The sequence below is a fragment of the Canis lupus genome, chromosome X (genome assembly GCF_048164855.1).
Source record: "Canis lupus baileyi chromosome X, mCanLup2.hap1, whole genome shotgun sequence".
Taxonomy (NCBI): Eukaryota; Metazoa; Chordata; class Mammalia; order Carnivora; family Canidae; genus Canis; species Canis lupus.
Window position 1 is genome coordinate 113,969,541 of NC_132876.1, and position 144,179 is coordinate 114,113,719.

The following is a 144,179-nucleotide window of genomic DNA, read 5'->3' on the forward strand; positions in this document are numbered from 1 at the left end:
CATCTCTTTGTATCTTCTTCAGTTTCTTTCATAAGTGTTCTATAGCTTTCAGAGTACAGATCTTTTCCTCTTTGGTTAGGTTTATCCCTAGGTATCTTATGGGTTTTGTGCATTTGTAAATGGGATTGATTCCTTGATTTCTCTTTCTGTTGCTTCATTATTGTATAGAAATGCAACAGATTTCTGTATGTTGATTTTGTATCCTGAGACTTTACTGAATTCATTCATCAGTTGTAACAAAATTTTGGTGGAGTCTTTTGGGCTTTCTACATAGAGTATCGTGCCATCTGTGAAAAGTTTACGTTTGGCTTCTTCCTTGCCAATTTGGATGCCTTTTATTTATTTTTGTTGTCTGGTTGCTGAGGCTAGGACTTCTAGTACTATGTTAAATAACAATGGTGAGCGTGGACATCCCCGTCTTGTTCCAGGAATAAATCCCACTTGATCGTGGTAAATAATTCATTTAGTGTACTGTTGCATTTGATCTGCTAGTATCTTGTTAAGAATGTTTGCATCCAAAAAAAAAAAAAAAAAAGGGATCCCTGGGTGGCGCAGCGGTTTGGCGCCTGCCTTTGGCCCAGGGCGCGATCCTGGAGACCCAGGATCGAATCCCACATCAGGCTCCCGGTGCATGGAGCCTGCTTCTCCCTCTGCCTATGTCTCTGCCTCTCTCTCTCTCTCTCTCTCTCTCTCTCTCTCTCTCTCTCTCTCTGTGACTATCATAAATAAATAAAAAAAAAAAGAATGTTTGCATCCATGCTTATCAGGGATACTGGCCTGTAATTCTCCTTTGTAGTGGGGTCTTTGATTTTGGAATCAAGGTAATGTTGGCCTCATAGAATGTGTTTGGAAGTTTTCCTTCCATTTCTATTTTTTTGGAGCAGTTTGAGAAGAATAGGTATTAACTCTTTAAATGTTTGACAAAATTCCTCTAGGAAGACATCTGGCCCTGCATTTTTGTTTGTTGGGAGATTTTTGATTACTGATTCAATTTCTGTGCTGGTTATGGGTTTGTTCAAATTTACTATTTCTTCCTGCTTCACTAATGATAGTCTATATGTTTCTAGGAATTTACCCATTTCTTCCACATAGCTCAATTTGGTGGCATATAATTTTTCATAATATTCACAATTGTTTGTATTTCTGTGGTGTTGGTTGTGATCTCTCCTCTCTCATGATTTTATTTATTTGGGTCCTTTCTATTTTCTTTTTTGAGAAGTCTGACTAGAGGTTTACCATTTATTAATTCCTTCAAAGAACAGCTCCTGGTTTCATTGATGTTTTACTGGTTTTGTTGTTGTTGTTTTTAAATTTTTATTCATTTATTTATTTTAGAGAGCGTGAGCAAATGGGGGTGGGCCAAAGAGGGGAGAGATTCCTGAAGCAGACAACCTGTTGAGTGCAGAGCCTGATGCAGGGCTCAATCCCAGGACCCTGAGATCATTATGTGAGCCAAAATCAAGAGTCGATCGCTTAACTGACTGTGCCCCTTTGTTATTGTTTCTATATATATAATTTATTTCTCCTCTAATCTTTATTATTTCCCTTCTTTTGTTGGCTTTAGGTTTCATTTGTTATTCATTTTCTAGCTCCTTTAGGTGTAATGTTAGGTTGTATATTTGAGATTTTTCTTGCTTCTTTAGGTAGGCCTGCATTGCTATATATTTCCCTCTTAGGCCTGCTTTTGCTGCATCCTAGAGGTTTTGAATTATTGTATTTTCATTTGCTTCCATGTATTTTTTTTATTTCTTTAATTTCCTAGTTAATAGGATGCTCTTTAACCTCTATGTATTTGTAGTCTTACTAATTTTTACTTGTGGTTGACTTAAGCTTCATAGTCAGAAAATGTGCATGGCATGATCTCAGTCTTTTTGTACTCATTGAGTCCTGATTTGTGACCCAGTATATGCTCTACTTTGGAGAATGTTATGTGTGCCCTTGAAAAAAAATGTGTATTCTGCTACTCTAGGGTGAAATGCTCTGAGCATATTTGTTAAGTCCATCTGGTCCAGTGTGTCATTCAAAGCCATTGTTTCCTTGTTGATTTCCTGCTTAGAAGATCTGTCCATTGCTTTAAGTGGGGTGTTAAAGTTCCCTACTATTATTGTATTTTTATCAATGAGTTTGTTATTAATTGATGTATATATATTTGGGTGCTCCCAAGTTGGGGCATAAGTATTCACAATTGTTAGATCTTCTTGATGGATAGACCCCTTTATTATGATGTGGTGCCCTTCTTTATCTCTTGTTAGTCTTTGGTTTAAAGTATAGTTGATCTGGTATAAATATGGCTTCTCTAGCTTTCTTTTGACATCCATTAGCATGATGGATGGTTCTCCGTACCCTCACTTTTTTTAAAAAAAGATTTTATTTATTTATTATAGAACACATGAGCAGGGAGAGGGGCAGTGGGAGAAGGAGACTCCCTGCTGAGCAGGGAGCCTGATGTGAGACTCCATCCCAGGACCCTGGGATCATGATCTGAGCTAAAGGCAGATGCTTAACCAGTTGAGCCACCCAGGCATCCCCCATCCCCTCACTTTCAATCTGCAGGTGTCTTAAGGTCTAAAATGAGTCTCTTGAAGGCAGAATATAGATAGGTCTTTTTTTTTTTAATCCATTCTGATACCCTATGTCTTTTTTTTTTCTTTTGGAGGCCCCGCTGGGATTACCCTATGTCTTTTAATTGGAGCATTTAGTCCATTTACATTCAGAGTGATTATTGATAGATACAAATTCAGTGCCTTTGTATTACCTATTAAGGCATTGTTTCTGGAGATTTCCTTTTTCCTTTCCAGTCTTTGTTGCTTTTAGTCCTCTTTTCCCACTCAAAGAGTCCCCTTTAGTACTTCTTACAGGGCTGGTTTTATGGTCATGAACCCCTTCAGTTTTTGTTTGGGAAATTCTTTCTCTCACCCTCTATTGTGAATGACAGCCTCACTGGATAAAGTATTCTTGGCTGCATATTTTTCCCATTTAGTACATCGAATATATCATGCCACGTTTTCTGGCCTGCCAAATTTCTGTGGATAGATTTGCTGCTAACCTTATTTTTCTTTCCTTGCAAGTTAGAAATTTCTTTTCCCTTTCTGGTTTTAGGATTTTTTTCCTTATCTCCCTATTTTGCAAATTTTACTACAATATGTCTTGGTGTTAGCTGACCTTTGTTGAATTTAATGGGAGTTTTTTGTGCTTCCTGGATTTGGATGACTGGTGCCTTCCTCAAATTAGGGACGTTTTCAGCTATAATTTGCTCAAACAAACCTTCTGCCCCCTTTCCCTTTCTTCTTCTGGGACTCCTATGATATGAATGTTATGCTTTATGGAGTTGCCAAGTTCCCTAAGTCTACCTTCATAATCCAGTATTTTTCCCCTCTTCTTTTCAGCTTCATTATTTTCCATAATTTTATTTTCTATATTATTTACTTGTTTGTCTTCTTCTTCCATCCTTGTGGTTATTACATCCAAATTGGTTTTGCATCTTGGTTATAGCATATGTTGTTTCAGCATGACTAGTTTTTAGGTCTTTCACCTGTGCAGTAAAGGACTCCCTGGCATCTTCTATGCTTTTCTCTAGCCCAGCTAGTATCCTTGCGATTATTGTTTTAAATTCTGGATCAGGCATATTATTTATATTTGTTTTTATTAGATCCCTGGCCGTGATCTTTTCTTGCTCTTTCTTTTGGAATGAATTCCCCCATCTTGGCTTTTTGTGTAGGCCTCTGTCATCTTCTCTGTGTTAGGAAAGCCTGTTATGTTTCTTGCTCCTGAGAGTAATGGCTTTATTAAGAAGAGGTCAAACTGCCCAGGGCCTGGACCTTCAGGTAGCATTTCTGGTGTATGCAATGTGCACTCTACTGTTGTGTTTTGGCTACCCTTGCTCTCAGGGCAGTCCTCTGCAGAGAGTTTCTCCCTGCCTGCAGTGGAGAGTGTTTGGACCTTGTTCAGTGTGTGGCAAGTTTTAACTAGGTGTGCCTTGGTCTGCTTGTCTAAAGAGGCTAGATCCTGTTTCCACTAGAGCTGAAGCTTTTCAGCATTTTTTTGGTCAGTAGACTTGGTGTGTGTGTGGTGTGTAGACCAGGGTGGGTGGTGCTGGTCTTCTGGGGGAGTGGCCCACTGCTAGCTCTGGCTCTCAGGCATGCTTGCTCTAGTTTAAAAAAAAAAAGGCACCTGCAGATCACAGGGGATGGGACTTGGTGTAAGTGGCTCAAGGCTTCACCATGGATGTTGTGCTGCGCCCTGAAGTCTGTCCTTGTTGATGGGCAGGGTATAAAAAGGGCTTCAGCCCACTCTTCCTTCCCTGGAGAGAGGAGTTTGTGCCCAGCCCTCCCAGGAGAGCAAACCATTTCCCCTCATGTGTCCTGGGCATTCCTCAGATCCCTGCCTTCACCCTGTCCATATCTGGGCTGTCTGCCCACCCAGAGCATGGTGCTCCTGTGTTTTATCTCGGGCATGCCAGCTGAGTTTCAAAATTCTAAATTTTAGAGATCCAGTGCAGCACAGACCTGTGCTGATCCTCTGAGGAGGGTGTTGCCATATTGTGGCTGGTGTTGATTCATCTGAGAAGGGCAGTTGCATGAATGAGCAGGGGCTTGGAGTTTAGAGTAAAGCACAGCAAAAAGCCAGTGTCCAGGTTAGCTGCCCTCAGCAGGTGTCTCTGCCACTGTGCTAGGGAATGGGGCAGAACAGTGGTGCCTGCCAGCTCTTCTGTCTCCTGAGTGGCAATGCCACCTCTCTCAAATGGACTCCAAGAATGAGGACCCAGGGAATCCTCAGACCAAGCTGTCTGCTCCCAAGCCTCTGCCCTCCTTCTCTACAGGAGCACTGCTATGCCCAGAAAGCTCTGCACCTGCCTTGGTGAAAACTTCTAAAACCTCAGTCTTTGAGCTCCATTGCTTACAAAACCCCACAATCATCAGCCCCTCTCTTCCCAATCAGTGGTTTTGGAGGAGTGTTTTTCTTGTGTAATCCCCTGTGGGCGGCTCCCTGGCTCTCTTTCTCTCCCCCTCTCCACCCTCTGTGTGATCAGGGCTCCCTCTCCTCCATAGCACTCACGATTCTGTTCTCCCTCACATCATGTCTCTGCACCTCCTACCTTCCATGATGTGGTTTCTTTTCTCCCTCTAGTTGTAAAGTTTGTTCTCTCAGTCCTCAGATTGACTCCTTGGGTGTTCAGAATGACTTGAGCAATAGAGGTCAGGTCTTGGGGCCTAGCTGATGACAAATCCATCTTCTAGTTTTATTGGGCTCATTCTTGTGGGGCACAGCGTGAAGGTCTATCTTCTGTAGCTACTTCCTGCTGGACATGGACGTAGCCCTAGGGATCAATTGAGGTGCAGAATTTTACCTCAGCTAGTTTTAGCTATGTCTGTGAGTTACCAAGTTTAACCCCAAGGGGCTCATATCCTTGTGTTACTACCATTTGTAGTTTCATAGCCTCCATGTATTTGGATACATGATAGATACAGATTGTACCAGACAGTTAAATATACAAGGTCTAAACAGCAATAAGAACAGTGGAATTATTAGTGGGCCCAGGAAGGGGAGAGACCATGTCATACTAGGTAAAGCTGTTTTAGTAGCCTGCCAGACGTCATTGGGAGATCTTCTTTTTTGATTAAACATATATAGCCAGGCTGACTGGTCAAAGATTTTTTAAACATCTATTTCCATTTCACTTCAAGTATTAATCCAGGTGCAGCATGAAGTATTCATCACTGTACATACCCCTCCTCCTTCTTCTAATACGTAGTCAAGAGCTAATGGGTTGTGCAGCATTATGTCAGCTAAAGAATTTTGGAAAATTTTTAAGTTTTTGAGAACGTTTTCTGTATTTTTAGCCAAAGTTTCTCTGGCATCAGTTAGGTTCCTTAGAGCAACTTTATGACATATAAAACCTCCTCAAGGGGCAACTAGTCCAACAGCCAGTCCAACACCAGCCAGAATCAGTCCTAGGGCTCTTATTTCCCTATGTGAAGACTGAGTATGATTATCTATGGTAATTCCTCTGGGGCTCATTAGACCCAAAGTACATTGTCAAACAAATTGGACATCATCAATGCATACATGAGCCACAACAAAAAGGGGGGAAATAAAAGTTCCAGTTGGTGATGAGTCCCTTGGGAGTTTATGATGGGGTGATCCACAAAGACATACCCTGAGGATACACTGGCTATGCGGGCCTCTTTTGAGTTAAGCCAGTTAAGCAGTGCGGGCCTCCAGCTCGGAGTGCCTTTGCATGCAGGAGACAAGGGTCCATTACAGGTAACTACAAAATTTACTTGATCCCAGGCCATCATTCTAAATGCCTTGGGTGGTATATAAAGAAGCTCCCCATATCCCCTAGGCTTGGCAGTCCTGTTCATGCTCCATATTAATTTTTTTTGCATGTCCCAGAAGTACTGTGGTATTTCTTTACTGGATACCAATGGGTTTCTTTTGGAGAACAATTATCATTAACCTTAAAAGTAAGAGGAACTACAGGATTGGGTCTTGGCTGTCCTTACCTATCTCAGGAGTGCGTGGGTAGCACAGCTTTTGCTTTGAGGTGCAATTGAAGTGTCCTATTCTTTTCCTCTCTGTATCATTAATAACTAGAGTAAGATGGATATGCTGAATTTCTCTGTGGGAATGGCTTAATTATATAGTTGAGGAGGGGGAGTTTTCAAAGGATTGAGGGGAGCTCATGATGAAGTTAATGTTACAGTCATTTTGTGTCAGGTGGAATACAAGCCACCCAGTTTTGGTTTGTGGGTGCTGGTGACATATCCAACAGTTCTTTAGTTTGTTTTTCTTTGCTATGATCCTACTGATATTTACTAGGGAATTCAGCTTTCAGGGATGCTTTAGTGTGTCTATGCTTTCTCACATTTTTAGGATAATAATGACTAGGACTAACCTCAAGAAGGTATTCATTTTATTTATTTTTTAATTTAAGAATTTATTTGAGAGAGAGAGTGTGTTGAGTGAGCGGGGAGGAGGGGCAGAGAGAGAGAGAGAGAATCTCCAGCAGACTCCCTGCTGAGCACGGACCCTGACATGGGGCTCCATCCCAGGACCCCGAGACCATGACCTGAAAACAAGCATCAGATGCCCAACTGACTGAGGCACCCAGGTGCCTCAAGAAGGTGTTCATTTTAAAATCAGACCAATGTAGAAGTGATTAGAACATGATCTATTTTGCCATGTATTAACAATAAGCCATGGCAGTGATTACTCAACAGTCACAGAGAGAATGATTTAATCTATTTAAGGGGCCTGGAAGCCAACAATAAAGCTGAAGAAACCAGAAAAGCAGAACTATATCATACAGATAGAGATTATTATAGTTTAAATTTGACAACCTGTATTTAATGAGGCTCTAACCTTGTGAGTGTCTCTGGAACAGAAGTTTCAAGTCAGCCAGAGAGTGGCTCCCAGGGATATTTGTTGCCATCTGGTACTTATAGCCCTTCTTCCTGGGCCTCTGGTGTATATGCCTTTTTACTCTAGTATGGTATATCCATGGTACAATTCTCTCTAGTTTTAAGGAAGAGTGTGTGGCTAGTAGTACTAGGCCGGGCCCTGTCCATACAGGGTATAGTTTGTCCTGGAGTGACCCATTTTTCTACGTTTCAATGTACACCAAATCCCTAGGTCCTTATGAATGAAGCTTAATTTCAGGGGGCAAAAATTTTTGTATTTGTTGAGTGTACCCACCACCTTTTGGAGATTAATTATATGCTTAATATTAGAGAAATCTCTGGAGGTGAAAAGGAGTCAGAGACATTTGGAAAGGGCCTCACAGAAGTCATTTCAAATGGGCTGAGCTTGTAGTTTGCCCTTTGGGGCAACTCTCTCATTCTAGTGAGAGGTGTTGGTAGTAACTTTAATCAATTTTTCCTATGTTTCCTGGCACAACTCTGCCAGTATCTTTTTTAGGGTCCTGTTAGCACATTTTCTCTTCTCAGAAGATTGAGGCCTCCAGCAGGCTGTAATGTCAACTTGACTTTTCAGGCCTTGGCTACCTCAGAAGTAATTTTGGTATGAAGGTTGGCTGGCCTGTCACCATATTGGATTGGCCTTGGCAACCCAAATCGAGGAAGTATGTCTTTTTTTTTTCTTTTTTAGATCTTCATTACATTATTAGCTCTTTCTGTCCTACAGGAAAAGACCTCAATCCATCCAGTAAATGTGTCGACAAACACCAAAAGGTATTTAAACCCTCCAGAGGCCGCTGGCATTACAGTAAACTCTGCTTGCCAATCCTCCCTTGGCATTGTCCCTTGGATTTGAATTGCTCTAACTAGAAGGGGTAACGGAGGTCTGAGTTTATATAACATTTGTCTGGGAAAAGGCACATGCGTTTGTTATTTTTCCCGATTTCTTTCATCTCTGGGGTGCTTGTAATCATCATTAACCATAGGTATAAAAATTCTTTACTGTAATGGGTTGAGTCATGTGCATTCTTTTTTTTTAAGATTTTATTTATTTATTCATGAGAGACACACACACACAGAGAGAGAGAGAGGCAGAGACACAGGCAGAGGGAGAAGCAGGCTCCATGTAGGGAGCCCGATGTGGGACTCCACCCCGGGTCTCCAGGATCATGCCCTGGGCCAAAGGTGGTGCCAAACTGCTGAGCCACCCAGGGATTCCCCGAGTCATGTGCATTCTTAAGGAGGCCCTGGTAGTCTGCTTAGGTACCTAGATTCTCCCATGGCTGTCTAGCATCCATTCTCTATCAGAGACCAGTGATAGCCCTATTTTATATCCTCTTCTATCTCCTCCTGGGTGTAGGTTGGAATAAACTTACATAGTGGTAGAGAGTAAATTAGCGGTAATTACAAACTCTCTCCAGGCCTGGCAGTGCTTTTTGTGGCTGCATCCGCTAAATTATTTCCCTTTGTTACTTTTGAATATCCTTTCTAATGGCCTCTACAATGGGCCACTGCCACTTTCTTAGGCTTATGTACAGCTTCTAGCAGCCTGTGGATTCCCTTGCCATATTTAATTTATCTATTCTTGCTATAGCAGTCCTCTTTCCTTCCATGGGCATGAATTACGGAGAAAGCATAATTAGAATTAGAATCAGTGTAAATGGTTAGCACCTTGTCTTTACCCAGTTCTAAAGCTGTGATTAGTGCAATTATTTCTGCCTTTTTGGCTGAGATGCTTGGGGCCAGTCTTTTATCCTTTACAAGAGCATTTAGGGATACTACTGCATAGCTTGCCTTTTTTTTTTTTTTTTTAGTTCATTTCCCATAAAACTGCTGCCATCTATAAGCCAGATAATTTCTGCATTGGACAGAGGTTCACTCTGAAGATCTTTGAAGCTAGAGTAAATTTGATTAAGTACTTCATGATCGGGGAGCAGGATGGTAGCTCTATCAGCATGGCCTGATGTTGTGACATTCTGTTTGGGGACAGCCACGGATGTCCCTAGGTTTCCAGAAAACTAGAGACCTGATATGGGGTCCAGTCATAGGTTGGATCATAGTTTTTATAAAGAGCCATGTGGCTGCTATAGCTCTTAGGCAAGGGAGCCAAACCCTAGCCACCCTAAGTCTGGTTGTTTAGAAAAACGAGCGACTGTTCCTTTTTCAGGGCCACGGCATTTGGGTTAATACCACTGAAACTGTTCCTTGCCTTTCTTTTTTTAAGATTTTATTTATTTATTCATGAGAGACACAGAGAGAGAGAGAAAGAGGCAGAGACACAGGCAGAGGGAGAAGCAGGCTCCATGCAGGGAGCCTGATGTGGGACTAGATCCCAGGACTCCAGGATCACGCCCTTGGCCAAAGGCAGGCGCTAAACCACTGAGCCACCCAGGGATCCCCTATTCTTTACCTTTCTTGTACATATACATCGAACAGCTTGTCAAAATCAGGTAATGCAAGGCTGGAGCCTTCATAAGTAAAGCTTTAGGTCACCCAGCTTCAGTTTGCAGGGCTTCAGGAAAAAGAGAAGTTTTAGTTCCCAGTGATACCAAGTCAAGAGAATGAAAGAAAATTAGAACCTTAGTCTGGAGAGTCATGGTCAGATGCTTGAGGAAACCAGAAGAGTTCAGAATCTAGCCCAGTTTTCTACGCAAACTGCAAACACTGAGACAATGAGAACTAGAATTTAACGTCCACAAAATTATTGAAACATAATTTTTCTCTCAAATCACCCTCATTTCCATCAAAGCCAGATCAAGATTAATTTGTTTATAAAACAAGTCCAGTCTCAGCACATTTGGCCCAATTACTGGTATAAGCTCAGCAAGAATAGTGATGGACCATGTAAATTTTCTTAATCTGCTAGAACTTTTACAAGGGATTTCAGGCTAGAACATTTAATAGCCTCAAGGTTGGAAGCCAAACCAAATACCTGCCATCAGATTTGCCTGCAATGCCTATAGATTTGAGTAAATTCTTCTTCTTGGGGTCCCCAAGATGTCCTGAAGTTCCTACACTTGCCAGGAAGTGACATTCTTTACTCACTTGGTAAGGCCGCTGGGAACTCTGTAAGCAAGGTATCAGGCCAACATTTCCAAGGAGTTTTATTGGCTCCATAAAGTCAGCCTTAGTTCCTTAAAGTTGTCTGGTCATACCTGAGTCTATGCGTGTCTCTCTCAAATATGATCTTCCAGTCAAAACCTTGGTAAATTAATCAGTGTTTCCAATGATGCCCTGTTCCAAGGAAAACAGACTCTCATTGAACTTATGCAAATAACTATAATTGCCATCAAAGGAAGAATACTCAGAGTTTCAGAATTCTGGAGGGTTCAGATAGAGAGAAAAGCTAAAATGTTTCCATTTGTTCACAAAGGAATATTTGATCAATATTTCTGTAAATCATAGATATCATAAGAGAAAACTTCCTTAAATCTGGAAGAGCTTTTAGGGTATAGATCCTTTATCTCTTTGGTTAGGTTTATTCCTAGGTATCTTATGCTTTTGGGTGCAATTGTAAATGGGATTGACTCCTCAATTTCTCTTTCTTCAGTCTCACTGTTAGTGTATAGAAATGCCACTGACTTCTGGGCATTGATTTTGTATCCTGCCCCACTGCCGAATTGCTGTATGAGTTCTAGCGATCTTGGGGTGGAGTCTTTTGTGTTTTCTATGTACAGTCGTGTCATCTGTGAAGAGAGAGTTTGCAAACATTATATGGTTTCATTCGTATGAGGAATATAAAAAATAGTGAAAGGAATTAAAGGAGAAGGGAGAGAAAATGAGTGAGAAATATCAGTGAGGGAGACAGAACAAGAGAGACTCCTAACTCTGGGAAACAAACAAGGGGTAGTGGAAGGGGAGGTGGTTGGGGGGATGGGGTGACTGGGTGATGGGCACTGAGAGGGACACTGGATGGGATGAGCACTGGGTATTATGCTCTATGTTGGCAAATCAAACTTCAATAAAAAAGAATCATTTTAAGACAATTTAATATCTTATTTAATATCATACAGTAGAAAAAAGCATTTAGGGAAAGCAAGTTATCTCCTTGTAATTCTGGTTTCCATCAAACTCATAGAGTCTTATTTGGAAAGAATAAATTTATTTTTATTTTAATTTTTATTTATTTATGATAGTCACAGAGAGAGAGAGAGAGAGAGAGAGAGAGAGAGAGAGAGAGGCAGAGACATAGGCAGAGGGAGAAGCAGGCTCCATGCACCGGGAGCCCGACGTGGGATTCGACCCCAGGTCTTCAGGATTGCGAGGATTGCGTCCTGGGCCAAAGGCAGGCGCTAAACCACTGTGCCACCCAGGGATCCCGGAAAGAATAAATTTAATATAGAAAAAAAATCTGGAAGAGCAAGCATTAGAGAACCAGCCATGTTGCAAACAAGAGTCATAAAAACTATAATTGTCGTCCTCAATTCAGTTAATCCCATGTTGCTAATTCTTGTTCTGTTTGAATGCAGCTTTACCATTAGTTCTGGAAATTCTTACTCAGTTTTATGATCTTAAAGATATAAGATGTGTTTGTTACACATCTGTGTTTGTTACAAAGTTCTTTTCATGAATCTCCTGGAAGACAAAACACATTTTCCAAGAGCATCAGAACAATAATTATAAATGAGAAAGAAAAACTCAAAAATGGACATGGTTAAAGATCTGATAAAAGTTCATTATAGTGCAGTTGATAAGAAAATCCAGCTACATCTGTGACACACATTTCAATAATTAGAATGTCAAGTGATGACTTTATATCAGAACATATTAAATAAACCTTTAGGGATTTCATATAATTTCTGGAACAATTAAAGCATTTACCCATACAACACAACCTAAGGCATATCCTCATTTGTTTGACAATGTTTCCCATGTAATTTAACATAGCAAGTAAACAGGCCTCATCAAAAGACTTCATTTATTTTTTCCATTTTTCATTTTAATTCCAGTATAGTTAACATACAGTGTTATATTAGTCTCAGGTGTATGATACAGTGATTCAACAATTCTCTGCATTTCTCAGTGCTTATCATGATAAGTGTGCTCTTCATCCCCATCTCTATTTTTTTTCATTTGCTCATTTGTTTTGTTTCTTAAGTTCTACATAGGAGTAAAATCAGATAGTGTTTGTCTTTCTCTGACTTATTTCATGTACTGTTATACTCTTTAGCTCCATCCATATTGTTGCACATGGCAAGATTTCATTCTGTCTTAGAATGGTATATACACCACATCTTTACCCACTCATCTATTGATGGACACTTGGGCTGCTTCCATAGTTTGGCTATTGTAAATAACACTGCTAGAAACACAGGGATGCATATATCCCTTTGATTTGGTATTTTTGTATTTTTTTGGATGAATATCCAGTAATATGATTACTGAATTGTAGAGTAAATCTATTTTTAACTTTCTGAGGAAACTCCATACCATTTTCCACATGGCCACACCACTGCATTCCCACCAGCAGTGAAAGAGGCTTCCTTTTTCTCCACATCCTTGTTAACACTTATTTCTTGTGTTTTTGATTTTAGCCATTCTGACAGGTGTGAGGTGATACTCATTGTAGTTTTGATTTGCATTTCCCTGATGATCAGTGATGTTGAGCATCTTTTCATGTGTCTCTTGACCATCTGAATGTTGTCTCTGGACAAATGTCTGTTTATGTCTTCTGCCCACTTTTTAATCAGATTATTTGTTTTTTGGGGTGTCGAGCTGTATCAGCTCTTTTTTTTGTATAAGTTCTTTATATATTTTGCATACTAACCTTTTATCACATGTCATTTGCAAATATCTTCTCCCATTTAGTAGGTTGCTTGCCTTTTAGTTTTGTTGATTGTTTCCTTTGCTATACAGAATTTTTTATTTTGGTGTCGTCCCAATAGTTTATTTTAACTTATTTTCCTTCAAGAGATCTATCTAGAAAGATGTTGCTATGGCTGATGTCAGAAAAATTACTGCCTGTGCTCTGTTCTAGGGTTTTTATGGTTTCAGGTCTCACATTTAGGTCTTTAATCTATTTTGAGTTTATTTTTGTATATGGTGTGAGAAAGTAGTTCAGCTTCATTCTCTTGCATGAAGCTAGCTGTCCAGTATTCCTAACACCATTTGTTGAAGAGACTTTTTCCCATAAATTTGGTTTGCTAGTATTTTGTTGAGGATTTTTGCATGTATATTCATCAGAGATATTGACCTTTAGTTCTCTTTATTTGTGGTGTCTTTATTTGGTTTTGGTGTCAGGGTGATACTGGCCTCATAGAATGAATTTGGAAGTATTCCTTTCTTTTCTATTTTTTGGAGTAATTTGGAAAGAATAGGTGTTAACAATTCTTTAAATGTTTGGTAGAATTCACCTGTGAAGCTGTCTGTCCTGGAGTTTTTTTTTTTTTGGGGGGGGGGTTGATTACTGATTATCGATGTCATTGCTGATAATTGGTCTGTTCAAATTTTCTATTTCTTCCTGTTTCAGATTTGGTAGGTTATATGTTTCTGGGAATTCATCCATTTCTTCTAGATTGTCCAATTTGTTGGCATATAATTTTTCATAATACTCTTATAATTGTATTTCTGTGGCATAGGTTGTTATTTTTTCTCATTTGTGATTTTGCTTATTTGGATGTTCTCTCTTTCTCTGTCTCTGTCTCTCATGACTCTAGCTAGAGGTTTATCAGTTTTATTGATTTTTTTTTTCAAAGAACCAGGTCTTGGTTGCATTTATCTGTTCTATTGTTTTTTTTTTTTTTTTTTTTTTTTTTAGTTTCTAGATCATTTATTTTCACATTAATCTTTACTGTTTCTTCCTTCTGCTGGTTTTGGGTTTTGTTATTCTTTTTCTAGCTCTTCTGGTGTAAGGTTAGGTTGTGTGAGATTTTTCTTCTTGAGGTAGGCCTGTATTGCTATAAACTTCCCTCTTAGAACTAACAAAAGACTTCATTTAGAATTCAAATCTTGAGAAGTTTTTTTAAAAGCCTCAGAAGATTTTAAAGGGCATGCCTAAATAGGATTACAGTGTATTATAAACTTTATATTTAATCAAGATAGCAATAAGAGATATTACAGAAGGTATTATAGTTGTGAGCAAAACAGCTCCTTTGATATTAAGAAGTGTTTTGGTGCTCCTAAGTAATCAAAGACGAGATAAAGACAAAACATAGAAACTTTGGCTTTCTGGGCAGATAATGAATAGGAAAAATAAAACTTCCTTTATAATTCCTTATTAAGAGCATATCAATAATTCAAGAAAATTTTGTCTTTTTATTAATTTTTAAAAATATTTTATTTATTTGTTCATGAGAGACACAGAGAGAGGCAGAGGGAAAAGCAGGCTCCATGCAGGAAGCCCGATGTTGGGACTCGATCCCGGGGACTCCGGGGTCACGCCCTGAGCCAAAGGCAGACACTGAAATGCTGAGCCACAGGGGCATCCCAACTTTGTCTTTTTAATAGAGCAAAAAGCAGATTTTCAATTTTATACCACTGTGCTTTTAAAATCCATTCGTTTCGATCTTACTCTTGACCACACATAAAGTTCTTTTCTAAAGCTTTTCATTCACAAACCTACAACTCTTTACATTCAGATATTGTCCTAAGCCTCTTTGCCTAAGTAATCAGTTTAATTTTAGGACAAAGTTACGTACTTTCCCTCAACAAAAATGTATTCCCATTCCTTATATCTTATCAAAAACACATCTAACTTTTCTTACTTACAGAGTTGCTTCCCTTATTGCTAGCGGTCTCAATTACATTTATCAGAATTTTTACTTTGAGAATCCTTAGTCTCAGTGAAAATTAACTAGTAATCAATTGCGAATTACTTGTTGTACCAGAATTCTTTAGATCAACAAATGAATATATTTCACAATTTCTACAAACATGCTTTATTCATAAGACAATTTTCAATAAAGCATAAAACATGTTCACTAACAGACTCAAGTGTCCTGTTTCTCTGCAACAAGAAGCCAAAAGCAGACAAACCTACATTCAGTAACCAATGCTTTAGTATCCGATCTTATTTGGAAAAGACTTAAGTATCCAGTGAATTCAACCCAATTTATCATTTTATTTAGCAAAACTTCAAAGTTTCAGGTTACCAAGCTTTTGAAAGTTGTTTAAAAGTTTACCTACAAACCACTTTTATCTATTCAGTGTGCTCATTCTTCGCAATTACCCATGAAAACTTCATGGGGCCGACAAAATCAACCATCCTTTTCAGTCATTTTTGCTGACAAACTGCAGTAGATACAACGTGGATGTAACTAATGAATTCAAATAGAATACAAGTTTAATAGTATATTCGATATTGATAACTCCAAGAGACCTATTTTAATTAACCAAAGATTATCCCAGATCATGTGAAGCTGAAGAACATTTGGGTTAGCTTTTATCTTCCTCAGTTTTAAAATCACCAGTGTTTTACAAGTGCTTGTCTTTTAACCAATTAAATAGAGCTCTTGGGATCCCTGGGTGGCGCAGCGGTTTAGCGCCTGCCTTTGGCCCAGGGCGCGATCCTGGAGACCTGGGATCGAGTCCCACGTCAGGCTCCCTGCATGGAGCCTGCTTCTCCCTCTGCCTGTGTCTCTGCCTCTCTCTCTCTCTCTCTCTCTCTCTCTGTGACTATCATAAAAAAAAAAAATAGAGCTCTTGCCCGCTTTCAGTACATGCTCCCAGCTGCTGCCTCCTCTGTCCAGGTTTGTAAGGGAAGGAGGAGATACACAAGGGCCAAGCAGCTGGGCTGGAGATTTAAACAGGGAGCAACAACAAAGAGACCAAACAACCAAGTAGGACAGAGATTTCTTTTCAATCTCCCACGCCCTAGACTAGTCTGTCTTAGATCACTCCCATTTCGACCAGGTTGGAGCATCCAAGCCCCTGAATACCTGGATCCTTTGATCTTCTGTCACCTGGGGATGTCTAGATTTGACTCTAATGGAGTGTTCCGTGCCCCAGTGTGTTTACCAGAGGGGCCCTGTCAATTCTCCAGAGTATTCTGTTATGCCAGCTTGCCTAGACTTCATGAGACAACTCTAGTTTTACCTCTAAGAGCTGTGCCGTAGACCTGTTGTAACTTATGCAACAGAAATTCTTCTGAGTAAAAAGTAATCAGAGTGGCCATGGGATTTCAGGTGAGGACAGAATGCCAGGCTGGCAGTCACAAGTACCAAGAAGGGAGAGTTCCTTCCAAAGAATCTGCCTCTTAGCCCCATTAGCTTGAATGGGTTAGCCTGTGTGAGCTGCCATGGCCCATTGCTCCATCCGGTGAAAACCAGAGCCAGGGGATGGAACCTCAGGACGACTGTCTCATCTGCGTCACTGAATTTGCTACTGAACCAACATGAGTGGGTTCCATGGTGAGTCACAGATATACTAGAGTTGTGGCACAAAGTAAACTTTAATTTGCAAGAAATAAGGAGATCACTGGCAATAACGTCCAAAGCAACAACTCCCTGAGCAACAATGGATGAGTTCCTTTTATTTAGGGTTAAGATGTATGTATGTATGTGTGTGTATATATACATATATATATTTATATTTATACTTATATTTATATTTACATTTTATATATAAGTACATATATGTATTTATTTATTTATATTTTTTAAATTGGAGTTCAATTTGTCAACATATAGCATATTACCCAGTGCTCATCCCGTCCAGTGCTCCCCTCAGTGCGCATCACCCAGTCACCCCAACCCCCCGCCCACTTCCCCTTCCACTACCCCTTGTTCGTTTCCCAGAGTTAGGTATCTCTCATGTTCTGTCTCCCTCACTGATATTTTCACTCATTTTCTCTCCTTTCCTCTTTATTCCCTTTCACTATTTTTGTATTCCCCAAATGAATGAGACCATATAATGTTTGTCCTTTTCCGATTGACTTACTTCACTCAGCATAATACCCTCCAGTTCCATCCATGTCGAAACAAATGGTGGGTATTCGTCGTTTCTAATGGCTGAGGAATATTCCATTGTATACATAGATCACAGCTTCTTTATCCATCATATTTATTTATTTATTTATTTATTTATTTATTTATTTATTTATTTATTTTATGATAGTCACAGAGAGAGAGAGAGAGAGAGAGGCAGAGACATAGGCAGAGGGAGAAGCAGGCTCCATGCACCGGGACCCCGATGTGGGATTCGATCCCGGGTCTCCAGGATCGTGCCCTGGGCCAAAGGCAGGCGCCAAACCGCTGCGCCACCCAGGGATCCCTATCCATCATCTTTCGATGGACACCGAGTCTCCTTCCAGTTGGCTATTGTGGACATTGCTGCTATAAACATCGGGGTGCAGGTGTCCCAGCGTTTCACTGCATCTGTATCTTTGGGGTAAATCCCCAGCAGTGCAATTGCTGGGTCATAGGGCAGCTCTATTTTTAACTCTTTGAGGAACCTCCACACAGTTTTCCAGAGTGGCTGCACCAGTTCACATTCCCACCAACAGTGCAAGAGAGTTCCCCTTTCTCCACATCCTCTCCAACATGTGTTGTTTCTTGTCTTGTTAGTTTTCCCCATTCTCACTGGTGTGAGGTGGTATCTAAGATGAATATTAAAATAAGGGATCCTTGTCATCATATGTAGAAGTAGGCATAAGGTTGCAAGTGTGCCTTAAGGAAACATGCTTATACATACGTTGTATATTATGTAAATAAGGCTTGTGCTCCTCCTTGGGTGGAAATTTTAGTGTCATAATGGGGTGGAGGTAATTGTCGGTCATTTTAGAGGTTACTCCATGGTCCATCTGTGTAGTCATGGGTCAGGAGTTATGCTCAAACTGGTCTAGGTGGTCAGGGCTGGCTGGAGGTCTTGTCAGAGCAGTCACTATTGCTTGAGGAGTGATTTTGGTTTCCATTTGCCTGAGTTAAGAAATAAGTTGTAAAGAAGAGCTTAAGGAAAAATGCATGACAAAGGTCGATGAGTATAAGCCAGTGGGCAATAAAGGTCAAGTCTTGGGGTCTAGGTAGTGAAAGGAGTAGGATTAAGGAAGTTATACCAGGCAAAGAAAAAAGAAAGAAAGGAAAGAAAGAAAGGAAAAAAAGAAAGAAAGAAAGAAAGAAAGAAAGAAAGAAAGAAAGAAAGAAAGAGAAAGAAAGAAAGGAAGGAAGGAAGGAAGAAAAAAGAAAGAAAGGAAGGAAGGAAGGAAAGAAGGAAGGAAGGAAGGAAGGAAGGAAGGAAGGAAGGAAGGAAGGAAGGAAGGAAGGAAGAAAGGTGGGTTGGTTATTGCAAGTTTACTTTCCTTTCGGGGATGACAGAGGTGTCTATCAGGAAGTTTACCTAACTAGTGCTGAGCAGGCAATTCCTGATTGCCTGGTTTAAGATTCCATTTCTGGGAGAACCAAATTTGTAATGAAAGTTCTTGGTTTCATCATGTGTTGGCTTAGCATAAGCACCTCCATTTGGGTTCTGATGTCTTGTTTTTAACAGTTCAAAACCATTCTTAGTATTTATGGGAGGTGCCTGGATTTGCAGGCATATGTGAATTTCAAAGGTCCCGTATTTCCTATTTCCATATCTGAACAGATGAATTTCTGACATAATATTCTGAACATCCTACTGTCTACTCAAAGGGCTTTTTGAATCAAGAGCCCTTTCCAGTACAACCCAGCACTTCTGTCATTTGAGAAGAGGGCATCTAATCTTTGTGTTGGCAGCAAAGCCTGAGAGTGGCTGCTTTTGTTCAGTGACTCTTTGTGGAATTATTTGTAGAAGCAAACTTGCCCTTTTGTTCTCACTTTACAAGTGGCAGGCAAAGTTGTCATGCTACACAAAACAACTCTTCTTTCCCCATCTGCTTTCCAGTGGCATTTCTTTGGGTCTAATCGTAATCTATAAGCCCTGCCCTTTTCTCCCATCCTGGGAATCCTTGGTAGTTAGCCCTAGTTTCAAGAATCTTTTTTTTTTTAAATAGAAAATAGAGGAAAACAAGTTAGTAGAGTTATGATTTAGCTAACGGAGCTAAATAAGAAACTGTGATTTCACAGATCCAGCAAAGCAAAATCCATTTAATTAGCACCCAAATGAAACTTACTCACTTAATAGGAATGATTGATGGGAGAGTTTGGGTAGTAGTTTCTGTTTCCAAGGACCATCCTGTTGTGTTAGGAAGCTGTAAATGGCACCTGTTGACGTGTCTTTTATATGTGCCCTGGAGAGCTTCAGGATGTTGAATAATTGGTCCCCAGAATAAACTCTCTTGTGCTAATGGTTTTCAAACATTAAGTGAATCCATTAATTCTCAGTGGAACATTAAACATCTGAATTAGTTTTGCAAAGCTAAATATCAAAGTGATTTTTGACATGAGAATAAACATAGAGCCATTTATTACTAGTGATCACACCAGCAGTTCTAACAACTGAACTCTGCCAAATAGAGATTAGGGCACACCCAGCATTTTTGACTGTGCAAGATGAACCATGCACAGGGGTATGCTCCTGCCAGTATGTAAGTGGGTTAATCATTAATGTCCTCAAGACCCATGTTAGGGATGTGTTATGGTTAGTGTTTTAAGCTGTTTGCCCTAAGGCATATTTGCTTCTTTTTTTTTTAATTTTTATTTATTTATGATAGTCACAGAGAGAGAGAGAGAGGCAGAGACATAGGCAGAGGGAGAAGCAGGCTCCATGCACCGGGAGCCCGATGTGGGATTCGATCCTGGGTCTCCAGGATCGCGCCCTGGGCCAAAGGCAGGCGCCAAACCGCTGCGCCACCCAGGGATCCCATATTTGCTTCTTCATTTATTTCACAGATATTTATTGAGTGCCTCCCCTGCTTCAGATGCTATACTTCCAGGATGAGTTTTTGTTAGAATAAGATCCGTTATTTTCCACATAAGCCTCTTAAAAATGTGTCTCCCCTATCATCTCAATTCTACAAACCCTGCACTCTGAACAGTACACTTCATCAGCTAGCTCCCAGCTCAATACATCTATGCAAGTGGGAAGAAAAGACCGACCAGATCTGCAATCCAGTTTTTCCCACCCTGGGGACACATCAGGGAGAAATGACCTGAGCAAATCTTATAGATTTGCTAGTTGGAATTCTTGGTGCTATTTGCTAATAGGGAGTTCTTACCTATGGAATGTTTTTACCAGGATGTACTAGGTTCACGTAGGATTACTTAAGGTAACTAGCCCTGGAATTTATGGATTTCTGGGACATGACCAGTTGGAAAATGTCAGTATCATCCTTTTAATTATCAAAGTATAAAATGAAGAAGTTTCATTACAAAACTATCTCCTTTTGTGTAAGTGATGCTTCATATATTAAACCTGGGTAGTGTTGCCCCACCTGAAAGCTGTGATTCCCTGAGGATGGAGACCACATCTTATTCCTCTTTGTGACACTGTGCCCAGGATAGCATATAGCATCTAGAGAACACTCAGTATTTAATTCCTTTTAAAGAATATGCATACATAACACAAATGGCTACAAACCATTTAGTTAGCAAAATTCACAAAAAGATCATACAGCTCCTAATCACAACTGTTGGAGCCAAGGGGATGATGAATAGTCAAAAAAAGAAAGTGGGGGTGGGTGAGGGGAAGCCCTTAGGAAAAAGGACTTTGGGATAAAAGGTAGGAGTCCTTCAGATCAGTGCTTTTCAAACTTTAATGTGCATATGAACCACCTGGGGACCTGGGATCTTGTCTACATGCAACTTGTGATGCAGCAAATCTGGGATAGGACTTGAAATGGTCTTTTCTAACATTTCTAAAGCCTTGTTAGCCAACATAGGGACTGGGCATTGCAGCATCAGCATGACCTAGGTCATTTGAAATGCAGACTCTTCAGCCCTGTCCCAGCCTTTCCTAACCAGATTTTGGCTCCTTTTTCATTGAATCCCTGATTCCTTTGAACACACTTTGAAAAGGTCCAAGGACTCCTTATTGATTTCTCTTTAAGGTTACCAGGCTCTACTTCAAAAGTGGTCTTTTTTTGGTGCCTCTGTCTCCATCATAATCAATTGGCTTTTCTAAGCTCATTGCTAAGGGGCAACTGAGCAGATTTCTGTCCTTGTACCTATCTGAAACCATAAAACTTTGAACCTTTAGTCCATTTGATTCAAGCCATGTTTGTTTAGGGGCTGCCTGGCAAATAGTGTACTACTATTATACACGCTGTTTACTGGAGGACAGGAAAATACAATACAAAATTTATAACCTGTGGGCAATAAAAAGAATTTCACCATAATCAAGTTAAAATATTAGATTCAGTAGGTATAGCAAGTTGTGCGGGGGGGGGGGAGGTAAATAAAATGCATTTATATATAGATAACTCACAGAGTCCTCTTTCTCTCCCCTAAGAATCTAACAAAACTGTGTCTTGATTTTTAAGCCATGAAATGGAAGGGTTAATAGGTACAAGAGGCCAAAGACCAGTACCAGCTCCACTGAAACTGAAAGATGTAAGTGAAGAAGAAAACACTACTGGCATGAAGTGAGATGCTCAGCAGAATTTCTGTCTTCAGAGAAATACCAAGATGGAAAAGAAGACTCAAAAAGGCAATGCCATTAACACAGAGAAGCAGGCTGAGATGAAAAGGATTATGTGCAGTTATATCCAAGTCTGCCAGCACTTAGGAAATGCCATTAATTTTAAACATACTTACATTTAATGTCTATAACAGAGTCCCCTAAATTAGGATTCTCATAATGCCCCCTGAGGTCTTCTTGGATTTACCCTTAGTGAGGGAAAGCCAACAGAGGTGGATGTGTTTACTGGAGGTGGTAACTGCCTCCAGGTGGTAACTGGAGGTGGTCATGAGTTAGGCCCAAAGCTATGTGTAGTTTGGCTAAAATCCCACGGAGCAGAGGGCTGATGGGCTCTCCTGAGCTTCCATCCAAGTGAGTTGCAAACACGTTTCACATATTTAACTGATCTACAGAAAAGCAACAGGCAAACATTGGGGCAGGTAGGGATAAGAAGGGAGGGAGAGTCAGACATAGGCAGTCTGGCTCTGAGTAAAATACAAACTAGCTGTAAGGAGTAAAATGGAATGTGGAAATGCGAATCCACAGACAGGTCTTTGAGATTGAAGGCAGCTTTTAGTGAAAATACACACTCTGCCATCTTTAATTAACTTTACAAATGGAAGTTAGGGAGAATATGAGGAGCTATACTGAGCTTTATCAGTAAGTACTCCCTCCTTTATTTACAAGTGTCCTGGCATTTTAACTTTGAAAGACCACCTTTGGCTCCAACTTAAATTTCTGTCGCAGGCTGTGCTTACAGGATCCTTTCAATGTGCGTTAAAACTCCCAAACACAGTGTTTTCCAAGGTGTGTTCTCAGGATACTTAATCCCAAAATATATTGCTTGAGAAGGATTCCATGTTTTTTTTAAAAGATTTTATTTATTTATTCATGAGAGACACACACAGAGAGAGAGGCAGAGACACAGGCAGAGGGAGAAGCAGGCTCCCTGTGGGGAGCCCAATGCGGGAGTCGATCCCAGGGCTCTGGGATCACGCCCTGAGCCAAAGGCAGACACTCAACCACTGAGTCACCCAGGTGCCCCAGATTCTGTGGTTTTCAATGATTGGGGAAATACATAATATTCTCAGATTTGTTATGCATATCAGTACACTCAAGATTCTGAGAAATTCTGTGGGGGAAAATTTTATTTTTAACATGGTGTTCCTCAAAATGATAAGACAATAGAAACTTTTTTGGCCCAAAGTAAATGATGGAATTAGTAGTCTGAGGGATCTCCTCTGGGAAACGCACCTGTAGACAGAGCGAATGGCACTTGAGAGCCCCTGTGGCGTGGTATTGGTAGAGCTGTAGTCCTCTCTGCTGTGATGTAAGGAGGGTAAGAAAAACTGGGAGAAGCTCCCTGCTTATTCAACATTTGGGTGAGCCCAAACACTCTCCTGCTCCAGTGAGCCCATGACAAATGACAGAAGGAACGTCTTTGCAAGGCTTGAAGAGAAAATGACCCTTCTGATGTACAGTTCCCAGCAGGGCTGCAGGCCAGCTCTTCTAGGTTCTTTGGAAACAGTCACCATCTCTTCCACTTGATATTTTCTCTACAGCATCGAGTTATTTACTTTGCCTAAGCTGTGTTTGATAAATTTTAATTCACTGATGTGTATGGGGGGTGGAATCTAGAAACAAGGAAGGTAAAGGCTAGCCTAGAACTTGAGAATAGTCTATTAAAAAATATTTTTTTAAGATTTTATTTTGAGAAAGAGTGTGTGCAAGTGTGGGTGAGGGCCGGGCAGAGGGAGAGAGGGAATCTCAAGCAGACTCCATGCTGTGTGTGGAGCAACTTGGGGCTCAATCTCACGACCCTGAGATCATGACTGGAGCCGAAATCAAGAGTCAGATGCTTAACCGACTGAACCACGCAGGCGCCCCCAGAGGAGTCTGTTTTTTAAACCCCAGGAAGTAATTGCTTCTCACCAGGTAGGCTCCAGCCGTGTGGCAGGTATGTGCTAGGTGCTGGAGAATCAGTGGTGAATACTATCCCTTCCCTTGAGAAGTTTATAGTCCAATGGAGAGAACAGTGTTAATAAGAATCACACAAGTATCTGAATACAAGCTGTAATAAGTGTTATGAAGAAAACGTGCTGGTATCATGGGAATATCTTTTTTTTTGAAGATTTATTTATTTTTGATAGACATAGAGAGGCAGAGACACAGGAGGAGGGAGAAGCAGGCTCCATGCCGGGAGCCCGACGTGGGACTCGATCCTGGGACTCCAGGATCGCGCCCTGGGTCAAAGGCAGGCGCCAAACCACTGAGCCACCCAGAGATCCCCTATCATGGGAATATCTAATGGAACCTAACCACATCCTTTGAATGAGAGATATATTTTATTTTTTGTTGAGGTATAATTGGCATAAAATATTAGTTTCAGGTGTACAACATAGTGATTTCATATTTGTGTATATATAGCAAAATGATCACCATAGTAAATCTTATTAACATTCATTATCACACAGTTACAATTTTTTTTTCTGGTGATGAGAACTTTTAAGATTTATTCTCTAGGGGTTCCTAGGTGGCTCAGTTGGTGAAGTGTCTGCCTTTGGCTCAGGTCATGATCCCAGGGTCCTGGGATCGAGCCCTGCATCAGGCTCCCTACTCCTTGGGGAGCCTGCTACTCACTCTCTGCCTGCTGCTCCCCCTACTTGTACTTTCTCTTTGTCAAATAAATAAATAAAATCTTTAAAAAAAGATTTACTTTCTTAGTAACTTTCAAATATGTAGTACAGTGTTAATTAAAGCCACTCCGCTATATTATATCCCCATGACATTTATTTTATAACTGGAAATTTGTACCTTTTAACCCCCTTTACTCATTTTGCCTCCTCCATCCCCCCACCATCCACCTCTGGCAATCACCAATTTGTGCTCTGTATCTATGAGGTCAATTTTTCTTTGTTGTTGTTTGGAACAAATGATGAGCTAAGAGTCACCATGAGGAGGTGAGGCAGGGAGGTTGGGATAGAGAATTCCAGGTAGTGGTGGGACCTGTTCCATGAAAAGGAGGTATAATGCAAAATGACCTCCGAAGGCTGAAAGAGCAATAAGACTGAAGAAAAAGGCTGACAAGTCCAGCTTGACAAGAAATGGCTTACTAAGGGGATTTATAGATAGAAGCACATCTTGGGTGGCAGCAAGACAAGTAGATCTATACAACCTCACTTCCCATAAGACCTGCTTTTATAGCCCTAGAGGCTGTGGAGCAGATGCTAGGATACCATGTAGGAGGATAATGTTTGAGAATAGATGAGTGTCCTAGTCATATCTCCAAGGCAAATCAGAAGGGTATACTTAAAAAAAAAAAAAAAAAAAAAAAAAAGAAGGGTATACTTAAGGATGTGCTTAAATAAAGGAAAGAACGTGGCAATGGGGCTGTGCTCTAGAAGGCATTAGGTCAGAATGGTCATCATGGAGGATTTCATCAAGATGGTGTTAGTTTGATTTATACAGGACCAGACCATAAAGAGGGAGAGAGGGGGGAAGGTGAGGCTATCAAGTTAGGCAAGAGCCAGATCTTCCAGGAGCTGGTAGGCCAAATTAGGAAGTGTAATCATGGGCTAAGAGCCATGGAAGCCGCTTGAGGGTTTTAATCTGGGGAGTGGTATGATAGGATGTGCATTTTCAATGAGTACTGAATGTCTGTGAATGCCACATGGAGAAAGGACTGCAGAGAGCCAAAGGGAATGTGCAAGTATTGCCTGGGAGGTTGTTGCAGAAGTCCAGGGAGAGATGCTGTGGGTTAAAGAAGGGGAGTGGCAGTGGAGAAGGAAGAGAAGCGCAGAGTGGAGGGCCCCTGTGGGGTCAAGGGTGAAGGTCAGGTTTCTAGCTCATATAAACAAATGGAGGGTGGTGCTGTTCATTGAGATGAGACTGGAAGACCAGGTCTGGGGGAAGATTGAGAGTTGTTTTTGACATTTTGTGATGGACATCTGGAACCGCTCAGTTGACAGTGGATATGTACGTCTAGACTTAGAACAAGAGGTCCAGTTAGAATGTCCAAGGCTTAATAGCTTACCAATGCTAATTGCAGCCCTGGATACTGGGGAGATCACCTATGGGGAGAGAGGAAAGGGAGCTCAGTTCTAATATTAACATCTTAAAGATGGTGGAGGAAGATAAGCTAGTAAAGGACACTAAAGGGTGTTAGTGGGAGAAGAAAAGCAGAAACCTGGTAGTTCGTATAGCTAAATGCTGCCGTAAGAACTCACTTCAAATTCCAACTGAAGAAGGCCCATTGAATGAAGTGACAAGGAGGTCATTGTTGGACCTTCACAAGTGTTGTTTTTCTGGAGTGATGGGAATAGACCCCAAATCGGAATCACATAACAGGGAGCGAGGTGGAAGTGGAGATGTGGTGAGGACCCTTCCTAAAGATGTTTAAGAGGGAGACCAGATTTCAGTTTGAATTTGGCTTCAACTGTGTGAGCAACCTTATTTATAGCTGGCCCTCAACTCGTAAAATCAAGAGGGTCTTTTCCATCCAATGTAAGTAGAATGGTAGACGTGAATGTTTCGGGTTTTTTTCTTTTTGCTCCTTCTCCTTTCTCTCTTGCCTCTTAAAAGAATCTCGCTGATGGTGATTCTAGTTTTGTAGACACAATATATGTATTTATTCCACTACACCCCCTTCCCAAATAAAGGCAACTTAGTATTTTATCTGGTATTAAAATGAAGAGTTGGACTCACCAAGAGAAGAGTTACTATGTCCATCTCTATTGTGGCAACTTCCTAATGAATTTTCAGGGGAAATTCTGAGTATAGTCAGTTTTACTCTAAGCACTGACTTCAGATATAACTCCTCTATAAGATACACCTCCACCTTTAATGACTAAGCTCTTAAGTAGTTTAAGTGATCCCAGCGTAGTAAACACTGAATATGAAAGGAAGCTTTGCTTTTTATATCCATTTCCTTTTACCTTACCTTTTTAGCAACTTATTAGTTCAGCCACATTAAAAAAGTTAAATTTTGCGAGACTGTCATACTATTGTTACTGCTCCTAATAATAACCTCATCCTTCTTCACTCCCTTAAAAGGAAGTAGCTTGAGTCTTGGAGTTAGAATATTGGAAAAGTACCCAAAACACATTTTTGACATTTAGTTTATGACTGAGAACAGTGATTTGGTATTTGACTCAAGTTGTTCGAGCATATTTGCCTATGAGCGGGCAAAAGTAATCCAGGGCAAATCTAACTGCAAATAGTAATTGTACTGAAGAAATCTGTATGCTAGTATTAGAGTGAGGGTTTGGTGCAGAAAAGGTGGAGGAGTATTGGAGTGGGAAAGACAAGTGATTCACTTCTTTTTTTATCGTCCCTGATCTAGCAAAAGGGGCCAGGCATAGGATTAGTAATTTGGAGGTTTCTTGCTGTCAGAAACAAGAAGACCTACACAGACAGAAGGGGAAATCAAGTCTGATTTTGTGAGGCAATAGCAAGTCCATGGAGGACAGTTTTAGATGACTTCCAAAAACTAGTGAAATTTTTCAACGCACACACACGACCTCACAGCTCTAGAATGATCCACTCCTTGGGGGGTTAATGAACAAATGTGAAAAATACTGGTTACGTACCTTCCCTTAAGTTTATTGACAAAAGTTTGAATACATGTGTGCGCTGAAGCAGAGACTGGAGAAAGCCAACTGGGATAGAGACCTACTGTCTCCATGCCTGTCATTCGGAGCTTAACACAATTCTGAGCTATTTTCTTTCATGTGTGGGGCATCTGTGAATTCTAAGCAATCATTTAGACTGGGTGAGATTGGTTTAGTTTTCTGGTTTTCTGTTCCCCGATCTGCAAAATGAGGGGCCAGATTGGATGAGCTTGCAGATCCCATGCAACATACCCTGCGTAACCCTCTCCCCTTGAGTGGGGGGCCAGAGCTAGTGTCTGACGGGCTAGCACTCTCATCACCCAAGTTAGCTCATACAGCAGAAGGGATTTTGCAGATGTAATTAAGGTTCCTAATCAGTCACCTCTGAGCTCATCAGAAGGGAGATTGTCCTGGGTGGGCCTGACCTAATCAGGTCACCCCTTAACCGGGCCCTTCCTGAAAGAGATTGTAAGTGAGAACAGACATGTTGTGAACTGCCTATAGAGGAGGCCATTTAGCAAAGACCTGGGAGTGGCCTCGAGGGGGTGAGAGCAGTCCCCGGCTGATAGCCAGCAAGAACTTCAGGACCTTAGTCCTACAGTCTCAAGAAAAAGGATTTTGCCAGCAACCTGAAGGTACTTGGAAGTGGATCTTGATCCACTTGAGCCTCCAGGGAGATGCAGGCGGCTGACAGCATCATTGCAGTGTTGTAAGACCTTGAGCCAAGAGCCCAGCCCCACTGTGGTAGGTTCAACATGTGCAAACTGAGATAATTTGTGTGGTTTTTCAGGTGGTAGATTTGTGGTCATTTGTTACATGGGAACAGAACACTTAAATGCTCTGATTTTATTGAACACAAGACTCCTTGAGGTCACTGGACTGTGGCTGAGACAACTCTGAGCCACACAGCTAGTGGGTGCCCTTCTCTGGAGTGCTAGATACACCTCTCATAAGGCTGAGGGTGCCCGCCAAAACCCTCCATCCAAGTAAAGAGTACATCAATACATCAATCAACCCATAGGTTTCAAACCTTTCTCAAAGTATGGTCTGTAGCTTAAAATACCCAGAAACTTACTTTCCCAGCCAAGGGTCTTGAGGGGCAATTGTGTCTTTTCACCTCTGCTTCTCTTTAAGGACTTTGTCTTCTCTTTTCCTCTCCTGCCATTTGGTGAAGGTAAAGTTCTCAGACTGTCCTTTGGACATTTTAAATTATCACTCAGATTGGCCACTCTGGGTGATTGTAAAACAGATAAGCATTAGACTTGGGAGACGAGTTCAACTCTTGGCTCTGAAAGCAACCAGCCACATAACCTAGGGACAGAGAATTATTTCTCTGGCCCTTGGTTTCCTTAGGTGTAAAACACAAGACCTTATTCCATATTCCCAGACTGTTCAGGACAGAAGCACATGGAGCAACTGGCAGTCTGAAGGGCCACTCAAATTCTCTCTTCAGAAAGACTTGAAAATGTGCACCTATTTTGCCCCTATGGGTCAAGAAGTTCCTCTTCTTGCCAGTTGAACCAGTTGTCTCAAATACTTTCGCATATGTAGGAGATTAGTTTTATTTTGCATGGCAGGGGACACCAGCAGAGAGGAAGAGAATCTTTAGACATTACAGGGAGGTAATTTTACTCAATGGGAGGGCAAAATTATAAAGATGTGAAGGATCCTATGTGATATTTTAATTGAATTGTTACAAATTTAAGGGAAACTTATGGGTGGAGTATTGCAAGATCAATTGTGTGTGTGTGCATGTGCATGAGTGTGCATGTGTGGTGTTTTGAAAGAGTGTGGGTGCAATGGTAGAAGGAAACATCTGACCAAGTGTTCTTTGGAAGGGATACTCCTTCACAGGATTCAAGGCAGCCAGTCATCACTACCCTTCTAAAGTATGCCCCTTACCCTGGGCACTAGAATTAAGAGTGGAGTAGTAAGAAGGCAAGGGTAGGAGTATAAAATAGGGGAAGTTTGGAGAACTGATGATTGACTTTGAGTGAGGTGGGATATTCAGTAAGATCAACCCAAGTGTGGAAAGTTCTAAAAAGCTGGGATGGAAGGTGGCAGGGGCAACAGCAGCAAAGCAAGGCCAGCCTCTGTATGGCTGCTTAAAGTGCATTATTTCCTCTCTCTCTCACAGTCGTCCTGCACAGCACTAGGAATCAGCCTCAGAGATGAGGAAACTGAGGCCCAAGGAGTTCAACTAACACTGCTGTCACACAGGTAGCAGGTGGTTCGGAGGGCAGCTGCATCCCACTGGCCTTACTACAGAGCCCTCACTCCTAACCACCTTTGCCTCCAATGGAATGGATGGGACAACATTCATTCTGTCCTTCCGGGGCAGGAAGAGAAGAGGAGCCCTATGCTTCCGGGGGCTGGTGGTGCCGTGACATCAGCGAACTTTGAGTTGTTGGTGCAAACTTAGGGGAGGAAGAGGAAGATGAGTGCGAAGGAACCAATCCTACCCTCGCTGGAACTTTCCCCACAGGAGCTTTTGTTTTCTAGAAAATTCTTTTAGGAAAGGGGGGCCCAGCCTCACAGTCCTAGGTAGACGTGGTGCTTCTTGGTAGACTATCATTTTGTCTTTGTAGCTCTATTCTGAGTTTCTCTTATCAATTTGTATTTCTCCTTCTTTCTCAGTTTAGAAGATGGACCTGTCCTGTTCCTTCTATTTTTATGGAGTGGTAGCTGCCCTGTGGGAGCTACCTTCCAGTGGTGTGTAGGGGGGACTACACCAATAATCCTCAGGCCCCTTCCAACCACACCCACAGCCTGTGGGTGCTTTCCATGGGGACTTCCTTCCATGTACCCAGGAGCCGGGTAGGATGTTCTCTCCACAGCCTGCTTCCTGCTGGTACCTGGCAGGCTGGAAGGTATACTAGGTTTGAGGGGACTTTGGGCAATTCTCGGGAAGATTCCATGATGGAGCCTCCAGTCATGACAGTGAGTCTGGTGTTAAGTTTGGGGAAAACGGAGAGCTCCACTGAAGGGTAGCTAGACTCTGACTGGGGTTGAGGAGAAACGGGACACACGAAGGACAGGTTCACCTGATAAACACAATTGTAACTCTGGAAGCTTACAGCACTGTCCTTATAAAAATGCAAAGCAGGTCCAATAGAAATTAATGTGATCTTTGAAAGGTCAGAGTGTGCCTGAACATTGATTTTTTTAAGATGCTTTATCAATTAGAGACCAGAGGTTTTTCCTGATGATATTTATTTCATAAATGTAATTATTTTTCTAAAACATATTAAAATAGAAAACATGTACTTTTGATCAATTATACAAAGAAAATACCAATATAGTAATAAAAATACTGAAAATATATGAAAAGCACCAGAATATTAGAGAAATTACACTGGCAACAATTCTAGCAATATATTTTTTTTTGCAATTGTACAATAAAGTGCTATTAAATCCAGTCAAAATTAGTGGCAAGATATAAAACAGTTATGGTATTGTTATGAAATTTGAGGCTAGGTTTAACCGCAATTGCATTTTTAGGCTACTTTTCAGATCAACCTAATGCTATTCGATTAATATTTTCATGGAAAGTCTATTAATTTCCATCCTCAAGTGAAAACAATCTAAATCTAAATGTTGATCCTTGGTAATCTGGTCATGAACAGCTAATGACAAGATAAAAAATAATTATCAGAGTCCTCAAAGTAATAATCATACAAAGTGTGATGAAAGAAAATCAAAAGACAGTAAAATCAAATGTAAATATGTGATTAGTTAGGGCAAGAAAAAAGTTTAGATACCTTTGATTTTAGAGTTAGTTTGCAGTAATCTTGCATAGTCACATTTAATAGACACACAGACATTAACAAGATAGGTTATTAAAATCAAACTGGCCAGGTATCAGGGAAGAACAATTTGGCGAGTCAGTCATTTTCATAGGAAACATTAAAGGGACACTGTTAGGACTGCACACTTCAAATTCTGACCAATGATTTCCATTCGTTTGCCAGGGAACAAAAAAACAGACACAAATACTTTGGGATTAGAGAATATTAAAGCAGGGAATGTAACATATAAGGGGAGACCGCTGTGCACACACACACAGGGAGAGAGTACAGGTATTACTTAGGGTGTACTGAAGTCATTTTCACGTCTGGAGGTGGCAAACTGCAACAGAAAAACCCAAATTAAGACAAAGTATCAGACCAGTGTCCTTTTAAGGTTTTATTGCTAGGCCAATTTTGAAGGGACTCTATTGATCTCCTTCTTCACAACTCCATTCTGGAATCCTCAGCTGCTCCAGATGAAAGCCGCCAACACTACACTTCAGAATAAAAAATTCTCCAAGCATGGCTCAATCAAAACTCAACATTTATTTAACAGGCAGACTTGTTTTTCTTTCATATCCAGTAGATTTACACGTGAACCAACACGGACTGAAACTGGCTGTATAAATGAGAAAACAAACTCCTTTCATTCATCTCTGCCCCTGCAAGTCGTTATCATTTTAGGAGTTTTAGGGATCACCCTTGGGATTACTGAGACAAGGGCAGAGTGTCAAGCAAGTCAATTAGCCCTGGCCTGAAGGTGGTACACATGGATCATGAGTTCTACTTTTCACTCTGAAATAGAGACTTGACACTTGATTTTTGATTTTTTTTTCACGTTTATAGATACTCTAGCCTTTTGTCGAGTTTTCTTCTTGTGGCTAATTTTAACAAGGAATGGGAATGTAAATGCATCTCAAAACCAAACTCTTCAAAGAAATTTTAACTCTTTTCATTTAGAATAGAGTTCGGGTGAAGATGGTACAATGGGGGAGTAGGCCTTTCTGATAAATGAGACAGATGGATCTGTGTCCAGCCACAGTGAGCAATGTGAAACCATGTAAAAAAAGACTGGAAGGTGGGACCCGAAGGATTTTTCTTCTCCACGTCACTAACAGAATTCAAAGAAAACCCAACCAAGCATAGTTTCCCAAACTCTACCTAAATGTGAATGTTCATTAAAAAGTCCAAGATTAATAAAAGGCAGACTGTTAAGGAAGACAGATAAGAAACAAAGGCTAAAGGTGGTTTGGCATTAAATAGTTTTACATACCCAAAGAATATTGACTAGCATCTGGAAGTAATTCTCAAAATTACAAAGTCATGTTTACAGAAATTACTCTGTATAAGTATGTTTTTTTTCCAATATACATGTTCTATATACATAGTATAGAAAAGCTAGTAAGTTGGCTCAGCTATAATGATTTTGTCATTAAAAAAAAGCAGATAACGTTTTTTGGCTGCGAGAAAGCTTGTTACTTACACTTTTCAGCTACTGTATATATATATATACTTAAACTTGAAAAGTAGTCAAATCAAAAGGAAAAAATAAATTATATCTAAAGTATTAATTTACACACGGATATGTCTTGACATGGCTAACTACAGCTATAGTCTCTTATAATCCATTTCTCCAGTGTTTCCTTATGCTAACAGACTTTATTTTCAAGACATGGATTTGTTCCCAAGTGTTGCACATTTCCTTTCAGGAAGTACAGATGTGCGACACTTTTATAGTAGCATGAAGTCCTGGGTCTTTTTCCCACTAATGAATGAAAGAGCCATGTTTGCCACTGAATGCCACTTCTTTAACTGTACAACAAATAGAAGAAAGAGATGACAAAAGCAAGCAAGAGCATTGTTAACGAAAGCAGCAGCTGCTGGAACCAGATACAACGCTGAACTTGGTCTTCAAGCTTCCTATTGCTTTCTAGTAAACGATTGAGCTAAAGAGGGAGAAAAGGATGAAAGAGTCATATCAGTAAAACAGTACATGAATCATGTGAACAGTCCATAGGGATATTAGAAATCCAAACATTTCCAGGATGGGGTCCGTCTACCCTGAACAGCTGGGAGCTGGAAACGCGATGAGGGATCATATTTGTTTGGTGAGCAGACGTGAACCCACTTACTCTTGTTTCGGAAAGGTCTACTTTTCTAGTTGAGCAAGAGCAAAGCGATCACCTCCCGGAGGTACCGAAAGCAGCTATTCAGAAAGAGAGCCCCTCCATCTGTTTCAAACTGAAATGGTACCCCTTTCATGAGATCACATTCTTTGCTACTCCCGCAAAGCACCAGACCTTGCCCAAATTAAAATGGCCAGAGCTTTTACAAAGTTAATAGATCTCCAAAAGTCACTCACCACTTACCGATTCGGATTTGGCTTCCCTTCACAAAGAAAAGAGCATTTCTGTCATGTCTATGCCAAAGGACTTCCTTACATGAGCAGGGGAAAGTGGATTTCTGATATTGGTTAGCATGAACCACTTTGTTTTAGTTACGGAGAAAGAACACTTACCTGTAGATAAAGATCCTCACTGGTTTTATCAGACATGTTAAAACCACTGTCTTTTAATGTCAGGGTGGTTGGTTTACTGCTCTCAACAATATGGCATCTTAACCTATGAAAATCCAAAGGAAACAGAACTTCTTAACATTTTTAATGAACTTTTTTATAGAAGTGAACTATAAAATGAACCACAGAAGTTTATGTAACCGAGATGAGAGCACTCCTCCTTCTCCTCAGATACATGTAAGGTAGCAGCTCAGTGTGTATTTATCTTGGAAGGGGAGCAGAATTTGCCACCCCAAAATATGCCTCTCTGGCATAAGGATTATCTATGAGCTGGTTATTTATTTTTTTTGGTTATTTTTTTAAGAAACAGCAGACCTAAGAAAAGCTCTGAAAACCTTTACATTTAGAAGGGAAGGAAATGTCCATCTGTAAGGATGTCTTCCTCTCCGTACCAGGAAGAGGGGATGACAAAAGTCTCTGGTCCCTTCTCTGTTAAGAGTTCTTGATCTAGATCTGCTTACTGATCTTACCCTTGTTGACTGTAATTTTTCCTGCCTCCCTTACCCCCCAACATCTTGTCTTCAGCTGGAGATGATGTTCAGCTGGAGGTGGTGTCTTGAGCCACTTTGGGGAGTTTCATTGTTTTCCTGGGTATCTCCCATGTATACAGGAGCTAGACATGTTATTAAACTTCTGCTTTGTTCCTATTAATCTGTCTTTTATTACGGGGGTGGGGGGTGCCTGCCAAGAACCTAGCAGGGTAGATGAGAAATGGTTTTTCCTCTCCTACATTTTGGGAACCTACGATGGGACCTGCTGAGATACTGTCCTCGCCTGGGAGCCTACAGACGGGATCCTGGAAAACTGGCAGAAGCTGGCAAAGGTAAGAACTTGTAGCAAAGTCCGCTTTCCTGGATCTCACTCTAGTGCCAGGTCGAGAGAGAAAGGTAAAAATTTCACCTTGTCCCTTCCTTGCCAAATTTAGATTAGCAGAAGGAAATAGGTCAAATGAGGTCTTCCTTTCATCATGTTCTAGGTCTTGAGAGCTGGGCTTTGTGACCAGCAAGAATATTCTTTTTGGTCTCTGTCAGCTGGAGGATGCATGTGTCCATAGGCATCCAGCAGGTGGCTGACCAGGCTGGGGATATTGGAGGCACAAGGTGATAGGAGCATCCTCTTTGTCCAGCTGTGCCAGTTCTCAGAGCAGTTTGTCATTAGGGGCCCCAGTCATGAGGGGTCTTTGTCATCTCAGCTTTTGTTGTCATTAGTGCTGGAAAAGTCCAATCCAGTAAGCACTTCCCTGATGCCATGGATTAGAGGGTCTTCAACTGTGTGGGAAACTAGAGATATCCTTTTCACCACACCATTCTTACCACTTGTGGCAATGGAGGTCTTTGCTTTCTTATGCCATCTCCCAGGATCCTGTCAGGACTGCATCTTTTGCAACATCTTTGGGGATGCCTCTTGTGTCCATGGCTACACCATAAAAAGGCCTATTGGCTTGAGTCGCTATTGAGATTAATATAAGACCCTACTTGTCAATGTCAGATAATGGATCTTTTGAATGGAAAAGCTGCTATGTTTAAAAAATTTTGAGAGAGCTCTCATCCTAAACCATAGTCTTACTGGTATCTCTGGAAAGGCCAAATTGAAAGGAGAATATGAAGGAGTATGGCTGCTAGCCTGAGGGACTTCCTTAGCAAGATGAAATTATGAAATTCTTTGTACCTCCCTGCTCAGAAGATACGTAGCAAATTGAGAAAAGAGGTAAGAAAGATTAGTGGCCATTCATTCACCACTCACAGGGACTGTGACTTGCTGTTAATAAGGGTTGTTCTCTCTTCCCATCCATGATTATACTGTAGTTCTCAGACAAGCCACATGCCCCCTCCCACACACACACCGAGGAAAAACTCTTATCGGAAATGACCAGAATTTCTCCTAGGCCCTCTTAAAAATATTCAGGAAGTGGATCAACTGATGGCTGATGTTTGGGGGCTGCTAGAAGCAACAGTACAGCTCCCCACCCCGCCCATAAAGGCCTTTGTTGAATACTTTATAGAAACTTTTTGAAGGCATAGCGCATTAAAAACCCTGAAGCTTCAGAACACAGAAATCACTTCATTTCCATCTTAGTTGGAAATCTTCTACTGATATAGAGCAAATTGAAGAAAGTGTAGTTGCATAGGTGGTATCGATCCCTTGATACCATTCAGGCTGCGATGGAATTGAGTAATTAAAAGCAACTGTCTTTGACTTGCAAATCTTTACAAAACCAGAATAACAGCACTGGAAGCAATTCAAAAATCCACCTGACCTTACTAATCCTAAAACCTCCCCCAGTCATCTCAAAATACATGTAGGTATTGTAGAAGATCAGGATGCTGGACACAGAACCATCCTGTGCTTAAGAAAAAGAAGGAATACAGAAATAGTAATTCCTCTAGATATCTGATAATTGGCAAATATACCCCCAAAACTCCTTGAGACTTTCTCCGTGCCTTTGAGGTATGAATTTTCTACCCTATCTTCTCTAGGACTAGATAGCTAGCTCTTTGAAATACAAACTTTAGGGAAGTGATTCTCATCAGAAGGAAAAAAGGGAGTTATTTGGGAATTTGGCAAATGAAAACAAAAGTAGTAAAAAGCCTTCAGCCATCTGAGCAGGTAAACTAATTCCAACTGCCAGAGGTTTGTGTTACTGTACTTGATTCATGGCTGAAATTTTAGAGCTATAGTTGAAAGGTCTCCATGTCTGCATGTTTGTATGTGTCTATATATATGTATGTTACAGATGTGTAATCTTTACCTCCAGATAGTATTACAAAAACTAATTTGTAAAAGCTCTCTCTGATTGGCTTAAAGAAAAATAAGTACTTACCAAATTAAGTATCCCTTAAACCTCTTAGAAATATAAAAACCGACCTAGGTGTCTTTCAAGTTCATGTGATATAGATTAATCCTAGGTAAAATAAAAGCTAAGTTTGTTGGTTCAATTAAAATAGGCATGTCTTCAAAGTTATCCATATTAGATATAATGCAGACATGCAACTTTTTTTTTCTACTGGAGTTTACTATTCAAGCAGTTCATGTTATCTTGGGTACAAAATGTGTCAGCATGAAAAAGAGCTTGGGAAGCCATCATGAGTATTCAAGCATAATTGTTGGAAACAAGTGATTTGGATAGATCGAGGTTGGATAAGAGTTTTCAGGTAAATTCAAATATAATTAAAAACAGGGTTTCAAATCTCTTTGGTAACTTGAAGCTTTAGTTTTGCTGAGTTAATCTAGTCAGTGAATTTCCCATTTATTTCCACATAAGATAAAATACTGAAATGTTCATTACTGAACATAGGTTTATCTACTTTTGGCCTCTTACTACAGAACAACTAAAAATATTTAGTCTGTTAGTAAACATATTTTGTGCCACGGTGAAAAACTGTACTATGAGGAAGCCTATGCTTCTAGAAATTACGTATTGATAAATTTGCCAATCTACAGAATGCTGGTTTTAACTGACCACAACTGCTTGCTTATCACTTGGTTTTCACTAGAAATTACAGTTTCTAAGGGTTAAGAATTCTAATTCATATATGTAATTACTAGAAATAATAATGGAAACAACTAACTCTGTGTGCAAGAAAAGAAGGATGTGTTTTTGGCCCAGGAGAGGTATGAAGTATGCACACATATTTTCATTAAGAGGAATGGAGGTAATATTGTCTTAAAGTAAAGCTGGTTATTTCAGAATAGGGAGGAGAATAAAGGACCAAACCAAATGTCTCTTTCCAACTGTCTATATCCAAACAGAAAATTCCACTTTGTATTAGTCAACCGGGCTAAAATTGAATGAATTTGTTATAAGGGTTATAAAAAGAAGCTTCAATATCAATAGTGTACTTATATTAAACATTTCATCTGCTAAAAGGACAACCTTTTCTTGGACTATCAGTCAGCTACTGATAAGAGATGGTGAGAAAGTTTTTCTTTAGCTTTTAAGTAATCTGCCTCGAAAGCAAAGATGGTGCGTTTTATCAAAATAATTTCTCATGCTCCACGTTATCTTTATCATCAGGTCTTTGACTGCTTAGCTCTTTTAGTCTTCAGCAGACTATTTTCCTAAATCTTACAACTATGTAACTTTCTATATGTGCCTTTGATATTTTATTGTTACTATGGTTAAGTGGGTAATTAAGTATTATTTCATGATGATTTATGGTTCCATTTAGTCAAGTGTCTAAAACCTCTTGACATTTTTGACAAACCCCAACTCAAATTCTAAATAAAGTCTGTTTTGATCTTTAACTATCTCTGGAATTTTTCAGAGGGCCTCTGGAACATATCAAAAGATTTGTGCTCTCTTCTTATAAAGAGATATAAAACTAATTAGGCTTACTTGCTATGTTAAATTACATGGGAAGCATTGTCAAGTAATGCTAAACCTTCTTTGGATTATATTTGTATAGATAAGTGTTCCAGAAATTGTATAAAATTCCTAGAAATCTGTTATGTCCTGGTGTAATGTTCTAGTTCTTATCTTACAATGTTGTACGTCACAGAAATAACCAAATTTCCTTGTGAGAAGCATTACAATGAACTCTCATCAGATCTGTAACCAAGGCCATTTTTAAGTCTTTTTGTGTTTTACAGAAGCTATCATCCTTTTGCAAATGTGCTTCATCTTCAGAGATTCCTGGAAAGGACTCTGACAAGTACTCCAGAAAAAAGGTTTCTAATAACTTCCAGAACTAATAAAAAAAAGCAGCATTCAAGCAGACCAAGAATTAATGACCTGAGATTGAATGAACTGATGACTATACTTTTTATTGCTTGTTCTTTAATGTTTGGTTTTCCCAGATTTAAGGAAATCTTTTACTCTCTTCTCATAAGCTATCTATGACTGACAGCAATTTGGTAAACTATACCTTTGTAAGCAGAACTGAAACAATTTTTCTCCCTACCTGATTGCTCCAAAATTCAGAAACCCTTAGTATTTTTTCATGGAAAGAGGTTTTTTCTTTTGGCATAAGGATCTGTTCTCCTTGTAATAGGACACAATTGGAAGCATGGTTATATTATCAAGGCTTTGACTGGAATGTCATATTTGAAAAATGATGTGCATAAAGTCAGGTATGACCGGACAGCTATAAGGAACTAAGATTGACAAGCCTTAACCTGTATCTGCGTTCCTTCCTTCTTCCTGAGTAAAGCTGATCCCTGCTTCAGCTTTCTCAGGAATTTCACTATCAATGATTTACCTTGTATAGTTGGCTTCTCCCATTGAAAAACCTACACCAAACAATCCCTCTGTCAATACCACATTCTTCCTTCCTCCAAGCCAAACTTCTAGAATAGAACCTGGCTCCTGCCAACTGAAAATGCTCTATATGAGGTCAGTGATGACCTCCATGAGGTCACAAAGGGCTGCTACTCACACCTCACCCTTCATGACTGGCATGGCAGCACTTAGTACCACTGGTCTCTTCCTCTTTGTGAAACACTCTTTCCTAGACTTGGATGACACAGCTCACCTATGGTTTCCCTTCTGAGTCCCTACCAGACTGTCCTCCTGTGGCCACTAAATACTCCTCCAGGCTGGGTCTTTTTCCCTCTCTTGCTGGGACAACTGAAATAAAGCTCGTCTTCCCAGGTCCACACCTGTCCTCTTCCCATGTGAACAAGCTTGCAAACAGTGATCTTGTCAAACGTGAATCAGGTCAGGTCGATGCTCTCCCACCGGTATTACCATGGTGACCAAGCTCCTCCTCTGGGCCCTGCCTGCCTCTCCAGCTTTCTTCTTACCCTGGATCCTTTCATCTCTGTGTTCCTTCTTTTAATTCCTTTTGAAGATTTAACTCAGCCACGACTGTTACAAGGTAGCTTCTCATTTATCGCTGGGGGGGGGGGGGGAAGACAAAGAACTACCTACCTCCCAGGGTCATTTTAATGACAAAGTGAATAACTCAGGGTAAAGCACTTAGACCAGTGGGGGCTTGCAGCTAGCACTATTTGTGCTAAGTACTATCACTCTTTCACCTGTGTCTGCTTACAGCCTGTTTTCCATACAGCCCCCAGAGTAAGCCTTTAAAAAAAAAAGCCAAGTCACTTCCTCATTTTGCTTATCACCAATTAATAGTTTTTCTTCTCAAAATCAGAAGTCCTCACTATGGTAATCACCCGCCTTCCTACTGCCTCTTTGACCTTCTCTCTCATGTTGTCTCCACCCTTCCTTACTGGTTTCAAGCTACATTGACCTCCTTGCTGTTCCTTACACAGACCAAGCACACTCCTTTTCCATTTGTGGTTCCTGCTACCTAGAAAGCATTTTTTTCCAGTTATCTAAGTGGCTTACTTTCTCTTTCCCTTCAGGACGTACAAAAATGCCATCAGAGTGGCCATCCTTAACTACCCACCATTGAGAATCCTCAATCTAGGCACCATCGCCATTTTAAGCAAGATCATTCTTTGTCTTGGGGGGCTGTCCTTTCCACTGTGGGATGTTTAGCGGTGTCCCTAGTCTCTGATAGATGCCAGAGTACCCCATGGCCCAATTTTGATAATGAACAAGGTTTCCAGACATTGACAAGTGTACCCTGGGAGACAGAACTAGCACACTCCAAAATAAAACAACACAGACTTCTCCTTTCTCCTTTTCTATATATCTTTATATGCACATACATATTTGTTTATGGCTATATAGTTACAGGATTTTCCCCCTAATGTATCCCAGGTATTTTTCCATGAGAACAGGTAGATTTCCCACACTTTGGAATAGCTGCAAAGTACTTCTGCACAGACTCAAGTGCATTTGACTATTGCTTCACTGGTAATCACTAGGTTCTTTCCCATTTTTTACTAGTACAAACAATGCTGCAACATGCGCTTTCTAGTACACAAGGTGAGTGTTCCTGCAAAGGCAACTGCTGGGACAGATCCATGTTTGTAATTTTGACACATCCAGATTTTTGCACTGGCCTGTAAGCAAAGCTGCTACTAGCAACCTCCTTGAGGAAACTGCATATCTCATTCATCTGGGCACCCCGGAGCCCTGCAGAACTTGAGGCTCAGACTAGAAGCCTAAACGCCTGCCAAAATATAAGAAGGAAGACAGGCACCTCCCTAGTCCATGCAGGTAGATTCTCTCTCTCTCTCATTCCTCCCATCACATTTGAGTCTGTGAGTAGAAAGCATACCTATGCTCCATCACTTTGTTTCTTGGAACTTCTTTCCAGAACTGAGTCAATTCTGCGGGGCCCGTACCAGATGACTGTTCCATTTCTGCAGCCATTATCAGAAAACGGTCTTGGGCAGAGACTGTTAAACCTGCATTCCAAAAGGGTAACTTATATAAACAAGAACCTTTGCAAAGGGCTGGACATATGGTTTAAGGCATTATTCTAGAAAACAATGGAAAAAATATGGAACTACCTTAAAAAGGAAAAAGTTTTTCTAAAAAGGATTTTCTCAAAAATTCAATTTCAACTGGCATGAATCGAAACAATTTTATGTGTTAAACCATTTTTCCCATCTCATTTTTACACGAGAAAACAGATGCCTAGACTGCAGCGAGGTGACTTGTTGACACTAGTCCAGCTCTAATGACTCATTACCCAGCCCCAGGTACCCCAGCACCCTGCTCTGAGGCCATCAGGCCAGCACTCACCCCCGTGGGGAGACACAACTATATCAACTGAGGCTCCAGGGTCACAACTGCTGTTGCTTGGCTTGACTCTGTATTTTTCTGGAGCAGTTGTTCGCACCTGTTTTATAAATACAGTAGTCATCTAATAATAACATAATAAAAATGCTTCTTGGGGGTAAATAGCTTGAAAATGAGTTTTTAAAAATTAACAGTGATTAATAAAGTCAACAAAACAACCATGGTGGTTAGGCAGAGAACGTATTTTTCCCCATCAATAGGAGAATATTAATCTGTTTTAAAAAAAATACTTGTAAGTCCAATTGTCACTTAGCCTTCCTTTTAAATAAATAAAATTATGAAATAGCCTGTCTGATAATTGCCTAAATTTAATAATACAAATTCAAAAAACTATATACAAAGGACAAATTATAATAGCATTCACAAATTAAAACACACTAGATATTCAAAGAATATCCAGAGCATCCTAGTGGTTAAATCTGAATTAAATAGATGATTTAAGAAAATAATACCTACAACATGGGGCAGTGGTAAACTGAGTGGTTAGGTTAGTATCCAATATAAACTATGTTCCAAGCTACATCATACAGTTTTTATTGTTTTATTTTTCACTGTTATTATGAATCATTTATATAATGACGAGTGATTTTCCTTGGGTTTTTATTTACAACCAACATTAAAGCCTGCCTATTATGGCTCATTAAAGATTGAAATACAGATCCCAGGGAAAACTGTCGATAAGCTATGCCATGTAGTCAAAAGTAGAAGGCAGTATAACGTGCCTAAAAATATCATAAATAAAACCACTGTGTAAGTTAAAAATTCTCAATCTTTTCATTAAGATATGTCTAAAATCACATCCCCTGTCAGATTTCCACGTAGGATTTATTGTATCTTTCAGATATTTACCTTAAATGCCACGACGTTTTTCGTTACATTTGTCAACACTATCAAAGTTTTCTTCTCTCCAGATTCTGTACTTCCAAAATACAGTTCTTCCGCTGGGCTAGGTGGTGACAAAAATATAAGGCATTTGTATTATTCAGAATAAATGACAATCTAATCATTAGCTGGAAGAAAAGTATTCAGTATTTTCTGCTCATTTGTATAAGGAGATTTCATCAAAAAAAGATTACAAAACAACTATCTTATATAATTTGTGTTTTAATCTTACAAATTCATTGCATGCTGTTTAAAAGTCCTATGGTTTTCCCCAAGAATCAAAAGCAAAACAGGAAAAGGGTAGGAGAGAGAATTAGGAAGATTCTGAATTAGCCTATCATCAGCACCATCTTGAGGTGCATTTAAACTCTTTGGAAGGTTATAGATAATCAAAACAAAGAAGAAACAGCTGCTTCAACTTTAATTACAAACAATTAGAATGGTGCATAATTTTATACACCAACAGAAAAGTAGAACTTAAAATGAAAGGTAGAGATGTACTAAAGTCAGAGTAATTCCTTACATAATTCCTTAATAATAAAGGAATATTAATATTAATAATTCCATATCTAAGTAATATGGAATACGAAAAACACAAAATTTGAGGTGGGAAATATCTGTCAAACAGTAAAATCAGTGAACCCAAAAATGCAAATTTTACTGGCCACTGTAGTACTTATGACATAAAAACTACAAGATGGAGGCAAAGTTTGCGTAGTTCAGTTACATTAGTCAAATTGTATCAGATGCCTCCAAACAATGGGCAGAACAGTGTTTTTGTTTTAGATAAAAAGATGAATGCTTCACATTGTCCTTCACTTTGAGAGTATATATATGTAGGTTTATTTTATATCAGGAATGGCTGCATATCAGAGACATTCATCTGGAGGACACAGATTTTTAAGGATGTGCTTTCCAGGGAGGGCTTTGCTCAACTTTGGACAAATTAGCATGGTTGCTGGCTTCCTTTTCAAACCCAATCTGAAATAGACCACAGAAAAGTGAAAGTGGTCATGAATCTCAGTACTGTTCTCAATACCCAGCACAAAAACCATGAAACATTCTGGGGAAACAGACGTTGGTTGGGTCCCTGTGCCTGTGTAGCAGGAGTGCTGCGACTTTTTCCTGGGGACAGAGTAAGGGAGTGGCAGAGCCAAACTGCAGCCCTAAAAGCCGCCCTACTCTACTCTGGCTTTCTCCCTAGCCAGCTCTTCCAGCCAACCCTCAACATCTATAAGCCAAGACCTATGGTTTTGACAGGCTTCCAATGAAAAAACAGTGCATCACTCCTAAACCAGTAAAGGGGAAAATGGCAAAGAAAAGCCACAACCAACAGAATATGTATGTATTATCCCCTGCCTCCAGCAGCCCCCATAAACACACACATACACACAGATGGTAGAAATAAATCCAAATATAACAGTAATCAAAATATATGTAAACAAACCAGTCTTATCAATTAGAATATCAGATTTTTTTTTTAGAATATCAGATTTTTAAAAAAGTCTGGCTGTATTGTTCTTAAGAGTCATACCTAAAACGGTTACACAGAAAGATTTCAAGTATGGGATGGAAAATGATACATTAGGTCACAACTAAATAAAGTTGGCATAGCAATATTAACGTAAGGCCATACAGATAGCCTTTACCAACGAAAAGCATCATTAGTGAGAAAGAGATCTTTACATAATGATAATTACAAACAACCCTAAATCTTAGATTGAGTAACCCAGAAACAAAAATAAACATGTGCTGAAATCTGGCTTTGGTAAAAAAAACAAAAAACAAACAAAAAAACCTATTTTTCTAGTTTAGCTTTTAGAAGTTCAAACTGATAAATGTTTAGTTCAATGTCTTTTCTGGCATCCTCAAACCTGAGCAAGTCAAACAGTATCAGTAAAATGAGGAAAATTTATGTCATTCAGATTAACTGTTAATATATGAATATTCACTTTTATTACCTGATATGAAATGAGGGCCCTTTAAACACATTTAATGGAATAAATAACAAAAAGGTAGCTACAATATCTATTATGACTGGAAGCCAAGGTGAGTCTTTGGATAACCTTTAATTTTTGTACTTCCACAGTTTGAAAAACAGTACAGAAGTTTTATTAATTTTGCAGTTCCTTCAAGATAATTGAGAGATTATAAAAGCATAGCCAACAAAATCCTCAACTATTGTTACCTGATGTGTAATAAGGGCCCTTTAAACACACTCAATGGTTTTTTGAAAGCTTTCATTTTGGAATCAACCTTTTCATTTTCTTCAGCTTTGGAAGTATGTTCAGTCACATTAATCTAAAAACCAAAAAAAAAAAAAAAAAAAAAAAAAGAAGAAGAGAAAGAAAAGATAAAGAAATTTAGTTTCATGCTGACAGCTGGGCAGTTCATTAGGTCAGAAAGCCAACATTATAGTAATTCAATCCAAATTATGATCTTTAACATATGTTTATCACACCTAAATTATATATTGAACATATATGAACATGATCATTAACAAAGATTTGAGTACATACTTAAATCAATCACTACAGAAAATATAACATGATCTCTCCCTTACAGTCTTTAAATTCGTTCTATATATTAATCCCTCTATCAAGCCCCTAATGACTTGTAAAAAGGTAACTGTTCTTTCATAACTGAAATAGAGGATGTAGATAAAAAGTTTTAACCTAATTTATTTTATCTCAGATAAACAATACTTTCACAAACAATTCCCTCAAAGTGCATTTTGCCTATTTTTACACAAATGCATGAAATAAGCCTTTTTATATAGCACAGTGACACTGTTGGTTAGCTAGTTCCATTCTTCTTCTTTTTATAGACAAAGATGTGGTAGGACAGCAAGTTCAGTGAATTGCTCAAAACTACCTAGCTAGTTATAGAACTGTGCACAGGCCACAGCTTGTGACTCAATTTCATTTTATTGTGAAAGTTACCTTTTTTAGAAGAGTTGTTTGTTCTTCATTAGAAACGGTTTCCAAGGTTTCTTTGCCATCACTTTCTATATCTTCTTTACTTGAAGCTTCATCCTCACTGGCAATAGGCCCATTTTCACACAAGGGTGTCTGGAAGTCATCATCTACTAGTGGTGGATAGCTATACTTAAAAGGATCCTAAGAGAAAGGAATTTTATAACAGCCTGCTAAGAGGTGGGTAGAGAAATAATTATCTAAGTAAAATTAAAACCCACTCTCCTGGCAAATAACAAACAAATAAAAAAACCCCAAAACAAAAAGAAATCCAAAACACACACAAAACCAAAACCCAGACTTAATTAGTGAAATTTTTAAAAAAGGAAGCATTTCAAAACACAAAGGGAAAGAGCAGTAAATGCAGTAAATGGTGTGGACAACTGGCTAGCCATCTGTAAAAGAACCAACTTGGATCTTTAGTTCATACTTTGCACCAAAAAGAATTTCAGATGGATAAAAACTTGGAAGTGTGTATTATTTCTTTTTAAAGTTCTTTTGTTTTTTTGTTTTTGTTTTTTTTTTTTAGTAATCGCCACCCTCACTGTGGGGCTCAAGCCCACAACCTTGAGAACAGTAGCACACTGTTCCGATGGAACTAGCTGGGTGCTCCAAAAGTGTATATTTTTAAAAAACCATATAAGCTTTTTTTTCTAAAAAAAAAAAAACAAAAAAAAACTCCAGAACAACACATAGATGGATTAAAAAATAGAAGACAAAACACAAAACCTAAGTAGTGAAGATGTTTCTAATCATAGCACAAAACCTCACAGGCATAAAAATATTGGTAAAAATTGAGCACACTAAAATGAAACATTTCTGAATTGCAAAAAACAAAACCCAGCCATCAACCAACCAACCACAATGCCCTGCCAAGAAAATCCCTTAAAGAAAGTATTTTTTCTTTAAAGCCACAACTGGGAAAATCACATACCACATGTATCAGAAACAAGACAGCTTTTGTTAATATATACAAATCAATATGAAAAGAATAACAACACAATAAAAAATGAAAGTACAATTCACAGAAAAAGAATAGACTACATTTTAAATCATAAAAAAATGCTCAACATCACTTACAATAACAGATGCAAATTAAAACCACAGTATTTTTCGTCCAAGGCTGGCAAAGATTACAAAAATGAGAGTATGTGGTGTTGGCATGGATGTGGTTCAAGTATTGCCACACATTATTGGGAAATGAACACAATCTCTTTAGAGGGAAACTGGCAACGGCTATTAAAATTTCAACTACAAATACCCGTTGACCTGATGGTTTTAACTTTAGGAGTTCATCCTGTACTTACACTGCTGCACTCATGTACCAAGATTTATTTACACGGATATTTACAGAATCACTATTAATAATGGCAAGACTAGGAAACAACTAATAGTTCCTCAAAAGAGAATGGATTAAGCACATTATGTCACATCCATATAATGGAATATTATGTAATGGTTTAAAAAATCAGGTAGACCTCTAAGAATCAGTATGGCATAACCTAACAAGAAACGATGTAGAAAAATCAGTATAACAACATATGTGGTACATGATCTACGTAGAAAAAAATAGAGTATCTCCAGGAGCGAAAACTTGGAAACAGTGACTGATGGCAGTGAGCAGTAACCTGGGTAGGGAGACATACTTTTCATCAAACTGTTGTACTTTTCAGTCTTTTGGTACTGTTTGCTTTAAAAAAAAAAAAAAGGTGTGTATGTATTATTTTGGGGAAAAGTTATGTTAAAGAATAGTAGTCCTACTACAATTCTGAGTACAGTCCTGAAAAAATATACCATTAATGACAGCGAAGGGAGATAATATTTTCTACCCCTAAAATAAAACTAATTTTTACTAGATGCCATTAATTTTAAGATATAACAATACTATGGGCAAATTATTAAAAGCAAATCCGTCAAACAGCTCACTTAACTTGAGGTAGTACCTGAAATGAACCATACTGTGTTTTTCTAGGTTAAAATATAAAACTTCAAAATAGGAAAGTTGCAAACTTCAAATTAAAAATACTGGTTCAAATTTTTTCTAATGAAAGAAAACAAAAGAATATACCAAAACTTTTTATCTTGCTAGTCACTTGAATCTGGTTGAATACAATTTTGCCAGATGGACAGTACAGGAAGTAGGTTGTAAAAATGAAACAACTGAAATATTATCAATCAAGTTAACCCAAAGCATACCAAATCCATAGGTTTTCACAGCTTATTAGAAAAATCATTATCACAGTATGTTTCATTGTTATGTAGTATTAAAAATTTATTTTATTTTATTTTATTTTTTTGGTATTAAAAATTTAACGCATAACTTGCTTATTCCTGGTCTCTTATTTGTAGTGAAACCATTTAAAAAAAACTTGATAATGTTATCCTTTAAAGTGAAAAGAATGTTCAACAGTAAACAAATGGAAGCAAAATAAGGCACATAAAAATCAGTAACTGATGGTTACAAATTAGATAATTGATGGTTCATCTCTAGATACAGAAATACTATGTAGCCACAAATAAGAGTAAAACAGTTTGTCCTGTTGATTAGGAATGATCTCTAAGACATGCTGTAAAGAAAAAAGCAGGGTGTATAATGGTGTGAAAATACACTACTTGTTTAAAAGAGATAGGAGGAGGAAGAGTTACATATATTTTTGCTTATGTGTCTTACATATGTACTGTAGTGCTTACATAGGCAATACAGATCCACGGAAATAAATATAAGAAATGGAATTGGGGAGACGAAGGGAGTGATTGGGATAGCGGACTTTTTACTGATTATTTGTTTCTGAATATTTATACTGAATACTTTTCAGCTTAGAACCATGTAAATATAGAACCTACTCAAAAATGAAATTTAACAACTTGAAAACTTATATAAAAATGTCTATAGTGGTGTTATTTTGGAATATCTATGATCTCTCTTTGGATGTTAAGATATTGCTTTTTCTTTTTTCCTTGAGTAAAGAATACAGCCTAATGTGCCATGATCCAATCTTATTTTAGAAACATATTCCAAGGACTATACTTACAGTTCCACCCATGTGGGGAGGCAGGTATTCTACGCTGACATAGTCTTGGACTTCATTTTTACTCGTAAACTTCAACAAACTCACTGCTTCTGGGCCAAGCCAGGATTTCACAATTTTGAAAGCAGCTGAGGAAAAAACAGTCACTTCATTAAATTCATTCTCTTTTGCAAGTAATTTATTGTATGTGCTAATGTAGGTCTTCTGAAATGGGTTTGGGCTAAACTGTTCATATATATCTTTCTGTGGTACGATAATTAACATTCACTAATTCCTATAGGCATTTACACTGTGACTATCTGTCATGGGTTTCAAATGTCCCATCAAGATTCAGGAAGATTAAATCACCTTGATGTGCATCAATAAACGTATCAAGGTTTTGGCTTCTGTACATATCTGTCAATGATCCCTACTACTAAGATTCCCAGACACAGAATCAAATAGCACTGTGGTTTGAGGAGGAGTCATTTTTCCTTACACTTCTGATAAACCTCCAACCTGAAAACCCTTCTCAAGTAGGAAGTCAAGAAGAGAAGAAAGTAGCCCTCCTCGTTGTGGGTTTGAGCTGGACTCAAACTTCATCCTAACCCCTAAACTTCTCTGCCTTTCTCCCAAGCCCTGCAGCTTATATAATTGTGAGGAATTTATTTATGGAATCTACAAGAATACACTGTTACCAAACACAGCTGTTTAGTAATTACAATCTTGTTCTTTCATGCTATTCTAATTTATACTTAATTTTTTAAACCTTGTTTCCATTCTGACATTCTAAATACATTTTAAAGAAATTAAGAGAGGAATCCTGCATTAAATTTGCAAAGGCATCAATGAAAAAAATCAGGAAATAAAACAGGATGATAAAAATTAAATAGTGGTTCAGAAAACTGCATTTTTACTTTGGCTAATTATGCTTGAATTTTACATAAGATTTACATTTTCATTAATTTCAATTTTAAAAGTCTGTGAGTTGACATGTTTGAAGCTATGCTACTTGAATTAACTAAAGTGCTAAATCTTATTTTTTATAACAGCTTTATTGAGATATAATTTACATACCATAAAATTCGCCCTTTTAAAGTATGCACATCAGAGGTTTTTAGTGTCTTCAGACAGTTGTATAACCATCACCACTATCTAATTTTAGAAGATGTTCATAGCAGCAAAAAGAAACCCCTACCTATAAGCAATCTCTCCTTATCCTCCCTACCCTATTCCCTGGCAACCACTAATCTACTTTCTGGATTTTTCTATTTTGGATATTACATATAAATGCCATTATACAGCCACGCTTTTTTTTTATTGGCTCTGTTCACTCAGTATGTTTTCAAGGGTCATCTATCATGTAGCATGTATCAGTATTTAATTCCTTTAAAAAAAAAACCTTTTTATTTATTCATGACAGACACACACACAGAGAGGCAGAGACATAGAGAAGCAAACTCCTCACAGGGAGCCCGATGTAGGACTTGATCCCAGGACCCTGGGATCATGCCCTGAGCCAAAGGCAGATGTTCAACCACTGAGCTATCCAGGTGTCCCATTTAATTCCTTTTTATGGCTGAATAATTTTCCATTTTATGGATCTACAATGTTTATCCATTCATCAACTGATAAACATTTGAGTGCTTTCCACTTATTTACTATTATGACCAGTACTGCTGTAAACATCTGTGTACAGGCTTTTGTGTAAGCATATGCTTTCAATTCTCTTGGGAACATACCTAGGAATGGAATTGTTGACTTATATGGTTATTCTATGTTTAACTTTTTGAGGAACTGCCAAACTGCTTTCCAGAGTGGCCATACCATTTTATATTCTCCCCAGTAATATATGAGGATTCTAATTTCTCCATATCCTCAACACTTGTTACTACCTTTCTTTATTTTAGCCATCCTAGTTGGTGTGAAGTAATATCTCATTTGGTGTTGACTTGTAGTTCTCTAATGACTAATGATGTTGAACATATTTTTATGTGTTTATTGCCCATCTGCATATCTTCTTTAGAAAAATGTCTATTCAAATCTTTTGCCCTTTTTAATTGGACCATTTGTCTTATTATTGTGCTGTAAAAGCTACTTATATATTCTAGTTGTAGGTCCCTTATCAGATGCATGATTTGTAAATACTTTATTCCATTCTAAGAGTTGTCTTTTCACCTTCTGGATGGTGTCCTTTGAAGTAGAAAGTTTAAATTTTAATGAAGTCCAATGTATCTATTCTTTTCTTTTGTTGCTTGTGCTTTTTGGTGTCCTATCTAAGAAACCACTGCCTAATACAAGGCCACCAAGATTTATTCCTATGGGTTTCTTCTGAGTTTCATAGTTCTAATTCTTACATTTAGGTCTCTGATCTATTTTGAACTTATTTTGGTATATTAAGGGAGGTAGAGGTCCAACTTTATTCTTTTGAATATGGATATTCAATTGTCCCAGTATCATTTATTAAAGAGACTGTTCTTTCTCAAGAGAGATCTTGGAAGACAGTGGCAGAGTAGGAGGACCCTAAGGCTTGCCTCATCCCACAAAGAGAACTAGATAATTATCAGATCATCCTAAATGCCCCAGAAATTGAAGACTGGCACAATAATCTCCACAGCTAAAAGTAGAGAAGAGGCTACACTGAAGAAGGTAGGAAGTGCAGAGACGTGGCTTGGGAGAGAAATGGACTGTGGCTGCTGCAGTGGGGAGGGAGCCTTGGTCATGGAGAAGGGCAAGAGATAGACTAGCACACAGGGGAGCACGTGGGGAAAACAAATCCCCATAGCAATTGGCTTGGAAAATAGGAGGGCCTGAATTTTGCGAGTTTTTGCAATCAGCAGGGCTTCAAGCCTAGAGTTTTAAAGGTCAGTGTGTGCTTGGCTCTGGGAGAGCTCAGAGGACATTGAAGCTATTCTTGGAGAGAAGGCAGGACAAATAGCCCACAGACATACAGTATGGGAACAGCGATCTGAAGAGCGCCTGGGGCACACAGTGCGGAGGTCATTTGCTCATCTTGGAGCATGTCCCAGACAGGCAGCATTCATGGAGAGACTCCTTGGGGAACAAAGAAACTGGCAGGTGCCATTTCACCCCCCCCACCCCTCAGCATAAGCACAGGGCCATCTGCAGGAACAAGCGCAGCACTGACACTTGCTACCTAACTTGCTTATGTTAAGCTCTTCTATACCCCTGTGCTCTAATAGAAACAACCTTCCCAGTCATGCCTGCCTCAGTCCCCAGGTCTACAGGCCTTCTCCCCCAGAAGATTGGACCAAACCCTTGCCAACATTGCATTTCCTGACTCAGGAGTTTTGTGAGGCCTTGGATCCTGGGGCAACACTGATAAGTCTCACTTCACACAGACTAGAGCACATCTAGTTAAAATGTGCCACATGAAGGCTAGGCACCAGATACTGCCCTGAATAGGCAAAGACAGCCTCTGCAGATGACTGGCCTGAAGGATGAAGTGGTCAGGACACAACAGCAGAGCATGTGGAGCACACATTGGAGACACTCCCAGAAGTGCCAGGCCCTGGGGAAGAGGGGACGCTATGCAGCAGGCCACTACAGGACCTCTTCTTCACAAAGCCATTACCCTGAAGAACAGGAGATGGAGCTGCCTTTACTAACACACAGAAACAGGCACAGAGACTTAGACAAAGTAAGAAGACAGAGGAATTTGCCCCAAATTAAAGAACAGGACAAAGCCACAGCAAGAGATCTAAGTGAAACAGATATAAGTAACATGCCTGATGGAGAATTTATTTATTTTTATTTTTAAAAATTTTATCTATTTTAGAGATAGAGCAAGCAGGGGTAAGGGCAGAGGAAGAGGGAGAAATAGAGTCTCAAGTATACTCGAGGCTGAACGTGGAGCCAAATATGGAGCTTGATCCCATGATCCCAAGGCCACAACCCAAGCAGATCCCAAGAGTTGGATGCTCAACTGAGTCACCCAGGCACCCCCTGATGGAGAATTTAAAGCAATAATCATAAGGATATTCACTGGACTCGAGAGAAGAGTGGAAAGCATTAGTGAGACCATTAACAGAGATAAGGAATAAAAGCAGAGATAAAGAGCTCAATAAACAAAATGAGAAACACACTTGATGGAATGAGCAGCAGGATGGAAGAAACAGAGGAACGAATTAATGACCTAGAAGACAGAGTAATGGAAAATAATCAAGATGAACAAAAGAGAGAGAAAAGAATTATGCAAAATGAGAATAAACTTAGAGAACTCTGTGAGGGGATGGAACAACATTTATCATGCAAAACAATGTCAAAAGAAAGCCAGAGTAGCAATACTTATATTGGACAAACTAGACTTTAAAACAAAGACTAACAAGAGACAAAGAAGGACGCTAAATAATCATAAAGGGGATAACCCAAAAAGAAACAACAATTATAAATATCCACCCAGCATGGGAGCCACCAAATACATAAAACAGTTAATAAGAAACATAAAGGAACTAATCAATAATAATACAATAGAAGACACATTGATGGACAGATCATCTAAACAGAAAATGAACAAGGAAACAATGGTTTTGAGTGACACACTAGATCAGATGGATTTATTTATTTTTAAAGATTTTATTTATTTATTCATAGAGACAGACAGAGAGAGAGAGAGAGGCAGAGACACAGACAGAGGGAGAAGCAGGCACCATGCGGGGAGCCTGACATGGGACTCGATCCCAGGTCTCCAGGATCATGCCCCGGGCTGAAAGCAGCACCAAAGTGCTGCGCCACCGGGGCTGCCCTAATCAGATGGATTTAACAGATACTTTCAGAACATCCCATCCTAAAACAGCAGAACACACAGTTTTTTCAAGTGCACATGGAACATTCTCCAGAACAGATCACCTATCGGGCCATAAAACAAGCCTCAACAAATTCAAAAAGGTCAGTCATATTATGTATTTTTTCTGCCCACAATGCTATGAAACTAGAGGTCAACCACAAGAAAAAATCTGGAAAGACCACAAATACATGGAGATTAAATAACATGTTACTATACAATGAATGGGTCAACCAGGAAATCAAAGAAATAAAGTACATGGAAATAAATGAAAACACAATGATTCAAAACCTTCAGGATGCAGCAAAAGCAGGTCTAACAAGGGAACTTTATAGCAATAAAAGCCCACCTCACGAAGCAAGAAAAATCACAAATAAACAACCTGACCTTATACCTAAAGAATCTGGAAAAAGAACAACAAACCAAACCTAAAACCAACAGAAGGAAGGAAATAGTAAAAATCAGAGTAGAAACAAATGATATAGGAACTAAAAAAACAACAGAACAGATCAATGAAACCAGAAGCAGGTTTTTTGAAAAACAAAAAACAAAAAACAAAAAACAAGAAGATTGATAAATCTCTAGCTAGACTTATCAAAAAGAGAAAGGATCCAAATAAATAACATCACAAATTAAAGAGGAGAATTAACAACAAACACCACAGAAGTACAAACAAGTATAAGAGAATATCATGAAAAACTATATGCCAACAGATTGGACAACCTAGAAGAAACTTTTGTGGAAACATATAAATGACCAAACCTGAACAGGAAGAACTAGAAAATTTGAACAAATTATCAGGAAAGAAATGCTGGGAAACTAATGTGTTCCCTGTTTGGTACCCTGAATTCCACCCTATGTTTTTCTTCCCTTGGTTGATTTAAATCATTTTTTTTCCTGTAATAATCCTTTTCCTGTAATTAACCAGAACTCTAATAGCTTTCAGTGAGGTCTATGAGTAATTCTCGTGGATCTGAGGGTGCTTTTGGAAACCCCTTGTACTTACAGGTAGTGTCAAGAAGTGAGGGTAGTCTTGTGTGGACTACTGTAGTCTCCCTATATCTATAGGTGTTACAATTCTTTGCACCTTTTATTCATAGTTTCTTGAGTGCTTTTATCATGAGAATGTACTAGGTGTTGTCAAATGCTTTTTCTGTGTCTGAGGTGATCATGTGCATTTTTCCCTCTAGTCTATTAATGTGTTGAATAACACTGATTTTCATATGTTGAACCAACTTTGCATTCCTGAGATAAATCCTACTTGGTCATGGTGCTAGGTTTGGTTAGTACTTAATTGTGGGTTGGTCCATCTATATTCATCAGGGATACTGGTCTCTAGCTTTCCTTTCCTGTAATGCTATTAGAATATACTTGCCTCATAAGATGAGTTGGGAAGTGTTCCCCCTTCTAATTTTGGAAGAGTATGCAAAGGTTTAGTGTTGATTCTTCTTTATATTTTTGTTATAATTTACCAGTGAAGTCATTTAGGCCTGGACTTTTCTTTGTGGGAAGTTTTTTGATTACTAATTTAATGTCTTTCATCATACTTCTATTCAGATTCTTCTTGAATTGTTTCTGTATTTTGTCTTTCTAGGAATTTGTCCATTTCATCTATATTCATCTAATTTCTTGGCATACAAGTGTTCACAGTAATCTCTTATAATTCTTTTAATTTCTATAAGGTCAGCAGTGATATCTATTTCATTCTTGATTTTAATCACTGGAGTCTTTCTTTTTTTCTTCATCAGTTTAGCTAAAGTTTTGTCAATTTTATTTAACTTTTCAAAGAACCAAGGTTTAGTTTCATTGGTTTTCTCTACTGCTTTCTGTATAACAATTGACTCTCGCAAACATAAATGAAAATGGACATTCTGAAAATAACATTAAATTTATAATCATGTTAAAGTTGATAGAGTGTTTTTCAATGCTTTTTAGAATAAGTTTTTACCAAAAACGTATCATGACTGTCTTATATAAGGGTAATGTGCCTACAGAGATTTCGAGTAAATTTCAGATTCATCCCCCTTCTTCCTCAAAGCCCAGGAGAAAATCTAGCCAAGGCCTGTGTTCTGTGACATGCCCCATCTGTGGGTGACAACCTGAGGCATCTGGCTCTAGTTTTACCTGAATGGCTGAACATCTTGATGCTGTTTTTAGAGAAGACTAATGCATGTCCCCAGAGCCTTGGGGCAGAATGTTAACCTGGTTTGCTTAGGAACAGCCTTTGAGTGTTCTAGCTCCAGCCTCTTGAGAGTACACAGCAAGCACTAGATAAATATATTTTTAAACAACCATAGAAATATGGCTAAATTGGGAAAAAGGGAATCAAACATTTTGTTTTAGCAAAGTATAAGTAATATACTCACCATTCATTATCCAAGGCATGTCAAAGATCACCATTTTTGCTGAAAGACCAAAAAAAATTCATTCAATGTGATTTAGTACCACTATAGTAATATCACTTCCACCTACCTGGTCTAGAAAAAGCTGGCGATCTAAACCAAACTAAAAACTGAGCTGGTCAAGTCCGTTCTAATTCAGTGAAGTGTGAGTGGTGCTCGAAACAAATTAACTTCCCACACTGATGAGGGGCCCACCCAGGGTAGCTTTTGGGAAATGACCAATGCATTATCACTGTACTTTGGCAAATAGTCTGTTCTTTTCTTGCTTGTGTTGTTTGCAGAAAGGTACAAAAGAAAATAGTTAAATGGTTAAGTGGAGTCTTTGGATGTGGCATGTCATATTAGTGCTGAAGTTCAGTGAACTTTAAAATGATTTCAATGTCTATATGTTGATTAACTGAATTTAAATTTAAAAACTAAAAAATGACTTTGATGTCTAATTTATTGGTTTTAATAATTTCCTAGAGATTATATTGTCAAACCACTCACACATCCCCCTCCCCCAGTTTTAATACATCATTATGTTTTAAGGAACAAAATTTATCCTTTTCTTTATATTATAAGTCCCAGGAAGCCAATAATTTCCAAGTATACAGAAGTATTATTTGCATGTTTAGATGAAGACTTAAATAGCCCTAGTAACAATTATGAAAAAGAACTAAAAAGGGAAACCTCTACAAAGTGAAGTTTTGGGTTTTTTTATAATTTTATTTTTTATTTATTCATGAGAGACACACAGAGAGAGGCAGAAACATAATAGGCAGAGGGAGAAGCAGGCTCCTTGAGGGGAGCCTGATTCAGGACTCAATCCTGGGACTCCAGGATCATGCCCTGAGCTGAAGGCAGACATTCAACCACTTAGCCACCCAGGCATCTCTACAAAGGGAAGTTTTGACATCCAATTCATTGTTCTATTCCAAATGAATCAAAATGTAATTTCATTCTTCTCTAGGCAGAGAACCACCTAGAATGATTATAAGTAACATAAGACGAGTAAAGTACATGTAAGAAAGAAAGAATCTTGAAAGAGGTATCCTGATGCTTAATATGTCAGCCTTCATCTATGGTAGCCTAACAAGATTTGAACTTTAAGTTTTTATGAAAGAATGGTTGGATTTCATGACAGATTGTGAAGCATAATCAATTTAAGATTCTACAAAACTTAATGTCTGCAAAACTATATTATGTAGGTAGAATATATATACATTACCTAGAGGTAATTAATTGGAATGAATAGTGTCCCAGTTCATCTTTATACAGACCCATGAATTTATCAAAAGTTCTCTCAAAAGAATCTTAAATATGTTTTATAAGATAATAATGATATTTACTATTTAGAAATGGCTCTTCACAAACTCTTAGATCTTTCAATAAACAAGTGGATATTTTATTTTCATTTTGTACATGAGAGGAACAAGCTAATAATATGAGGTAGAGATTCCCTATTGATCACTGATTGGTACTATAAAACTTAATGAATCAGGGTACATACATGGCGGATCCAGGAAGAATTCAGAAGGAATAGCAGATCCGCCAGATTTCCCAACCAGACATTCTCTTTACCTAAAAATGTTCATGAATACTCCCTCTGAAGACATGAGAGCATAGGGGTAGCAGTGGCACTGATCCTTGATATCCATCATACTTGTTTTCTGTTCCTTATTTCACATTAATAATAGTGTGAAAGCATGCCAAAGTAAGATGATTTAGGGATTTTAAGCTTTAATGTCAGCTAAATCAGGAGTCTCAAAAGACCTTAATTGTAGTATTTGCCAGGCGTGTGTGTAGGCAGACTGTGAGCTTCCATTTTCTGATATCCCCCTTGTGTCTCTTCTCTTTTTTTTTTTTTCACTTTTCGTTCACTGGAGTTAAAATATATGACTGTTTATGAGGGATAGAAATCTTGATTTCTCCAAAGGGAAACCATCAGATAAATCCACTAAATCACAATTAAAAATAAACTCTAAATGCCAGATTCAAATGCAGTATATGCTAGTCGAATGTTTTCTTTTTTTTTTTTTTTTTTTTTTAGTCGAATGTTTTCTTAATGACAATTTTTAAATAGTAATTAGTAACACAGAAAGTGTTTTTTGTGTATGAGTACTGCTTATCACACAGTATACTTTATCAATATTGTTTATCTGTTTCTTACATGTAATAGGTTACATATAGTAAATATTCTTTTAAATGAGTTTTTTTATTGAAAGATGAATAAAAATGGGATAATCTTGGAAATAAAGGTATATTTTTATTTCCCTATACATGTATGTGTGCTATAGGATGTCATCTATACAGTTTAGAACTTAAATTCTTAAAACTACAAAGGACAATGATTATGAAAATTTCCTTTATTATCTACTAGGATATGCACTTAAACTTCTATGCACACACTTAAGGTCCTCATCAGAAAATAACACTTCAAGCATTAAAGTCTATAATAATATAAAACAACCTCAGCTATTGTCTATAGTTTCTATATATTGTATTTTTATAAAGGAGTAAGTTACTTACAGAGGTATTTAGGATAATAAACCTTAAAGCAGTTGATGATAAAGCGTACAAAGTCCATGTCCTAAAACAAAGATTATACATTAAAATCTTTAAGACTATCTACATCAGAGAATTTTAAATTGCACATTCCTAAAGGTAATAAACTATTAAAAACAAGTTAAAAAATTAGGAAATTCTTTAACAAATAAGTTCATATATAAATACATATCTATATTCTAAGGTGTTAAGTTATTAAGCTACTTATAATAATCAGTCCTAAAATCAAGTAAAAGAAATCAGGTGAACAAAAAAGAAATCAGGTGCTTAAACAACACTCATGTTACCTCAAACTAGTGAGATATTTGAGGCCACTAAAGTAACATGGCATTATAAAGTGGATCTAAAAGCAATCCCTATAGAGAAATTCTAAAAATCTGTTTAACAATTAAGTTTAATGTAAATCAATACATTTTACAACCTCACTACTTGGAGTGATAATACATATATCAATTCTGTTATATTTGCTTTTAAAACCTAGTTTCTGCACCTTGTAATAGTTTCAATAAAATGTTTTATCAATATTTTACACAATAGCTAATCTGAACATATTAGTGTGCTAGATCTACTTTGCTTCTAGCTTCTTTCCTCTTATTTAGAAACCTAGAATTTTTTAGTTTATATTCGAGTGTTTTCATTGACTCCAAGTCCTGGGAAACTTTATGAACATAACTCTCCTTTGGTTCTACTGCACTGAACACAGCAATGTGAAATTCAGTTATGAGGGTCACTATTCACATGGATCACTTCATTCCATGTTATTCCATGGCCACAAACTGACTTAACTAATCCTGATCAGCCTTCTTAAAAGGACTGTAGGATGAAAGATAATCAGGCAAACTTAAATTCATCAATTACTGAAAGGTGAGTTGTCCCAGAGACGAGTCTATAGAGTCACTCCCAGCATGTGAGTTGTAGCATCTTTAATTTTAGTAAACTGGAAGTAAGCATCCTTAAGTGTCTTACGTATTTTTTATGGAATAAATCCTAGTATATAATAGTACCTTTATAACTAATCATTATATCCACTGTGCACCGAGTTTAATAATTTGTATTTAAGAGTCAAGTATCTCAAAATAACTAGTTCTATAATCTGTGGCCTCCGGAGACTTTGCCTAAAAAGTCTCCATCCAATATTCTTGTTTTCATCTTTTAATTGAATAGCCTTGCTTTTAAATCCCAAGTTACTGCTAATTCAAGTGGATTTGATAGGATACCACTGGTGTAAGTATATTAGTGGGTACTATATTAAAGCTCCATGAAACCTATTGCTCTACATTCTGTGAGGAAATCTTCAAGGACTATTTATTATCTTATAAAATGTCCTCCCTTTGGGGACCCATGAAATACTTTTCTCTAGTTCAAGTATCAGGAACAAATAGATTTCTTCTAAGACACTGGTTTTAAAGTATGGCCACTGAGTAATTTTAAATGATTCCATGTCTTTCAGGCAGGCAGATGAAAGATTAGAGCCCAATTAGTGGCCCAACTCTAACAAATAATTTTTAACTTTTTTTGCCTTGCAATTCTGCATACATGTTTATAACCAACTTAAATCCTCTGTGAATCATAAGGGAGTCATATATAAAAATAACTCAATTAGGATTTGGTATTTTAAAACAATAATGATTTAAACAGTTAGCAATGCAAATAAACCTTATTTATAAATTAAAGAGATAGCATATAAGTAGTTGGCAAAAAAAAAAATCAGACAGTTCAAGACAATTCCTTGCCCATACGTTTGGCAATAAAAAGCATTTGTTTATGATTCTGGGTTAATAATTAGAAACAATCATACACAAAGGATGACAGAATCATGATTAATTTTTATGGGATACCTATTTATCTATTTTGATTTAGACTTTGGGTATAAAACAATTTACTCTGTAATCTAAAACTCAAAAAAATGGCAACTAGATTGAAAAAATTGAGGGCAATGGAATCCTAAAATATAAAAAGAGATAAGGATGAAAATAAAAATGTGTGATCCCACCACCCAAAAAACACTTATTCTCTCTAGGCTGTTGTTTTTTTTTATTATTATTCTCTTTAGGCTGTTGTGGGTTTTTTTTTTTTTTAATGTCTAAGAGTTCCTTTTTTGGTGGCTGGTATCACTAGGACTTTTTTTTTTAAAAAAGATATTTTCTAATATTACCAGCACTTATTTAAAAACACCATTTTATATATATACACATACTCAATTTACACACCATATTTTACCATTTGGCCATGCTGGCATTTACATTTTTTTTCTAAGTTTTCACTTTTTTAAACGACACTCTGAAAAAAAAAAAAAAAAAAGCACTTGGTACACACTGCTTTTTTCTGTACTCGGGAGTATTTATTTAAAGTAGATTTCTAGAAGTTAGTTACTAGGCAAAGAGTACGAACACAAACACCGTAAGCTTCTTAACATGCTTTGCCAAGTGGATTTTCAAAAAGGTTTCACTACTGCTTCAGGCAGGTGTGTGAATGCCACTTCACTGCTACCAGAAGTAGCTAAGGTTCAAATGCAAGAGACAACAGCTATAATAAACGTGCCAAAGGATCCCCATTGCTGCTGAACGGTTTGTAGTTACTAAGGTCACAAGGGCCCAAATTAAAGACTGGTGGGTTTTACTTATTTCTTAAGTTTGACAGAATCACCTGAAGAAAGCTGGTTTCCAAAGCTAACCAGATCAAGCAAACACCTCCCCCCCATGTCTCGCTATTTACTGAGTGCACTATTATGTGCCAGGTACAGGGTTAAGTGCTTCAGGTTATTAGTTTTGACAGTAGATGTCTCACCTTGACATCTTACATATCACATGAGGAACATTTCTAGGAAACACACAGTTTCAATGCCAAATACTGAAGCAAGTGTATTTCTTTGCCAATCCTATTTCATGTCTAACTTCACTCACAACGGAGGAGGAAAAGAATCAATCCCAAACAGAACTAGGTTAGCTCAAAGTTCCCACAATATTTGGTTGGGAGGAGTGGCGGCGAGGACATGACAATAAATGATACTTGTGAATTAAAGAAATGCTTACGATGCTATTTATTCCAGTCTCTGACAGGTCGAACATCACTGTTACGGGTTTCCCATTTTCTCGTTTAGCATAACGTTCCAACCAGAATGCGATAAGCTTCTTTTTGTCCAACATGGTTTTATGGTCTTTTACATGATACTTCACCCTGATCCAGACTTTTAACAGAACATTGAATAAGAAGGAGAAAAATATCTGTCATTATAATATTATTTTACACATACATCATTCCTTTCCCTTAATATTGTTCTTCATTTACAATTTATTTCCTTTCTCAGATTAAAAACGGCTCTTCCTTCTTTTAAATGAGAAACAGTGAAATAAGTAAGTAAGTAAGTAAGTAAATAAATAAATAAATAAATAAGAAACAGTGTGCACGGGAGAACCTTAGAGAAGTGCAGACTCCTGTATATCATGCCCTCACGATGCCCACCTTGGGGAAACAGACAGACTTCTCCAGGAAGTAAGAGGGAAAAGAAGATGCAGGTGAACAAACAGTATGGTAATCATCTAAAAGTGCTCTTCGCGGAACTCAACAAGAGGGCAGGCCAGTGGTTCTGTCAAGCATGAGAACAAACACTCTCCACGCAGCAGCAGCCTCGCTGGAGGCACGAGGACGGCATGCGCCAGGAGCAGGAGTGCGTGTGGGGCGTGGGCACAGGGTGCCGCAAACCACTGGGAGCAGGGCAGCTGGGGCAACATGGGGCCAGTGCTGTGAGGAGAAGCTCAAGGGCTGGGCTGGACGGCCTCCAGATCAAATGCTAAGGTGTGATTTTCCTATTGAAGACATCCCTTGGAGGCAGCAGCACCGAGTGAAGCATGGAAGGGACAGAGGAGGAACCCCAACTGGCTGTGCCCTGGGAAAGCAGCTAGGCTCTGAACTGAGGAAGAGCTGATGGAAATGGAGAAGGGGCTCCACTGAAGCCATGGAGGGTAAGGGCCCATGGTGTGGGCTGGGTGGTACAGAAGGAGGGCAGGCCAGGGGATGCAGCCCAGAGGCACTTTTGTGTTGAAGGTGGCCGGCCATCAACCCGGTGGCACCAATCAAGTAGGTAGCTGGGCATATATGTGCCTGTAGCCTGGACAGGGTGGGGTTATCACTGTTGGTGGGGAGGCAAGGTCCTTGAGATCACCCAAGGTGACTGTATCAGCTGGAAAGAAAAAACAGCAAAGAAAGGCATAAAGCCAGGGAAGCGCTCGTAAGGACGGGGATAGGGGGGCGGGGGGCGGAATGAGAGAAACAAGAAATGAATACTGGGAAAGAGAGCTGGCAACAGGAGGGAAATTCAGGGAGAATACTGTTGAGACAGGAGTGGACGACGCACTGCAGGGGGGTGGTGGCAGGCAAGCAAGCGCTCGGACGCAGCTCTGACACTCCTCCTGCCCAGTTCCCAGCCTTGCTACAAATGGAGCTGGATTCTGGACAAGGGAAGGGAGGAGTAATAAGGGAGTCACTGGGACAGAGATGGTGGTGGTTACTGTTCCTTCTGCTATCACAGATTTCACAAGAAGCTGAGGGGAGAAGACCGGGGGTGGGGGGGATCAGGGACAGTGGGACCTTGGACTTGAAAAGTCCACTTAACACCCCTCAGCGACTGTTGAAAACATTTTCCATGAAAATACTGGGTTGAATTTTAAGATCAGTAAATTAGAAGAGAACGACTCTAAATTACATTTTGGCTGTGTTACAGGATGTGGCATTTGCCTTTACTGCCTACTTTATCAAAATGCAAACAGTACATACAACTAAGGGTCTGACACCCCGTCAAGATGGCCTTAATGATCCCCAGTTGTAGGAAACTTAATGTGTGCCACATATGGAGAAGGTTCTGCCTATTATTCAGTTGAGATAAATGCATCTCAAAATCTTGAAAAGCCAGTACATCAGTTAAACATACTTACACAACTTGTTGCCTTCTTTGTCATAACCGTGGAGATAAATACCACCAATTTCCAATAACCATCTGGGAATGGAGGATTCAGTCAGGTCTAAAAAAGGATAAATCTGATGAGTAATTGTAACATAGGGGCCTTTGAAAAAGAAAACTTATGACGTAAAGGTTAATGTTATATAGTAGGTCTGATGTAAAAAAAAAAAGATAAGCTCCTTTAAGTATCTGGAAGGAGCCTCTGGCAATAAAAAGTGGTGTTTCTTACTAACGAAACAAACTACATAAAGACATGGATGAGAAAAATGGGGGAAAAAATCCATTTCCCTTGACTCATCAGCCATTATTATATGGACACATTTCCATGTTTTGGTTGTATTTCTCATAATAGCTTTCAACAAATACCATCAGTATTGGACAATTTCAAGACAACATGCTAGTAAATATCCACATTACAGCCTCAGGATTGACTTAAAACTCACTTAGGGTTTCTCTAGTAAAATATTTTCCTACCAAGGGTTGATATCCAGTAGTCTAACACATTTTATAATCTTGGAGCAAATGGAAAATATTTTTTAAAAAAGTCAAATTTTTAGCAGGAGTAACAAAACAAGGTCTGTCCAGTCGAGTGAGAACATAGCAAGGCAGCAAATACCAAGCCTTTTGTATCATTCACCAGTTGTTCCCTGAGGACTTTCAAAGATTCTTCACTTTTCCGCACCACCCTTTTACCATATCTCTGCTGTGTGCCACTAGAAACTAGCAATTCCACAGAAGAAAAAAAAACTATTGCTGAGTTTAAGAGTTCATTCTGTACCTAAATGAGTTACATTTCTTTGCTTGATTAATAAATGCTTCACTGTTTGTTGAAATGACCTATGGTTTTTATACTTCCAATCATATTATTTCTTAAATACTCCTCTTTCTCAGGGATCCTTTCTACAAGTATAAAGACTGGGGAGAGTATCTGCTCTGAATTTATTTGTGGACTTTTTTCGTAAGTCTCCAGACTCACTCACTCCAGAGTTTGTAACCCTCAAGGTCAAGAAATCCTTCTTTGTACCTCATCAAAACCAGTAGTTATGCCAGATTCTTCCTGTTAAATTTTTAGGAGAGAGATAATGGATAACCTTTCCTGTGAAGAGTTCTTCATATACTTGAAGACTATTAAAAAAAAAAAAAACCTTCTAAGATTTAAAATTCCCCTTTGGTGGGGGGGCGGGGGAGGCGGGGAATGTCAATCTAGAATTGGGTCTTGAAATCAAGAAGTTAAGAAAACGCTGCCATAGGCATCCTTGGGGATAAGCCTACTTTTTTAGTGGACCCCCTCAATCTTTTAGCACTGCTACAGGGAGTACCTATTAGCACAAGGGACCCTGGGAATAGAGAAAGACATTAAGGAAACATCTGAAAAACAAAACAAAACAGGAAAAGAATATCTCTGTGTCTAGGCCTAGTAGTAATGATGCTATCTTGGTATGGTTCAATGGTATTGAACTAAACCAGTACAGATTAAGAGATTCTGCTCTGAGTGAAAGAATCTGAATCTAATTCTGCTCTCTGGTGATCCAATTTCCCTATGAATGATACTACTCTTAAGACATTCATAAGATGCTCCTTTCAAAGCGTTAGTGAGTTTTTATAAACCATTATATTTTGGTGTTTATGATGATTGCCAAGAATATTTGCAAATACACTATTTGGTAAATGTAAAACTAACATTTATACGTGAGGCAGTATACTGTCAAGGTTAAATTGAATGCATTACCGTTAACAGACATTTCTTTCCTCCACTGAAAACTCTCATCAAGCATCTTCAGAGTTTCATCGACAACATTATGTCTCCAAAGTAAGTAGCTTTCAACCCAGTTATCATCTTGTTGTAGCCTTTCAACATCACGTGGATCATATTTATCTGGCTTATCTAGGGGAAAAGCAGTATTAAATAGCCACGTCAGATAAATTCTGCAGTGAGTAATAACATTGATGCCAGGAGAAAAAAAACATAGACAAGAGTAAGCTAAGCTATAGAACAAAGCTACTTGAAGGATGCAGTTCAGATGAAAATACAATGTAAAGGATTGATGGAATTTCTAATTCAGAGGAGAAGAAAGTTATCCAAAGATAGCAGGTTTACTTTGAATAAGCCATAGTAAAATTAAAAAATAAGACCACAGTAAAATATTTTACATGACCCTCTCTAAAACTATAAACCAACATCTAGGAAGATCATGTTGCCTGAATTTGAAACCCTTACCCTGGTCAATGAAAAAGGAAATTTTACATGTGAAGGAAGAAGTTGTACTCAAGAAGACATTTGTTTGGCAATATTATTTTTATCTTTTTAAAAGATTTATTGGTTTATTTTAGAGGGGAGAGGGGCAGAGGGCGTCTAAAGCAGACTCCACACTGAGCACAGAGCCTAAGGTGGGGCTCGATCTCATGACCCTGAGATCACGACCTGAGCCAAAACCAGGAATCAGATGCTCAACTGACTGCGCCACGTAGGTGCCCTGGCAATGTCATTTTAAAAAATGAAATACAAAATGGAAAACTGACCATGTGTGTAGCAGTCAACAGTTCCTGTAATGTATTGGAATAATTGTTTCTAATAATTTATTATCTGCTTACACACAGGCTATGGTACTTGATACTCCTTCCACATCTTGCTCCATTTTTCTGTAACTGAACCTGGTCTCCTCACAACCACCTCTGCACATCCAGATTCTACTATTCTGCAAGGCTTTCAAATGCTTCCTCTTCCACAAAAATTTCCCTGAGCCCAAAAGGAATTCTGTCCCTCTGTGAACAGCCCCAGGACTTAAACTAAGCCTTTCTTGAGGCACTTAGCATGTTTTCCCTTTAATCAAAGTGCCATAACTTCCCATATAGAGACTGTATGTAATAGCACAGTCTGTACATTTTAGGATGCCTCCAAAGCCGGTTATACTAGTGCCAGTGAAAAGGCTTTCAAGATAACTGAATCTTTTCCTTCTCTATTTTTATTTTCTCTCCCAGGGGCCCAAGTGGGAACTTCAGAAAATTCCCTGGCTCCTTTATCTCCATTTTTTTTTTTTGCATCCAGTTAGATGCCAAGTTTTATAGATTCTTTCTCCTATTTGCTCTTATTTCAAGACATCAGAGATAATAGCCAAAAGAGCAAGAAAATATAAAGTGCATTCAAAGGCTCTTTGTTGAGTCCCAATTTCCTTATCTTTGCTTTTTATTTTTGTAAAAGATGTATTTATTTGAGAGCGAGCGTGCACAAGTACATGAGCAGGGTGAGGGGTGGAGGGTAGACAGACAGGGAGAAGCAGACTCCCCACTGACCAGGGAGCCCAACATGGGGCTCGATCCCAGGACCCTTGAGATCATGTGAGCCAATTCAGCCACCCAGGCGTCCCTCAATTTCCTTATCTTTAAACTGCTTTAGATAATCACAGGGCTGTGTGAAGATCAGATGAAAATGTATATATGAAAGTACTTGAAAGTTTAAAGCACTAAGATTAGACCATGAATCATGCATTTGTACAGTGTTACCTTGGGTATCTGGGCTCTATTTTTCTAATCTATATGATGACTGATTCTATAGTAGGTAAACCCTGGAAAATGTTCCTTAGAAATTCATTGGTATTCAAAGTACAAATTTTCTGTAATTTATAAATATGAGTTGGATATAAAAGAGTTGACACTGTTTCACATTAAGAGGCCTCCTGAGAGTACCTGTCCCCTGAAGAAGCACCCTCCAGTCTGGCCACACTGCACAGCCTTCTCTGCTCCACTAATACAGCGTTTTCCTCGAAATTACAGGCTGATTTCTTCATTTTCAAGAAAATTTCTGCTAAATACCCAAGTCTGAATAACCACAGGTTACTCACCATGAAAAATGTGACTAATTCAGCTGGCAACTCAAACATGTAGAAGTGTTTAATGTGTCCTGCAGAACAATTTTGTTACACAGAACATTAAAAGGACATGTACAGAAGGGTGAAGGTTTAATATCATTTACTGCTTTATCAGGAGCTTTCTAAAATAAAATTGGTTTCTTCTTCTTTTTTTAAACTGAGAGTGCCCACAATGAAGACCACTGGCCTTGATTTGGGCTGACAAGCCAGTTTTGCCCATCATTCCTTCTATGTAATCAGCTCAAATGTCAACATGATAAAAAAAAAGACAAATGGCTTCTTAGCATTATTATGAAAATAGTTTTGACCTCACAGGCTCCTGCAGAGTCCTGGGCATCCCCCAGGGTCCAGATTAAACTCAGAACCACTTACCTAGAACAACACATGGAAAATGGTAAAAACCCAATAAAATATTAGCCATAGTAAGAAGAATAAACCATGATTGTTATTACTATCATTAGTAATACTACTGCTGGTATTACTACTAGGGATACCTTAAAAGAAACAGTGCGTGTTACTACTAAATGCAAAGTAGATATAGCTTTGTGCAGGTCTTTGAAATTAGAAATCTCCATTTATACTAAAATGACTAATTACTGTTATTGTCAGAACGTGTACTTATATATGAAATGCCTGTTAAACATTTACCCCTAGATGGACAGACAGGGAAAGAGAGAGCAGGGAAAAGACAGAGAAGGGAGAGGACTGGGCAAGAGGTCCTGTATGGAGGGAGGGAGGCAGGATGAAAGGGCAGAAGAGGACACAGAGGAGGGCTGAGGGGAGCAGGACAATGACTACAAGGGGTGGGGTAGGGGAGGGAGAGAGAGAGAGAGAAGGAGACGGAGAGAAAAAGAGAGTCAACTGAACATTCAAGATAAGGAAAGCATGGTCAAGTGCAATAAGGGTGCTTATGACAACACAATTTGCTGCTTTCAAGCACAGCCCCCAGACAACCAAATCCTCAAGTGTGAGGTGGTTTTCAGAAAACCAGTCCTTTGGTAAATCCAGATGTTACCGGAATAAACTAAAGAGGAACCCTCAAAAGGTAACTAAAGCCATTAAACACACATTTGTGCCCATACACCTCTGTCCCCACACCTACTCATGACATCATTTTGGCTTTACCTCTCCATAATTAAAGCATGCAAACAAGGAAGAGATTAGTTGTATACACAGACATGTATGTATGTCTATATTCTCATAACACCTTAACCTTACTACTTTCATCTTGCTGCGAACCAGGAAAACTTTGAGAACCAACATTAATCTCCAGTGATAAGCTTTTAAGCCCCAAATCTGCAGTTCTTCCAAATAGCAAAAACGCTCATTTTGGCTACTTCTTTGTAAGAAACCTTAATGAACTACCAACACACCACCTGTGGTTCACTGTCTCTAGCTACAATTTATTTCTTCTTATATGAATTTTGCTCTGTAGATTGGTCCTATAGTTATACAGTGCATCGCCACCAAACACATACTACAGTTCAGAATTTGGCAGAGAAAGGACTGAAGATAAATGGCAATGGAGATTCAGCTCTCAGATGGTACTAAATGCTTCAGGGTAAAGATGACTTCTTTCTCTCAGCTGTTCATCTCTTTCTCCTCTGTGTGTACAAACACACACACTCATTCACACCCCTTCACACTGTCTCTTAAATACTTTTTATACATTTTTTAAGTTTTGCAGGATAAATACAGGTTTTACTTATAAAACGGTGAATTTCATTATTAACTTTTCTTTTTCTCTCTTGTACTTGTCAGCTGGTGAAATTACCAACAGGTCAGAAGTGTATTTGAAAGTTAACGAATATGAAAACACATCTAGCCAGATTCAGGATATGGGGGCAGGGTGATGGAATGAGAAGACCCATACTACTAAGTATGGGGACTCAGCAAGTCACTCTAGGCCTGATTCTCTTCTCTGTAAAATGGAGATGAGGTCTGCCTACCCACAATCTTATGAAGATCAAGAACACTTTGCAAATTTTAAATACTATATAAATGAATTTTCATTAACATAAGGTAGAATGCTATCCATGAATCTAAGATTAAATTCCAATTGACCTATTAATCAGTTGAGAAAATCTTGTAAGTATACTGTAGTTATTATAAATGTGCTCAAAATTTAGATAAAGGTTGGAAAAAATACAAAAGTACTCTGATAATGAAAACCAGAGAACAGTTATTAACTAGATATCATAATGATGTTCAAAAGCAGCAAATATGCAACTGGCAAACATGATAGTAATTTAAAACCTCCTTGACCCTCTTACTTCTCCAGGACTTTGAGCACTAGTCCACTTAAAGTCAAGGCAGGGCCCTGGAAGAGCATCTGCATTGTCTGGACCATTTCTATTGGCCGGAGTGTGTTAATGTCAACAATGGAAGTGATGAGGCTGAAATATCAAAATATTTCTTTAAGGGCATCCTCTGTTAGTAGGCCACAACCTACCCTAAATCTCCAATTGCTGTAAAGTCATCTAGTGAGAGACTGAGAGGCAGGTGACCTTTTAAGATGGCATTAAGCCACCTGCCTACCGCAGTGATTCTTAAACTGCAGCACCTGTCAGAATCACCAGGAGGGCTTGTTTAAAAAGGGACTGGAGGGTATTATGCTGAGTGAAATAAGTCAACTGGAGAAGGACAAACATTATGTGGTCTCATTCATTTGGGGAATATAAAAAATAGTGAAAGGGAATAAAGGGGAAAGGAGAAAAAATAAGTGGGAGATATCAGAAAGGGAGACAGAACATGAAAGGCTCCTAACTGTGGGAAACGAACTAGCGGTAGTGGAAGGGGAGGTGGGCGGGGGGTGGGGGTGACTGGGTGGCGGGCACTGAGGTGGGCACTTGATGGGATGAGCACTGGGTGTTGTTCTGTATGTTGACAAATTGAACACCAATAAAAAATAAATTTATTTAAAAAAATAAAATAAAATAAAAAGGGATTAATGGACCCCACTCCCAGAGTGTTTTTTTTAAAGATTTTATTTATTTTTTCATGAGAGACACAGAGATAGAGAGGCAGAGACATAGGCAGAGGGAAAAGCAGGCTCCCTGCAGGGAACCCAATGTAGGACTTGATCCCAGGACCTGGGATCACGCCCTGAGTCGAAGACAGAAGCTCAACCACTGAGCCACCCAGGCTTCCCCGAGTGCTTAACGCATGGACAGGAACCAAGAATCTGCATTTGTAAGAAGTTCCTACAGGATGCTGACTGCTGCTGGTCCAGGGATCACACTGAGAACCACTGGTTTATTACAGGTATTGGAAAACTTTCTGTAAAGGGCCAGATGATAAATATCTAAATATCTTAGACTTTGAAGGCCACAGATTGCTAATTCATCTTTCTTTCTTTCTTTCTTTCTTTCTTTCTTTCTTTCTTTCTTTCTTTCTTTCTTTCTTTCTTTCTTTTTAGTAACCCTTTAAAAATACAAAAAACATTCTTAGAGAGAGGGCTGTACAAAAACAAAACTTTGCTGACCTATGGTTTGTTGTAGAGAGATATTGTTGTGCTTTCTTAGATGATATATCTCTCCATTTATTTATTCAAGTCTTCTTTCAATCTTTTTCAGTAACACAATTTTCTTGTTAAAAGAAAAAATGTTGCAAATTTCTTCTATTAGATTATGAGGCACTTTTAGAGATTTTTGTGTTGCTATATGAGCAAATAATAACGAGAGTTGCAAACCCTATGCCTCTTTTCCTTGCCATATTGATAACTAGGTTATTTCATATAGTGTTGAATTTTAGAAATTATAGCAGAGATCATGGTCTTTCCCTTGACTTTATGGGAGTTATTTTGAAGTTTCACAATTAAACCTAACATTTGTAGGTTTTTAGAAGATATACTTAGAGCAAAAAAAGTTTTTGTTTGTGCAAAGTTTTGTTTGCTTTACACAAAGTTGGATTATAGCCAGTGTGGTTTCTGTCTTTGTTGAAATAAACATTTTTCCTCATTTGATTTTGTTAATGCGTATATATTTCTGTTTGCTCAAGTAAGCATAGAAAAAAGAAAGAGAAAACATATATAGTTAGCTAAAGAGAAGAGAGAAGGGACAGAAAAGGCACATGAAAGGCTTCTCAATGTTTACAATTTTTAAAAGATTTATTTATTTGAGAGAGAGAGAGAGAGAGAGAACACACAAGCAGGGGGAGCAGTAGGGAGAGGGAGAAGCAGGCATCCCGCTGAGCAGGGAGCCTGATGTGGGGCTCAATCCCAGGACCCTGGGATCATGATCTGAGCCAAAGGCAGATGCTTAACCAACTGAGCCACCCAGGCGCCCTTCAATGTTTACCTTTTTATGTGGTTTTGATTGTTGAAACTGTACCTATTCAGAAATGTCATTGAGAAGCATGTTGTTAATGTGGTAAGTTCCTCTGCTGCATTTTCTGATTATTATCTTTGCATTCCTGGGACTAGTCAACTGTTTGGGCCCTATTTGCACACACGTCTCTGCAAGGAGGAGAGTGGTAGGGACCTATGGCTGCTGGACTCAGTCTCTTTAATTGATCTATTTAGGGCTTTAATTCTCATTTAAACAATGTGAGATGATCTTTCTCTTCTCCACAAAGTTTTCTATTTAACCTAAGTTTTATAACTTACCGTGATAAAGCTGGTGATTGCTTTCTCTTATCACTTAAAAAATTTATACCACATCTTTAATTTTATGTCTGCTTTTTGCTTCTCCTATGTCTTTGCATTTTCCCTTTGCTCTTAATCAGTTATTCTAGGCTTGTCTGCTTCACTTGTCCTTTCAAAACACCAGCTTATGTTTATTGTATCGACTATCTTCTTTCCTGCACCATGAATATCTGCTGCTACTTGTTTCCTTCTACTTTCTCTGTATTTACTTATGTTCATTTTGTAGAATTGAATCTGTAGCTGATTTTTATTTAGGCCTGTTTTCTAATGAATGAACATAAGATCATAGATATTCTGTTGCTCAGCTTTAACTATTTAGTAATTTCCATTGTGATATCCTCTCTAACCCATGGGTTATTTATTTAGCAGAGGTAAGAATTACACACATGACAGGGAAGGGAAGTTGTTAACCGGTGGGTTAGAGGTGTGTTATTTCAGTTTCCTGACATTTGATTTGTTTTTAAGTACCTGCTTATTTTGACTTTTTTTCTTTTTCTTTTTTGGTGGCAAAACCTGGGAGTGACTTCTAATATAGTTGCTTAACGATGTGAAAACATGGCCTGTATGATGTAGCTGCTTTGGAATTTTTGAGACTTCCTTTATGACTTAATGTGTGGTGAATGTTTGCAAAAGCTCCAAGAGCAAATATATTTTCCAAAGTATGTATATGTGTGTGTGTGTGTGTATATATATATTCTTCATTTGTTGGGCAGGAGAGAATATACATTCATATATACACATACATATATATCTTTGATCATCTTTGTTCATTGTGTTAAAATCTAAAATCTTGGGGCACCTGGCTGGCTCCAACGCTAGAGCATGAGACTCCTGATCTCAGGGTCATTCGTGAGTTTGAGCCCCATGTTGGGGGGTAGAGTTTACTTAACAAAACAAAATTTTAAGAATCTCTTGCCTGCTTGCTCTGCGTATTTCTGAAAGAGATTTGTTAAAATCATTCAACATGTTTGTGGATTTCTTGAATTTCTTTAATAATTCTAGGACCTTTGCTTTATATATGTGAAGGCTATACTGTGAGATATTTACGTTGTTAGTTCTAAATGTTATACCCTTTCTGGGTTCCATTTAATAACAGTATAATCTATTTTTAAATGTACTAATGTTTTCCACCCTAAATATGTTGTCTAACAAAAGTGCAACCAACACAGTATCACTTTTGGTTAGTACACCCTGTTTTGTACACTTTTTTACATCTCCTGATTTTCAACCTTTCTACGTTAATTTATTTTAGGTTAGTGTCTTGTAAGTACAAATGCAATTAAGATTTTTAAAATTCTGCTCTGTTATTAAGTATACATCTGTTTATATTTATGGTAACTTGATAAAGTTGGGATTCTTTCAGCTGTCTTACTCTGTGTTTTCTAGTTGCTGTGCTGCTTTTTTCCTCCTTTCCTGCATCCTATTGGAGAGATGTTTTCTTCATTCGCCTTTTCATTCCTCCACTGGCTTGGAAATTATTCTATTTCTGTATTTCAGTGGTTACCCTTATTTGAAATATTCACATTTTACTGACAAAACCTAGAATTAGTATCTCTACCCTCCTTCTAAATAATACAAGTCCTTTCAATCTCTTTACCTGCTAATACTGTCACAATTCTTTTTACTATTAACTTAGATTTTTTTTCTTTACAAATTTGCTTTCCCATTTCTTTGCTTTTTATTGTTTCTTGATCTTTCTGCCTTCTTCTGGGTTTTGTATACTTATTCATGATGTAGTCTAGTACTTCATTATTAGGGACAGTCATCTTTGCATACCTGGAAAAAACACTGCCTTCAATTTTGACTAAATATTCTAGAAGAGGAGCTATTTCCCTTGGCACTTGCAGGAGATTATTTCCCTGTTGCCTGGCATTAACTGTTGCTGAGGAGAAATCAAGTATCAGTCTGATTTCTGTTCCTTTATAGATAATCTGTCCCTTCTTTTTGATTGTTTGATTTTTTTTTTCCTTTGTGGTGTTCTCACATTTTCATTACAATATGCCTAGGGACTAATTGCTTTTTCCTTCATGATGCTCAGATCTTGTTAAGCTTCTTTTTTTTCTTATTCTTTTTATTTTTTTATTTTATTTTTTTATTTTTTTATTTATTTATGATAGTCACAGAGAGAGAAAGAGAGGCAGAGACACAGGCAGAGGGAGAAGCAGGCTCCATGCACCGGGAGCCCGATGTGGGATTCGATCCCGGGTCTCCGGAATCGTGCCCTGGGCCAAAGGCAGGCGCCAAACCGCTGCGCCACCCAGGGATCCCAAGCTTCTTTTTTTTCAATTTAAATTCAAGCTAGTTAACATATAGTGTAGTACTAGTTTCAGGAGTAGAATTTAGGATTCTTCATTTACTTATAACACCCAATGCTCATCCCAACAAGTGCTCTCCTAATGCTCAACACCCATTTAGCCCATCGTCCCCAACCACCTCCCCTTGAGCAAACCTCACTTTGTTCCCTAGAGTTAAGAGTCTCTTATGGTTTGCCTCCCTCTCTGTTTTATCTCATTTTATTTTTATTTGTCTATTTCACTTAGCATAATACACTCTAGTTCCATCCAAGTTGCTGCAAATGCAAAAAAAATTTCCTTCTTTTTTCATGGTTGAGTAATATTCCAGTGTGCACACACATATATAGATATACATACACACCACTTTTCTTTATCCATTCATCAGCCAATGAATATTTGGGCTCTTTCCATAATTTGGCTATTGTTGATAGTGCTGCTATAAACATTGGGGTATGTGTAGCCCTCTGAATCAGCACTTTCTATCCTTTGGATAAGTACCTAGTAGTGCAATTGCTGGTTTGAAGGGTAGTTCTATTTTTAACTTTTTTTTTGAGAGAGAGTGAGAGGGAGAAAGAGAGAGAATCCTAAGCAGGCTCCACACCCAGCATGGAGCCTGACATGGGCCTTGATCTCAGAACCCTGAGATCATGACCCAAGTCAAAATTAAGAGTTGGATGCCTGTACAAAAACTTAAACAATTGTTTATGAATGTCCTATATCAGTAAATATATAGTAGTATAATGGTAAAGGTAAAAATGTAAATCATGGCCCAACTACTAAATATAAAGTAACTAATATAAAACAAATTCTATAGATATATGCCAAGTCTCTACAGTCAACACAAATTCAGCTAAAAATAGTTTAGATTGGAATGTAGCCATTTTTTGTCCTTTCATTCCTTGATAAATGGCTACCGGGGAAATATTTTAAGTTCTGTGAGCTCTACTCTACCTCCTAGAGGTCAAATTAAACCAAAACTCTAGTTAGAGATTAAATTTTCAGTAAGGAAAAATCATTCATGCACTCTACCATCCAGAGGACACAGATTTTGTAAACCACTCTTCTCATGCAAGTTTTTCAAATAACAATTGACTAAATACAAACTGATATCCTAGAAGTGACAGTATACTAGTAACAGACTCTTTAAAGTTGCATATCTGACTTAACATTCATGATAAACATATGGGAAGAATAGGTATCAACAACTTAAAGAGATAAGTCAAAAAATATTTGCCAGGCACTGATAACAGTCATTACTGAGAATAAAGATTCAAAAATAAGCAGGTCTACCAATTCTTTACCCCATAACCAATTTACCACTCAAGACTTCATGTAAAGTTATAATCTTATATGAATGGATAAAGAAGATGTGGTGTGTATATGCAAACACGCGCACACACACACACTGGAATACCACTCAGCCATCAAAAAAAAAATGAAACCTTGCCATTTTCAATGGTGTGGATGGAACTAGAGGGTATTATGCTAAGGGAAATAAGTAAATCAGAGAAAGACCATTATCATATGATTTCACTCATGTGGAATTTAAGAAACAAAACAGAGGATCATAGGAGAAGGGAGAGAAAAATAAAACAAGACAAAATCAGAGAGGGAGACAAACCATAAGAGATTCTTAATCATAAGAAACAAACTGAGGATTGCTGGAGGGGAGGTGGATAGAGGGATGGGGTAACTAGGTGATGGACATTAAGCCTTAATAGCTTGATATAATGAGCACTGCGTATTATTTAAGACTGATGAATCACTGAACTCTACCTCTGAAATTAATAATACACTACACATTAATTAATTGGATTAATAAATATATGTAAAAACTTACAATCTTATATTCTCTATGATAGAGGCTTGGTATTTTTAGATATGTAAAATAAAGACAAAAATTGATAAACTCCTAAAATCTTGTCCTCTTATTCTGATCATGACAATTTTAAAAGGTTAAACTTGAGAAGGTTAAAGATGGAACAAAATTTAAGAAAATCAAGTGCCTATCTACCTATCTTTTAAAAGCTGTCACTATTGGAGGCTAACACATAATTCATTAGCTCTGAGGGCTAATTTATGGTCTCCCACCACATGCTAGCTCAAAATGGAGCTAGGTTATTAAAGATGCAAAGATGAATAAAACCTGAGTGGATCCCTTGGGTGGTTCATAATCTAGAGAGCTTATGTAAAACTTCCAATAGTGTAGTTACACTTTAAATGTCATTTTCCTTCCATTCTTCCTCTCCAGAGAAGGCAGTTGGTAAGGACAATCCCTGTTCTATGTACCCTTTACCTATAGAGGTTCCTTCCAGTCACTGGTAATCATCCTGTCCTTGAAATTGTCTCAGAGATCATCCTGGTTCTTCTACTTCTCTAATCACTTTTTCTCTTTCAGCCTAATAAAATAAAGGCATTCTTCAAGGTTAATTGCTTAATGGAAAAAAGAGAAGACAAAGACATTAAAGAAAATCTGTAGGTTATACTTAAGATGAAACAATAATGATCCCAGATGCAAGATCTGAAACAAAGGATAAAACAACAAACAAAACCCCAAACTAGCAAACCAGAAGTAGAAGAAAACTTCTTCATTTTTCATAAAGGATATCTACAGAGATATTTGATGGTGACATGTTTGAGGCTATCTTTCTCAGATCAGGAATAAGAAAAGTTGGCTTTTATTACTGCTTCAATTCAACAGTGTTCTAAAGGATCCAGCCAGTGTAAAGTGAAAGCATTTAAAGTTGTAAGAATTGGGAAGTCAGAAAGAAAATTGTCATTATTTCAAGGTGATATCATGGTCTACACAGAAATTCTAAACTAATCTAGGGATAAATTATTGAAATTAATAAGAGTTGGTAAGGCTTTCCAATTGGATATTAATGTAAAAAAGTCAAATGTACTTTCTGTTAACCACAAACAATCATTTAGAAGAGAAATTCTTAAGAGATACCATTTAAGCAACCGCAGAAATAAAACATGTAAGTACCCAGAAATAAATTTAACAAAAGCGAGTTAACCTTTATGGAGAAAATTACAAATCTTTCAATACGGAAGAGTTTAGCAGTTACACCAGGTTCTTAAATAGGAAGACACAACCCTGATGATGTCAAGCCTCCCAGCATTGGTTTTCTGATTCAACACAATTCCATTTGAAATCCCAACAATAGTTGTTTTTTTGCAGAAACACGGTAAACTGACTCTATAATTTGTATGGAAGAACAAAGGGACAAGAGCCTGAAGAAGTGATTTTCATGGAGCAGAAACCCAATGGTCCATAAAGATATGAAGAAATGCTCAATCTCATTGGTACCCAAAGAAATGCAAGTTAAAACCAAAATGAGATATCCCTACACCCTAATCAGATGGGCAAATATTAAAAAAAAAACCACTACCACCACCAAATTTTAGAGTGTGGAAAAACAAGGACACTCACGAATTTCTGGCTAAAATGAAAACTGGTATAATCACTTTGGGAAATAGTTCAGTATTACCTAGCAGAGTTGAACATGTGCCTCATCTATAACCCACACATTTCACTGTTGGGTGCAAACCTTAGAGCAGCAGCAGTTCTCAAACTTCTTGATCCCAGGGCCCCTTTTACGCTCTTGAAAATAACTGAGGACTCCAAAGAGCTTTTTATTTATATGGGTTATATTTACCAGTAGTTACTCTATTAGGTATTAGAATTGAGGAAAGTTTTAAACATGAGAACACACAAGCACACATTCTATCAGCTGTCAGAGCAATGACATCACCACATGCCATGTGAACTCTGGAAAATGCCACTGTATGCTTGTGAGAGAATGACAGTGAAAAAGGAAAATGATACTTTGATGTTATTATAAAAGTTGTTTTGACCTCTCAAGCTCCTTGAAATGGTCTCAAGGAACTAAAGTTCCTGGACCAACTTTGAGGACCACTGCCCTAGAGAAAGTCTAGGCACCAGACATATTTAAAAATGTTTGTAGTAGTATTGCACATGACAGCAAAATCTAGAAACAATCCCAAATCCATCAACTGATATTTTCATTCCCCGCACTACTACACAGCTATAAAAAGCAATCAATTCCATTTATGTTTGACAATATGAATGACTCTTGAGTAATAGAAGCAAGTCATGGAAAAATATATTCAGCTTTTATTTAAAGTTAAAAAACAGCTAAACTTAATGAAGTACTGGTGAAGGATACATCATAGGTGGTAAAGCTAATGAAAAGCAAGAGAATGAGTAACATCAAATGCAGGACAAGTCACTGCCCCTGAATGGCAGGGCTAGGAGTACACAGGAAGCTCTACTTCTTTGGCTGAGTGATAAGTATATGGGTATTCACTTCATTCATGTTTCATACAGTTTGTACTTAAAAGATATTTCAAGGGGCGCCTGGGTGGCTCAGTTGTTTAAGTGTCTGCCTTCAGCTCAGTTGGGTCCTATGGGCTTCCTGTCCTGTTCAGTGAGGAGTCTGCTTCTCCCTCTGCCCCTCCCCCTGCTCCTTCTCTTTCTCTCTCTCTCTCTCTCTCTGCCCCCCTCTCAAATAAATAAATAAAATCTTTAAAATGAGATATTTCAAATTGTAAAAAATAATAAATCAAGACAAAACAAAAATTAAAGGACTAGGAAATTATCGGACGAGAGAAAATTATTTAACTTAACAGCAATGAAAGAAACCACAAAGGATTGGGTAGTTTTCAATATATTAAAAACATGAAAAAAGTGGAAGTGACATAAACAAGAGAAGTTCAAACCAGCTGTAGAAGCCATAGTGATGAAAAAAATTTAAACTACAAATCGATGCAAATACATGAAAAGACGTTTACTCTCACTAGTAACTAGATGCAAACTGAAACAAAGAACCCTCAGTTAAGGAATGACGACGACAAGACAAATGGGTAAGGCTGTGGTGAGGTTAACACTATCACACATGCTGGTGGGAATGAATCTCGGTGCAACTTCTGGGCAGGAAAAGGAAACACATATATGAAGTATCTTAAAAATATTCATACTCTTGAAACCAATGATTCTACTTCTAGACATGAATCTTAAGGAAACAATCTAAACTACTGCACAAAAAACCATATTAACAAAAAACTGGAAAAAATCTAAATATCCAAATAGGGAGTATTTAAGATAAAAGAAAATGATCTCTTATTTATTGAACTAAGTATTAAATAGTAATGTAAAACAGTTTACATCATCAATATCGGGAAATAAAATTGATCGTGTCAATTAAAAAAGGCAAGCCCTAAAATTACATACACAATAGTCTTTTAACTACTCTTTAAATTTTTAACACATAGGAAAAAATGACTGAGGACACCTGGCTGGCTCAGTTGGTTAAGTGTCTGACTCTTAATCTTGGCTCAGGTCTTCATCCCAGGATCATGAGCTCAAGCATCGCATTGGGCTCCACACTGGGTGTGGAGCCTATTAAAAAAACAAAAACAAAATGGAAAAAATGCATCCACTGTTAGCAGAGCTATCTCTGGATAGTAAGCTTATGGGGGACTCTTTGGGCTTTTTTGGTATCATCCAAATTCATTTAAATGAATTCATATACTTGTAAAGTCAAAAAACAAACCTAAAATAAGAAAGCCCACCAACCCCTCAACTGCTTTCCAAACTCACTAAAGTAGAAACATCGCTTTTGTTCAAAGCTCTCTACACTACATTCCCAGCTGTCTTTAGTGGGTGTGCTTACCCTCCTTAAGGTTCATCAAGGTGGACCCCCCCCATGGCTTCCAGACCATGTTCTGTACCTTCTCACTACAGTGCCTTAGCTCAGAATATCTGATCCATCTGGATCATATTCTCTACCTGGCCAAATTCAAACATTTTCCAAAGTTCATGAGAAACACCACCTTTTTTTTTTCTTCAAGATTTTATTTATTTAATAGAGAAATAGAGACAGAGAGCACAAGCAGGAGGAGCAGGAGAGGGAGAGGGAGAAGCAGGCTCTCCAGTGAGAAGGGAGCCAGACTTTGGGCTAGATCCCAGGACCCTAGGATCCTGATGGGATCTGAAGGCAGACGCTTCACCAACTGAGCCACCCAGGTGCCCCCAAAACACCACCTTTTTTATGAAGTTTTTTCTCACTCCTTGCTAACCCAATCACCCCAACCACGTGTGATTTTTTTCCTTGTCTTTGACTTCTACGGAAATGATTTTAGCACTCTTATTCCTCTTGATACAATTTGCCTGAATTCTAATAGCTCTGTTTTAACACCTCTACTAGATTGTAGTAGGTCAGGAAGAGGCTCTATCCTTCTTCACTTCTTTCTCCACTATTAACACACTGCTTCCCAGAATTAAGCGCAGAATGAGTATTTGAGGAACCAAATAAATTACTGTCACAAGAGAGTAGTCTCTTGCCTTGGCCACCAGAAGGAGGAAGAGAGAACGGGAAATGCTCCTCATTTGAGACTCAGCATGGAATTTCTCACAGAAACAAGGAGGAAAAAAAGGACCATTTGTAATGCATAAAACAATTATGCACTTTTATTCCTTTTGCCAGCTACAAATCTATCCATAATTGGCAACTTAATTTTAAGGAAACAAAAATGTGCTTGGAATTCCCAAGAACCTACCTCCAAAAGGGTTTCTGGAGTACAGCCAGTGCTTAAAGTGACATATTTGCAGATAATTATTTTCCTTCAGGAAAAACATCACATGTTTGCTCAAGTCAGCTTAAGCCTCTTTTGAAACAAAAAAAATGGTAGTGAAAATAGAAAGGGTGAAGTGAAAGACAAAGGAAGAAGGAAAGTGCAGGTTCTCTAAGCACTTGAGTTAATTTCTAAAAAGGAAACCTGAAAGGGTGAACACAAGCAGATCAAAACTACCTTTTTACCATTTTTCCTACTTTCCTACTTTGAGATGCAGTATCTCAAGAAACATACTTTAAAGGGAGAAAGTCTTCACAGGTTTTTATTTTTCTTTCCCGAGCAAGTCTTTAATTAAATTAGTATTTACAATACCTGTTCAGATAACCTGCTCACATGCATTCACATGTACCTGAATGTGTATATTTCAGGTCAAAACCCTCCTTATACTTAATGCATTCAGTGCTCTCCTTTGAAAGAATGCTCATCTTTATGAAACATATTGTGAGGGCTGCTCTTTGCCAGACTTTGGGGAGAGGGTGGAGAGTCAGGACGACTCATAATGCAGACTTGGATTAATCTCCCTATATATGTATTTAAGCATTGCTATATTGAGTATATATTGAAAACTGTGCAAGGTATACAGAGGTGAGTCAGTCCCCGCTCTTAATGTCCACAGGTTGCCCCAGACCCGTATACATTCTACGGAGGAAATGAACAATAAGCAAGTAAACAAATGAACACAATAATTACAGGTTATGGTAAGAGCTGTAAAGGAGACAAAATAAACAAGACGGGGAGGCTATTTGATAATCAGTAAAGGCCTCTCAGATACATTTATGCCAAGATGGAAAAGAAAAAAAGGACCTAGCTGTGCACACTATCTGGGCAAGAGCCTTCCAAACAGAGAAGTGGAAAGGTCCCAAGATAAAAACAGATTCAGTCTGTTGGAAGAACATAAAAGAAGCAGTGTGGCTGGTCATGTTTTTCAAACTGTGGATCACTGCAACACGGAGTCATAGGTTTTCAGAATAAGTATTCTTTAATGAACTTTTGCTCCAGTTATGTGTATATGTGTGAGTGTGTCCTAGTTTGCAATGTGTGATATGTTACTTACTGTGGGCAGCGGTGAAATCTGTACTAAACAAGGAGAGTAGTTACAGATTAGGATGGAAGGGTGGGCAAGAACTACAGCATGCATGGCCTTGCATTGTAGGCCACCATAAGGAATTGAGATTTTTATTCTAAACACAATGTGATTGTATTGAAGACTTTCAAGTTGGGGAGTGATATGATCTAATTCAACACAATGGTGTTGCCTAAAGATTTTCACTATGGTGAAATTCAGAAAACTAGCTCAGGCCTAGCCACTAAGACCAAGGATTTGGAGCAAATCACTTAATCTCTCTAGATCTTACTTTCTTCATTTTAAAAATGAGAAGGCTGGACCAAGATAACTTACTATCTTCTCTATTGCTAAACTTCTATGACTATATATATATATATATATATATATATATATATATACACACACACACACACATATATGTATACATATATACACACATACACACGTATACATATATCCTGCTTCCTTTGTTGGGCATAAGTACATGACTATTGGGAAGACACTAGTGCATTAGGTCAAGTTTTGGGTTACTTCTTAAAATACTATACACCATGTAACTCTAAGAATTACATTTCTATAGAAAGCAATTTTAGAATTATCTCTTTCCTGGAACCAGCTATATTATTTAAATGAGATCTCTGGGCTAAAAGTGAATCAAGTGCTTTTGCAACTCTCTAGTGCAAAGTTTGGGATGTAAAGGAAATTGACAGGGAGGATGAAAAGATTTAGTGACCAGGTTATCTGGAACACATTTCCTTATTTGTTCTAGGTCATCACTGACATTTAATCTAGGGCATTCTAAAGTTGCAGAGAACCTCTGCTGAGCCCTAAAGTTAAGATGCAGAAGCTTAACCCCTTCTACAGCAACCAAAATGACTTGAGACAAAATATTCGTTGAGAGCCTACAATAGGTTAACCGCATGCTAGACAGTCAGATATGTTTTTTCAGTTAATTATCCTAACCTAATTATTCATATTTCACAGATAAGAAACAGGGGCTTAGAAAAGACAACAAAGCTATTAAGTGGCAGGGTCAAGATTCAACATTTCAGACTTATAATAAATTATCCTGCAAGTTTAAAAAAATCACTATACAAGGATTAAGCCATCAGTTTCAAGTATCTGGGACATTTGTCCAACCATATGAACACATAATGTTCAACCAATAAATCAATTCTGGACTTTGGTATAGGTGCTTTAGCTAGGTGCAGTGTAGGATGAAAGAGAACTTGTTCCAGCACTGGAAGGCCTACTCCGTGGGTAGCATACTGGGTTGTATGAAGTGGAATCAGGCAAAATATCTAAGGAATTTGTATTCCCAATTAAGTACACGTGAATAGCATTATGGCCGTTTCCAGATTCTTTTTCTCTATTGTTGCTGGTGAAAGGTCAGCAGAGAAACTGCACTAGACAGTGTCACCTGTGCCGTGGGCCTTGAAAGTGTCCTGCAAGTTCCATAAACTCGAGATGCTAGAAACTCACCAATTTCCAACTTACATTAACCCTTTAGGAAGCAATGGGCGTATCACCTGCCCAATTGGAGCAGCGTGGATGGCGTGTATGGAGAAGAAAACCTTGGGAACGTGTAGGGCATTATCCGTGTGAGGGTCGAAATGGTCCCTAAAGCCTTTCCCCAGAGACACCTGCAAAGATCTTTGCAAAGTTAGGGACCGTCGCTGCACACCTGCCTCAACATCGAGAACGCGGTACCCACCTGTCACATATTCGGCTTCGAATCTCCGCCGGGTCTCAGAGATGAGCTTGGCTTTATTCTGGGCGTGATACTGAAAGGGAGACACGAAGGGACGCTTAGATACCACGCGCACCATCCCGCTTCCCTTCAGCCCAGCCCACCTGCACCTGGGCGCACGGCCCCCGGGCTTCAGAGGAAGCTTCCGGGTCTGGGGGGACGGCCGGCAGCCGTGTGGTCGCCCCCTCACCTCGGCCATGGTCGCGGGCGTGGACGAGATCTCGATCGCCGTGGCCACTTGCCCACCTGTCCGAAAATCTCATCACTGGCCCCGCGGGCCGGGAGGTAGAGAGGGAAGGGCGGGAGGTGGAGACGGTCGCGTGACACCGGGAGGCGGGCGGAAGCGTCGCCGCGTTGCCCAATCCAATGTGGCCGCCTGGGTGTGGAGGCGGAACCAGGCCCCAGCCTGGCTTTCCATTAGCTTCTCGTTTGCGCTCCGCTCCCTCGACGTCCCCTGCACTGCGGACCCGCCTCCGCCTACCGCCGGATCACGGGAGCTTCCCGCGCCGAGCTCCGCCCGAGCGAGCTGCGCCCGCCCTTAGCTTCACAACATTCCCCGGAGGCCCCGCCCCCTCAGCCTCCCTTGGCAACCGTCTCCCCGCAGGCGGGGCCGGCCCCGCCTCCTCTGCTCTCGACGCAGCCTCCGGCCCGGATCTCCCAGGATGCAGCGCGCGGGCGGGAGGTTTGGAGCCCCGGGACCCTGCGCCCGCCCAGGGCGTCTCGAACGTGGCGGCTCTGGGACGCAGGTCCTCGCGCGGTGAGGTAGGGCTGGCCCGTGGTCCTTTACCTGTGGCTGGCGGCGGAGCTGGCTTCACTCCCATCTTTGCGGGATAAGGGGAGTGGAAGCGAGTCTGCCGGAGCCTGTGGCCATCACTCTTTGGAATGGTGACTAGGTATTAAGGGCTTGCCGTGTAGAATTATTTCTCTTGAAACTTTCTTCGCCCTCGCCTCATCTTTCCCACTTGCAGTGCGAGAAACTTATCGAGGATTATAAATTTGAAATCTGTAAACTAAGGCAGCTGTATAGAAAGTTAAATGATGTAAGGCATCTTACAGTTTATTAATTAGGGTAGTTCTCACCCTGGGGCAATTTTGTCTCCCTGGGGACGTTTGGCAGCTTCTGGAGGGGAGGGGAGGGGGGCGTGCTGGCATCTAGTGGGTATTGCTAAATAGCCTGCAACGCACAGGGCGGCCCCTATGACAGTTATCCAGAGCAAAATGACAGGAAGTGCTAAACTTGAGAAAGATTTAGGTTTATAAAGGCACTGGAGCAATTTTACGGTTGTCGGCTAAAATATTGAAATCGTTTTGAATTCAAGAATACAGGTTTTTTTTTGTTTTGTTTTTTTTTTGTTTTGTTTTTTTAAATTGAGAGATACTGGGATTGCCTGGGTGGCTCAATAGGTTAAACATCTGTCTTTGGCCCAGGTCATGATCTCAGCATCCTGGGGTCCAGCCGCATAGGGCTCCTTCCTCAGCAGGGAGTCTGCTTCTGCCTCTCCCCTCCCCCTCCTCCTGCTCGCGCGTTCTCTCTCTCTCTCTAATAAATAAAACCTTTAAAAAAAACTACAAAGAAATTGCAGGAAGAAAACCCCCATACTTCCCCCATCCATAATCGACCATAATTGATACTTTAGAATCTTTGTCCAAGACTTTTTGATATGCTACACATTTTTATGGGAAAAATGGACACATTGTTTGAAAATAATGGAATACATTGTTAAAAATACCATTACAGCTATAGTTAAAGTCTCCCTCTGGCTTCACTCCCCTACCCTGATTGCCTGTCTCTCTCTCCACAATAAACAGTGATCGGAATTTGCATTGAATCTTTACAGAATCTTTGCTTTTGAAATTTTGGACCAGGATGCCTGGGTTTGAATCCTGGCTCTGTCGCTTCCTATTTTTAGGCCTTTGAGAAGATCCTTAAACTCCATGCCTCAGTTTCCCCATCTGTAGAATGAGATACTGTTGCCTACAGCATAATAATGTACTGAGTAATAAATGAGTCCAAAGTGCTTAGAATAGTACCTGGCGCAGAGAAGCACTCAGGGAATGTAGCCTTTGTAGGTAAACAGAAAATATGTAATGTTGTTTTAAGTGTTTTGATTTAGATAAATGTACTGGAGAATACATTTTTCTGCAACTTAATTTTTTTCCATTTGATTTTTGAGATTTGGCCATACTGGTATGCATACATCTAATTTGTTTCTTTTAACTATACTATGATATTCCATCTGTATTTATTCATTCCCCTACTGATGGTCATTGAAGTTTTTACTTTTCTTACTATCACAAATAGCACAGTAACCATTCTAGACCAATGTCTTTGTCCATTATTATGTAGGATTATTTCTCTGGGTTCATATCTAGAAATGAAATTGCTGGATATATGTATTTCAGGTGCCTGCCAAATTGCCTTCCAAAGTTACCTCTCCCTTTAATTACGAGCTCATAATTATCTAATTGATGGCTCTGCCACCATTCTCACCTCACCCCATCTTTAACAGTCACTAGGATCTTTTATAATTCAGAAGTACAATCTTGTGATTTCTATTTTTGCAATCTTTCAGAGGTGTATCCTTGCTTAGAGAAAGTTAGAAGTCCTTAGGATGACATAAAAAACCTTTAACTTAGTCTTTCCTAACTCTCTTAGTGGATCACCATTCCCCAGCATTCACCTACATTTCAGATACACTTAAGTGTTGTTGGAAAAGGGAAAATGGAGCTTGATTCTGGGTAGGCCCTAACAAATGATTTCCAGTTACGTAGGTAGAAAAACATTTTAAAAGCAGACTTATTCTGTAGCCAAGTTAACTTACTTAGGTAAATAATGTCCTGTATGTTGTGAGAAGTACCTATATCGGTAATATGCTTATAAAATTATGTTTAATATTATTATTTGAAGTTTTTAGTTGAGGGTCTTAATTCGACCTTTTTTCCAAAGATACTCTCTATTGGTCACACTTGATATATTTTCTTAGCCATATTTTTAGATTTTATCTGCAGATAATGTAGTGCTCTTTTAGGATCTTCCTCAACCAGATAGGTAGTTTATATGAAGAGTTCTGTAATTTATGACACCCAGAGGAGTTTATTAGCATTTGAAAGGAACACTGTTTATTTGATAGGAAGATGATAGGGAAGAGTGGATGAGGGTGATCATTTATTGCTAACCTACTATTATTTGTTAGCATGTATTATTTCCCTACTATACTCTTCTGTTTTCTTTTTATGCACAAAATACATACAGTCAACTTTGATATATGGTAATACAGAACAGGAAAAGCTCAAATTAATTATGTAGTATTTTATAAATAATCTGCTTCCAACCCCCTCTCCACCCCATTAGCTGCAATAGGAAGTAAAGCTTAACTGGTTTAAGTTATGTTTTTTTTTTTCTGTTGTAAAGGTGTAAGCCACAACAGTGTAAGCCACTGTTGTAAGGATAAGTAAAAAGTCAGATGACCAATAGGCTGGAATAGTAAGCTTGGTGCCCTGATAATCAGGATATGATTAATCAGAGCTTGTTTATATTGGTTTTAGAACCCATAAATTGACCTTAGTTTCATTTGTTTCCATATTATTTCTATCTAAAAAAATAAAATTACCATTTAGTCCGTAGGCTTAAAGATTTGTTTTATGACATATACTAAGAACTCTTCTCTTAAAACAGATGTTGTATCAGTATAAAATAAAATGTACACAGGTATGCAAATTCAATAAGCCTTAAGATTATAGAAAGTTTGAGGGAAAAATTTATCTTCATAAATATATTAATGACTTCTAATTTTTAACTCCGAAGGTGATCAATTTTAAATAGCTTACATTTAAAATGTGCCTGGTTTTGTAGTATTTAAAAATAAAGACCTTTCATATAACAATCATTTAAATCTATTGGAATCTAAACTCATGAGAATAAGTTTGTTTTTTGCCTAGAGCTCACACTAAAAGCATGTTGGGTTAGGATTATATCAGGGCTTTGAATGCCACGATTCAAACTTTATAGCAGTGGTTTGCAATCTTTTGTCTCTGTGTCATTCATATGTTCAATTCAGTGTTTAGCGTCTATCTTTCTAGGAAGTAATTCAGGGATCATAGATGTATTGAGAAGGGGGAGAGGGTACATGCAAGGTTTTTGAGGTAGGGGACAGGTACCAGATCTGAGGGGAGAGTAGAGTAAGGAAGATCAGTTTAAGAAGCTTTTGATACTCAGGATCTCTCTCCAAGAGGCTGAGAGAAGAGCTTTTGATACTCAGGATCTCTCTCCAAGAGGCTGAATCATCTGAAGGCTTGACTGGTGCTGAAAGATCTGATCCTAAGAAGGCTCGCTCACATGGCTTTGGCAAAAGGCCCCAGTCACTTGGTGATTGTTGGCAGGAAGCCATAGTTCCTTGCTGTATGCATATTTTATGGGGCTGCCTGAATATCTCTTAATAATATGGCAGATGGCTTTCCACATTGCAGGTGATCCAAGGAGCAAGTCAACAAGGAAGCCATAATACTCTGTGACCCAGTCTCAGAAATCTCACGTCCCTTCTGCCATATTCTGTTGGTTAGAAGTGAATCATAATGACCAGCCCTCACCCAAAGACAGGAGAATTAAGTGCCACTTCTTGATGGAAGGAATTTCAAAGAATTTGTTAACATCATTTAAAACTACAACAAATGATGTATTTGGAAATCAGGCAATAAGCCACAGCATCTCCAATTTGAAAGTAGATGCTGACTAATCGAGTCTGCATTTTAATTGAATTGCCTCTAAATTAAAGTCATTTCTACGAAATGCTACATTAAGTTAAATTTGTAGATGATTCAGTGATAATTTTTTCTAATTGGACTCTTGGTAGATTTTTATAAGAAAAGAACAAGACCTAAGCCTTTGCAGTTTGTTTTTCATTCAACAGAGGAAAGCATTATTACCTAATTGCAAATGACCTAGTTTTATTTCTGAAGTAGTTGAATTTCCTGGTGTAAATGATCCACAAGTAGGAGAAAAGAAAGAGTATGAGTTAGTTACTTATAGTGGAAAGGGACCTTTCAGCATTCACAAACTGCTAAGTATGTGACTATTCTGAGGTTTCAAAGGTTAGGTACTACATAAACCAGAGCTGGCCATGATGATCATGATGATAATGACAAGGGTAGTAGCTAACCTTTATCGAGCACTTTCTGTGTGCCAGGTTCTATTTTAAGTGGTTTATGTTAGTTAATTTCAATGCCTTGTGGGGTTATACTGTTATTATATCCCATTATATGTGGATATGAGGCACATTAAATAACTTGCCCGAAATCATTTTTCTATTAAAAGGCAGAGAAGGCTCACCATTCACATGGTTCCTTAGGCTCTCCAACCATGTGCAGTTCATAGCATATGCTGAGATTTTGATAGCTGTTAAAAGAGTGACTCTGCATGTATAGCCACTGAGTAGAAATCAGCCTCTTTCTCTTATATGTGTGTTCACTATAAGGGGTGTTCCTTTTTTGTTGTAATTTTATTTTGCAGTTAGATTTGGCCTGTATTCTTTTTTGAACTTTATTTTTACTATTGAAGTATAATTGACATGTTACATGTTTCAGGTGTGCAGCATATTGATTCAACAATTCTATACATTATTCAGTGCTCACCATGGTAAGTATAGTTACCATACACCTTTATTATAATATTATGGACTACATTCCTTGCACTGTACTTTTCATCTCCATGACCTATTTATAAGTGGGAGTATGTACTTCTTAATATTCTTCATCTATTTTGCCCGTTTCCCCACTAACCTCTTCTCTGACGGATTGTGCTCTGTATTTAAGAGTTGGGTTTTTTTGTTTGTTCATTTTGTCTTTTAGATTCCATGTGTAAGTGGAAACCTATAACATTTATTTTTTTCTTATTTCACTTTATATAATGTCCTATAGGTCCCAGGTGTCTATCAATAGATGAATGGATAAAGAAGATGGGGTGTGTGTGTGTGTGTGTGTGTGTGTATGTGAATATTTAAAATGGAATATTACTGAGACAAAAAAGAATGAGATCTTGCCATTTTTGATGCCATGGGTGTTCCTTTGTTTTTCATTCTACTTTACAATTTCTCTCAGGTTGCCTTGCTGAGAGTTCAGTGTAAGGGGATATATGCCTGGACAGTGTGGTAGTTAAAAGTGTAGGCTTAGGAATCAAAGATCCCCTCTTCCAAATCTAGTGCCCCTGTCAATTAGTGTTAATAACCTTGGAAAATTTTATGGCCTTTGTTAAAATAAGAAAGTTTTCTCAGTTGGAAGATGTGATAATAAAAGTGCTTACTTTAAAAGAACAATTGTAAAGATTAAATGAAATTATGTGCTGTGCCTGGCCTATAAGCCTGAAAAACTGATAGCTATTATTTACTTCTTGTGTTCATTATAACGTTACTAATTCTCTCGTTTTTTGTACTTGGAATAGGAATAGTGACTTCCTTAAGGTCCTAACGCTGCACTGTTTTTACAAAGTAAGATTTAAAATTTATTTCTATTACTCCTATGGATATTTTTTTAAGCCATGGTATAGAATCTCTTATTTTTCTTTCTGGGCTTTTATTTTGGCTATAGAGTCTGTATGAGTTCCTGTTTCAGGGAAGCATGATCTCAAGTGCCTGGCTGTGGTAGCAGTCAATTTGAGTCACTGACTGATTACTGAATTGTCACTATAGAGGGGGTAAGGCTGAGAGGAAAAAACCAGGGTTGAGTCAACAGGGTAGAAAATTGGGGGGAAAAGAGAAAATGGGAAAACCAGATTAAGTTGGTAGGTTTGAGAGAGAGACATAATTAGAACCCTTAAGTAATCCCCTGAACCAGAAAGAACGTCTTTAGGCACTTTCAATAGACCACCCACAGCTTTTAATAGATGCTGTTAACACATTCGGTTATCTTATGTGATATGGTTATTTGCATTGTTTGCAAACTGTGTCTTTTAACTGTACAGAAATGATATTTGGGATGTGGTTTTTTTTGATGAGTGTAACATTGTTAAGATAGCATAAAAAACTTAAAAATGTTCATAAAATTTATAATTTATGTGATAGTTCTCAAAGAGAAATGTGTTTTCTTTTCAACTGCCTACTTGATGGTAATTTTCCTCATTACATTTTTAGGTTTAAAAGCATCAACTGTGGGATGCCTTAGTGGCTCAGTGGTTGAAGGTCTGCCTTTGGCTCAGGGCATGGTCCCGGAGTCACAAGATCGAGTCCCACATCGGGCTTCCTGCTTGGACCCTGCTTCTCCCTCTGCCTATGTCTCTGCCTCTCTCTCTCTCTCTCTCTCTCTCTCTCATGAATAAATTTTAAAAAATCTTTAAAAAAAAGCATCAACTGCAATCAATTTGCATTTGAAAATTGGACCAAAAACCAAAACAAAACAACAAAGAAAATTGGACCAACACAAAGACTTGATATTGTGGAATGACTAGCAAACAAGCAATGTCATTTGACAGACAAGAAATGCTCATGTGTTATAACGGGGAAGTCCTTATTTTTCAATTGTCTAAAGGAGATTTTGCAAGTAAAGGGCCTGCAAAAATACCCGTATTACATGTCAGGAGAATGGTATTTGACAGAGGAACAAGAACATTTGTTCAGAAGTCTACTGGATTCCTTATGCTAAAAGAAGAAAACTCTCATTTAAAAATTATGTGTTGCAACTGTGTGTCAGATTACAGAACTGGAATCAATCTCCCTTGTATTATGATACAATGCAATAAGAAGAATAACGTCTTCAAATATTTTCTTCTATTTCTTCACAGAACCAATAAATTTGAAAAGCGATTGAGTTTTAAACTAAGGCATGAGTTGAAGGATGGTGTAAGAGTCCTTGATGGCCCTTTAGTTTTATGGAGACACGTGAAGACATTCTACTGTATCTCTTCCCAAACCAGCAGAATTATTACTGTGTCTGTTAATATTGCCTCTGTTGAGTGGGCAGGGGAGATTGAAAATCTAGGTATGGTTTTATTAGGAGCAAAGGCAAGTTTTTTATCTGAGGAGGACTGCACCAAAAAGCTTTCAAAATCAGATTATGAAATTTGGAATACCAAATTTTGTGTATACTCCCTTGAAAATGAAGAAATAATAAGTGATACATACATTATCCCTCCTGCTTATAGCAGTGTAGTAACTTATGTGCATGTCTGTGCAACTAAGATTGTCAACAACCAGTTAAGAATGTCTGTGATTGCCCTTACTCGGAAGAATCAGCTGATTTCATTTCAAGATGGGACTCCTAAAAGTATTTGTCAGCTTCCATTTGGAGATCCTTGTGCAGTTCAACTTATGAATTCAGGCAGAGGAGGAGACCTTTTCATCGTATCCTTTAGGTCCAGTGATGCTTGTGCCATTTGGAAAAAGAACTTTCAGGTATAGTACTTATAATCATTCAAATGGTGTAGCCTTAGACCTATTTAGGATTTATATGTTTCAGAGAGTTTATCCTGGAGTCTTATTAGCAAAACAATTTTTAGTGCTGCACTTAAAATCATATATTGCATCATTCTTATTTCTTAAAGTTATCTGAATACTACCTGATAAAGGTTTTGCCTTGCCGTTTTGAGTCATAAAACCTTTGGGTTGTTTGGAAATATATAAATATATAGCTACAATTATTACATATTTATTTGTCTTTTAATATAACTATTTCTAATTTTTAAAATATTTTATTTAGTTAGAGTGTGAGTAGGGGGAAGAGCAGAGGGAGGGTGAGAGGGAATCTCAAGCCGACTCTGCACTGAGCATGGAGTCTGATGCTGGGCTCAATCTCTCTGACCCTGAAATCATGACCTGAGCCTAAATCAAGAGCTGGGCCCTTAGCTGAGTGAGCCACCCATTTTTTTAGGTGAATTGTTACTTTGTGTATGTGTATTTCTGTTTGTGTGTGTGAAAATGTCAGGTTGAAATTGTGTTTTATCTCAGAGTCAAGAGATTGAGTTCTGCGTCTAACTCTGCACTGTGTGCAGAGCCTGCTTAAGATTCTCTCTCTTCCTCCCACTCCCTGTGTGCGCTCATGCTCGCTCACTCTCTCAAATAAATAAATTACAATTTCCAAAGAAAAGTAATTTGAAAGTACCCTATTTTATTTTGAAAGCAATCTTTTAAAAGCATATTGTGCTTTTATTTGAAGGTTATTTGGAAGGTAACATTTTCTGCCTTTCTCTACTCTCTTTTCCTTTCCAGAAGTGGTAGCAGGGAAACATCTAGTATAGCCTATAATTGTTATTGGGGTCAGGGTAATGGAAAGAGCACACTAAGCCTGGGTTTGACTTCCAACTGAGCCACTTACTAGTCTTACCTTAAGGAATATGTTTAATTTTGTGAACTCATTTTCTGTCTTTATGAAATTGGGATCATCCTACCTCTGAGACGAGAGAATGAAAGAAAATGACATTGTAAAGTGTCTTGCACAGTGCTTGGCACACAGGGGAAGCTCAGTAAGTAGTTATTATGTTATACGAGGACTAGGGCTATCATCACGGACTTGCACCTACCTGAGGTCCCTTATTCACCTGGATAAGGAAAAACTATTCTCTTGTGCCCCATTAATTCAGTGTAATATAGTCCTCATACACTTTAAGTGGGTCCCCTGTTTGGACCCTGTAGAACTGCCAATAACACATTACCCAAAGAGGGAGACTATGCCACTCTGAGTGAGCATGTAAACTGTTGGCTGGCCTTCCTGCCTTGAAATTGTGTTCTAGGGTTCTTTCTCTACAAAGGACCATCATCCTTTGCACAAGTTGCTTACCTAAGTCCCTATTGACTTACCTCTTAAGCTACTTCTTCAAGATTTCTGTATGTCTAAGCAGTTTTCAAATGCCCTGTATTGAAAACTCTGGAATTACGCCCTGATATCCACAAATTAAGTGCTCATAAATTGCTTTGGTAATCATGCCACTCTGGGAATTTTGTAGCTCTTGCCTTTGCTTTACCTTGGTGTTATATTTATATTCACCTGCTTTAAAAAAATATATCTTAGGGTAAAATATGCAATTACTTTAAAAACAGGAATAAAGGCTAAGAATATACAAATAAAGAGGGAGGAGCGATGGCCGTGTCAGAAAACCTGGGTTAAGGGAAGTGATTGCATTTGAACAATTATACTTAGTTTAGTAGTTAGGACAAAGAAAGCAAATATAGCAGATTTTACAACTGCATGGAAATACACTATCATACTATTCCTCCATTTCCACCCTCTTTCTTTCAGGTTGCTGCTAAGTGGGAAAAAATTAGCTCAGTACTGATAGATGACTTTCTAGGACTTGGAAGTGAACAAGTACTGCTACTTTTTCAGGACTCCTTGAATTCAGGTTGCCTGAGTTCATTTATAATAACAGATCTTGGCGACATAAACTATTCAGTAAGTTCTGTATACTTTTTATATATTACTTTAAGAACCATCTTAGGAAGTTGGAACACTTTAAAGCTATTAACCCACTGTTTCAGTATTTGTAATTTCTTACAGTAAACTTTTTAAACTCTTAAAATACATAGATTGAATTTTTGAAATTATACATTGAATCTCCTTTCAATAAATATTACACAAATTGACTATGCTTTTTGGTGTAAATTTGGAGTGTAGAGATAGTAACACTTTAACTTTATTGTTGCTTCTGAAAATCACGTTTTATACTAGTAAACATAATAACATTGGACTAATTAAGGAATAAAATAAAATGAACCTGCTTTATTAAAAGAAGTAACAGTTCATAATATCTTAAGATCTTGGGCAGAAGGGAAATAATACCCCTGAAGCTTCAGATCTCCATAAGATATCTGAGTCTCAGTAATTTTTTGCAGTTACAAGAAATGATGGGGAAAATACATATTTTTTGTCTCTTATATAATAGTGTGTAACATGGAAAACTGCCCTTTGGATAAACCTTAATTTTATTTTGTTAATCTTATGAATTTTCAGTTTATTTCAAAATCTCAGTTTTAGTATATTTTTTCCTTAGAGTGAAACATTGGATTGCAATGAAGATGACTTATTTGAAGACAAAGAACAGAATTGTTATTTGATGATTCCACCTCTGGAAAGAAGATTGAAAGTTAGTGTCTATGTTTGCTTTTTGTTTTTGCTTTTTTGGGTTAGTGCTATTCTAAATGAAGGAAAGAACATTGAAAGAAAGGATCTTAATGTGTAAGCAACTCAGTGATTGGGAAAATGATATTTCAAAGTATCTTTGCCTTGTTAGTACCTCTAAAAATTATTGTGACATTACTTATAAATGTATTATCTAAAAATGATACTTTTTACAATAGGACTGTAAATTTAGTGAGTCATAAGATAAAATATATGAAGTTCACTTTTGAAAACACATTCTTTCTGGTCTTAGGGATCAGTATACCACAATATCTCTTTTAAAGGAGCATCAAATATGATGATTCATAACATGTTCCGAAAATGAACAATTAGCCCTCAAATATTCCATATAAAGCTCTCTGAAAAAGATTGTTTGTTTTTTTTCCAAATGTATAAAGGTAATGCATATTCCCTCTAAAATACTCGGACTATACAAAGAAATATTAAAAAGAGACTAATAATTACCTAGGAGTCCACTACTGAGATATAACCCATTTTAACACTTTGGCATGTGTATTCTTGTAGATTTTTTAAATGAATATATGCAAATTTATGTAGAAATGTGATTATAGGATGCATATTCTTTTGTAACCTACCTTTTTTCATTCATAAAATTTTTAAATATTCCAAAAAGTTCAGAGAATAGTACTGTAGTTATTTCTAGTCCTTATGTGCATGCAACTATTTGTACTTTTAAAAAAATTCTATTTCCCTCATCTGTACTTGTGAATGTGTTTGCATATGTGTATGTACATTTTTGTAGGACCATTTGAAACTTGCAAATACTATAACTTCTATGTCTTTCAGCAGGGATTGCCTAAAATAAGGATATTCTCCTATGTAAACATATAGTATTATTACAGTTAGAAAATTAATAATAATCTCTTAATCTTATTTACTATTCATTCCATATTCAGATGTCTTTTTTTTTTTAAAGATTCCATTCATTTATTTGACAGAGAAAGAGAGCGCACTCCGGGGGAGTGGCAGGTGGAGGGAGAGGGAGAAGCAGGCTCCCCACTGAGCAAGGAGCCCAATGCAGGGCCCAACCCCAGGACCCTGGGATCATGACCTGAGCCGAAGGCATCTGCCTAACCGACAGAGCCACCCAGACACCCCTCAGATCTCTTTAATTGCCACAAAAATATTTTTATAGGTGTTTTTTTTTCAGGATATGGTCAAAGTTTACATTTGCACTTGATTATTATATATGTTATTGGTCTTTTTATCTAGAGTAATGCCCCTCCCCACTTTCTTATAATGATACTAATGAGGAGGTCAGGCCAGTTTTTCTTCCTTTTGGATTTGTCTGTTTCCTTGTGTTGTCATTTAGCTTTTTCCTCTACCACTGGCAAACTTTTTTTGTAAAGAGCCAGATAGTAAATATTTGTACTTTGTAGGCTCTTTAAAAAATTTTTTGCAACTATATTAATTATTAAAGTAAATTTACTAAATGCTTATTGAATGCGGATATGAATGTGGGCAATAGAGAATAAAATATCGTAGTGGGCATAGAACCATAAAGGAAAAGATTGATTAAAAATTTTTGTGCTCTGAACAAAGTAAAATATATAGAGACAGATTATTTAGATAGAAATTGTAAAAAGTGACAAAACATGATTTTTCTTAGTGTGAATATTCATTCCGAAACAGTATTCTTGAGAATGTAAAGTCTCCCAACCTCTTCAGAAGGAAAATTATTATTGCCTTTAAAATGTGAATTGGACATATCTTTTTACTCTCACAGTTTTACTTCTAGGAATCTATTCTAAGGATATACTTGTAGAGTAAACGAAGATGATTTTATGGGAATGTTTATATAGTATTTATAGACAATAAAATTCAGTCATTCTAAATATATATCATTAGGAGTTTGGTAGATCAGTTATAATATACTTGAACTATGGAATACTATGTAGCTGTCAAAAATAAGGTAGGTCTTTTTTTTTTAAGGTAGGTCTTTATACTAATTTAGAAATGATGCCAAAATAATTTATGAGAGCATGATTTTTAGAAATATCACCTCATTTATTTGGACCAACTCTTCTGATAAAAACAAGTTAAAATCATATTTGAAATATGTTCTTAAAATCTCCCTAAAAGCTTCGGGGCACCTGGGTGGCTCGGCCAGGTAAGTGTCTTTCTTTGGCTCAGATCATGATCTCAGAGTACTGAGATCAAGCCTCACATCAGGCTCCCTGCTCTACTGGGAGCCTGCTCCTGCCTCTCCCTCTGCCTGCCTCCCCCGCTGTTTGTGTTCTCTCTCATTCTTTGTCAAATAAATAAATAAAATCTTAAAGGAAAAGTCTCCCTAACAGCTTAAAAAAGCTGAAAATATAAAAATAAATTATCAGGCCAAACTAAAGGCTGGAACCCAGAGAGAACCCAGAGAAACTGATGCTACTTTTGCCTTGGGAGCATTTGTGTTTAACCTAAAGCAGTAGTACTCTAGACAGCTGACAGAAAGAAACATAAATTCCTCTCTCAAAATGCATATTTTATCCTAGGCTTCTTATAAATCTCACAAGCAATTTTTCAGAGAAAATGAACCACTCACAGATTAAGCACATAAAGAAATAAGGCATCATAAGCAATTATTCACAGGAAATAACCAAATAGCATGTCTATGAACTAAAAATACATTGAAATAAAAAGTCTCATCAGAGGAGTTTAAGAGTTGACTTAAAGAGATGCAGAGCAAAGAAGCAAACCAAACTGTGTTAGAAAAAATTACTCAGAAGGTAGCATAGACATAGAATGAAAATAAACACACAGAGAGGGCAGGAGCATATGGAAGTGGTGAATAAGGGATAGTTGGATGTCCGTTTTGTTTCACGTATCCACATGTTATCACTAGTTCTCAATTTAGATAAAAATACTTCCAAGTGTTAGAAGGGCTTTTGTTTTATTTTCATTTCATTTTTTAAGATTTTATTTATTTACTTTAGAGAGAGGGAGCTTGAGCCATGTGGGAGGGACAGGGGAAGAGGTATAAGCAGACTCTCCGCTGAGCAGGGAGCCTGACATGGGGCTTGATCCCAGGAGCCCTGGATCATGACTTGGGCCAAAGGCCGATGCTTAACCAACTGAGGCATTCAGGTGCCCCTAGAAGGCTGTTTAGAGATGAACAAGTCTACACTCTCTCCCCCATTTTACATATGAGGAAACAAATAGCCAGAAAGGTTAAGTGACAGGCAGAGCTAGAACCAGGGTCTGTTTCACTGTTCTTTCCCCAACGGAATTTATTTTCCAACTGGTTGGAACCAGTTGGAGGGGAAAAGAGGAAACCAGGATCTTGGAGAAACTTGTACATATGTACAGAATATTCACAGCAGCAATGTTTGTAATAGTCCATGCACGTCTGGACATAACCCAGATGCTCCTCAGTAGGAAAATGGAGAAGCGAGCTGGTATGGTCATGATGGAATACTACAGAGCAATGAAAGTCACAGCTGACAGCTACTAGCGACAAATGAGATGACTCTAAAACCTAGCACATACAAAATGACTCTATTCATAAAAGGTTCAAGAACAAAACACAAAAAACTAAAAATATTCTTTAGGACATACAATGATAGTAATATTATGAAGACGAACAAGGAAGTTACCTTAAAAGGCCGGGGTAATATTGCCTCCATTAGAAAAAGAGAGGTTCGTGACCGAGCAGCACCCATAGACAGTAGACTGCGTATGGTTACTTGGGTGTTGACTTCATTACTAGTTTATAGACTGTTTTTGTATTATGCCCTCTTCTGTATATATGAGAGAGATCCCAGTAAAAAGACCAACAAAGTAAGATTTGGTGTCCTGCAGTGCAGTATGCTCCTGTATTTGGTTTGGGATAGGTTTTATTTGTTTGTAGATAAAGAAAGCATTCCTTAATAGAAAATTTCTGGAAAGGTAAACAATCTATTGGCTCTGCAAATGGGATTGAGGGTCTAGAAAGAGAAGTTGAGGAGTATTTTCATGCTGTTTAAATATTTTGCCATGTGGTTATTTTTAATGTTGTATAACAAAACTTCACAACATGGAACATTTAAGTAATCTAGTGATTCACCATTTAGTCCTGGAGTGGGGTGAGGAGCGTTTTGAGGAGAGTAGGAAAGAGAGAACATGGATAATTTTTGAGGGTGCCTTCATTGACAGTGTGCCCACATATCCCTCTCTTCTACTCCCTACCCCTCCAGCATTCTCCCATTGGGCTCTCCCCCCTCATGTGTACAGCTCCCTTTCACAAATTACTCAGCAAATGAGTGTGAATAATGTGGAGCCCACAGAAATAGGTCAACAGATGAAGTTTGAAAATATTAGCTAGACATTTTACATATTTTGTGCAATTGAAGTAAGGTATAATTTAGTCTTCACTTTCCAACTTCTGTTCACCAATACGAAGGAATTTACCTGACTTAAACTGTAATTTGAAAGAAAGGGATTGAAAAATAGGATGCATTTTGTGTTTTCAATCTAGAAAAGATGTTAGATTAAGAGCTGGATTAATACTTAAACAGTCTCAGATATCCATCTGAAATGAACTGCTTCTGTCAGTTCAATGACATGGCTTTATATTTTCAGTAGCAAAATACATTTCATGAATGTTTCATCCTTAATAGTGAAATCTGTTTATCTGGTATAATAAAAGGAATGGATTACTCTCTGCCCAGTTTAGAGCAAAATTTTGTTTGTTTCTTATAGTTAAGAGTCCACCCAGGCACTGAGTATATTAGCATAAAAATAAACTTGTGACAGTTTGGGTTTGGGGGCTATGTGTTATCTTTAACATTTGCTATAGATGTTATATGAACAGGATTTCAAATAGTATCAAGTTAAAAGTGACCATTTCTACTCATAGTGATTTCTTTGCTTTTGGAAGCAGAAATTGTTTCAACAGCAAGAAAAATAGTTTTCCTGTAGGGGTAGGAGTGTTGGTAGGCCTTGATTTTTATTCATAGTGATTAGACATCCATATTCGTATCGATTGATTACTTAATTCAATGGTGAAATGCGTGCTCATACATTGGCATTCTTGAGTTTGATACATAAACTATTGTAGTTTCTTGCTGTATTATTTTCCTTTATAATTACTTAAAATTTATAAATAAAGTAGTTTTGCTCTGAGAAGTATTTTCTGCTTTTCTATGGAAAAATGAATTAATAAGCAAATTTGATGAAAATACGTTCTGAATTAACAATATTGTCAGGTTTCATTTAAACTGTCTCTGGCAATGGTTTTTCTTTCTACTTTACAGGTTGGTTTGGCTTCTGTTCAGGAATTGCAGCAGCATCTCTTGGTTAAGGAAAAAATTATTTCAAAATCTTACAAAACTTTAATAAACCTGGTTCGAGGGAAAGATGATAGTACATCATCTACAAGTGCAGAGAAGGTAAAATTAATCATGTGACCATTTTATCATTTTTATGAATTGGAAATCTACAAGCTATTAAAAATTTACTTAAATTGGAATATTTGGATATTTTAGAAAATGCTACTCAGTGGATCCAAGAAGCAAAGTGGCAGGGATTATAATGCTGGACTTTTACGACTTGAAAATATTGGATTAAGGAGCCAATGTTTTACCAATTTGCAAATTATTCTATAGGATATTAAAATCTCAGTTATCGGGAACCTTGGGGGAACAAGTCGTCTTGTTCAAAAGATTTAACTATTAAACTTTTTTATTTGTATAGTTTGCATAGCAATTATCCCTAAGTGAATTATGTATTTTCTTCTTAAACAGAATATGCAGAACATTATTCAGCCTTTTATTAATGAATACATAATTTCATCAGTATTATAATTGTTCTTTTTGTCTGTTGCAGTGTTCATTTCTAAGGGTATTTATTCCTCTAGTTGAATTGCTATGCTTTTTTAGTGTTTATATCTGCTTTTTATAATTTTATGCTTATTTTCCTTGTGGTTGACCAGAATAAGAACTCTTTAGGTACCTTGCAAGTACCTTGCAAGTACCTTGCAGTTGCTTATGTCAGTACAGTAATGTAGAAAGTTAGCAAAGCCTCCCTCGACTTCATAAAAAGTAGTGTTTAGGCACATTAATTCCATACAGAGAAAGACAACATAGCAAAGTCACAAATCAAGAAAAGCTGGCATAGAGAAACTTGATACTACATTTTTTTCCTTCAAGTCACCTTAGTGCCTAGCTCTGTATTCCTTGTAGATTGATTGTTCTTATAGCAGTCTATGTCTTGTGTCTATATTTTTAGTCTTAGCAATATGAGGACTTGGATCCAAAATATGATTCCATTAATGTAAGAAGCATGACAAAGGTACATCATGTTGCATTTCTATATTACATTTCCAGTGTCTTGGGAAAGCTCATGAAAGTCATTGTTAAAAGTCTCCCGTTTCCCTTCTCCACTTACCCCAACTATTTTGCCAGTATTATTATTATTATTGTTATTATTATTACTATTATTATTATTATTTTTAGACCTGGAGAGAGAGGGAAGGAGGGAGAAGAGGGGCATAGGGAGAGGGAGAGAGAGAATCTTTTTTTTTTTAATTTTTTTATTGGAGTTCAATTTGCCAACATATAGCATAACACCCAGTGCTCATCCCAAGTGCCTCCCTCAGTGCCCATCACCCAGTCACCCAACCCCCTACCCACCTCCCCTTTAGGAGAGAGAGAATCTTAAGCAGGCTCCATGCTCAGTGCTGAGCCTGATACAGAGCCCAACATTGGGGCTCAATCTCACAGCCCTGAAATCATGACCTGAGCCAAAATCATGAGTTGGATGCTTAACCAACTAAGCCACCCAGACACCCCAATTTTGCCAATATTAAAAAAAGGGGAAGAAATGTTTAAAAGTTTCTGTACTGAAACTACTGTGTGCAAGGTACTATTTAGGGCTGTTTACATGATTATTTTTAAAAATTCTGGCAGGGAGTAAAAATTTCCTTAGGTTTCAGATGAATGGCCTGCCTCAAAGCTCACAGCTACTGGCATAGGAAGTTGTTTAGTTCACTAGAATGTAAGTGCCCATATCTTTTTTCAGTAATTACTATGTAGAGGGGCAGTATTGAGTAATGATTTAGTTAGAGGATGGGCTCTGGAACCATTCTGCTTTGGTTCAGATCCCAACTCTGCTACTTGCTAGCTATGTGACTTTGGGCAAAGTTCTTAGCTTCCTTTATTTTTTAATTGGTGTTCAATTTGCCAACATATAGAATAACACCCAGTGCTCATCCCATCCAGTGCCCTCCTCAGTGCCCGTCACCCAGTCATCCCCACCCCCCGCCTACCTCCCTTTCTACCACCCCTTATTTCGTTTCCCAGAGTTAGGAGTCTCTCATGTTCTGTCTCCCTTTCTAATATTTCCCACTCATTTTTTTCTCCTTTCCCCTTTATTCCCTTTCACTATTTTTTATATTCCCCAAATGAATGAGACCATATAATGTTCTTAGCTTCCTTGTATTTTGTTTTCCTTATCTGGAAAATGTAGGTAATACTACCAACCTAGGGTACTAGGGTTTTTTATGAAGGTTAAGCTAATTGAATCACAAGCAGCATTAAGAACAGTGCCTGATACATAGTAAGCATTCAGTAAGTGTTGTGAATTATGATTATTGCTGCTCCTCCTTCTACCATGTCTATTGTTTGTTATTATAAATCCATATGTGTGTAGAAATGAATGAGTATGGCCTGGACTTTTAAGAATACAGTTTTAGGGCAGCCCTAGTGGCTCAGCGGTTGAGCACCTACCTTCGGCCCAGGGCGTGGGCCTGGAGTCCCAAGATCAAGTCCCACATCAGGCTCTCTGCATGGAGCCTGCTCCTCCCTCTGCCTGCCTCTGCCTCTCTCTCTCTGTCTCTCAAGAATAAATAAATAAAATCTTTAAAAGAAATACAGTTTTACCCATAATTGGTCAGCAGTCCAAAGATAATCAGTTTTATTCATACAAAATTGTACAGTTATAGGCTTAGTATAAGTCACTTTAATAATGATTGGATTATTTTCAGCATGCCTGGGACACATGTCAGATTATTTTTCAAGATGGATTCCCAGCTTATGTGCTGGCTGGCTCTGTGTTGGATACCCTATCTTGTTTCCAATCAGGTCGTGCTTCTTAAGCTGAGTAGATAGTTATTACATATAAGTTCTATAAATTTTGTTTTAGTGATTTATATATAATCTGTAATGTAAAATATTATAGAGGACAATTTATTTTAAGATTTGTAAGCTCTGAAGCCTAAAAGCTAACTTACATTATTTTTGTCGTTTTGCCACATTTGGTAGTTTTTTGTTAATCAGTTATTAAACATGTTTTTTCTATAAGGCACATCTTGTTACTCTTTGTGGTAAAGAAGAAAATCCTGTCTGTACCTTTGATGAAAAGATAGCAGACTGTTTTCAAGATTCAGAACAGCTAGTAGAGAAGATATGGTATCATGTAATAGATGACAGTTTGGTTGTTGGAGTGAAAACCACATCTTTGAAGCTGTAAGTATCATGATAGCATTATCTTGATGGTCTAGAACAGCACTGTCCAACAAAAATATAATGTAAGCTACATAAATAATTTTAAATGTTCTAATTAGCCATATTAAAAAATATAAATAGAAACATGAAATTAACTTTTACAGTTTTATCTCAAATATTATCATTGCTGAGGGATAAACAATGTTTTATATTAAAAAGCAGATTTTATTCAAATCTTTTAGGGGAGTATAAAATGCAGTTTTTACTTTAGAGTCATTTGCGTTCTAAACTATGACCCAAAATAAACTCATTAAAAGTTTAACTCTTGGGGATCTCTGGGTGCCCTGGGCATTGATCCTGGAGTCCCGGGATCGAGTCCCACATTGGGCTCCCTGCATGGAGCCTGCTTCTCCCTCTGCCTGTGTCTCTGCCTCTCTCTCTCTCTCTCTGTCTCTCCTGAATAAATAAATAAATTTTTTAAAAAAAGTTTAACTCTTTAACTCCTTTTTTCTTGTTTAAAAAAGAAGGGGTAAAAACCTATCTTAAAAATAAAACCTAGCATTATTTTACCATTCCTTTCTCTTAAGAAAATTATTTTCCTGAAGTTGAGTGTATTTAGTGTTTTTGCTTTCCTATTTCAAGAAAAGTGCTATTACAGGATCTTTAAAAATGTGTTTGGCTTATACACTTGATTCTCTGCTATACTCTATGCTTGAAACGATGTTTATTAGGAAAAGAGAATAAAATGTTGTTTGTGTAGCATTTAATCATCCCTTTGATTTTAAAGAATGAGGTTTTAGACTCAACTCAACTCTGAATTTTTTACAGGTCCCTGAATCATGTGACTTTATCCCTGTTAATGGATCAAGCTCATAGCTCCAGCTGTCGGCTTATTAAATGTCAAAATAGGGTGATCAAGTTGAGTAGAGAATTTTTCCCAGCACCATGCTCAGTGCCATGTGAAATAGGATCAGAATCCAAAAGGATCAAGTTGACTGTTGATAGTGAGGAAGAGGGAAAGGAAGAGGAAAAGGAAGAGGAAAGCTTTGTTTGTGAACAGTCATCTAAGAAAGAGTGTGGACAGGTCATTACTGCTGTCACATCTCTTTCACCACTTTTAGCATTCAGTAATTTTTGTTGCACCGTGCTGCTACAAATTAGGGAGAGGGAAAATGGTAATTCTTCTGAAGATCATTATATTCAGTGTGGCAGACTTTTTTTAAGTCTAGAAGATCTTTCAAGTAGGCAATACCTGCTGATATTTCCAAAGAAGAAACCTATAGGTAATTTTTGTTGGTACTTTTTAATATACCTAATTGAATTAGAAAATTTTAAGAACTCTTTTTATTTGATAATGAACAGTTAAATGACAGAGCTTGTGACATGTTTTTTTTTTTTATAGAACACGTGGAAGATCTCTTTGCACTTCTCACAGCATTTAACAGAACTTGTTTTCAAATCACATCATCCAGCTATTCCCTGACTTCAATGAAGATGTGGCTTCTAGAACACATGAAATGTGAAGTAATCAAAGAATTTCCAGAAATTTGCTTTTGCAAAAGGCCAGGAAGTTTCTATGGGACACTCTTCAAGTGGAAACAAAGAACACCATTTGAAGGGAATTTAATAGTCTATTCCAGGTAATGCATATCAAATTGGAATATGTTCGGAGAACTTAGTGCATATGTGTTTGGTCCAAGAACCATCTCCACAGTAGAGATCTGTGTCACTGTGGAACATGTCCAGGTCATTGCCTGGTATGGCATCAGTGAACAGGTGGCCTCATGTGGAAACTAGAGCTGTTTTAACTTGTTGTTTGTTTTTGACTTTTTTTGTTGTTGTTAATTAGGGCCTAATAATTATTTTACGATTTCCACTCACCTTTCCCCTACAATGACACTTTTAAAAAATATAATATTAATCTTATTACTCAGAGAAAAAATTTAATCAGGAAGCAAGTGATGAATGTTAACTGACTTGGTATAGGATATGTACATTTGATTGCTATAGTCTGAATAATATCAGAGATCACATGGATGCATTATTGATTTTATTCATGATGGGAGGGTTTATAAGTGAGTATTAATTATTATAGTAAGTTGTATACAACTGCTTTGTGCTGTCCTAAGTTTTATAATATTGTGTTTGTTTTTTTTTTCAGGAATCAAACAGCTTTGTTCCAGTGCCTTCATAATCTCATCACAGCTCTCCCTATAAACTGTTTCTTCAAAAACCTAAAATTAGGAAGTGTCGATTTCCTAATTGATCGTTTGGCATTAACTTTGGAGAAGGAATTGGTTACCCTTGGTTCTCTTTCTTCTGCCTTAGTTAAGGTTGGAAACAACTTGGTGCAAAGTTGTGAAGCAAGCAAAGAAAAGAGTAGTGGTGTGGCGGCTTTATCAGACAGAAAGGAAAACATCCATCCCTACAGAAAAGAACTTCAGAGAGAAAAGAAGCAAACGTTGGGGACGAACCTAAAAGTGAGTGGTGCCCTTTATAGAGAAATGACTTTGAAATTAGCTGAGGTTCAGCTGAGATCAGACCTTGCTGCACAGAAACTGGCTGGTTTATAATTATAATCTTAATTTGATTATATTTTAAAATATGTTTTCTCTGCCAGGACATTTTGGTTCCACATTTGTTTTCACTTTATATTATATGCCTCCTTGGCAAAAATAAAGATCGAGGCTTGTAGAATTATAGGTAGCAATGCCCAAAATAGCATGCCTTAGAGCAGCAGTTCTCCGCTGGGGACATTTTGCTTTCCTTCTGCCTCCACCCCTACCCGGGGGCATTTGACTGTATCTGGAGACTTTTTTTTTGGTTGTGAGAAGTAATTGGGGTTGGGGAGGGTAAGGTAGGGTGCTATTTGCATCTAGTGGGTGGAGCCCAGGAATGCTGCTAAACATTCTGCTGTGTGCAAGACAGTTCCCACAGCAAAGAATGATCCTGCCCAAGATGTCAGTAATGCGGAGGTTGAGAAATCCTGCCTTAGAGTTACCACTTGAGTGAAGGCAGAATTGATCTAACATTATTTTGGTCTAAATTTTCAAAAAACTTAAATAGTCTTTTTATTGTATCGTATTTAGTAAAACCTAGTATAAAAAAATTAGCTTCAAACAGATAAACAAGGTTGTCAGGATTCACAAGTCTCTGTAAACATGCAGCTCCTGTGGAAATTAATTGCAGAGCATCTGGGTGAGACCATTAAAATGAAAGTCTTTGAGCCCAATTTTAATTTAAATTTTATTAGAGAACTTCTCTGAAATTGTGTAAGTCTATAGGAATATGAAAAATTTTAGGGCATTTCTCTGAAAAGCATATTTCTTTCAAAAAGCTAGGCATGCTGCATAGGCCAGTAGTTGAAAAAAATTGAAAATGCCTTTAAGCCATTTGTAATTCTAACCCTAGGCAAAGCTAAAATATAGAATTCTAACTAAAATAACTTAAGGTATATGATGCTCCTTAGGGACTGAGAAATTTAAAAATAAGTGAAAATTCACTTAACAGTTAAAAAGTGATTTTTAAGGGGTCCAATGAGACATTTCAAAGGGGTAAAAATTTAACCTATTCTTTTTTTGGAAAAATAAGAATTCTGGAGTAATAGGAGAATGTCAGGAGAGGGGAAGACACAAAAGGATATAGGCCAAAAGGAATGTTTCTGATTCTTTTTGCTTTAAAATCCTTAAGTGAGATGGAAGTTTTGATCTGAGTTGAAAGAAAGAGATGATTATAGAAAGTGGCATTTCATGCTTGCAGCTCTGAAGTGCTAATTCCTTCCATGCCTTCAAAATGCTCGTACCTAATGATCTGGTGATGCAGATGGGGTTTAGAAAATACAGGTTATTATTTTCTTATCTTGCTTTTCATGATTGTCCATATACTATGCTACCTCCTGTTTTAGTAATCCATTACAAATGGAGATAGAACTCTATTTCCTTGAAATGTCAATAGAAAAGATTTCAGAATTTCTGGAAATGGAAATGGTATCATTTCAGGATTAATTATAGAGATCTGGAAGCAGTATGTGTCACTCACTAGGTGCATTGAAACTGCTTGTGACATGTTCTGAAAGAACAACCATGTGTAAAATACATTTTAGTTCCTACAGGAACTAAATTGAAAAACAAGGGCAATCAAAAAGTAAATAGAATTTAATTGTAATAGTTTATCTGTAGGAAAGTTAGGATAATACAAAAAAGCACGTTGCATATTTTTTTTTTTTACCTATAAAGGCAACCAAAAAGTATTAATCTATATACACCAAGTAACCTCTTTGCAAGTGAGTTTTGTACTCCAGTATATTTTTTCTACTTACTACAAACAAGAAAAGCCAAAGTTGGAAGGGAATGATGGCCTTGCTACTCTCTCATGATTCAGTAATGTTTGCCCATAAGCACATTCCTCTGACCACTTTCCTCGTTATAAATCGGAGCTTACCCTCAAAAACATGCTTCTCTCAAATCCACACTGAAGTGAAAATGATTTTTGTTTTAGAACAGAGCATACCACAGTTTTCAGGCACAAAACTTTCTGTTGTTCTCCTAATCCCTTAACTAAGGAATGTGTGCAAGTCAGCTTAGGTGTAGTATATATGTACCATTTATTGATTGCCAGCTCTCTGCCAAACAGCTTGAAACACATATACACACAAATATCCATATCAATACATATTTATGGTGACATCCTTCACAGCAACCCATAAAGTATAATTATTAGTATTGTCCCCGGTATGAAAAAAATGTTAGACAATTTAAGGGTGCACACAAGCAAGTTAATACTATATACACTTGTTACAAATATTTTCAAAATGTGCAGATCCTTTTAGAATTCTAATAATATATAAGTGAATCTTTTATTGTCCTGGTAACATCTCTTTATACAATATAAAACTGAACACTCAGTTTTTTCCTAGTCTTAGGAGAGGTCTAATTAACATATTTCTCTGCCTGTCCTTCCCAATAAAGGCAAAAAGAAGTCAGCTGTCCAGGCTAGAAAGCTGTGTAAAACTTACTTTCTCTCTCTCTCTCTCTCTCTCTCTCTCTCCTAAAACTTGAACAGCACCAGATACTGAGAGGTATCCTTTCTCTTCCTTATATTCAAACTTGTGGAAACATTACTATCCATTCTAAGAATTTGAAAATGAAAACTATTTCTTAGGTAACCCCATCTGGAGAAAGTTACGCTTTTACTGCCAAAGCTAGTATGGTGTAATGGAAAGAATGCTGATCCATAAACTGTGTACCTAATTGAATCCTTTGGTTTGTTCTGTTTTCCCTTTTTGGGTTCCCTGGATCTGTTACTTGAATTGCTTTCTGCCTCAGCAAAATAGCCCTGTTCTATAAACCCTTACCGTGTTGAGTATCTTTGCTGTGCCATTGGCCTGGCCACTTTCTGGGTTCTTATTTCAATAATCCTGTCTTGCCTTTTTCTTCAGTAGGGTAGCAGGCACTGTCAGATAGTGAGGGTCATAAGGGCAGGAAGTCAGAGACCTGCTGTGCCCTCGCTGTTCCCATTTTTCCTGAGCTATGCTTGTGAATAGCTACACTGGATAGAAGTGCTTATGTGCACAACTGAGGTCAACATAATGGTCCTGAGTTCAGCTAGGAAAGTTATTTAGCATCTCAAACTTTATCTTTGCTTCTGCATGTCCTCACAGCAGCCGTCACTTACCCCAAACGTACAAGGAGGGTTATGGGCCAGAAAAGCGTGCCATTAGTAATCAGCTAAAACATTTAGTGCTACATAGCCAGTCAGAAGTGGGAAAGAAGTGAGATGCATTCTGTTGATTGCCTTTTCCACATTGATTTCTTTCTTTTCTTGTACCTGAACTCTCATTTTGTTCAAGAAACTTCTTCCTACAGCTCACATGATTGGGAAAGTAGAGCCTATCCTCAGTTCCAGAGCTTAGTCCTGAACAGTATGAGCCAGTTACAGTAACACATTTGCTAGCTCCTATTACTGGTCTGGGGTGAGCGCCAGACCTAAGTTGGGCCTAATGGGACTGAGGACCTAAAACAACTTCAGATTTTGGTGAGGAAGAGGCTCTTCCTGTCCTGCTGGAAGTAGGTGGCCCTAATTTAAAAATCACGGGAAATTAGGCTTTAGAATGAATCTGACATTATAGCCTACAGAATTGTTTTATTGTGCAGCTATATCAAACCTAAGTCCAACCCTTTCCTGGAACTACTTATTACATCAGGAAAAAAAAATTCCCTCTAACAGAAATCAAGGTTTTCATTAATTGTACCTGAAAACATTGCTCACTGCTAGACATGGGAAAAAGAATCCCAGAGGAAAAAAGTGACTGTTGGACATGTGAGCTCCCAGGACAGGAACACTTTACTACAGAAACAGGACGCTTGTACTTATTACTCGGCCTGCCCTGAAAGAAGAGTGGAGAAGAGGTACCTACTCCTTATCCTGCATACACCTTTCCTTTCTGGGCAGTGGCTCCCTGGCTTTCCTGGTTTTTGTTTTTGATTTTTTTTAGTTTAAACTCAATTTAGTTTGTAACTGATAGTAGTTTATATCTGAGATAAGCTTTAATTAAAAAAAATTCTTTTTTCTCTGTTCCTTAGCTTAGCTTCCCACTCTAAAATTCTCTGAAATGTTTGTTGTTGGTAGGGAATCACTGTAGTGGAGAGTGGAATTCCAGGAAAAGTTGTAAGCTGTCTAGCCTAGAAAACTTAGATCTTTATTCCATATGAGTACTACATCACCTGAGAAGAAAGGGAATGGAATTCTATTTTCTTTTTTAACTGTTGCCATGCTCTAATCCTTCCAGATGATGTGCCAATAGAAAACATTTCACCTCTTTCAAAATATCAATGGTATATAAAGTGGAAGGGGTTATGGAGATCTTTCATTCAGTCATGTGTTTATTGATGTTTCATTGAATACATTGTCATGCTCAGGTATATAAGCAGGTGCTGGGGATATAAAGATGAATATGAAACATTTTTAGGTTTTAAAGATCTTGAAGTCTTAATTGGAGAGACAGTGACAAAGAGTTGCATGCTATACTGAGATAATTCATACAAGTATACCTAGGGTTCCATGGGAATACCCTTATAGGGCACTGTGCCCATTAGGGGCACCATCTGAGAACAAGAGGTCTTAATTTAGGGGAACAGGACTTTCTGGGAATCTGATGAAAACTAAGGGTATTCATGCTGGAGGTAGCTGTGGTTTAAAGTGGTGTTATAACAGAATTTTGCCTGATTCAGGGATCATCTGACAGACCTGTTCATGCCACATAAAGAAAGGTGCAGAGAGAAATGTATACACAACGAAGATTAAACCCGAACACTTGGTTCAGTAAAAAGCAGTCTAAAATACTTTAAATCATGCAATTTTGAAATACTTAATTGATTGAAAAACTGTCTTTATTATATTGGTGAACCCATAATTATACCCAAAACCCTTTGAATTTTTTAATTTTTACTTTTTAAAGGTTTATTTATTAATTTTATTTATTAATTTTAGAGAGAGAGAGAGAGCACTAGTGGGGTGGGAGGGCGGGAAAGGGCAGAGGAAGAGGAAGAGGGAGAGGGAATCTCAAGCTGACTCCCTGATGTGCACAGAGCCTGATGCAGGGTTCGATCCCATAACCCAGAGATCATGACTTGAACCGAAATCAAGAGTTGGACCTTTAACTGACTGAGCCACCCAGGCACCCCTCCAAAACCCTTTTATAATAAAAAGAACAAAACAAACTTGTTCTGAAAATTAAAATAACATATCCATTTATGTTAAAGCAAATAATTTCCTTAAATTGACTATCTGAATGATTTTGCCTATATTATTGCAGTAAACACATAACATCAAATTTACCATCCTAACCATTTTTAATTGTACAGTTCAGTAGTGTTAAGTGTATGCACATTGTTGTGCAACAGGCCGCTGGGACTTTTTAATATTGCGAAACTGAAACTCTGTACCCATTAAACATAATTCTTCCTTCTCTGCTCTTGCTCTACACTAATAAAACTCAGCACTGATTGTACATAGGAATCACTTGAGGACTTCATAGAATGATTTGCCGATCCTACACCCCACCCCAAAGATTCTGATCGAGTTCTAGGTTCTGCCTTGGGCCTTGGCAAAGGTGTGAAAGCTCCAGGTGATTCTACCATCCAAGGTTGAGCGCTACCACTTTACTAGAAGCAGCAAATTAACTTAACTGTTTCAGGGGGCATAGCTTCACAGATTTTTCTTTGTCAATGCATCTTTCTCTTGACAATTTAATAACCCATTGTTTCTCAAGCTTTAATGTACATATAAATCACCTGGGGACCTTGTTCAACTCTGCATTCTGATTCAGCAGGTCTAACAAGCTCACAGATGACGTTGATGCTGCTGGTTCATGGACTCAACTCATAGTCAAGGGTGATAAGCCACTCGATAGCATTGTCAAAGTCAAGGATTTTATGTTGGGGAAAATTCAAGTTTTCAAATAGTTTTGTTGTCAATATATTGACATATATATTGACAACATATTGCCCATATATTCTCACAGTCTGATGGGGTTTTTTGAATGGATAAATACAAAGTAATCCATCTCTGCTGGCATTGTGCTTCTGTTGATACAAATTCTGCACAGAAGTATTGCATATATTATCTGTGTTCCAACATCTTTGGTGATGAAAGGAAAACCAAAGGATACATAAAACTCTTATTTCTTCTTTGACATTTTCCAATTTAGGTTATCTTCCATGCCTAATATCCATAATCATTGTAGAAGGATATCTTTTCTTTAATTCCTAACAATGAAAAATTACTCTGAACACTGAAACAATGGAAAATGATTATACACTTCCTAATGATACCCTTTATCCATTAGGACTTAGAGTGAAAGAATACTCAAATTTACCGGTGAAAGAGGTGTCCTGGTTATTATAACTGGTGGGTGGTATGCAAGCTTGAGTCAGTTTGACTCAGCAGCTCAGCAGGATATCAAGGATGTTTTCATCTTCATTCTAAGGTTGGCTCCCCACACAGTGCAGAAAGGCTGCAACACTTGCAGAGTATACATCTGCACATCACTCCATTCAGAAAGAGCTTACAGAAGATCGAGGAACCTTCTTTTCCAAAGGAAAATCTTGCCTCATGTCGTACTGCCCACATTTAGTCACACATTCAGTCCTGAAATTGTCTATGGCCATTTGAATCCCCTATATGGATTGGCTTAGGCCTGGGTTGTGAGAGGGAGACTTTTCACTGTTTACTACTACTTAAATGCTTTTATGTAAGCATCTGTTACAGGTTGAATTGTGTTCCCCCAAAAAGATACATTGACGTCCTAACCACCCCCCTCCCCAGTACCATAGAATGTGCCTTTCTTTGGAAATGGAGTCATTGCAGATGTGATTAATTGAGATGAGATCATACTGGAATAGGGTCGGTCCCTAATCCAATATGACTGACGTCCATAACTTAGAAGATGTGAAGACACAGAACAATGCAGTGTGACAATGTTGGCAGAGACTGGAGTAACGTAGCTGCAAGCCAAAGAATGCCAAAGATTGCCAATTAACCGCCATAAACTAGGAGGGACTCCTCTACAGATTTCAAAGGGAGTGTGAGTCTGCCTGCTTCTTGATTTCAGACTTCTAACCTCTAGAATTATGAAACAATACATTTCTGTTGTTCTCAGCCAGTCTGTGGCATCTTGTTTTGGCAGCTCTAGAAAACGAGACTAGACTTAGACTAGACAAGACTTACTATCCATTACATTAGTTTTAAAAATTAAAAAAATCAAGAGTATTTTGGAGAAGAGGGGTAGATCATTGTGAAGGCCATGAAAAAATAGCAAGATGTTTGCATAGGACTGAAGGCAAATGGTTGTTAGTGTTAAAGATTCTGTCAGTCCATCTTCCTAAATCTCTTAATTTTATCAAGTTTTTTCCCCCATTTTCATTGCTGCCTCCCTATATCATGCTACCATTATTTCTCACCTGGACTATTTCAGCAGCTTTCAAACTTGTCTGCCCATTTTTACTCTTGCTTCCTTCCAGTCCTGTTCTCCAAACAACAGACAATGGTCAAAGCACAAATCTCATCAGAATAGCCACTCATCATCTTTCCATTCTTTCAGTGTTTGTTCAGTAGCTTCCTATATTACCTTTAGAATAAAGATCAGAATCTCTATGTGGCATGTTAGGTATATGGTGTCATCTAGCCTGCCTCATGAACTTAGCTAGGATTCTACTTCTGTCCCTGTGGACACTAGTCATTGACATCCCATCATTTCTTCAAGCACAACATTTTGCTTTCTACTCAAACTCTGCATGTGCTGTTCCTGTTATCTATGTTGCAGTCTCTCCAATCCTACTGTCCTTCACCTGATTTCATGCTCAGTCCTCCTTCAAATCTCAGTTCTTAATTTACTTCCTTATGGAAACCTCTGACCCTCCAAGACCAGGTCAAGTCCCTGTGGTATATGCTTTTGTAGTATACTACTTCCCAGTGACTGTAATTACAATTTAATTGCTGAGTAATTATAGGCAGGTACTATGGTTAACTCCAACTTGAAACCAGGGCTAAAAACTCGAAAATGTAAAACCTCATACTCTTAAGTTCCTTATGGGCAAAGTCCATTTTCTGTGTTGATCAACTTTATATCCCATCTAGCATAATACACATAATTGGTATTTAGTATTAGTATGATTTTTTTAAAAAAGAAAACATTAATAAATGAAATGTAGTTTTAAGAAATTCAAGTAAAGAGCCAATGTTGGTGTGTTTATGTGTGTGGTGGAGGGGAGGATTTCCATGTTCACGTGTCACATTGAGAAGCTTGTATTTAATTCTTCAATCAGTGGTTTTTGGACTTTAATCATGGAAGCAGGTGTAATTTTAGAAATTGCAGTGACTAGCATAGATTTGACAACTTTTTGTTTTGCCAGGTAAGGATGTAATAATGACATTCCACTTCAGTTAGGAAAATATTATCTTAGAAAATCCAAGTAGCCACCTGGAGGAGAAAGGGGAGAATGTGCTTATTACCAGGATTAGTTTGATATAGATCAAAGTTTCAAACATAAAAAAAGAAAAAAGCAGATTAGATGAAAACAAGGGATTCTTTCCATGTTAACTTGGAATGGGGAAGACTTACCAATCTATTTCACAAAATCCAGGAGCCATGAAATCCATTCACATTAAAATAAAGTCAAAACATTTTTGTAAAAAAAAAAGTCAAAAGACAACACTGAAAAAAAAAAGACAACACTGGAAAAACATTATTTGGACATTTCTCAAAATAAAGACGAATATCCATAATAAAGAGAAAATGTCTTGAAAATGATAAAGAAAAGGGGGCAAAGAAACTTTGAAATTAATGGAAAAGGAAATGCAAATAAACATTTAACATGTGTAACTTCACACAATAGGAAAACACAAAACTGCATTGAAAAAACTGGACTTTCATACAACAGTGAAATGAAATAGGTTGCCACAGGCCCACTCTCCCATTAGGTGAAACTGGATACATTACAAAGATCACATTTTAAAGGATTTAGAAAGCTGTGGAAACAAGGACTGGATAGATCAAAAATACAGAAAAAGGAAAATTGTTCCAAAGTGAATTGATAATTCCAGCCTTTTGTTTATCTGAGGGCAGACTGTGGATCAGGCTTGGTCTAGGCAAAGGGCTTCTGCTTGGGGACTGAGAAGTCTGCATCTTTTAGGAGTTGCATAGTGCTATAGTGATGAATTGAAACATTAAGGAGGCTTAGATGCACATAATTTCTATTATGTGATATTTTCATAGTTCTGTGGCTGCACAAGAAATGGGGCAGCTAGCACAAAAACTTCTAAAAGGAAGACTGAAATCTCTCAGTTGTACACTGCTGCCAGGGAGGAGGTTTGCTTCAAACACATGGCTGGTTTCCCCTTTAAGACATTTGCCAAGTTTTGAAGCTCAATGAAGTAGGAGGCTTGAAGGGCTAAGCTATAAACTTTTGAAGGTCAGAACTGTCTCTCTGTTAGCTTCTAGGGCTGAGATCTGTACTTCCAGAATCTAGGAACAGGAACAGACCAGTAGTAGATTGAATCTTACTAAACTTGCAGTAGATCCCTGATCAAGCTCAATTTCTGATTGGATTGAACTGATTAGCTACTTAACCTAATTGTCTAATGAAATAAAAGGTTCCTCTTTTCCATGGAATCTCTGTGGTTCTTCTGTACCTACTATCTGGCACCCAATAATTTTTACATAAGCAAAGAGGCAAGACTGAATGGTAAGAGAAAAAAAGATGCAGAATCCACAGGTGTTGCTGATATTGAAGTTAATCGATAAGAGCTCTAAAATATGTTATATTCAAAGTAGAGGGAAAGGACAAAATATATGAGAGGCTGGAAAATGTAAAATAATTGGAATCTTCGTAATCAAATAGAAAGATTAGAACTGAAAAGTGCAGTATCTAAAATTTTAAGAAGTAGTTTAGCAATAGAGGGGACATAGTGGAATGTAGAACAAGTGAACTGGGATATGGGCCAATAGAAAATACTCAGACTGAAGCAGAGAAAATAGAGTATAAGAGAAATGAGACATACTCAAATGGTTTAACATTCATGTAATTGAAGTCCAAGAGGAAAAGGAGAGATTGAGGCAAAAGCATTATTTAAAGAGCTGAGAATTTGTTCCAAACTGATGAAAGATAGCAGCCAAAAGATTCAAGAAACTCAGAGAACACCAGCTAGGAAATAAAAGTAGGAAACCACATGGTGAATTGTGGAGTACCAGCTGATAAGCAAAGACAAAGTCAATTAGAAAATCTTAAAAGTAGTCAAGAGAAGAAAGATATATTACCTTCAAAAGAACAACAGTATAACTGACAGCCAACTGAAACAACTGAAATCAGAAAGCAATGGAATTTCATTTTTAAGCTGCTTCTAAAAAAGCCTAGAATTCTATGTGTGGCAAAATGTGCTTCAAAAATGAAGATAAAGACATAGATAATTTATTGATAGGCCTGCTCTAAAAGAAATATTAAAAGGATTTCTTCAGGCAGGACCAAAATGAAACTATATGGAAACAAAAATGTGGGAGGGAATGAAGAACATATGAAAAGATACATAGTAAATTTACATGAATAAATATTGTATAAAACAATAATTGTCATGTCTTGAGTTGAAATCATTTGTAGAACTTAAATGCATGACAACAGGGGAGTGACATCACCAAGATGATGGAGCAGGAGACCCAGGTCTCCATCTCTCCACAAAGAACAACATTTAGACAGTGAAATCCAGAAGTGAAAATAGCTCTGGAGGAGCTCAGGAGTCCATTTCAGAAGCTTTAGCAATCCAAAAGAAGAAGAAGCAGCAGCAGCAACAGCAACAACTTTAGCAATACAACCGCCCTGCACCTGCATGCTGCCAGCCTGACTTTCGTCACCACTTTGTACTGCTCATTGCTCATAGTTTACATGCGCATAGCTAACCCCTGCAGCTGTATGAGTGCACAGCAACAGCTGCTTGTGTGCCAGAAGCTGGTTCTGACCCTTGTCACAGGCCCCTACCATTCCATGCACTAGTGGCTAGCCCCTGTATTTGTGCACCTATATGTTAGTTGCTTCAGCTCCCATTGTGGATCCTCACTGCTCTGTGTGTGTGTGTGTGGGGGGGGTGCATGTCTGGTACTAGCCTGTATAGTAGCATGAATGCACATTAAATGCCTCACAGCTACTTGGGTGCCTAGAGCTGGCTCTGACCCTGTCACAGGCCTATATCAACACATGTTTGCAGCTAGCCCCTATAGATGCATATGTGCACATCAGTGGCCCTGATTCCTTTCGTTGGACCCTGCTGCCATACATATACGTTTGGCTAGCCCCTGCAATTATAAGGGCAGGTTAAACACTCAGACCCTACAGATACATATGTGTCCATAGTGGGTCCTGGCCTCTGAAATTGGTCTTGGTCCTTGCCACTGCTTATATGCTTGAAGCCAGCCCCTGCCATCACACAGACACCTGTAGCCATTTCCCACAGCTGAACACATGCACACCACCAGCTCTGGTCCCTTGCCTCTGGACCTGGAGTTTCTACTAAGAGCCCCAACATCCATTGCAGCCACCACAGACATCTTACAGGTACCACTGCAAAGAATCATACAATTGTCAGTAGAAAACAGCTGCTTGAGCTTATGAGACCCCTTGCCCCACACTTGGAGCCCCACATCACTAGACCAAGAGCCACAGCATGCTTCAACATGTCCTGACCCACAGGCAAAGGTTTTTCTTAACTAAAGTCAGTCCATAAAGTCTGGAAAAAGTGACTGTTTCAAATGTGCAGACACTTACCACAAGGCTATATGGATCACTATGAGTCAGGGAAACATGATAACACCAAAGTACACAATAAACTTTCAGTAACTGACCCCAAAGAAATGGAGATCTACAAATTACCAAAAGAATTCTAAATAATTATTCTAAAGAAGCTCAGAGAGTTACAGAAGAACATAGACAGAAATTTTAACAAAGTCAGGAAAACAATAAAGAAAATGGGAAGTTCAACAGAGAGAGAAAGCACTAAAAAGACCAAATTTTGGAGCTGAGGAATGAAAAATGACTGAGATTTTAAAGATGCAAAAGAGAGCTTCAATAGCGCACTCAGTTAAGCAAAAGAAAAAAAAAATCAGTGAATCAGAAGATAGGCCATTTGAAATTAACCAGAGGAGAAAAAAGAATGAAGAAAGCCTGTGGGACTACAGAGCAACGTTAAGTGAAATAATATTCACAGTATAGGAATCCTAGAAAGAATTTAAAAAGGAGCAAAAAGAAATCATAGGTTGAAAACTTCCCAAACCTGGGTTAAAATACAGACATACAAGTAGATGAAGCTCAAAGTTCCCAATTAGGGTCAGTCTAATGAAGACTTCACTGAGACACATTATAATAGAACTGTCAAAAATCCAAGACAGCATTTTGAGAGCAGCAAAAGAAATTTGTCACATACAAACCCTGGCCCCAAGTTCAAGGGAGCCTCCTTATAAGGCTATCAGCAGATTTCTCAGCAGCAAGTCTGCAGATCAGGAGAATGGGATGATACATTCAAATTGCTGAAAGGAAAAAAAAAAAAAAAACAGAATACTTTACCCAGCACAGTTATCCTTCAGACATGCAGGAGAGATCATTACATTCCTAGACAAACAAAAAACCTACCTTATAAGAAATGCTAAAGGGAGCCTTTCAAGTTGAAAGGAAAGGTTGCTAACCAATAGCATGAAATCATATGAAAGTGTAAAACTTACTGGTAAAAGTAGTATAGTCAAATTCAGAATGCACTAATATTTTAAGAGTGGTGTATGAATCACTTACAATTTTAGTGTAAAGGCTAATGGACAAGGGGGATGCCTGGGTGGCTCAGTGGTTGAGTATTTGCCTTCGGTTCAGGATGTGATCCTGGAGTCCAGGATCGAGTCCTACATCAGGTTCCCTGCATGGAGCCTGCTTCTCCCTCTCCCTGTGTCTCTGACTTTCTCTCTCTCTGTCTCTCATGAATAAATAAAATCTTTAAAAAAAAGGTTAATGGACAAAAGTATTAAAAATAACTATAGCTACAATAATTTGTTATAGGATACAAAATATAAAAATATGTAAATTGTGACACCAAAAATATAAATTTAGAGGGAGGTAGTAAAAAGTGTTGAGGTTTTGTATGCAAAGGTAAGTTGTTATAAGCTTTAAACAGACTATTATGTTTTGTGTAAGCCTCATGGTAACCCAAAAGCAAACACTTATAGTAGATACAGAAAAAGATGCAGAGGTGGATAAGTGGATATCACGATAGAAAATCATCAAATCACAAAGGAAGAATGCAAGAAATTCGGAAGGAGCAAAGGATCTATAAAACTACCAGAAACAATGGCCAAAATGACAATAGTAAGTCCTTACCTATCAATAATTACTTTAAATGTAAATAGACTAAATTCTTAAAAGACAGAGTGGCTGAATCAATAAAAAACAACAAACAAATTAAAAAGACCCAACAATATGCTGCCTATAGGAGACTCACTTCAATTAAGGACACATGTAGGCAAAAAATATAGTGACAGAAAAAAAGGTACTCCATGAAAATGGAAACCAAAAAAGAATAGTGATAACTATATTTATGTCAGACAAAATATTATATAAGTAAAAAATGTAATAAGAGACAATGTTGTTATATAATAATACAGGGTTTAATTCATCAAGAGGAAATCACAATAGTAAATATATATGCACTCAACATCAGAGCAATAAATATATAATTATTAGCAGATCTAAAGGGGGAAATAGAGAGTAATACAATAGTTGTAGTGGACTTCAGTACCCCACTTTCAACAATTGATAGATAATCCAGATAGAAAATCACTAACCAAACTTTGAACCTGAACTACACATTAGGTCAAATGGACCTAACAGACATATACAGAACATTCCATGCAATGGGAAGAGAATAAAATCCTTCTCAGGGGCTCATGGAGCATTCTTTAGGATAGATCACACATTAGGCCACAAAACAAGTCTTAACAAATTTAAGAAAAATGAAATCATATCAAGTGTCTTTTTTGACCACAGGGGTATGACTAGAAATCAATAACAAGAAAAAAATCTGGGAAAATTTACAAATACTTGGAGATTGGAAAACACTCTTGAACAACCAGTAGGTAAAAGAAGAAATCAAAAGGAAAATCAGAAAATATTTTGAGACAAATGGAAACACAGGATTCCAAAACATATAGGATGCATGAAAAATGATGCTAAGAAGAAAGTTTATAGCAATGAATGCTTACGTGAATTAAAAAATAAAGATCTCGGGGATCCCTGGGTGGCTCAGCGGTTTAGCGCCTGCCTTTGGCCCAGGGCGCAATCCTGGAGTCCCGGGATCTAGTCCCATGTCGGGCTCCCGGCATGGAGCCTGCTTCTCCCTCCTCCTGTGTCTCTGCCTCTCTCTCTCTCTCTATGTCTATCTTAAATAAATAAATCTTTAAAAAAAAAAAGATCTTAAATGAACAACTTTACACCTTGTAAAACTAGAAAAACAAGAACAATCTAAGCCCAAAATTAGTAGATAGGAGGAAATTACAAAGAGAATAAATAAATAAAATAGAGACTAAAAAGACAATAGAAAAGATCAATAAAACTAAGTTGGTTTTTTGAAAAGGTGAAATTGGCAAACCTTTAGCTAGACTAAGGGAAAAAAAGAGACTCAAATAAAATGATAAATGGAAAAAGAGATGTTAGAACTGATGCCACAGAAGTAAAAAGATGATAAAAGTCTACTCTGAAAAATTCCATGCCAACAAACTGGATAGTGTAGAAGAAATGAGGTTCCTAGAAATATACAACCTAAGAATAATGAATCATGAAGAAATAGAAAGTTCAAAAAGAGATCTACAGCTACAATGACTATTGAGTAAGTAATCAAAAAGCCTCCCAACAAAAAAAAGTCCAGGACCAGATGACTACACAAGTCATACTTACCAAATATTTAAAGAATCAACACCAAACATTCTCAAACTCTTCCAAAACATTAAAAAGAAGGGAACATTTCCAAAACTCATTTTATGAAGCCAATACTGTTCTGATATCAAAGCTGCAAGAAAACTACAGGCCAATGTCCCTGATAAATATAAATTCAAAAATCCTCAACAAAATATTAGCAAATGAATTCAGCAGTACAGTAAAGGTTCATATACCATGACCATGGGATGTTTTCCTGGGAAGCAAGGAATGTATGGTTCAACATATGAAAACCAATTAACGTGATATACAACATGAATGGAATGATGGATAAAAATCACATGATCATCTCAATGGACACAAAGAAAGCATTTGACAAAATTCAATATTCTTTTATAATAAGAAGTCTCACCAAAGTAGGAATAGAAATAAATGGCCTCAACATAATAAAGGGGATATATGACAAAGCCGCAGCTAGCATCATCCTCAACAATGAAAGGTTGAAAGCTTTTTCTCTGAGATCAGGAACAATATAAGAGTTCCCACTCTTGCTACCTCTATTCAAGATAGTACTGGAAGTCCTAACCAAAGGAATTAGGCAAGAAAAAGAAATAAACAGCATTCAACTTGAAAAGCTCAAATTATCTCTTGGCAGTAATGTGATCTTATATATAAAAAACACAAAGTCTCTACTTAAAAAAACTTAAACCTAACAAATGAATTCAGTAAAGTTGCAGGATACAAAATCTGCTACAAAAATCAGTTGCTTTTCTATACACTAACAATGAACTATCAGAAAAAGATTATTAAAACAATCCAATTTATAATAGCAACAAAAAGAATAAAATACTTTGGAATGAATTTGACCAAGGAGGTGAAAAATCTGTGCACTGAAAACTATAAAGCATTGATGAACAAAATCAAAGAAATCATAAATGGAAATATGGATTGGAAGAATAAATAATATTAAAATCTCTGTTCTACCCAAAGCAATCTACAGAATCAGTGCAATCCCTATCAAAATTCCAATGGCATTTTTCACAGAAATAGAAAAAAAAAGTCCTAAAATTTGTATGGAACCGCAAAAACCTACAAGTAGCCATAATAATCTTGAGAAAGAACAAAGTTGCAGGCATTACCCTTCCTGAGTTGAAAATATACTACAAAGTTATAGCGATCAAAACTGTATGATACTAGCATGAAAACAGACATTTTCAACAAAGATGCCAAGAAATATACAATGAGGAAAGGATAGTTTTCTTCAATAAATGGTGCTGAGAAAACTGTATAACCATATGCAAAAGAATAAAATTGGTCATTTAAACTATACACAAACATCAACTCAAATTTAAAGACTTAAATGTAAGACCTCAAGTTGTAAATCTACTATTTATTTATTCATGAGAGACACACACAAAGAGAGGTAGAGACAGAGGTAGAGGAAGAAACAGGCTCCTCCCAGGGAGCCTGATGTGGGACTTGATCCCTGACCCTGGGATCGCGCCCTGAGCTGAAGGCAGATGCTCAACCGCTGAGCCACCCAGGCATCACAGGAAGAAATTTTTTGACATTGGTCTTAACAATCATTCTTTGGAATTGACACCAAAAGCACAGGCAACAAAAGCAAAAGTAAACAAGTGGGACTACATCAAACTAAAGAGGAAAACAAAAGAAACCATTAATAAAATGAAAAGTCAACATACAGAATGGGAGAAAATATTTGCAAACCATATATCTGATAAGGTGTTAATATACAAAATCATAAGGAATTCATACCACCCAATAGCAAAAAAAATCTGATTAAAAAATGAACAAAGGCTCTGAATCAACATTTTTCCAAATAAGACATACAAATGGCTAATGAGTGCATGTAAAGGTATTTAACATCTTCGGTCATCAAGGAAATTCAAATCAAAACCACAGTGAGAGCATCTCATACTTGCTAAGATGACTGTTACCAAAAAGATAAGAGATAACAAGTATTGGTGAGGATATGGAGCAAAAGGAATCATTGTTCAGTGTTGGTGGGAACATAAATTGGTACATCTACTATGGAAGACAGTATGAAGGGTCAACAAAAAATTAAAAATAGAAATTCGTTAAAAATTTAAAAATCATATGATCCAGCAATCCTCACCTCCAGAGATTTCTATCCAAATGCTATAAAATCACTATCTTGAAGAGACATCTGTGGTCCCATGTTCATTGCATCATTATTCAGAGCAGGCAAGATACGGAAACAACATAAGTGAGTTCTGGACTGCAGCTCCTTCCAGACAGTGGCAGTGGATTGGTTGTACACTGTCTGGTGTGATGAGAGTAGCTTTCCTTTCCCTTTTGGGGCCTGCCATGTAACACATTTGTTGGGCTGGAAAAATCACACATAAGTTTCTTGCCAGAAGCTGGATTCCTCAGTTTCAGTTGCAAAATGGGGGCCATAAATGACATTATGCATATAAAATGTTTAGGAAACACCAGACACATAGTAAACTCCCAATAAGTATCTTATTGTTAATATTATTATTGTTATCACTGAGTTAAAACTCCTTGTTGTGATCTTGTGATATGTAATAAATATGTATATTTGGTCTTTGTCCTCATTTCTGGCACAGAGGTTCTAAAATGCTTGGAATTTCTTGTGATAAGAATGATGAGGTGTTTTTTGTTGTGTCAATGAAGTGACTTGTGAACCTAAGGATGCCAGTGGAGCCAACCAGGTGATTAGAAGGTTGGACCTTTCAGTCCCACCTACTGACCTCCAAGGAGGGGGAGGAGGAAGGAGATTTAGTTCAATTACCAATGACCAGTGCTCTAACCAATCATGCATGTCATACAGCCTCCATAGAAACCCAAAAGGACCGAGTTCAAAGAATTTTGGGATGGTAAACACATGAGATTAGGGGAGAATGCAAATGACATGATACAATATGCAGAAAACCCTAAAGACTCCACCAAAAAACTATTAGAACTGATAAATGAATTCAGTAAACTTGCAGGAAACAAAATTAGTATACAGAAATTTGTTGCATTTCTATACACTAATAGTGAAGTAGCAGAAAGAGAAATTAAGGAAACAATCCCATTTACAATTGCACCAAAAAGAATAAAATACCTTGGAATAAACTTAACCAAGAAGTTTGAAAGACCCATATGCCAAAAACTATAAAAACACTGACGAAAGAAATTGAAGATGTCAGAAACAAATGGAAAGACATAACCATGCTCATAGGTCAGAAGAACCAATATTGTTAAAATGTCCATACTATCCAAAGCATCTACAAATTTAATGCAATTCCTATCAAAATACCAGCAGCATTTTCACAGAACTAGAACAAATAATCCTAAAATTTGTATGGAACCACAAAAGACCCCAAATAGCCAAAACAATCTTGAAAAAGAACGAAACTGGAGGTATCACAATCCTAGATTTCACAATATACTACAAAGCTATAATAATTAAAACAGCATGGTATTGCCATAAAAAGAGACACATGGATCAATGGAACAGAATAGAGTCCAGAAATAAACCTGCATTTTTATGGTCAACTAATCTACGACAAAGGAGGCAAAAAAATCCAATGGGGAAGAAACAGTCTCTTCAACAAATGATGTTGGGGAAACTAGACAGCTACATGCAAAAGAATGAAATGGGACCACTCCCTTATATCATACACAAAAATAAATTCAAAATGGATTAAAGGCCTAAATGTGAGACCTGAAAAATTCTTAGACGAAAACACAGGCAGTGATCTCTTTGACATCAGCTGTACAAACATTTTTTAGATATGTGTCCTTTGGCAGGGGAAAGAAAAGCGAAATTAAGCTATTTTTATAATAGATAAAAGTTTTTGTACAATGAAGGAAAGAAACCATTAAAAAAATTAAAAGACTACTGAATGGGAGAAGGTATTTGCAAATGATGTATCCAGTGAACTGTTAATATCCAAACTATATAAAGAACCAAAAACCCCACAAGTAGTCCAATTAAAAATGGGCAGACCAAATAGACATTTTTGCAAATACATGCAGATGGCCAACAGATACATGAAGAGGTTTTCAACATCACTAATCATCAGGAAAATGTAAACCAAAACAACAAAGAGATATTACTTCACATCTGTGAAAATAGCTAGAATGAAAAACCATAATAAAAACAAGTGTTGACCAGGATATGGAGAAAATGGAACCCTCGTGTACTCTTGGTGGGAATGCAAGCTGATGTGGCCACTGTGAAAAACAGTATGGAGGTTCCTCAAAAAATTAAAAATAGAATTACTTACAATCTAGTAATTCCACTACTGGGTATTTACCCCCCAAAAACCCCCAAAAACACTAATTCAAGAAGATATGTGCACCCCTATGTTTATTGCAGCATTATTTACAATAATCAAGGTAGAGAAATAACTCAAGTGCCCATTGGTAGATGAATGGATAAAGAAGATGTGTTGTATAAAGGCAACGGAATATTACTTGGCCACAATAAAGGATGAAATCTTGCCATTTGCAGCAACATGGATGGACTTAGAGGGTATAATGCCAAGTCAAAGAAGTCAGTCAAAGAAAAACAAATACCATATGATTTCACTCACATGGAATTTAAAAAGCAAAAATGAACGAAGAATAAAGAGACAAAAAATCAGACTCCTAACTATAGAGAACAAGCAGGTGGTTGTCATTAGGGAGGTCGGTGGGGGAATAGGTGAAAGGTGAAGGAGATTGAGAGTATACTTACTTTGATGAGCACCGAGTAATGTATAAAATTATACCCATGAAACTAATAAAGCACTATGTTAATTATATTTTAGTAAAAAGAAAAAACTCCAAATGCACATGCCCTTTGACAAATTCTGCTTCTATGAATTTCTAAAATTCCTGTTATATTTTCAAATGTGTGTGTGTATGTATGTGTGTACACACCTACAAAGTTGTTTACTTTGCCATTGTTTGTAATGTCAAAAAAATGAAACTGGAATTGGTGAAATAAATTGCATACATCCATTCAGTGGTGTTCTATGCACGTGTACACATGGAAGTTGCTCTCTATGCAGTGATAGGGAAAGATCTCAACACGTATTATTCCGTCAATAAAGCAAGATACAGAACATGTATGGTAGATTACCTTTTGTGGTAGAAAGTGAAAAAAATGTGGGTATATTTTCCTACGTGTTTGCATTTGCTTATATCTGGAGAGGTGCATAGGAATCTGTGGTAGGCTAAGTAATGGCCACTAAAGATACACCCACTTCCTAATCTCTGGAATCTATGATTGGTACTTATATAGCAAAAGATGTGATTAGTTAAGGAGATTATCCTGGATTATCCTGCAAGGTGGGCTCTAAATACCATCACAAACATTTTTATAAGAGAGAGTCAGAGAGTGATTATACACTGAAGATGTGAAGGCATTGTGACCAGGCAGGCAGCCGATGGGGTGATACAGGCACAAGTCAAGGCATACCAGAAACTGGAAGAGGCAAGGAGCAGAGTCTCCCCTAGAACCTCTGGAGTGAGCATGGCTCACCTGACACCTTGATTTCCTTTTAGTGACACTGAGATCAGACTTCTGGCCACCAGAAGTTTGAGGTAATAAATTCCTGTTGTTTTAAGCCACCATGTTTGTGGTACTTTGTTAGAGTAGCTATAAGAAACGAATTCAGAAGCTAACAAAAGTAATTACCTCTTTGGAGAATTTAGGTGATTGAAACAGAGGTAGGAGCAATATTTTTAACCAGCAATCTTTTGATCTTTTTATAGTGTTTTTTTAAACAAGATGAATGGACTTATGTTTTAAAATGTAAACTGTTAAAAAATTAACCTCTCATTCACTTCAAACTTTCCCCCCCTCTCCTCAGCTCAGCTTGGCCCCCAGTTCTGCAGAGCAGCAATGAGGAAGGGGAATAGGCTGTACTCTCCACCTTCTTGTGCTCTGCTGTCCTGGCTGGCTTCCAACGTGGAGACTCGAGGTAAAGAACAGTCCCTCCGCACTGGTAGCTCTTGGTACCTCTGTCACAGAAGCAGGTCCTAAATGCAGGTGCTTTATTTCACAGCTTGTGTGTTTGAGCTTTTTGGAAATTCTTGTGGAAGGCTTGGCATTCCCATATTTCATGACCAGGGTGAGAAATGTCTTCCTATGACTTCTCTTTAACTCCTGGCTTTTGAATCTTGGGAAGCAGCATGGAGTTCCAGTATCTATTCCCATACTGAATAATGCATGCTTTCTCCTCTTAATATGTATATACCCAAAGGAATTCAGGAGATCTTATCAACAATGAAGATCAGTGGCAAGGGCACCACCTACCCTCCATAGGTACCCTGTTTGATACCTGCCTTGACAGGCAGTCTGGTTCACAGGCAGTCACAAAGTTCTGCCATTTTGATGCCAAAATATTTCCCAATTCCATTAATTTTCCTAGCCACTACCTTGTTCAGGCCACATCTTTCACCTGGATTATTGTGGCACCTTCCTAATACTGCCTGCCTTTATAACTGCCCCCCCCAATCCACTCTCCCAGTGGTAGCAGAATACTCTTTCTAGACACAGATCAGATCGTGTCACCTCTCTGTTTACAACAAGTCCAGTGCTTCTCGTTGTCCACCCAGTCCACCCTCGGCATGGTTTCACAAGACCTTCATGATCTGGCCCCTCTGACTCCTACTTCTCCAGCTTTACATGTCATCTTCCCCTGCCTTCCCCACCACTCATCATTCCCTCTCCTTCTCTCCTAGTCCTATCCTCCCATCCTCCCAAAGAAATTTCTTGCTGCTCTTAATCCCCTTGACCTAGTTTGAAGGAGAACTTCCCCATGAGAAAAGAAAATGCCAGGATGCTCTCATTTCTTCTCACTTTGAGGAGTCATCTCTTCTCATTTTCCTAAAAAATCTTTCAGTGTTTCTCCTAAATAAGCCAGAGGTAGATGATGGTCCTTGAACCAGTCATGAGGGACTAAGTCATCAACTGTTTTTAGGATGATTAGATACTAGAAACCCGTGGACCTCAGCATTGGGGGCTGCACAGACCCCCCAGCTGATAAAAAAGCCCCCATTTAATATCACTTTACATTAGTTTAAGTTGGCGTGGTTATGTGAATATATGAATTTGTAGCAGACTAAAAGAGAACTGAAATAATCATCTTTTTTAAAATAACTAGGTTATATATATAGGCATACCAGAAACTGGAAGAGGCAAGGAGCAGAGTCTCCCCTAGAACCTCTGGAGTGAGCATGGCTCACCTGACACCTTGATTTCCTTTTAGTGACACTGAGATCAGACTTCTGGCCACCAGAAGTTTGAGGTAATAAATTCCTGTTGTTTTAAGCCACCATGTTTGTGGTACTTTGTTAGAGTAGCTATAAGAAACGAATTCAGAAGCTAACAAGCTAACATATATAACATAGTTATATATGTTTTTTGCCATGTTTTTTGCCATGTCAGATGTCATAAAGATCTGTCAACTGTATGACAGAGGGTTAATTTGTTAGAGGGCAGTATTCTTTGAATCTGTATTTCAAAATGTAATGAAAACATGAAATGAGATACTTTTTCTTCTGCTTTACTGGCCTTTATCAAACTTATACCCTCACCATGGAGCTTTCCTTTCCTCAAGATTTTTTTTCTCTCTCTCTTAAGGGTTTTCTGTAATTGAGACATATAACCTATTACTGACCTGTAGTACAATTGCAGTGTATTTCAACTATACTAATGTATAGCTTCCTAAAACAGTATTTTAGTCATTGTAGACTTTATGGAGTTTTGAGAATCAAAGCTGTTTATGGTAAAATACCTTAATTTTCTATATCTGCTTTTATCTTTCTAATAAGAAGAGAAAGTTGTAATAGACCGAATTCGTTATGATATTTTTAGTAATGCAATGAACAGAATATTTTAGGCAATCTGAATATATATCTGAAATCCTTGATCAATATTAATTTCAGAAAATATTCAGATTCTCATCTCTTTGGCTTGACATATTTGTGGAATTTTTTGAAGAGGATTACATAGCTAAGAAGGAGAGAATGCATACAAAAAAGCATATTTAAAAACTTTTTAGATGATTTTAGACTTCTAAAGGGTTACAAAAATAGTACAGAGTTCCTGTGTACTATTCCTCCAATGTCTCCTTATGTTAACATCTTTTATAACTATAATAAAATTCATTTTAATAATAAAAATACTATTTTCATATAAAGATCTGTACAGCTGAGATTATTTGCCATCTGTCTTTCTAGTTATATTTTTAATTGTTTTTCTAGTTATCTTTTTTGGATTTAAGTACCAAGAATGTAAAATATAGGTCTAATCAAATTTGTACTCTAGCAAAGGGTATTTATTACCACCACTCCACACTTAATCGTTCAGTTACTTTTGATATTTTATTAGGTTTTATTCATTTGTGTGACATTTTTATTCTGTACTTCCTATGGATTAAACTCTTACAAAGTCCTTGCCCTCAATGAACTTCCCTTTCAGGTAAGAAACACAAAAAGACAGAACAATTGAGATGGACAATTACAATACTAACATGATGGATGTTAAAATACAATAGTTACTTTGATAGTTTAAGGGAACATATAAGACATGACTCTAACCTAGTCTTGGAGAATCAGCAAAGACTTTCGGTGAAGTAGCTTCAAATTGTGACATGAAGAGTAGGAAATATACCAGTAAAGAATTGGAAGGGAGATTGTTTCAGCCTGGGGAACCAGAATGGGAAAGGCTGGGAAGTCAGAGATGGGAGAGAGAGGGTGGGAGGGAGCAAGGGAGGGAAGGGAGAAAGGGGGTAGGAAAGGAAGAGAGAGAGAGAAGTATTTGCCAGGAAGGGAAAGTAAATTAGGAAACAAGGACTAGGAGAGAAGGAGAGGGAATGATGAGTGGTGGGGAAGGCAGGGGAAGATGACATGTAAAGCTGGAGAAGTAAGTAGGAGTCAGAGGGGCCAGATCATGAAGGTCTTGTGAAACCATGCCGAGGGTGGACTGGGTGGACAACGAGAAGCACTGGACTTGTTGTAAACAGAGAGGTGACACGATCTGATCTGTGTCTAGAAAGAGTATTCTGCTACCACTGGGAGAGTGGATTGGGGGGGGGCAGTTATAAAGGCAGGCAGTATTAGGAAGGTGCCACAATAATCCAGGTGAAAGATGTGGCCTGAACAAGGTAGTGGCTAGGAAAATTAATGGAATTGGGAAATATTTTGGCATCAAAATGGCAGAACTTTGTGACTGCCTGTGAACCAGACTGCCTGTCAAGGCAGGTATCAAACAGGGTACCTATGGAGGGTAGGTGGTGCCCTTGCCACTGATCTTCATTGTTGATAAGATCTCCTGAATTCCTTTGGTTATATACATATTAAGAGGAGAAAGCATGCATTATTCAGTATGGGAATAGATACTGGAACTCCATGCTGCTTCCCAAGATTCAAAGTTATGGTGCCTGTAAACATAGGCCAGAAAGACCTCTTCAAAAGCTAGTGGTAGAGATGGGCAGTGCCATCCTGTAAATGCTGAGCAGCCACTGAGACAAGATTTGGGAGTTTATGGAGAAAGGCTGGTTTGGGTATAGTCTGTGGCTGGTGCTGGAGGTTCCTTCAGGCCTACCTTCCTGGTCTTCTGTGGTGCATGATGGGGCACTCCTTAGAACCAGAGATGGGTGCTTGGCCAGTCAAGCATACAGGACCTGTTTTTGACAGCAAACTTGTGTAAGAACTCTGATTACAGTTCTCTTTTTGGTTCTATACTTACATGGAAAATCAAAACCATCCTTCCCACTCCTTGGATTGGGTAATCCCCAGAGGTCATGATCAATTATGGGGAGATGTAACACAGAGGGAAGAAGTGGACTTGCTGCTACCAGGGTGGTGGAGAGGTGAGGGCTTGAATGTATAATTGTTTTTTTCTGTCTTGTCTTCAGTGATGGTGAAACAGGTGATACTGGTTCTATTTGGGTATTAGGAGTGAGGAGAAGGAGGAGTCAAGAATGTTTCTTAAGATTTTGTCTTGGGATCTGGGTCAATAATGACATCATTCCCAGATGTATGGAATTCATTTCCTATCCCTGTCCTACACTTGGTTAGGCTTTAGGCTTTTTTGTCTGTATCCAGACACTGGACAATAACTAACATTTGCATAGTACTTTACCATTTATCAGGAGCTTTCTCACATATTATCGTATGTAATGCTTTACAGTGCCCTGAAAAGTCCACCAGGCAATGCACTATTTTTCTTTTTTTATGATAAGGAAATAAAAGCTCAGAGAGGTGAAATGAGTTGCTCAAGTAATACAGCTAAGAAATCCATTTCATATAATTTAGTCATTCACTTGTTTATTTATATATCCATTCTTTATTTCTTACACAAGTATTTATTGGATGCTTCCTAGACCAGTTACTGGCTACTCTCCAGAGATACAAAGATGTGCATGATATAGGTCCTGCCCTGAACACAGGCAGATGTGTTGACATGTAAGAAAAATACAAGCAGATTTCTCCAAGAGAGTGGAGGTGTTGTAAGGACACAAAGAAATTTGCATGAGTCAGCTCCATTTTCCCAGAGGTGGTGTTTCAACTGGCACATGGATGATATGTAGGAGATGTCAGGTGGAGGGGAAAGAAAGACACTCCAGGCAACTGTTTTTCCTTATTGGTGTTCTATCGTTCTCTGATTTCATAATCCTGAATGTCATTGAGAGAAGTGTAAAGTTAATGAGACTGAGTTCTATCTTTTATGAAAAATTTGGGAGGAGAGAGGTAAAGATTGAATTGAGGGAGAGCATTGTTTTATGCAAATGGCTAGATTTAATGAATAAATTCTTCCTTTTAAAGGTCTTTTTTTTTAAAGTCAGTTATGCAATAGAAGGGATTATGTTTCTAAAATTGGGAATTTTCTCTATAGTATTTCCCAGTTTGAACTCAAAATACCACACATTCTTTCAAATTACAAGACAGGAGAAATACAAGTTTCATAACTAACAAATAGAAAATTGTAATTGTTCACCAGGATAGCATTAAAAACCTGTTGTTAGAGCAAGTGAAAATATGGTGGTCCTGTTGATCCTTAATGGAAAGTATTGTGACATTCTATGGAAGAAGTTACAAAGTTAGACCTTTCCATCCTAATTCAATTTGAGCACTACTACTTTCAAAAGTTAAATGGTATAATGTGTCATCAGTTTGTCTTGAACTAAATGTCTTCTGAATTTTATTGCATCATAATTTCTGTACAGAAATTTTTCTGTACTTCTTCTACACTTGTCTCATTGCAACAGCTAATGGGTGGGAGACCACCTTCAACTTGCCTCCGGGAGCCCTGCAGGGACTAATGTATGCAGGAAGGTGTCTCCATTATCCCAACTCTGCACAACCTTGACTTGTTTTTTCCCTCTAAGATAGGAATCTAATTACTTAGTTAGGAAAAGTAAGATCTTCCTAGAAGAGCATTTTTATACATGGCAAATTAAACTTCAAGGAAACAGGATAGAATTTAGACTGATCTATTTCCAAGGCTAGAACAGTCGCTGACACTGTACATGACTCCTATTGTAGTATAGGACAGAGACGCTGCTGCAGGCAGAGCCATCTGGGGTTCAGCCCTGGCTGCAAGCCTAGCAGTGCACTCTTCCAGGGCAGCCCACCTGGCTTGTGTCTAGAATGCGAACACCCAGGCCTTTGTCTCAATAAATGTTGGTTGAGTGAATGAGGCCATGGAACAAGCCTAACCTGTCTGGTTCTGTCTCTTTGCCCATTGAAAGCATTCCTTTGAAGACTTCTCTGGCTCTAGAAATGTATTGTTCCTATGGTGGCCTCTGTCTTTTCACTTGAAATACCTCCCTGGGTGATCTCACTCACTCAAATGGCTTGATCTGTTATCTATTTATTGGTGAATATTAAATTTAAGACTTACAGCCTCTCTCTCTTCTTCTTGCCTTTCCCTCCCCTCCCTTTCCCTCCTCCCTTCTTGTTTTCCATAATAATTGACCTATTACATTCCCAAGAATTCACTAGTTACTTCAAGTAATCTGTAAACTCCAGGGGCACCTAGCTGGCTCAGTCTGTAGAGCAGGTGATTCTTAATCTCAGGCCTTGAGTTTGAGCCTCATGTTGGGTATACAGATTACTTAAAAAAGAAATAAGTAAATAAAAGCAAAGTCACACAAACGTTCTTTTTTAAAAAATCTGTGAGCTCCTGAAAACTACTATGGAATATAATTATCCCTGTTAAATGTGTGTAGAAGGTAGAATAGAGAAAAACACAAAACAAAAACCCAACATAGCACAAAACAAACAAACCCCAGGTCCCTCTGAGGTCTTCAGCTGGGCCTCTTCTGTGTCCCGTCTATTCTTTGGCCCTGTCAGTTCTTCAATCCAGCAAGCAGCTTCTCAGATCATTGCCTCCACCTCCACTTCTAGTCCTCATTATTTCACATTTTATTTACTATGATAAACAACAGTTTATCTCCCTGACTCTTGAATTTTTTTTCTTTTTTGATTTTTCTATTCTGTAATAGATTAGGCTCCCTAGAAATCTGTTTTTGTCATATCTTTTTGCTTCTTGGCAACTAGTATAGAGTGGCTCTGTGCTGTGTACTAGCTTATATGCATTATCCCTCCAGATGCTCTGAGTCTGCCATCCATGGGCCTTATGTCACCTGGCAACCCTGCCTCCCACCCCTAAAACCCACCTCTAGACCCGTGCAGCCTGACTCATAGCCATTGGCCACCTGTATGATTAAACCCTTGAAATTTGACCTGTAGGCCTGAGGAACTGAACTTTTAATTCATTTAAGTTTAATTGATTGACATTTAAATTTAAAAACTGAAGCAGTTTTGTCAATGTGGATGCAAATATTGACAAAATGATTTTTGATATTTGATTCAGTTACTAGAAGACTTTTAAGTATGTTTGGGGAAACTTTGATGTGGAAATTCATCTTTTTTAGTTATAAATTTTATAGTATCTAAATACAGATCAAATATTTCTGATGAATTTAGCATCCAAATTGAGATATATGGGAAATACATATTAGATGTCAGAGACTTGGTATGAGTAAAAGAACATCCAGTATCTCAATAGTTTTTGTATATTAGTTTTTGTATATTGAGCTTTATATATTAAATAACATTTTGTTTTTTGTTTTTTTTTAATATTTTATTTATTTATTATGAGAGAGAGAGAGAGGCAGAGACATAGGCAGAGGGAGAAGCAGGCTCCATGCAGGAAGCCCGATGTGGGACTCGATCCCCAGTCTCCAGGATCATGCCCTGAGCTGAAGGCAGTCACTCAACCACTGAGCCACCTAGGCATCCCTGAAATAACATTTTGGATATCAAATTCTAGAAAATATATTTTTAAGTGAATTTACAAGCATATGTCATTTTTTTGTGCTTCATTGTGGTGGTCTGGAACAGAACCTGCAATGTCTCCGAGATATATCTGGTAAGTGTGTCAAAGAAGAGAGAAAGCATGATGCCTGACTCCAGTGACTGAACTTTCTAGAAGGGAAGGGACAATCTACATGTAAGAAACCAGAGCAATGCAAAGCAGTGTGGGGTGTGGCAATGAGTCTTATGATGTGGAAACTAACTCTAGGTGCTCTGGGAATTGAGAGATAAGAAACATCAACCCATGGCAAATGGTCAAGAACGGCACAGAGGTTAAGGTGGGACAGGTCACCCACATTGGACTCAGGATATATATATACACCTTGGAAAAGAAAACAAAGATGTCTGAGATGCAAAAACAAGATTAGAAAACACTTGAAGGGGGTTGAAGCCTGGATCACATTTTCTAAACCATTCATTTGAATAGATAATCTCACAGGTATGAGTTATTTATGAAAATGGGGGAGAGGGTAGTTACAGGAAATATTAAAAATTTAGCTTGCCTGGAAAATCTAAGTTGAAGGGAGGGGAGAATAAGGAAAATGGCCCAGTTGATTAATTCTATATAGTTGAAGTGCAGCCTTATTGAGTTTCCAAATACTAAATTTGGCAATTTTAATTAATTAAAGAAATATATTCATATTTTTGAAGCTGTGCCATAGTGGAGAAAAAGCTTGCTATCAAGTCAGCAAAATAAGGCTTTAGTTCTAGTTCTCCCTCTGTGGGCGCCTGGCCTTGGATAAGTATACTTCACCTTTCTGTGACTGACTTTCTTCACCCAGAAAACAGATTAGCTAATCTCTAAGGTATATTGCAAATTACATATTTTATAAGTCTGTGGTGGAAATCTTTGTCAAATGCCATACACAGTACTCTGAATTTTTTAAAATAGAACATGCTGAACAGATATTAGCATTTTTTAAAATGTCAGAGTCATTATTAGGGATGTCAGTTATTATGCACTGACACTGTAATGCAGCTAAGGGGTTATTGTGCTATGTGTGGCTGCTTACTCTCCAGAGCATGTGGTTTTTATTTTTTAATTAATGTCTGCCGTTTACTTGCCCGTCTTAATGTCAGACTGTCACCTGCCACTGATTGTTGATGCCAGTTCTGCCTGTAGTAATACCTTAGTTGTCCTCATTGTACCTCATTTGGGACTTCTAACAAGGTGATTTGGGGAAACCTGGTAACGATAAGCCTGTTTGACTTATATCTGAAATTGGTCATTTAGTCCCTCAGCAACCATTTATTGGGTGCCAGTACCTGTGTGCAAGGCACCAGATGGTGCAGGGACTAAAGAATTAACAGTTTATGAACTGTCTTAATAACCTTGGGGGACTTCCAGTGAGAAAAGTATCTGAACTTTAGTTGAGGGCTTTTATAGGCCTGTTTCTTCACTTCTCATTTTCCAGCCCCTTTTCTGAGGGCCGAGTTTCCCAGGCGAGTCACCTATAGGTAATATAGGCCTTACTAATGACACTGGTTTATCAACACAGGGAGGAATTCTCCCAAGAATATGCATAGAGACAAGTAAAACAGGACAGAAAGTACAGAAATAGGTTCCATGTATATATAGGAACTGGGTTTATACAGAAGTCATTTCCTAAACAGAAAAAGAGGAGTTATATATTGTCTCATTTAATTCCTACAATAAGCTTGTGAGCCAGGTAACATTATCCTCCCTATTTTATAGATAGGATAAAGAAGAGATTCAGACACTTGCCCAAAGTCTCAGTGGTAGATCTGGAAGAAAGTGTATTATCTTTATTCTATTCCTGCCTGTCCTCAATACTGGGTTATTTAATGTGTTAGAGGATCTAAACTCTTCCTAATGATCTGAGGAAACAAATAGAAAAGCCCTTCTCAACCAGTTTTCATTTGTACCCCCAGGGATATTTAACAATATCTGGAGACAATTTTGATTGTGACAATCATAGTGGGAGGGTTGATATTGGCATCTAGTGGGTGGAGACCAGGGATGGTGCTAAATATCCTGCAGCACAGGACAGCCCCCAAGAATGATCTAGCCTAAAACATTAATAATGCCAAAGTTAAGTAACCCTAAAGTAGATAAAAGAAAACTCTTAGTCCTTCACTGGTTATGTGGATTGGATTAAAATAAATAATGTATTTAAAGTCTGTTTTTTATTCCTTTTCTTTTTGGGTCACACCATACTGAAGCAGGAAACAAGTGGGAGGAAGGTGGGAAAAAGCTTCTTATGCTTAGAAATACCTGGAGACATTTTCATTTTATCTTTCCTATAGGAATACAAATAAAATTTGAAGATCTGCTATGTATCTGTAATAGACATTATTAAGTTTGCCACCAGGATTTCTGATCCTCCTTTTTTTGGTGGGGGCACATGCCCTCTTGAAGTTAGATATTGTCATGTGACTGAGATGTGAGTTATGGATGGAAGATAGCTTATGATTTTCCATGTTCTCTTCCTAGGCCACAGCAATCATCGCAATATATGTTGGGGTGGAGAAACCATAAAATCTAAGCAATGTGGAAAACTGTGCCAACACATGAGGAACAGCAATCCTGCCTAGTCTCCCAGATCTTCTAAAGACCTTGAGTAAGAAATAATCTTTTGTTGTGTTACACCAGTGAGAATTTTGAAATTATTACTGTAGCATATTCTAACTTATCCTAATATATCCAAGTTAATTAGCAAGTACTCTGGAATTCTTGAACCCCCAAATTTCTGGGTTGTTACATCTGCTTTGGGAATCAGGATATATTAATATTTCACATACATATTCATTCCCACTGCTTTGTCAAATTCTGATTCACATTGAGGTCCTAGAGAGATGTTAGTCTCTATAAAACTTCACTGACTCTGCAGTAAGCACCACATGTTCTCACATATAGTTGTTGGGTGGGTATGTGAAGGAATATTTTTTTAGGCTTTGGAAATACACCTTATGTCTGAAATGATTTCTTTTGGCATTAGAATATGTTCTGATTTGTGACATCCCAAGCTTGATGACTTTTACCTTCTTATTTTATAAATTCTATTATGTAAGATACAAGGTAGATTTTTTTTAGTTTCCTGAATTCCTAGATTAGGAATTGTGAAAATTCTAGGACAATGGTAATCAACTTCTCCCTCTTCTCTTCCATTCACTTTACTCTTTCTTTCACTATAATTTGAATCAAAAACATGTTATTATTTCTCTGACCTTTTGGAAACAGTACAGGTTTTTTTTTGGTAAGTCAAGGATCCAAAGACTAAAGACTAGTCTTTTATTTTTAAGTTATTATCAGTACTTTTATGAGATTATGTCTACAGTCCAATGTGATTTTTACCAACACCTTTCTATCAGTGTATTCATTTTTAACTTATACTTAACATGGTTATTATTGCATTTATTTACCTACTCAAGAGTATTTACTTCACTGAAATCCTATAACTTTATTGTATGAGCTACTGTAACCCCAGGGTCAGCTGCCTAGAAATCCCCCCAATCTTACTGCCTTATGGGAATTGTGTCTCTTTTCCCTTCAATATCAAGTAGACTGTCCTGAGACACAGTCCGTCAGTTGGTAGAAAAATCTAACATGTGGACCAAGCTGTCTGGGCACTTTTCTGCATCTGACTTTCTTGTGGTCAGTTCACACTGTGGCCTATTTCCCTGTTACCCCCTGAACCCTGGCAGCTGCTGTCTTCTCTCCATACCACCTGTGCTGGTTCCATCACCTGTGGCTTGGAGTACTGTTCTGCAGCAACACAGAGTGCTACTGTGACAGATTGTTATAGAGGGTTTAGGGGGAAGAGAGGAGTATCACAACTCAGAAGAGCTGAGACATGCCCTAGAAAATGGAATCACAGGCACTCCAGTTCTCCAGAATCCCTTGGCCAACCTCATCACTGGGAATCGCTCAGTGGGTGTCTGTCTTCTCTGGCCATAGCATGTCTTCCCCGATATTGGGCTTTCTTTCATTATTACACTCTGCTCATGTGTCTCCTTCCCTCGTTTCTCAGAGCCCTCACTCACTCTCTATCCAACTCTCCTCTGAAACCCGTAATTGCCCTTACTCTAGCATGTACTACAATTGGACTTTCCCAATCTTTAACTCAACCCTGGTTCTGCCTTTTCATTTTATAAACTTCAGCCAGACATTCTGCCAAACAAAGGCCATCTACTCTGGGTAGACAACCTTCAGAAACATATGCTTCCAGATTAGGGTTTTCTTTAATCTGTCACATTGTTAAGAACGAGAGTTCCTAATTTCTCAATAAGGAGCAAGCAACATAAAGTATTAAGGCATTTGAGAAGCCTAAGTAGAACAGACAGCTTTGTGGGTAACAGTAGCATGTTAGAGTACAGCTAAGTTGTTGAGTTGTGGCTAATGGGATCCGAGTGGTCAGAATGGGCCACATAATGGAGGGCAGTATGTGGGCAGAAGAATGCCTTTCAAGGTTGTAAAAGAGCAGAACATCATGCTCAAAACTGGAACGGTCACTCTGGCTTTAGCCAGAGGGCAACAGTCAGTGCAGAATCAGAGAGAACAGTTGATAAGATTTTTACTCCAAAAGGAGACATGAGGCAGGACAAAGGTAGTGAGGTGAAATGGATTTGAAGCTATCAATAAGGTGGGATTAAATGAGTTTGGTAGCTGGTTAGGGAGATGAGTCAGTGGAAGGATGAACCTGGCTGAAGCACTTTAGGGGGTGATGGTATGCCCTCTGAGATAAGGGAATGAGGGGGGGGAAGAACACTTTGGGGTAAGGGTGAAGGAAATCAGGGAGGGATTCACTTATGCCTATGGTTAGTTTGAAGTACCCTCTTGAAGATATCAAGTAGGCAGCTGTAGACTCACAGATGCTGGCACCCACAGATTTATCAGACTTGATTTTAAATGTTCTCGAGGGTCATGAGATTGTTAAAGCACAAACAAATCAAGATGTGAAAGATTGGTGTTTCAGAGTGAATCATGTAGGCCTGTGAGTAAGACTCACACATCTACTTTTAAAATTTTTTTTCTTATTTAAATTCAAGTTAATTAACATACACTGTATCATTGGTGTCAGAGGTAGAATTCAGGGACTCATCAATTGCATACAAGACCCAGTGCTCATCACCTCAAGCGCCCTCCCTAATGCCCATCCCCCAGTCCCCCATCCCCCTAGTCACTACTGTTTATGGAGGAGCAGGAGAATTTAGGAAGGCTGGGCTTGGAGACACAGGGAGAAGTTGCAGTTAGTAGGGTGAGAAGGAGGCGGCGATAAATACGATGGAAGCATGTGGAGTTTGCGCAGCCAGCGTAACATACAAAACCCACTAGAAAGTCAGGACTGGGACTGGATTAGGGAAACAAGTCCAACTTCTGCGTTTGATTTCTTAGCTCGCTTAAATGGGGTGGAACCGAGAAGCAGGCCCTGGTATTTTGAGTTTGTTCTACTTTCTAAAAGGCACCCTGTTCAAATTGGCAGAGGAAGGTGACTCTTTAATAGTCTGCAAAGAGATGGAGGTGAGCAATACACTTGGAAAAAGAGGATGAAATCTAAACCACATCAGTAGAATTATAACTTTGTTATCTCTACATGCTGTGGGTGAAAAACAAGCATGGTATGCGAAGCCAGAAACAGGCTAAATTTTCACTTCTTACACTTTAATTTGTCTTGTTTTAATTTTACTGCTGTCTGTGTGATGTTCCCCACACCTCCATTCCCCAAAAAAATCTTGGCAAGAGTTTTCTTCTCCCTCACACTCCTCTGCCACCACCACCCCCCACACTCCTGTGCCATGTACACACCCCTAAAGAATTATTACTAGGCAAATTAACTCAAAAAGGCATTTCAGAATGTAATTTCTTTTTTGGTGAAGAAACACATGGTGATCATTTTAAAATTTTGAGTGGCTAAAGGAATTTCTGAGGTCTTTAAGACAATAGACTAAACTGGAGTCTTATTATACACTGACATATGCTAGCACCAAGTTTATTGCTGAAATCCAAGTACCATCTGTGCTTTGAAACCCTAGCGCCATACATGCCTGTGGCTAGTTGACATGTCTCACAATCCCTGGGTGATCTGCACATCTTGTCCTTAGGAATAAAAGTCTCTCCCTTTAGGAGAGCTTGAGCCTGAATTGTACATAACAAAATCCCTTTGGTATATATAAAACAGTAGGTTTCTTAGAGTGAAGAGACAAATTGGTGAGGTCAGGACCACAACATGGCCCAGCTGACTCTTGGCTACCAATGTAAACATCTTGGCTCTGAAAAAGAAGCTTGGTTGTCATATACTGACATGAAGAGAATTTATTCAAGTCTCAGCAGTACCTAGATCTGAATGGTCCAGCACCAGTACCCAAATTTTTCCAGAATTTCTTGTGTTTGGTACATGCCGAATCCTTTCTTTCTGAAATATATCTCCAAGGCCCGTGGTAGAAACTGTTGCCTGGTGACTTTAAAGGGGAGGGTTGATTGACTAAAGACCTGTATATTTCTTTTTTTCTGAAAGATTTTATTTATTTAATTCAGAGAGAAAGAGCAAGAAAGAGAGCACGAGTTGTGGTGGTGGTGGAGGCAGGGAACAGAGGGAGAGGGAGAAGCATTGGGCTGGGCAGGGAGCCCAATGCGGGCTTGATCCAGGACCAAAGGCAGACATGCTTAACCATCTGAGCCACCCAGGTGCCCCAGGGCCTTTATATTTCTTGGATGGTTTGATTGCACTTTAGCTTAGGAAACAATCAGCTCTCCTGGTTCCCAGGCTTTTGAACTTAGACTGCAACTACAATGTTGGCTCTCCTGGGTCTCCAGCTTGCTCACTACAGATCTTGGGACTTCTCAGACTCTGTAATCATGTAAGCAAATTCCTCATTTTATATTTATTTGTATCCTACTGGATCCTCTTTGGAGAAGCCTATCTAATACAGCCTTCTGCCAATAGCCATGCAAGAGGATCGTCTTGGAAGCCCCATTCAAGCTTTCAGATGACTGCAGCCCAGATCACAGCAAACTCCCAAGAATTCCTGAGTCAGAAACCTGAACTAGGCTTCTCCCAAATTTCTTATCCATAGAAACTGTATGGGATAATAAATATTTGTTGTTTTAAGCTACTACACTTTGTGGTAACTTGTTATATAGCAGTAGATTAGTACCACACTAGGTGATAGCAATATACAGCCAAGCTTAAAGAGCACCACCTTGTTCTTTTGTCAGTAAAAATCATGAAATACTTGCCTTTGAGTAAAGGGATCTTGACCATTTATTTATATTGTAAGAGATCTGTCAAATGTCTAACTGAAGCAACTGATCTGTCGTGCTAACTCTTCTGTACTTCTCAATATTTTCCAGCTTTTCCTTATGTCCAATCAAATCCTCCATCAGTGAGCTTCCTACCTGAACTGTGTTACATTGACCTGGCCCTTTCCTCTATGCACTCAGAATTGACTTCCTAGCTCCAGTAATTCTGGTATTTTATGTTTGGGTATAAACATCTTTGTGTTTGGGATAGGGTAAAAACCCTGAGAAAGACATAATTTTGTTCTAAATTTCTCTGCTTGTTTGAGACTTTCTTCTTGGTTTTCAGAAGAAAATCCCATAGGAAAAATAGTAGAAGCCACTAGATACAAATTCCCTCAATTTTCTTATCATCAAACCATCTTTGTATGCAATGTTTTCTCTCCTCTGGCTGTTATTCTTGGACTTGATGTCCTCTTTTCATAGGCTAATTTCCCACCTATGCTCTGCATCACATTATCTCCTACTCTTCTAGGGGACTGGTCTGCATCTTCACTGCTCCCCCTCTTCTGGCTTCTTCTCATTAAAACTACTCGTGATGTAAGGATTGGACTCTTTCCTGAGTTGAACTCTAGTCTTCTAGGAGGCAAGATCAGTGTCTTATTAATGAAGATTCATTGACTATAGGAGTGAACACATTAATTGTGAAAATACTGAAATACTTAATGAAGAGAAGAGTTACTCTTTTTCTGTCTACCCCCAAATTTGTATTTCATTTTGTTGAAAAGGAAAACTAAGATGAAAGTTAGAACCTCTTTTCCAGAGATGTAAAAGAAGCTACAGATGTATTAAACTTAAAATAGAGGTGCATCTGTCTGGCGATCACCTACCTGTTTGGCAACCTAATGGCCACTTGACAGAGCGCATTTAAAGCATTATATTATAAAAAGAATCTGGAGATTAAAGACACACTTTTTCTGTTATTTTTACCTGAGCACTCTTGATTTCTCTTTATTTTGCAGTCAGAAAGACATGTCCACTCAAAGAGCCTAATGAAATTTTCCCTAGGAAGTGGAGTGACAGGCATTATTAGGTGTGAGAATCACTAGTGGGGTGGTTGCCATCCCTCTCTATCATACCTTTTATTATAGTATCCTTTTGAAATGTAAACTACAAACTGACTACATTGGATTCTTCCATCATACCTAATATTGTGCCTATTTTCTCCTTATTCTACAGGCCTCTTTTTTGTTTTTTGTTTTGGGAAAGTCCATTCATTGCCATGACTTAGAGAGGGTCAACAAGACACAGAGGAAAGAACATAGGTGTTGTATTTAATGAGAGTTAGTTGAATCCTGGTTTTGCCATTTATTAGCTATGTGGCTTTTAGGAAGTTATTTGGTCTTTCAAAATCTCTTTCAAAATTCAAAAATGTCCTCATCAGTAAAAATGATGTATAGTTCAGAGTTGTCATGGACATTAAATGAGATAATTTAAAAACATTGGCTATGGTGGCAGTTTCATTGCATTCCATATTCACAGATGACTTCCAAACATATGTAGCCCCAGTTTTCTCCTTAGACCCAAATCCATAATTACAATTGTATATCTGAAAGACATCTCATAGAGATATCTTCAACACAGTGGCTCAACTCATCATCCTTCCTGTCATCCTTTCTCTTCGGATGTTCTCTAGTTTAATTAAGAGCAGCATCATTCAGTTATCCAACCTAAAACACCTTTGCATCATGATGCATCTTTCATCTTCCTCTCCTTCAGTCTTCATCCCCAGAATCTATCAGTCAACAAACTTAATTCTGTCTCTAAGGTACTTTAAAAATATAACTTGTCCTCTTTCTCCTCATTTCTACTTCTCTGGTTGTGACTCTCAATTCTTCAACCTGGCCATTGCCTGGGACCATGTAAACAAAAGCATGTCATTCACCTGCTTACACACTAGACACATTGGTAACAGTGTCCTAGAGGACCCTGACAGCCCTTGTAGCTTCCGCAGATCCCCCAAAGTGCTTGCCAAGGACCATGCAATTGATGCTCTGGACCCCAGTAACTTGAGCCACTGAATCACCACAATCCCTTAGACCCAGAGTCTCCACATACCCCCCTTTAGTTGGCATTTTTATCACTAGACCCAGGGTCATAGAATATTCCAGTGTGCTGCCACCCATGGGTGAAGGCCTTTCCTTACTAAAGTCAGCCCATAAAGTCTGGAAGACATGATTGCTTCTTCAAATGTGAAGACAACAATAGAAGCTGCAGGGATCACAAAGAATCAGGGAACTATGACTCCACTAAAGTAACACAGTTAACTTTTAGTAATTGACCCACCAAAGAAGTGGAGATACAGGAATTGCTCAACAAAGAACTCAAAATAATTGTTCTGAAGATGATTAGAGAACTACAAGAAAACACAGTTAAACAATTTAATGAAATCAAGACAACACTACAGGAACAAAATTAGAAGTTCAACAAAAAGAAGAAAAAGAGGAGCCAAACAGAAGTTTTGGAGCTTGAAAAACAATGACTGGACCAAAATTCCATAGAGAGCTTCAACATCAGACAGGACCAAAGAGAAGAAAGAATCAGTCAGCTCAAAGACAGATCATTTGAAATTGTCCAATTAATGGAACAGAAAGAAAAAAGAATGAAAAGAAATGAAGAAAGCCAGTGGGCCTGAGGGACACCATTAAGAGAAACAGCCAATATGCATTATTGGAGTCACAGAAGAAGAAGAGAGGGCGAAAGGGACAGAAAGCGTATTTTAAAAAATAGTGGCTGGGAACTCTCCAAACCTGGGGAGAGACTTGGAAATTGAAGTTCATGAAGCTAAAAGGCACTCCTGAAATTTCAATCCAAAGCAATCTTCTCCAAGACATATTGTAATAGCACTGTCTAAAAATCAAAGACAAAGAAAAGTTTTAAAACAGCAGGAGAAAAAATTCTCTTGTACAACTGCCCCCTTCTGGTAGCAGATTTCTTAGCGGAAACCTTGCATGCCAGGAGAGAATTGAATGATATATATACAAAGTGCCAAAAGGGGAAAAAAAAAAAAAAACTGCCAGCCAAAAATAGTTTATCCAGCAAAATTACTGTTTAGAAATAAAGCTAAGATAAAGACTTTCTCTAAGAACCAAAAGCTGAAGGAGTTCATCACTGCTAGACCTGCCTTAAAGGAAATGCTGAAAATAATTCTTCAAGCTGAAATGAAAGTACACTAACTAGTAATATGAAA

The 144,179-nt window shown here is 38.1% G+C and overlaps 2 protein-coding genes across 3 annotated transcripts; one reads left to right on the plus strand and one right to left on the minus strand.

Annotated features, from left to right (window-relative positions):
- Positions 1-30,692: 30,692 nt before the first annotated feature.
- Positions 30,693-83,927, minus strand: MOSPD2 (motile sperm domain containing 2). Of its 2 annotated transcripts, none has more exons than XM_072816446.1 (15): positions 83,566-83,927; positions 83,340-83,409; positions 64,824-64,979; positions 63,069-63,155; positions 61,170-61,324; positions 58,102-58,162; positions 55,555-55,593; positions 48,409-48,533; positions 45,344-45,520; positions 44,590-44,702; positions 42,369-42,465; positions 41,463-41,559; positions 40,993-41,122; positions 33,803-33,905; positions 30,693-31,624 (listed from the first exon to the last, which is right to left on the minus strand). In XM_072816446.1, exons 1-15 carry the CDS (start codon positions 83,572-83,574, stop codon positions 31,583-31,585), a joined length of 1,461 nt encoding a protein of 486 aa, XP_072672547.1. In that variant the 5' UTR covers positions 83,575-83,927; the 3' UTR covers positions 30,693-31,582. The 2 variants fall into 2 exon arrangements, with proteins under 2 accessions (XP_072672547.1, XP_072672546.1); XM_072816445.1 differs by lacking the exon at positions 30,693-31,624 and adding an exon at positions 31,667-33,230 and having other exon boundaries at positions 83,566-83,871.
- Positions 83,928-83,931: 4 nt separating this feature from the next.
- FANCB (FA complementation group B) lies at positions 83,932-108,161 on the plus strand. The gene is made up of 11 exons (XM_072816444.1): positions 83,932-84,137; positions 88,956-89,007; positions 89,809-89,854; positions 90,497-91,753; positions 93,594-93,746; positions 94,345-94,437; positions 99,719-99,853; positions 102,765-102,928; positions 103,736-104,190; positions 104,310-104,547; positions 105,069-108,161. The coding sequence occupies exons 4-11, from the start codon at positions 90,803-90,805 to the stop codon at positions 105,478-105,480; spliced, it is 2,601 nt and encodes an 866-aa protein (XP_072672545.1). The 5' UTR covers positions 83,932-84,137; positions 88,956-89,007; positions 89,809-89,854; positions 90,497-90,802; the 3' UTR covers positions 105,481-108,161.
- The last annotated feature ends 36,018 nt before the right edge of the window (positions 108,162-144,179 follow it).

Coding starts and splice junctions, on each gene's coding strand:
- MOSPD2 (XM_072816445.1), bottom strand. Junction 45,521..48,408: donor CTCCCCACATGGGTGGAACT/GTAAGTATAGTC, acceptor CCTTTCTCTTAG/GATCCTTTTAAGTATAGCTA. Junction 33,906..40,992: donor AACAAAGTGATGGAGCATAG/GTATGCTTTCTA, acceptor GGATTTTCATAG/GTTAAGATGCCATATTGTTG.
- FANCB (XM_072816444.1), top strand. CDS start 90,803: ATGACTAGCAAACAAGCAATGTCATTTGACAGACAAGAAATGCTCATG. Junction 93,747..94,344: donor TTGGCGACATAAACTATTCA/GTAAGTTCTGTA, acceptor TTTTTTCCTTAG/AGTGAAACATTGGATTGCAA. Junction 104,191..104,309: donor TCCAAAGAAGAAACCTATAG/GTAATTTTTGTT, acceptor TTTTTTTTATAG/AACACGTGGAAGATCTCTTT.